Genomic DNA, 121896 nt, shown 5'->3' with positions numbered 1-121896 from the left:
TTTGATTGCTAGTAAGGTGTGCCTTCATATGGATAAGCTGCAAGTGAAGGCCACTTTGGATAAAAAATAATTTTCTATTCTCAAGAACACTAATACTGGCTTAAGGATACAACTAAGTTTGTATCTTCTGCTTTGGCTTCATCAAGTTGTTCTGAGCAGCTAGTTCATTCTCATATTCTTAATCCTCCTGCCAAGACATCCCACCATGACACTGACTCAAGGACTCAGGATGGGAATTTCAAAAGTCTTTCAAAAGCCCCCTCTGGTGCCTGTTAGGGGGAAGACACAAATGATTTGACTGCAGTTATGGGAAGTACTCTTTGAAATTTACTGTTTAACTTTGAAATTGCAGGCATATCCTTATTTCCATCCATCTCCTTGCCAAATGCTGCTACTCAGAAAGAACTGATGCAGTAGACTTACAGTGAGTTGGAACAATTTTGATTTCACTGTTATCATGTAAGGTGGTGTTCATTTCTCCCTTCTGTTTGCTTTCATTCCTATAGTGGATGTTTCATTTTTCCTGTCCTTCTGGTTGTCGTGGTTTAACCCTGGCTGGCAACCAAGCCCCACGCAGCCACTCACTCACTCCCCCAACAGTGGGATGGGGGAGAGGATTAGAAGGGTGAAAGTGAGAAAACTCATAGGTTGAGATAAAGACAGTTTAATAGGTAAAGCAAAAGCTGCGCATGCAAGCAGAGCAAAACAAGGAATTGATTCACTACTTCTCATGGGCAATCAGGTGTTCAGCCACCTCCAGGAAAGCAGGGTTCCATCATGTGTAATGGTTACTTGGGAGGACACACACCGTAATGCCAGATGTCACCTCTTCCTTCTTCTTTCCCCAGCTTTACATACTCGGTATGACATCCCATGGTATGGAACATCCCTTTGGCTAGTTCAGGTCAGCTGTCCTGGCTGTGCCTCCTCCCAGTTTCCCATGCCCCTCCAGCCTTCTGACTTAGTATAAACATTGACTTAGTATAAACATTACCCAGCAACAACCCAAACCATCAGTGTGCTGTCAACGTTGTTCTCACACCAAATCTAAAACAAGCACTGCACCAGCTACTGAGAAGAAAACTAACTCTGTCCCAGCTGAAACCAGGGCACTGGTACTACAAGGAAGAGGTTGGCAGCTCAGTCACCTTTGACTATAACTGAGAAAAGCAAATCTTATGGTACTGGAGTCATAATTGCAACTAGGCTAATCTTAGATGACTTTATTACAATATTGTTCTTATATTTTCTCCATATTCTTCCTGTGAGAAATGCAACAAAACATTAATAGCTCCATCCTGTTGTAGTGTTTCCCATATTAAACTTGGAAAGGATGGCAGGCAGAGAAAGATTCACAAGGAGGGTTTAGTGGACAGTAGAACTACAGTATCTGTGGTGCAGCTGTCTAGACGAATGAGTTGACTAACAGTTGTACATGTAATTTACTTGGACTGGGTAGTGATGTGATTATCTAGTGCTATGTGTTGTAGGAGAGCTAATCTGCAACACGCCTCTGTCCCAGCCAGCTTACCTGGAGGCCATAACCTACTGGCCAGTAATTTTCTGTGTGAATGGAAATGTCCTTTACCTTGCTTTACAAAATAGATGATTCTTCTGGAAACGTTGACTGATCCTGTGGTGTGATAGGAGGTTAATGTTGTTGCTCCAGTGTAGCCACTTGAAACCCTACAATCTGTAATCACTGTACAGTGGGCTGAATGACTCAAATGTTCATTGTCTCTCTGAGCTTTTGCCGCATGGAGCTGGAATGGATCCTAACGAATCTTTCTAACTACTGTTTTCCTTATATAGCTATATGAACAAGATGGCTACTCTGAAACTGCTGCTGAGCTCCCAGCTACCTCACTGGAGGCAAAGAATTCCCTTTTTCATATTTTCCCCCAAACATCGAAGCTCCCACAAGAGAGGTCGCTGCAGTTCAGAGTTTGCCTTTTTCCACGGCCATTAATTATTCTGGCTTTCACAGAGTTCTCATTTCCAAATGAAGTAGCATCAGTGAACACTTACATCTATCACTTGAAAGGGGATCTGAATGGAGAAAAAGATGAAGCCGTTCACACTATCACTCAGTTCAAATGAGGAGTCACCTCCTTCTGCCTGGTCAAAAGAGACCATCAGCTATAGACCTGTGTACTCTATTGGCCTGCCCTTTGCCTGCTCTTAAGGTTCCCATGGCCGCTAGCTTCTCACTGAAGGCATCTTGCCCATTAGAATAGCATCTCCTTGGTTAAAGAACAGACAAACGGACCACTGCCTCTGGGCAGTGATTAATTATTACAGACTTGTGCATCCACATGGGTAAACGTCTAAGAAGTGCACTGAGAATGTAAAAGCTTACTTGGGTATCAGAGCAGAATACTCCTTCAGAGTATGCAACAGTGATAATGTTATATTACTGGCTTAATTAAATCCTGTATAACCTTAGTCAGAACTCGAACTGACTTAAAAAATTGAGGTGAAACTGTCAGATGCTACGTTTAGGAACCAAAAGTATACTAGGGAAATGAAATTCATAATCCATACTGTGCTCTGTAATGGTAAAAGACAGTTGGACATTGCAGAAACTGAAATCTGTTGATTGTGCAGCGTAGATGGACTGTTTAAAAGAAAACCTGGACTGCAAAAGTTATTGGCTAAATTCTCTTGTGTGTTTTAAGAGGAAGTATTATAGGTAATAGTCCTTGTATAAATATACTGATGCTGATCCAGAACTGACTTTAAACTGTAAGGACTTTCAAACATCTCCTGTGACATTATCTGCACAGTGCCTGATCAACAGGTGCTCAAATATTCAGAGCCACCGAGGCAACGTTCTATTGATAAGTAACCAATATTTATCTTCAGGGGCTAGTAAAACAACAAGAAGGCAGAGGATGTCAGATATCATCTGCATGAGTGCTACCTGCATTATCCAGTTAAAATATTGACAGAAATATGGACACTGAATACAAGGAAAGGAGAGGAGAGGAGAGGAAAAATAGATTTTAAATTATTGCAAAGTCAGGAACAGAACTGTGTAGTGCAAAACTTCTGTGTAAGAACGTTCTTCTCTCTTCTGGTGTCAAAAAGCAGAGTTATTTTTCTTTCTGAACATAGAAACTCTCTGTTATGAGTCACCTTAGTCCCAAACTGAGTTGGATTAATTAGAGAAAATGCAGTATTGATCTTTTTCTTAACATTTACCAAGAGTAGTTGTAAAAGATTAGGTAGTAAATGCCGCACAAATGAGTTGATCTTGTGTGGAAGAAATACCTTCCTCAACCTAGCAATGTCTAGTTCAAAAGTAGGCACCCTGAATTAGTTTTTACTGTTCTGTCTGCAGTACTAACAAGACAAATGAGATTCATGCATGTCTTAGTCATACTGAATCTTTTCCTCCAGGACATGTATGAATCCCCTCACTACAAAAAAATACCAACCTGACCTTAATTTAGCCCATCCTTTAAAAATTGATCAGATCATGTCTTGTAACCATAGGATTGACAATGTAGTAAAGATTTCAATTGGCAGCTTTGGTCCCAGGAAAGGGAAAACCCCAGGAGAAATACTGGAGAACTAGATTAACAAATGGCCTTTTATGGTTCTAGAATGTGCATCTGGAACAGGTGGAGGTAAAATGAAATTAAAGTGATATTGCCAATGTCCAACAGAAAGTGGCTACAGGGTGGCAAGATGAGCAGTCACAGACTTAGCAATATTCTTTCAGAAAGGCAAATTCCCAGCAATTAACATACTTGCCACTGGTAAATGATTTAATGAAAAACAGAATAAAATTAATCAGGTAACCCATTTTCATAATGGCCAAGATAAAGAAAACTGTCTGAGCAAAGGAGTTATTAGTTTCTCCCATCATGAATACGGCTGGACTGTGTCTCAAGCTCCCTCAAAGCTAGAAATAAGGAAAATCCCTTTATCTCTTTGATTAAAGACTACAGTTGTAATTTGGTATTATTTTGCCTATGCATGTGACATCAGGTAAGAGAAAATCATATTCAATGCATACCACTGTTTTAAGGAAAAAATTAAAATATAGGACTAGTTTTCTTTATCCAAACTATGTAATAAAACACTTCTTTCATTGCTATTTTGCAGTGGCAAATAATCTGTTTATTTCTTCTGTGATACCTCTGCTGTTGTTTAATCCCATTCTCAATATACTTATGAATTTACTGATCGGTTACTCTATAAGTCACCTGATGATGACACCCACTGTGCTCACATTCATGTTCCTTCTCTTGTAGTTTACTGGAGATTCAGCTCCTCAGTGCTGAAGACTGAGTGTTGGGAGTAACCCAAAAATAAGGGAGTACCAGGCAGTGTATTTGTTGCCACAATGAGATTGAGACTTCCTTCCTGCTAAGTGAACAGCTGAATAACTCAGCCATTTATCAAATGAAGATGGAAAAATGGAGGTGTCTGGAGGAAAGAATTACTTATTATAGATAGCAGTTGGTATGACATGGTTATGAATCACTAAGAAAGCAGTTACTTTAGAAAAAGCTGAAAGAACACTATGCAACATTTCAGAACTACCAGGGGACAGGTGATGGCACTGAGTCTCAGAAATATGGTTACCATGATTTCCAATAACCGGTCAAAAGTGATTCCTGCCTTTGAATTTCTTACCTGAAAAGGAGACCAAAGTTACAACCTCTTCTACATTGAAAAGATTTCTGCCACATATAATTTTTTTTTTTTTTCTAAGTGTGTAAGAGATTTGGTCACCTCCTTTATTCAGAGAATGAAATTTATGCTACTTTTCTTTGGTTGAAATTTAGATTGAAATCTTTGGTAATTGCTAAAGGAACTTTAGTAATTACCATAATGACTAAAGTAGTGTCTGTCAGAGGTAACAAATGAAGTAACCAATGATGTTCTGTCACCAGACAGTGGAACCAAGCATTAGCATTACCTTCTGTTGAGAAGACTGGAGATAATTTTTAATACCTTTATGCTACTATTGTAGAAAAGGGAAAAAAAAGGAAAGGAAGAATCTTTAAATAAATATTCTGTTTTTTTACTTTGAATTCTTAGGTGAAATAAGTAACTGGATTTACCTGAAAACCATGGTAGAAATAAATGTATTAAGAGATAGCCAATACACCTTTAAGACAAAGAGGCCTTAGCTTGTGTTTTGACACTAGTTTGTTGAAGAAATATTTAATAAGAAAAAAAAATGCAAGGAAAACTGTCACATGTGACTAAGAACAGAAGTGAGAGATGAGCTGTGATCTTCTAAGAGCACAGATGGTAAAGGGAGAGATTTCAGATTACAAAAATAGCTATAGCCAAATGCTTTAAAAGGGTATGATAATTTTATATTAATAGTAATAAAAGAAGAGCTTTTCTCTGAAACCCCATTCAGTTAGCCCTGAGCTGATGTTCATGAGGACATTCCCACTGCAGATACTGTGAGATCTTTTTAAAGAATTTTTTTGAAAAGTTGGTAAGTTGGTCAGTGTTTCTTTTCCAGTGAGCTTACCAAAAAATAAAGACACTTTAAGTCAAGAAGAAGCTTTAAACCCTGTTAAATTCCTTTCATTTATATTTCATAACTAATATCATTTTTATGTACTTATTTATGAATACTCTGTGAACTACAAGGATTTTATTATTTTTTACATGTTATGGTATGTAAGTAGGACTGTAAATGTTGCTCTTTTCAGTTTATTGTTGGTGACAACATCATTTCTCTGAGGATATTCATGGAAGATCTTGGTTCCCAACTTGTGTCTTTTGGTCAATGTTTGCATTCCTTCTGTATAACCTTTACAAAACTCTGTATAAATTCTGTAAAATTTTTTTCTTCATACTCTTCACATTCTTTGCACTTTGCTGATGTTGTAGAATTCAGCTGAAAAACAAAATGCAATAGTAAACCAGGATACTGATCTATTTTTTCTGAGAGACAACTAACCCTTGTCTGTCCTGTTTTTTTTTAATAACTCCAATGCAGTCAATGACTACAGAAAGGATTGCTGGAGGCTTACACAGTACTTATGGTCTGTGCAGCTCCTGGCCTGCTCTTTCAGTAGGATCAGCTTTCAAAGATACAGCACTTCAGTGAGAGATGCAAGTGGCTGTCCCTTTTGAAAATTAGGATCCTTTTCTGTATGTGTCTGACCATACCTGACTTTAGATACTGAAGTTCCAAACTGTTATTTATACATACACATTCAAACACCTTCATATGTATACATGCACAATCAAAAGTATCTGCTTTGAAGGGAATCCTGTTGTTTTTTTTTTTTCTAAAAAACCACTAAATTTTGCTTTTTCATTGTTCTATGTGTAGCTTTTTCACTGTTATATGTACAGGTTACTACATCCCACTTGCTTTCATCTCTGCTATTCCACTTTTTATATGATGAAAGAGGTATTTCAGCTACTGAAGTAACACTTTTGACTTGCCTTTTTTCCACAGACTGTTGGTGTTACTTACCTTGTTTTTTTCAAAGCTTATGTTTCCATTTTTCCATATGTTTAATACATCCTGTGTTTTACTACAATTTTTGATAAGACATTCTTGAAGAATCACATTTGTCTCTAGGAAAAAGCATCTCATTACAGGTTCTTGGCATTCTTTCTGAAAAAATGAAGTTGTAATAGTTTTACGATTAAAAAGGAATAAGTGAATGTAGGATATAATTTACCACGATGTGGCTAATTTTTATTTACTGCCACCTTCTCCTAATATTCAAATGCTTTTAAACATCTGCAAAGATTGGCTGTGAGAGCTAACAGCATAAAGGCTGGCCAATTTGCTAAGATGAGGTTAAACGTAGGGTCTTGAAGAACCCAGGAAAATAATTAATTAGGATAAAAATTTGGGATATAATTAAACTTAGCAGAATTAAGTTAGTATCATCCTTAGTAGTCTTCTTCAGAGATCTGAATTCAGAATAGGAAGAGGAGAAGAGAAAGCAGATATTACCTGTATTTCACAAATTAAAGACAAAGAGGCAGAGGTACTAATTTCTCCATCCAGTCAACAGTAAAGCCAAGAATAAGTCCCAGGTTGTCCAACTTCCATGTCAGATTGTCCCACTTTAAGAAAATCTTCCAGGCATTGCAGGGTATTAAATCAGCCATTACAATGGGTTAACCTCTCTGGCTCAGTTCAGTTAAGAGAATGTGTGTGCAGATGTGGATGTGTTTGTTTTGCGACCATTTTTCCGTCATGTACAGGGCTAACTGTACAGACGCATCAGACAGTGCTTTCTCAGGCTTGTCAGATCCACTGAATAAATCAACACCGCTGTATTCTGCATGCACACTAAGACTATTCTGAGACGGTCAGGCCATCATTTCTAGGAAATCTTTCATTAACACTTTATGTACAAGATTCATGTATTTTCAGTGTTTGGGACAGTCCTTGCATGAATGTTTAAGTTGTCAGGAAAGTAATGTCTCAGGAGCAGGATACTACCACAGCAATAAATCCAGCCAGTTCCACCAGGGCTACACCAAAGGCGACTGCTTGGAGTGGGGTACTGGCTGGATTAATTTTCTTGGTGGGACGCATGTATCCTATGGAGTGCAGACTGAGCTCCACAGCAACAGATTATGAAAAAGTCGCTTCAGGAATGCATTTAAGATGATCATATTTTACATAGGTATCTATGATTGCCTTAAGAATTAATTGACAAATTAACATAATTCATCCTTTGCAGGATCTAATTCCTTGAGAGTACATAGGGATACATAGGTACATAGGCTAAGCTAAGGAGTGGCAAAAGCAGAGAAATGCACAAGTAGATGCTGACAGTTACTCTCCATATTCCACCTCTCCGGTATTTTATGCCATTAAATAGCTCATGGTGTTAAACAAATTACTTTGGAAGTATTTTCTTTGTCGTTCTTTTCCTCCCTCAAATTACAAACAAATACCAACAGTATTTTAGCAGTGTTTAATAAATTAATTTTGGATCATCCTTTTAAATTGAATTATTTTAATAGCAGATGATTCAATAAAAAGAATTAATACCTGCTTACAAAATTTATCGTAAGTACTTTAACTAACAAAACTGTTCCTTCCAAGGCAAATTATTTGATTTCTGAAACTTTTCTCAATTTAGACCAAGGCTGACTTAGGAGAAAGTTGCTAGTGAAGAAATGAAGCTATCGTATTAGACCAGTTGTGGCCAAATTTCAAGTTTACTTACATCCTCATCTGTGTTTGCAGTATATAAACTGACATCAATGTCCTAAAAGAAAACAGGAGTTAGAATTATGAACATTAACTAACAGATGTAGAGATAATAAAGCTAACTCTGCAAAACATGGATTAGCTCCAAATTTAAAGGCCCAATCCATCCAGGTACAGGGAGCCAGCAAGTCAAAGGATCTTAAAGTAACCCAGTAACCTGCAGGATGGGCTTCACTGTGAGGAGGACTCAACAGAATCAAATCCTACAATACTTTCTCTGAAGGAGCTAACTCCCAAGCCCACTGCCCATTTTCTTATGAAAAGTGAGAAAGAAAATAGTATGTAATTCTAGAGTCTGCAGTATTTGGTCAACTCCAATTCCCTTTAACCTCCTATTCCTTTGCTTCCACCCATGAAACAGCATTATACAAACACCATTCCTTTTCCTTCTCCCTGTCACTGACACTTCTTAACCGAGTACAGTGTTAAATATTTAATTATGTCAGCTCCTATGATTATAAGAAATGAAGACTTTTTTATTAACTTACTTTGGATGTCTTGATCTGCTCCAAATCTTTCAGAACTTCTGCCCACTTGCACTGACCTGCTGCTGTCTTTGGTACAGAAGCACTAGAACAGAAGAAAACAAGTGACCATTAGGCTAAACACTAGGTATACACAATGTTTGTGCTGGAAGAAGAGTCAGAGATCATTAAGAAATTATAGGTACATTGCTTACATGTATACAAATATATGGTAAATGTGTGGGGCAAACATATTTGACAAATTATAAAATCACACAGATAAATATAATATAGATCATATAGATAAAAGCTATCTCAGAGTCACACACTGTATAAACAGTCAATGTGGCTTTTAAAAGGCCAGTTTTGTAGAAAGTAATGCAAGAGAAAGGTTAAACTACTTAATGTAAAATACCTACAATTCTTTTAAAGTGTACAAAAAATCACAAATTTCAAAGTCTCTTATATGAAAAATCCACCCACCCACCCACCCACCCCCACTACTATGGAATTTCTGCCTTAAGCCCTGTAGAAATGTAAATTTTTGTGTACCAGGAAAGCTTCCTCCTGCTACGTATAAGATTTTGCACAAAGTGAACCACTAAAGGGTGGAAGGGAGATTTCTGTCTCCTTGGAAGATTTTTGGAATGTGAATTGCAGTTTTAATGTATCCCCACTTGGATCCCTAATTTGGATGCCTTTCAATACTGCTGTACTATAAATAATACACAACAGTGTAGGGAAAGACAGACCAATTGTTTTGGGAAGTTGGTTTGAAACAAGCAGTTGTTAAACTTTAAAACCTTAACCAAAGGCTCAAAAATTACAAGATTGGAAAAGGAAAATAAATGGGGTTTATAACAAGACTCAGAGGACACTTACCATGTTTTTGCCAGGGAGAGAGAGAAGAAATGTCAGACCTTAGCAAAGAGATTTGATTGAAGGGGCACAAGGAGAAAACAACTAGGGCATGCAGGCCCTTGAAGCATGGCCAGTTTTCTAAGACAGGAAACTGGAGTGAGAATGGAAGGAGGCATCTCATATACATAACTCAGCATACGTACTTAAAAATGCTCGCATGTGGCAGTTTTTTCATTGCAAAGACGTATGGCAATCGATGGAGGTCTTTAAATGCCACAATTCCAACAACTTGAGGGTTACCACAGCAATTAGGGCCAGGATGCAATCTTGACCGTACTGAGCCTCGCCAAAGACAGAATAAAGTAAGGGGTAGTGGCCTATGAAGCAATGCAGGACTGCATGTCATGGCAGGAGAGGATCCACTCTCTAAAGTGACTTGAGGCAAGTAACAGCTGTAATAGTAAAAATAAATAATGTGCATTTACTGTCTAATTAACATAGACTTTGTATTTACCATAGGAAGAAGATGATTAGTCCCATCTCATTCTTTAAAAGGCCAAAGAAATGGCAGTTCAGAAGAAGACACAGCTGATATTGCAGGCAAACGCTTTTCAGGTGTGTTTTCTGAAAGACATAACCAAGACGATAACTTATCACAATCTGATTTCACAGAATTTTGCTTTAGTACTGACTTAATTAACCAATTTGACAAGGCATCCAATCAAGACAAGACTACCTGTTGTGTGTAGATTGAAAGACCAGCTGATTTGAAGCTTGCAGAAATATATAATCACTTTACAAAACAGTTGGTAGAAAATCAGATGCTGAAGACATGCTACAAAAATGTGAACTTACCCGGGCCTCTCTATTTATTTATTTGTTCATACTGCAGACTGCAATTTAATGCAGGGACAATATTAAAGAACTTTTGTTTTGTTTTCCATCCTGGAGGTCTTTCCCCTGGCTATCTATCCAAATTCTATGAATTACCTACAATGATAATATTACCTACAATATTGTGGTTGCATATATATGAAATTCTGCACTGAATACATCAAATGCTATAGTTATGTGTATAGAACTTAATTATAATACTTAGATATATTTATACTTTTTTTTACATAGACTATGTACATCTAATAGTGGGAAATTATGCATTTAAGAATTCTGTCAGTGGAGTCTGGCAATTAGAAATACAGAGGAAGTGTGGGTTGTGAGCTATGCATTGACCATCAGCAAACATTTCACTGTGCACAGCCTGGGCACCTTTGTTTGAAAGGCACAAGCCCTTTCATTTGAGCCCATACAGTTCCTTCACAGAGCTAGGTTAATTATCTGCAACTGTGCTTTTGATCAAAGATTTTATTTCTTACCATATGTACAACACTTTTATATTAACTGACCTAAGCAATGCTTCATTACTAGTGATTTATTTACATACTAACTTGCAAGTGAATATTTAAAAATGGACCAGAGAACGTAATAAAGCTGTGCAGTGGTAGAAGTATCAAAATGGGAGGTCAATCCATACCTTGTCATGTTTACAGGTTTAACTTCCTGAAAGCCACCTTATTAAAGTATCTACTGGCAAAGCCAGGACATTAATACTTACATGTGTCACACGAAGAGTATTTGTAACAAATATTTGTTACTTTTTTAAATAGGAAATGTTTTAACTGCATTGCAATTTGTTTCCAAAACCCACAGATACAGCTGAAATAGCATAATAACCTGATCACTACATAAATTTCCACACTCAATAATGGAAAGCGGTGCCAGATCTTTTATCACCTGTGGGTGTCCAAAACCTGTTAAATAAGAAGTATGTAAATTAATGATAAATAGATAATCTAAATTATGGTAAGGCCAGAGCAAGTAATACCTCTTCCATCTTCTGAACTATTTCAGAATGGAACATGCTGTGTTATTGTTACCCAAAGTATGTCTAAAACCAAGGTGGTACCTGTTACTGTCTCCACCACAAATGGAAATTGAAAATATGTGAGTATTAAAACCAAAATATTAAGAATATATAAATATATGTATTTTCCAAACATGCAAGAATGTAATGGAAATATTAACTGCTTGGTTATGGTCAAAATTGCTAAATCATTTTCTTATTGTATGACAGAAAGGCTGTAACATTTCCACAGTGATCTGAAATTTGTCATGGTGTTGGTTTTGTTGTTTTTTAAATCTACATACTAATTGTTTTGATTTGGTTTGCCAGTCTTTAGAAAATATCCTAGTTTGGGGTTGGTTTGTTTGTGGTTTTTTTTTAAATTGAAGTTCAAAAGTAGCCTTATGGGAAAATTCAAGGTACATTTAAAGAAATGTAAAATCTGATTTGTTGGATACAGCTGAAAAAAACAGATTTCAGTCCCGTGTCAATTTTTTTAAATTTGTTTTAACAAAATTATGTAAAATGTATTAGAAACATTTTGCAATAGGTGAACATTTTGATCATTTTACAAGCCAGTGTTTATCAAACAAGATGAGATGGCTACAAATGAAAATATGAAAGACTTATGTTGAGTCCTAAGAACTTACTAGCTTTGTGTTTCATAATTAGTATTATTAAAAACCTGATTTGAGAAGGAGTTTCAGTCCAACTGCATTGTCAAATTTATGCTGTAGACCAAAGTGTTCAAGGTAAGGAAAATAATACATTATAGTACCTAATGAATAATGGGGCAGGGTTATCATTAGCTTGTCATTTGTTTTCTTTTTTAAATAATTGTTCACTGTGGTGACAATGGATCACTGTGTTCTTTATGATTAGTGTAGTTGCCTTGATTTTTGTTTTCTTAAGTATGCTAGGTAACTATTTTATTGTAATGAAATAATCATTGTTAATTTAAAATAAATCTTAGCCTGTAGAAGTAATGGAGAACTTGTACTGATTGTGAAATGTATTAAAAATACACTACATGCACACTCTGAAGGATATTCCATTTGTTTATAGAGAAGGAAGTTCTTAACTTCAATTAGATCACCTAACACATTCCTTTCAATAATTCAGGGCCATTTTCTACTTGAATTTCTTTATTATTTCATCCAAACTATTATGCAACAACACAAGGATTGTTAGCTTACTTACATGCTTGCCAAATTGTTCTCCTGCCTTGAACACACATTGCTGTAACGTAAGAATTTTCTTTGCCTAGTGTCAGTTATTCATTTCTTACTCTGTTTAATCATTACCAATTCCTCTCTGTCTTTGTTATGTCTCTGATACTTACTCTGGTTTTATGGAAGCTTGAACATTGGACAAGGGAGCAGCTCATATTTAGATATATAAATATTTTTATCTGTAGCTTGCGTCCTGATAATCTGCAACTCTAGGTTAAGGATTAAAGCCTTTGTAAGTGAATATATGTTATACCAAAATGCCATTAAGAGTTATGATATACACAATAATCTGTTTAGAAAAGGAATGTTGTTTTTTTATAATGAAGTTAAAATGAAGCACTTTAAGAACAGTTACCACTGAGTAAAATCTAAGCCACAGTGGAACTGCTTTCTCTTTAAAGAAGCAAATGTATAAGCAAATGACAAAACTTTTCTTTAACAAGGCAGAAAAAATCGCTGATTTTGCTGTTTTGGCTGTCATAGAAACTATAATCTAACTTAGTCAAAAAGAAGTATTCATAACACTTTACAATATTCAAGTTATATCTGAAGGAAAGTACAGAAAGGTAAAATTACATGTCTGTGCCTCTATATGATATATCTAAATTTCTTTCTTAAAAGTTGCTTATAAATTTCTCAGTGAATCCTTGAGATGAGAGTCATATGAAAGTTTAGTTCCTGTGCAAGGTGGTGTTGTTATCTATAAAGGTCCAGTATTTTTATTGCTTATTTTGAACTGTATTTTTCTTCTCAGGGAATTTAGATCCTGAACGAACAACTCCTTGACCACCTCTTGTTTATATGTGCATACGCTTTCAATACTGTTCTTCAGCCTAAAAAAGCTCGTTCCCTCATTGGGATCCCTGTGGTGAGTAAGTAGACAGCAGCCTTTTCTCAGCCTCCATTTTGCTAGACTGTTGTTGTAGGCCTGGTCCAGACGGAACTGATGTTCTTCATAGTAGCCGGTATGGTGCTACATTTTAGCTCGGTGAACAAAACAGTGTTGCAAACTCACCAGTATTTTAGCTATTGCTGCACAGTGCTTGCAAGTCCTTCTCTTTTCCTCACTCTGCTCTCCCCTACCACCCGCAGCGCGTGGGCTGGGGGTGCAGAAGAGGTTGAGGGGTGACACGGCCAGGACCGCTGACCCAAACTGAGCGAAGAGATACATCATACCATAGAACATCATGCAGTGTTAGAAGGATGGGGTGGGGTGGGGGGAGTTTTTCAAAGCTAACCATTGCTCAGGGACTGGCTGGGCATCGGAGACTGGCTGGGCATTGGTCTGCTGGTGGGAGGTGATGAGTGACTGCTTTTTCATTACTAGGGGGTTTTTTTTCAGTTTTTTTCTTTACTTACTAAACTGCCTTTATCTCAATCCCTGAGTTTTTTCTGACTTCCGCCCCCCCAGTTCTCTCTCCCGTCTGTCTGAGGTGGGGAGTGAGCACACTACTGGGTGGCAGCTTAGCTACCAGCTGGGGTCAACCCACTACAACTATACAGTGCCACCTCTGGAAGCCTCCATTTCTGTGATGTTCCTCACAATGCTCATCTGCTTCACTGCTCTTGAAAGCAAGTGACCAGAAGCATATAACATACTGATATGTCATGAAGGATTTAGAAACTGGTGCTAATATTTTCACTTTCCACAGCAAACAGGGAACTGCCTAGTGCCAGTGCTTTCTCCATGACCGTATCACACTGGTGGCTCATACTTCAGTATGAGTTCCCCTCATTCCCCAGAAGTTCCCCTTCCAAAACTTTATGTCCAGTTCTTTCATAATCCTGGAGTTCCCTTAATTCCCCAAAAGTTCCCCTTCCAGAACTTTATGTCCAGTTCTTTCAGAATCCTGGAATGTCTGAAGAATCTTTCACTATTTGTGCATACACACACACACACACTCATCTGCCCCCCGAAAAACACACCAACACACCAACAAAAAAAAAAAACAAAAAAACCCCAAAAAAACCAACCAAAGTCTAACTTGCTTAATTTTTGGCAACTCTCAATTTTTCCCAAACTTCTTGACCTCTCAAACACATCTTTTTTCTTAATCAGTCCTTTCTCCCTTTGCCTGTGGGCTTTCTGGCTACTCTCAATGGTGCTGACAGGTGTCACTAGTCTTTCCATTCCTTACTCCTGTAAGCAAATCATCCTCCTCAGACTGTTGTCTCTTGTAACAACCTGTATTCCATTTTTGTTCATCTTCAGCTTCTTGGTTTCCCTCTCTTTTCTATGTGTATGAAGTGTTGCTCTTATTTGTTGCCACACAAAATTTTTGTTTCTGCCCATTTCTCGTCTTCATTCTCTAGAGCATTAGACCTCTTCTTGCACATTATTTATCCTGTTTTGCTCAGTCTCTACTTCTACCCTGCTCTACAGATGTGTCCTCAACACTTTCTCTTTGACTTCTTGTGCAACAAAGGGCACAATCTTCTTCTCTCTGTTACTGCTGCAAATTTCCCTCTAAAATTGTACCATCAGCTCCAGCTCTCTCTAGTCCTTGGACATTTTATTGAGCAACGTCTCAGGCATAGGGTGTTTTTTCAGATCCATATTCAAGTACTGTCTACATCATGCAGAGCTGAGCTCTACACCCGTTCATTTGCATTGTTTCTGCAATTCTTCTTCAGTGTCTTGTTGTCACAGTAATTATAGCCTCCTTTAGAGAACTCTGCCTCCTCCCCCGGCAAAATCCCATCCTGTGGCTCTTTTTCTGCTGTTCTCTGTTGGCTACATAAATTGTTCTGTCCTCCTGTGCTAGGGCAATCCCTTTCAAAGGGACAAAGTGCCAAGTAGCTGTACAACTAGAGTGCAGCATCTACTTAAGGTTGTGTATTGTGCATAATATTTGAGCTCATTCTCTATGCTTAGAAGCATAGAGAGCATTTTTAATGTCAGAATCTATAAGACTGGGAAGAAAATCAGATGGTTTTCCTATTTGTACCCTAGTCTTGTAAAAAAAAGAGGCTTGCTTTTTTTTTTTTTAAGATTTTTTTTTCCCGAGCAAAGCCATTGAGAGTAAAGATTTCATAAACTAATGGAAGCAACTAAAAAAGGAATGGAGCCCATAAAGAAAGCAATACTTCTGAACTAGATAGATGTTTCAGTATCGAGCCCTTAAATAGGTAATTCTGAAATCAAATTTTCATGGATCTTGAGTAAGTTTTAGGGGAAAGACGTGTTCTTAATGCCTTGTTATGGAGTAAATGCTGGAAAACACTGCAAGTCAAAGGAGTGGGCTCACTAAAGGATCTCTCTTCTCTTTTATTCCTAAGTTCACCTAGGCAGTTTTAAGGGAAAAAACAAAGGAAAACAAACAAACAAAATCCCCAATTATGAATTATTATTAGAACGTATTTATTCTGATGGGATAGAATTCAGCGATAAAAGCAGAGAACCACATTAATGTGCTCCTGAAACTATAAGAAATTCTGTAGCAGATGCTACCTATATCTACACCTTGAGAGTAACTTCATTTGTGTGTTATCAACATCAACAGAAAGTAATATTTTCCTATGAAGGGATCTAGTACTAGGGTCTTAAATCCCTTCCCAATTTCTACAGACTAGTCCCATCTATTGAAGGAACATATTTTACAGCTCTGGTAAGTTCTGCTCTGAACACTATTTGATGCAGCAATCATTAAAAAGTTGCTTCTTTGCTATCACAGTGCCTGAATCTATTATGATTCCACAGCCATTTTAGTTCTTCTTCTCCCTTCTTATCCATCTTCACATAGAAACCTAGGAAATCAGCCCTCAAGCTCCACCAGGTGTTACCAGCAGCTCTCCTCCCCAAGGTTTGAAGGCAGAGAGCGAGCTTTCCACTTTTCTGTCTAGCTTGTACTTACTGATCCAGGAAGGAAGTCAGTGGAATTACTGAGTGTTAAAATCACATGCTTGAATGCTTGTCTGGATGAGAGTCAAACCATGCCTCATATTGTTATGTCTTCAAGCCTTTATTTCACAAAGCTAAAGTACTTTCATAGAAGCTTTGTATATAGCTAGTTAGGCAGGCTAAAGCATTTTTGCAGCTGCCATTTTAAAACTGGGCACTCTTTAAATATTACTCCTATTCATTTACTTCCCTTTGACCCCCGTCCCCCAAGAACTATAGCTTTCCTTGTTTTTATTTTATAGTGGCTCTCCTATGGAGTACTACCCTAACTGGTTTATTCAGCTCATGAGTAGCACTTACCTTCAAAAGAGTATTTTCATTAATCAGTATGGAAGGAAGCTCTTGCAGTTCTTGGTTTGCTTAAATACTTGTTGATTTGATTTTGACAGTCATCCAGTAGGACCTTCCTCTCCTATATGCTCTTACTAATTGGCATTTATGCCAGAAGTTTGCAATGCCTGTTGGAAAATTTTGCTAAAAGGTCACAGAGTCAGAGTCATTGCTGTTCCACTCAATACCTTAAACATCAGAATTTGAAACGTAAGAAGTTAAATATTTCCTTTGACCTTTTTTTGCAAAACATACTTGAGGCCTGGGGCTCATACCATTGCCTTATAGAGATGTGTCCTATACTTGGCTATAGGCCTGAGAGGAAGTTTGTCCTCGGTGCAAAGAATGATTTTACATGCTTCCGAGGAACCTTACAGTCACAGTAGCAGTGAAACCTAACAGAAGTGCTGCAGTATTTAGGGATAAATATTACTAGGTGAATATAAGTGTGAACATTATAAAATAAGAGCTTTCTTTCTAGTCTGTCTGCTTTCACTAATTTGTCAGAATCTCAGAACAACGCATACTCCATGGCCACAAGCCTCTTCCATTAATAGTTCTGCTTGAAATAGGGGTGCCAGCTCCCTATTTACATGATTGAGAGACAAGGACATCAAACATGTTGCTTAACTCCATACGTTAGACTTACCCTTGCCTGCCAATTCTCTCTCAAGTATTTTTTGTTGCTGGCAAAATCTAGCCAGAAAAGAAAGCTAAGAAAAGAATACATGCTTCTTTCTTTTTACATCCTTCCATGTAATGTCAGTCTTTCAAGGTATCAATCATTTATTGAATTATGAAGGATCAACTTAATGTTGTCCCAATGCAAACATATATGACGCTAATGCTAGGTGTGCTTTACAAACACTGTAATTGATAAATAGAGAAGCCCCAAGTTTTAGTAATGGCAAAATCAGTGGTTTAAATGCATAGTCAGTAAAGTAAAGAGGAGGTACACAGCAAAAAACTTCATTTGTAGGTCACAAATGGTTAGCTTTGACCATTTATCCCCAAACAGCCCGCCTCAGGATGCAATATGCAATAATTAGTGAAAAGGCCTTTCAGAGTCTACTCTCCTGGATTAGTAAGCAGTTGAATCACAGGAGATTCAAAATGTAAAGGACATTGATAAAACACACAAAAAAAGAGCCAGAACTAGTCAGCACTGAAGATTTTTTAGCAAAATGTGTCCTGATCTATATATGCTGTCAGGCACTCTCTGTAAATATTAATTGTAACTTTTTTTTTTCTTTTTTTTTTCTTTATTTTCTTTTTTTTTCTTTTTTTTTTTTTTGCCATGGCAACAAGTACCCAACAGGGAACGAAAATACATTTAGGGATAAAATCTCTGTGCCTTTAGGGGTAGGTCTTTATCATCTAGAATAGTGCCATACACAAAAATTTAAACAGTAAAAAATATAAAGGATGTCATACTGATGCATAAAAGTTGGAAATCCTGAGACCAGAAAATAGTTATCACAGAAGCTACTGCTGGACAAGTAACATCTCAGCCTTAGCAAAACACTTAGCCCTGAGACTGTGAATAGTATCATATGCTAATAAAGCTCCTTAACACACTTTTAGTAGATAGAAGACTAAAAATAGCAAATGCAGTTCTCAAAATGGTAAAGGCAGTATTTTCAGAACTTTTTCAAAAAAGGAAAATTATAATCTATAACCCTCTCTTACAGCGATACTTTCACTGGAATTTCCTGGATCTTGAAGTAAACAGGCAGGATGTAGTTTGAAATACTCTACTTTTTCTTAAATCCTAATGTGTGTCAATTGCCACAGCTTTACTGAAGCCAATGAAGTTATTTCCATTTCCAGAGTTGCTGAGAATTTGACCAAAATGTTATACTGGGAAGAACAGATTTATTGAACAACAGAGGAAAGCAGCACACAAACTTCCAAAAGAAATACTGTAAATAGATCAATAGGCAGAAAAAAACTAGTATCAGGATTCAAAGAAAGAAGAACAAAATATCTCTACTATAGATTTGTTTAATATTTCTGCACAGGAAAGAAACAAATTTGGAAAGGAAATTATTTCTGCTTTATATTACTCTAAATCACTTACAAATAACAATGCAGTAAGACTTACAGCAACTGAATAATCATCCTTAGTTTCTTGCCTTAGGATGCAGGAAAATTGATTATTGGAATTGCTCTACAGAAGCCTCCCCCTTTCGTGTAAATTTTGAATGTGGTTTTGTGGAATGTAATGAATTATGAGATTGCACACAGAACCACTTTTTCAATATGTGTGCAAGTGGTGCATGCAATACAGTAGTTCTCATTTAAGGTTTCTTCAATTTGTATGAGTGATAGTTTTCCTTCATTTCTTGGCAGCCAAACCCAGAATGTATAGAGGAATGGAAGAGTGTGTGCAAACTAATGAGAGCTGAAGCAATACTAAATTATATTAAGCTGGTTTCTGTATCATAGCTCTTAAAAAAGAATAAATGGTAGTCATAGTCCTTAACAGTGTAGCACAGCACTCACCCAGAAAACCAAATTTTCTTTCAGACAGGGTAAGATGAGTCTACTAGTGAGTACATTCATTTAGACAAGTGTTTTCAAAAAGATTGAAAAAACGACTTCACAGGGATGTTAAAGCAGTTGTGTATAAAATAATTGGCAATACTGTGAAGCACAAACAAATCCCTGGGTGCCTTTATATAATAAATGTGTGTGGAACAATATTATTGAAAAGAAGTAAACTTTTGGATCAAATTACAGGTTTGCACTCTGGGATTGCTTACTTCATTGATTTAACATACAAAATGTTTAAGCCAAAAGCAACTCGCTTTGTTGATAGTAATTGAGTGATAACAAATGTTTCCGATATGCTCATACAAGCATATATTATATATATATATATATATGTGTGTGTGTGTGTGTATAAACTGTAAAGAGATTAAATACACATTGTAAGTTTAACCTATGACCACATGGCAAAAGGTCAATCAATTCTATTAAATTAATATATATGTATTTATATTATTTACAGAATTATGATTTGTCTTGCTAAGTAAAAGAAACATTTTGGGAGATAATGTAGCCTGCCAGAAAAATTAATATTTCTTACAAACTGGAAAGCCACATCTTCAGATCAACATCAATCAAATAAAAAAAACCCCAAATTAGACTTATTTTCAAAATGGACTGCTTTCAGCAGCTCTCACTGAAATAAATGCCTGTTTCAGCTGTAGGTAACTAATTTACTAAACGTGCCACATCCACCTTGTGGGAAGACGTAAGAGGCATAATTTTCCCCATAGTCTTCTTTTCAGGCAAGTTTTTTCATCACTGTTGAATGGTAAAGCTAGAAATTAGTTCTATGACATCCTAAGCAAGGACTGATAGTGTTTGATCTGCCTCACAATCACAGTCTCTCTTTTTTAAGGAAAAAAAATTACCAAAAGTATTAATAACTGTGTGTCATACTGTTTGCCTGAAGAGTACTAGGTTTGCTGAAGGCAATATAGCCCTGCAGTCTTATATAGGCTTTTCTTTGCTCTCCCACCAGCTAACTGCTTGCTTGTCACCAGAGGAAGGTATCTATTTGTCCTGAACGGGAGCATAACATTGCAAACTGATTTACTTTGTTGTCCTTCTAAGAACAACTAACCAAGTTTGGTTTTGGCAGATGTTCATCCAAACACCATGTAAGGTCCACATGGTTGGTAAAGTTAGAATCAAATTTAGAAGTCACCAAAAATATGGCCATTCTCATAAAGCCTGGCACCCTCTGGTCTTAAAACCAAAATAGGCGTCGTGCATACTGCACAAAAAGATACGCAGCAGAATGCAACTGAAATGAAATCAGTGGGGAAAATTCATATCAATTATCACAGATGAGTCCCAAGCAGCCACCTGCCTTATGAAACTTTTGTGACTAAATGTTTGAAGCTTAGCTTTATATTGAAGTCTTAGGATTGCACTCTCTGTGACTCATGCTATTAATAATAAATCTCTGGGCATTTCAGTGTGAGCCCCCTAGAGGCCAAGGAACCAGCTGACCGTCCAAATAAGCATTCCTCTTCGGTTGTTTTTGAAAACTTAACTGATAGCACTGGGGGCCTGTTTTCACATGGGAAAAAAAATCAGAACAAAAGGAGGTTGTGTTACACCTGTCTCAGGTCAGAATGAACAAACCGACACATTCTTCCTACTTAGCAACTCGGAAACCAAAACACAAAGTTGTCATCAATGCAAACGCTTATTCTAAGAACAAAAATAAGCATGATAGGCTCTTTCCCCAATGTTCCTAGTGCCCTCTCCGTAAGATGTGCAAACTGGATAATCAGCTTTAGCTGAGAGTATGGTTGAAATGTGCATGCTGTAGAATTTTACACTTTCCCTAAAATCAGGAATTTTGAGATTTGCAATTGAGCTCACTGACTTTTTTCTCCAGCTCTCTTCTTTAGAAGTTGAACTTCTGAACTACTGAACTTGACTCCTCCTCCTGAGAACACACACCTAGAAGTTTTCAACACTTCTGCAAGAACAGGTCCAGCACCATTTCAGTTCCAAAAACCAAATCTTCTTCTTGGGTTTTTTTTTTCCCAAATTTCACATCTCTTTGATTTTTCCAAAATGAATGATTCCTTCCTGCCACTTTACAGTACCCCTGTTGCATGCCATCTCAGAAAGTCTTGCAGATGAATTAGGCCAGATTTAACACTATTCCTTGTTTTACACTTTGACACTACTATCTTTGTCTTAGACCTATATAGGCAGCCAGTAACAGTTTTGCATCAGAGTAGCCATGCAAGAGTTGGCTTGTTGAAAACCTGTTTTATATTAAAGCTAATTTACACAGCTTCGGTACACTCAAAGGCCTGCAGAAAATCCTGTTGTAAGAAGTATGTCACAGATAATGACTCTTCATTAGTCCCTGCTGGTCTTCAGGTAGTATGTACCTTATAGGAAAGTGATAACAGGCAGATGAGAAAGGGTTATACTCCCTACAATTAGGTACATGTCTCTGATAGGAATTAGGGAAGGACGTAGAATTTAGGAATAGCAGAGCTGACTGTAAGCAAAAGTCCTCTAGGCCTGCTGTTTCCAACCACAGCCAGTCGTGAATGCTAAGGGAAAAGTGTACTGATACCTCCCAGATACATTCTCCAGTCTCCAGCGAAGGAGAATGCATATAAAGCTTGGCAGATTCAGGGCTAGTATTTTCAAGTTTATAATTTCACTAGCCTTTTTTCCCAGCTCTTTATCAGAATATTTTCTTTTTAATGGATTTTTTAGAATTTTATGTAGCAGTTTCTTCTATGTAAATCTTTTTTTCAGCTTTCATTTCAAATTTTGACAGGCAATGTTAAGTTCTAAACTTAAAATATGAAGTTAAGTAATTTAAAAATGCAAAATGTTACATTCATAAGGACTCTTCATAATGTAATTTTCTAAAGAGTACTGCTTTTACAAGCATGTATAACCTAAGGGAGCATATCTTCAACGTCTTAAGTCAGCTTGAGTTTTCTAAAAGTCACGATGTCACTACCTTGGGTAAACATACATATTGTTTTCAGGCATTACCATGGAACAAATGCTGGTATTTACCCTTTTCCCAAAAACAAGTATTTCATTTCTTTGTCATTTCAATCTATTTATTTTTGTTTCAGTCCACCAGGCACTATGAGAACATTTTCATCATTTGCAGTAGCTATTCCAAAACTGAGCAACCTAGTTGAAAACAAGAAAACAAACTTTCTTCTCTCTTAGTCGCAAACTTTGAATTAAAAAATTCATGAAAGGGCTAGAATTTACTAATTCTAAATACTTGGGACAATGTACCGTACTTTCAAGATCACTTATGGCACCAAGGCAGGCACCTGTAGAATTCTTCAGAGCACACAGCAAAGTTTCATCCCATAGACCCAATTTTGTGGGCAGCTGAAGGGATGATAAATATCAGTTTATTCTATTAGCTTCAGTAAGAGTGAGGCATTTATACTACTCAAATGCCTAGCATATTTTTTCCAAAGGTGCTTCCCTGTCCTTCAGAAAATCTGAGGGATCCTGAGCAAAAAGAATAACCTATTATTTTGAGAATGCTCCTTTTTTCTTCTATATCAGAAATAGTTTAGCTACTCACATTTAACTCATACAAGACCAGATTCAAATAGTCTTTGAGCATGTTACTTCCATTCCTGTTTCTTTGGAATGAAGACTGACAAAAGCTGTAAGCCAAATACAAAACTAACTAGCAAGCAAAAAAATCAATCATTCACAATCTTATATGATAAAAATACTGTAATGGTTAAAAATCTGCAAAATTGCTGAGAAATATGGCACATTATGGTTTATTCTGGTTAGAAATACTAAGTAGTACATTTAAAGTAAAGGTTTCTCTCATTTGCAAAACATTTTAATGGTTATGTGAACTAGAGAATATGACCCTTTCTTTAGAAAATAATTGAAGTATAACAAAAATCAAAACTAAGATCCATGATTTAAATGAAGGGGGGTTTTGTCTGCTGATACTTAAGTCAGGACAAAACAGATGTCTTAAATTATCCTGAGATAGATGAGTCTGTCCCAGTTTTCAGATGCTGCCATATTTTTGATATGGTATGAGCACTGAACTGTTAGGAAAGGTACCGGCAAAAACCTTCAGATCCTAGAAAGCACAGAGGATCACTACTAGCCCTCCACCTTGCTGGATCACCTTACTGTTGAAAAGTCACTTTTACTAAGTGTAATACAGAGCTTGGGTTGGCCTTCTTGACATTTTTACATCAGTTCACTTTCAATGCTGTATCTTACTCAGAGTGGTAGTCAAATTATCTATTGCCTTCTTGCCAAAAATTGTCATATGTGCACAGCACAGAAATTTGCATTATTGTCAAGTCACTCATCTTCAGCTGGTTGAAAACTACTAGAAAACTACTTTGTCCTCATTATAACCCATGTACCTTGGACTCACACATAGTTTAAAATGAGACATGAAATATTCATGTGTCATTTAAATTATGCAAAATAATCTACAGGCATCCATCAAATCTTATGAATCTGAGACATATTTTCAGTTACATGAGAGCAAGAGATAAGTGGAGGTTTTGTCCTTAAAAAAAAAAAAAAAAAAAAAGGAAGACAGAAAAAAGAAGCAATTGTTTCAGAAGTAGAACATGAGAAGAGTTTTGCAAAGATTCCCTTGGAAAAAACAGTCTCACGTCTCACAGATACTTGAAGACTGAATGTATCAGTAGTGTTCATGCTCTAGATATTTCTATTGTATCATCATACACCTATAATAACGTAGAATCATAGAGTGGTTTGGGTTGGAAGAGACCTTAAAGACCACCTAGTTCCAACCCCCTGCCACGGGCAGGGACACCTCCCACCAGCCCAGGTTGCTCCCAGCCCCATCCAGCCTGGCCTTGAGCACTGCCAGGGATGGGGCACCCACAGCTGCTCTGGGCAGCCTGTGCCAGTGCCTCACTGCCCTCACAGCAAAGAATTTCTTCCTAATATCTAATCTAGATCTACCCTCTTTCAGTTTAAAGCCATTCCCCCTTGTCCTGTCCCTACATGCCTTTGTAAAAAAGCCCTCTCCAGCTTTTTTGTAGGCCCCTTTAACTATTGAAAGGCCACTATAAGGTCTCCCTGGAACCTTCTCTTCTCCAGGCTGAACAACCCCAACTCTCTCAACCTGTCTTCATATGTTCAGGTAGTTAGATAATCCCTAACCAAGATAACAAAAGTTAGCAGTATAGGGGGTTTTGAGCACAATGCACAAATCACATGTGTTTTGAATATGTAATAATGGAAGAGAGAGAGTAAGAAAGCCCATAAAGCTGCCTGGATTATAGGTATCCAACTGCTGAAGATTGTTTTCTCAAAGCTCAAGATAAATATGAATACTAGAAAGGAGAGCTACACCTTGTGTTCTGATCAGCTACAGAGAATGCAAATGGTGACAGCAGGTACCCATAACAATTTTCAACTGGGTTTATGCCCATGGGGAATTCAGAACCAGTGCATCATAGCTCATCACCATATAGGGTTTCTCTATATTCTCTCTAGCTCCCAGTTTCTTGCTTTTACCTGGTAAGGAAATGAAAGCAAATGGATTGATTTTAAACTCCTGGCTCCTACAGGAAGAAATGATAGCATCAGCCAAGGAATGCATATAAAATCAATGTCTGTGATGACCCAGCTGTGTTATATTCCCAAAACATTTTTGACTAATCAAGGCAGGTGTCTGTTCAGTTACAGAACAGATACAGTAGAAATCACATTCACAACAGAACATGGGGTAGGTTCCGCCTATGAAGATCATCTTCTAGCTCTTGGTGCTGTTTTCACATTTCCCAGCAACTGCTGAAGTCACAGTGCTGAACAAAGCCTCTAGAAGGTCCCCTTCATCCTCAAGCTGGTAATCAGAACTATTTTGTACTAAATTATTTCATAATAACTTACAGAGACAACATAGATGTTTCAAGAGTCCTTCATTTGAAAATGAGACAAAAATCATGGAACTACAACAACTTCACTATGTTTTCCTTCAGAAATAACAAATTCCTCTCCTGATCCAAGGCACCTACAGCTGAGCTCTGAGTCATCTTCTTATACAGAGCTTGTTATTGAGAACAGTACTCAACTCTTCTATCTGCCTCCAGTCTTTGTCGGCTGCAGCTTGCACATCACTCTTCCTCCAACACATATGCATACTCTGTCTTTCTGGTTAGGGGAATAATCCCAATCCCCCTCATAAATCAGGATTGTGAGGGCAGACACGGGTCACGTCTCTCTCATCATGCGGTACTAAACCTTGATAGCTTCATTACATCCTGAAAACCTTTACAGTGAAAAATACCAGCCTTTATGAAAGGGTAGAGATATTCCTGAGATAAAGTCATCAATGAAAATGTCTCCCAAAATCAGGCCAAATTTAGTATCTTCACTGTATTTTCTTCAAGTTTTACCATACCAGTTAAATAAGGGTGTGTTCTGTGATAAACTTCTGCTTCAACTTTTACAGAAAATGCATGCTGGACTGACTCACTAAAGTCTTTTTGTTTTAATCTCAAAGTTAATCTACAGAGAATCTTCACAAAGGTACGTGTCTCTTTCTCTGAAATATTTTCCATATGAAATCATTAACTCCTTTATATTTGAATTCTACTTTTAGAAAGGGTGAATACAATAACAATTTAACAATGTAATTTAGCAGAAATAGAACCAAGCACTTTGATTCATGCCCCAATCAAAATAGAAGAGCTTAATGCATCCCTTTAATAGTCTAAAACCTTGCAGTTTTTATAGAGCTGTGAGATCGATTTAGATATTTTCTAGTGATGTTTTGGGTCTCATATGAATTTTCTTCAACATATTCTGACCTTGTATCAGAATCTCAGTAACATATGAATGGTTTTGAAGTTTTTTGGAAAAAAAGAATTTGCCCATTCCTCCTAACCATCTCTGATGTGATGTGGCAGATGTACATTTTTCTACATTTCCTACCTGCTTTTAATTATCCTCCATGGGTCTGCTGGAGCTAAGCAGAAGTAAACAAAGCCAAGCACAGGAGATGAAAATCAATGGAAAAAAACACTGGGAAGCTTCAGCAGTTTTCCCAAAGCTGTGTTTTTTTAATTTAATTGTAATGATCTCCTAATGGTATGAATTTCTTGATTCATAGCATGTTCATATTCCTTTTGTTTTACAATTGCAAAGGATACTGATTAACATTCAGTCAGAGGATAAGCTCAGTTAAAGGATACTTATTGAGTAATTTCCAAATTGTGGTTAACATTTCACTAACAAAATTTCACTAATACGCAGCCAACTCTGTGTGACTTATTTTTGTCTTTTTTTAAAGTAGTGCGAATAATAGGAATTAATTTCAATAATGTTATATGCTATTTAGTCACATGAATATCAGCACGATTACTATCAGGAAAAGATAATAGCATCACTGAAACAAACAGATTGTATTTGCCTGTTTGAACTCATTTTTTAGAAAAAAAAAAAAGCAGAGATATCATCTGCATTTTCAAAAGACTGAAATTTTTTTGAGAACTCATACTTCATATTCATGCTATACTACTTTTTGTCTAATGGTAGCAACTGAAAACATCCACTAAGATGGAAACTAGTGTGCTATACTCTGAACTACATAGACCTGTAATTAATGATGATGTTTTCCAAAAGACCTTACAAAACACCTCAACAAGTCAGACAAAATGCAGAAAGGAAGGAGTTGTTCTGTCATTTTTATTGCCAGAGACACAATAATATTTCTTTAAAGGCCTCTGGTCACACACAGAAATTGTAGAGATTTCAGAAAGCGAACTGAATTCTTCTGAATGCCAGTGTGGATTTTCAGGTGAACAAGCATCCCACTCCTTAGAAGTCACATTAGTTTCTCCTCTGGGTTCAGACAGTGGAATTGTTCTTTGGAGGCTGGCAACTAATCCGAACACTTTGCAGTTAAAATCTCAGTAACACCTAGACTAGGTTTCAATGGCCTTGAGACACGGCATTGGTTTATTAGGCAGTATCATAGTACTAATGTCACAGACTAGAAGAGGCTTCTGGGAGTCCAATTCCTAGTTCTGAGACAAAACCAAATGCCGATGTCTTATTTATTTATTTATTTCAGAGATCTTTGCCTAGTACCTAACACTTCTAGAAAAGATTCTTCAATATTCTTAGGGAGCTCTTTGTCTCATAACACACGACAGCTGCATATCACAGCTTAATCTCTTGCAGTAACAGCGTGTGGACTCTTGCTTCTCAAGATGGAAAAGGATATGAAAAAGAAGATTAAAAACTTCCAAGGACATCTAACTATCTGTTGCCTGTTGCCAGCATCTTCATAAGAACATCTGAAAGGTGAGCTGCTGGGAAGAATGAATAAGTAAAAGATACTGCTTAATTTGGATTATGCCTGACCTTGCTATTGCCTGAATCTATTGTTTTCTGCTTACTAAACAAAAATTTAGTCCTAATTTATTTGGCACTTTGAGGATTTTTTAATTAAAGACTGGTAGATAAAATGGCCAAAGTCAAACTCTTACAACCCAGAGAATGTACTCTTTTCTCCTGCTTCTTTCTGTGTCTGCCATTTCTTCAGACATCTTCTGTAATTTCCAAACCCTATCAGCTACCTCACTTGATGCTCCCAGGTGGCGGTGTGAGTGGGATTTGAAGAGCAGAGAGAAGAAAAAACATCTGTTGGGGCTCACTAAATATAAGAAAGATTAAGAAATATAATGTCGTATTTGCTGGTATAAGATATAGGACTTGAGGCTGACAAACAGGCTATACTGTGTGGTAGGATCATCTGTTGACTATTGTAAGGAGGGGACAATATTGAAAGCTGAGAAAAAGAGTCACGCGATATCCTCAATGAAAAACAACTCATATCCCAGATTTTCTTGTTTGAAAAAGGAACGGTAGCTGGGAAGGGGAAGCACAAATTATTTCTAATGAATTAAATAATGATATTAAGTGAAGTGAAAGGCAAATTCTAACTAACACAAATAAAGACAGGAAAAAATTACTTAATCTAAAGTGCCATAGCATACCTCTCAAATTACATGAAATATTTATCTGCAGATCAACAGCAGGTGAGATGAGAAGTATTGTGGGTGATTAATATGATTCAGGATCTCAAGTTTGACATATTCAACAAATTTCAAGAAAGACAAGGACCTACTAGAGAGGGTCTAGCAGAGGCTACGCAGATGATGAGGGGACTGGAGCACTTCCCTTAAGAGGAAAGGCTAGAGACATGGGCCTCTTTAGCCTGGAGGTGATCACCAGTAGAGCACAGCGACCAGACAAGGGGCAATGGGCACATTTGCCTTAACATATGCGCAGAAAGGCAAGTGGCAGAAAAAGAGGTGGAGTTGTCAGTGATTCATCATCTTGCAGCCTGAGTCAGGGAAAAACGTACAGCTGTTCTCAGCATACCATTAATTTTAGTCTGTAGGGCTTTTCTGGATTGGAATTTTAATCAGAATATTCTCCATCAGGACCGACCATTTCTGCAGTTACTCCAGCAGCTGTTTCTGGATGTTCCCATCTTTCTCAGTACTGTCTTCTGATGATTTGCTATGCCTCTCCCTTTTTTCATCTCCCTCCTTTCTTTACTTTGTTCTCAGTTTTATGTCAATGTAACTGTTTATATTAACAATTAATGTCAGTGAACTCTCTTACTCAGCAACCTCCTTAACCACCACTTAAGAGCATCACACAGCCCACAGGCTAGCACTGGACAGGGGCTAGTTCAGTGCATGCACAAGCACCCTTGAGTACACTAAGGATAAGTAATGATTTGTGAGCCTTTAGTATCTTCTTTTACTGCTTCTCCGTCAAGTTCCCAAGGACCAGCTACTCTATTTGAACTTTTTATGGTATCTTTTCTTCTAGCATAAAGGGATAACTCATACAAAGTGTCCAACAGACAGAGATTCAATTACTCAAAGTAATTTTCGTAATGAAAGGCTGATCTGATTTCTGGAAAACAGACTGGGAACCTTGGTTCCTAAATTTCTGATAATATTATAACTACCTGTCTGCTCTGCAGTGAGTGATACCACTTTGGGCTGATCTCTGGAAACTGTTCTGAAATTTCCAACATTATCAGGCTATTGTCAGTTAACTTTTTTGTGCAGTGGATTCTAAGATAGCATTTTATATAAATGGTCTTTCAAAAATAAGTGAGAAGATAGCTCAATGATGAAGGCATCATCCAGTTTAAATTTTTATTGATCACTAAAGATTTAAAGAAAAAAATATTTGCAAAACTACTGCAGAGTGCACAATAATATACTCTCAGCAGATGGTTTTTTCCTCATAGTAGACTATTCTACCATGATTTACTATTTTCAACTTATTGGCACCTTTTTTTTTCTTTTAATAGGCACAACATAGATGTTAATGGTTATATGTTACGTCTGTTTTTAGACACTAAGCTATATTGCAAAGGATGTTGTCTTTTTGTTTGTACGTTCACAGCTATATCATAAACTGTGTATACATATGAGAAATAGCATAAAATGATTAACTTAAGAGATGATCAAGTAACAGCATAAATGCCAGATGAATAAACTTGCACATACTTTTAAGAGGGGTAGTGGTACCATTGTATTTTAAAAGGTTCACTGGCTTTGGAAGCAAAAAGAATTGTTTCCAGAAGACATGAGACTTCTTTTAAGTTATCATGAAGGCTGAAGGAGATTAAATAAGTAACTTATAAAAGAGGCAACATTACTATGACCAAAGGGCAAACCAAGCTTGCTTAGTGAGATAGTCACACAATCCTGTGTATGCATCTTGCTACATGAGTAATGGGTTTTTTATTCTTTAAGAGTAGTAGGGGGAATACTACAGTCAAAATAACACTGGCTTTATTTATATTTGAAATGCTTAGCATAAATAGAAACTTATTTGCTTGCCATGCATGTGATATTTTTACAGGCTTAGAAGAGTAAATATCCTTAACTTGACTCACATGTGCTACAGGCAAGCATTGTGCAAGAACTAGCATGCAGTAACTTGTACCTGCTCATGACACTGGGTTATGACCTGCTCTGCAAGTATCATATATCATCTTCAGCACCATCTGAGAAGCGCCAGGACACACTTTTTTTATATGACAACACGGACAGGAGACTAAAAACATAGTGACAAAGGCCCAGGGAGTTTATTGTCTGGTGTGGAGAGATGGAAGATTATGCAGGGGATGGTAGAAGTGTAGACTAGAAAGAAGGAGGTGTAGATGTGGGAGCACCATAACAAGGTGTAATTTTGAGAGGCCTGTGGCAAGTAGGTCCATACAGTAGTCGAGATCACAGTACTAGCAGACACCTGAAGCCAGACAATAAGTGGAAGATACTACGATCTCCCAAGAGTGATCTTTTGTCTTTTCACACAGTCTCCCAAGAGAATACAAACAGCAGAATGGTAAGGAATTAGATAAAAACAAAAAACAAACCTTATAATGGGTGACTCAATACATGGGAGAGATTTGGGGGTGTGACTTAGCTATGCCACATCATTCACCTGTTCCATAAACTGCTGCTGTTTGCTCTAATCCTCCCAACTTTCCCTAGGCTACATTGGTGGGGTTTGAGTTCCAATTTTTTCTCCATAATCGGGAGAGCTATATATTTCCTGCTTTTAATAAAAGCTAAGATTTTGATGTAATCAGTCTGGCACTTCACGTGAAGTCCTATGAAGCCACTCAGTAATCAGTGATTAACTCAGTTTTGATGTGATTGTTTCTGTGACTTCTGCCGAAAAGCAGCTGGTAAGACAGCAGAAAAGATGAGTGATGTTTTCAAGTCTGAGCAATTATACATCTAGAATTGAAGAAGCCGAAGAAGCTTTGATCAGAATTTGCCGTAAAAAAATCCACTCTGTCCTAAGGAACAGTTCACTGCCATAACTAGCATGAAGACCATTCAGACAATTCCTGTTTGGCTTTTTCCCCCTACCTGCGTATTTAGGCAGACCGGCTTTGCACGGGGACCTACGCATCCACAGTGCAGCACGCTGGCAGGGAAGGCTGGGTGGGATGGGGCTGTGGAGGTGTGTTGAGGTGCCAGGGTGGAAGGGCTCTATGCATGGTGCCTGCCTAGGAGCCCGGCTGCAGCCCTGGCACCAGTGAGGGCCCACAGCTGGGGCACTTCCTTTTTTCCATCATGGCAAGGTACCATGCAGGCAGCTCTCTGCTCTGTTTGTTGCCATGGGACAACCAAGTGTTTGAAAGCAGGAGAATCCCACCTCAGGCTGCCAGGTCCCTCAGCAACAGGCCCAGGAAAGGAGCCTCCTGGAGTAAGGGGAGGACTGGCCTGCCAGTGTGGAGCTGCATGCAAGTGTGGCAGGTACTGAGTACCTTATGCTTTAGGGTTACAACAGGGTCACCTGGCCAAGCTGCTTACTGGAAATGAACTGATACAGAATCATCTATATTGCATGTTGAGGAGCTGTGAAGAGCGCTACAGAGGCTGAACACTTGCAACCTGTATTAAACAGCCTTGAGGGTCAGGGGTTGTGGCCTCATGTTGCAAAACGTCAGGTACACATAGGCATTAAGTCAGAGCAAGAGGGAAGGTCTGCTAGAACTTGCTGTGCCACAAATAAACTGTGGAAAACACAAATGTGAAAAAACCCCAGACCTATTTACTATGTAATTCTGATAAGTGAACGAGTGGAAAAAAACAAAGCAGGAAAACATAGAATGCTAGTGATCTCATCTAAAATACTGGAAATGTTTCCAAGCCCTGTATTTGCTTTATCATCTCATTTTCTTGTTGGGCTGTAAAATAACATTTAAAGCTTTGCTGAAATTTCCTAAAATGTCATGTTGTTTAAGTGACACTTACCTGACTCTCCAGCCTGCTCAGTGTTCCAGCAGAGTTTCGTGTTGGCTGTGCTGTCCCAAGCATCCTGCCTGCTGGACCATTACTCAGAACAGGAGCATAGAATTGAATCAGGAAATTACACCGTGGGACCTAGATGTGGAAAAAATATGTATCTGTAGTGTTGCAATAGAGTTCTGAGTGGCTCTCAGCCCATCTATTAAGAGTATTCAAAGCAGGAAGTTACTGAAATTTTGCAAGTTAACTCTTGCAAGTCCTCTTTAAGTCTTCTAAATTAATGGAAAGCACAAGACACAGAGTTTTTTAAAGGTTTGGTTTTTTTTAACTAGATAATAGAGGCCCATCTTTGAATACTGCAATAATATGGGGGGGGTCCCCTGGAAAATGTATATTGTCATCAAAGGATAACTTTTTTTGACATCTGATAACAACCAGAAGAGAGGTTGTAGCACATGTACCTAGTGTTGAAGTCAGTAACATCAGTATAATTCTGTTTTTTATAAAGAGCCAATACAAATTGGAGGATTTCCCCTGATTACTACAACACAGCATGACAACTGCTTTTAATAGTTGCCTTTTACATAGACACAGTACAGTCCAGCTATGTGATTTTACTTTTGTTCTCCCCTATTTTGTAGAATAAATTAGAAGAAAATAAATGAGGTAAACCATACAGAACCAAGGTTGGGTCAGCAGCAATTCACTACACCACCTTCATTTAAGCACTGTTTTCATAGTAAGGATCATGGCAACTGTCTAACCAGCTCATTCCCCTTTGTATTACCTTTTTACAGGTGACACAGTAAAACCTAATTGGAATGTTCTCTTCTTTTTTAGAAACTCTTTTTTCCCCTAGAGTCACTTTCAAGTTTTGCAAGTGTTAGGGTTGGACAAACAAGCAAAATTTTTTTTTCAAACAACTGGTTTTGTATTCATAGCAGACCTTGAAGAAATACAGCAGAAAATGATGAAGACATGTTGACAGAACAAGGTATTTAGATATTAATATTAATATTTTTATTTTTTAATCTAAAAATGTACTTTTAATTTTATAAAAGGAATCCTAACACATTCTGCAAGAAAATAAGTTTGTGAAGGAGGCTGCATACAGATGTTGTGGAAGCCCCATCCTCAGGAGGTGTTAAAAAACCAACCGCGCCTGGAGCAACCTGCTCTAACATTGAAGTTAGCCCTGCTTTAGGTGGGAGGCTGGAAGAGGTGACCTGTAGGTGCCTCTTCCAATGTAAATTATTCAATGAAATTAGGCTTTGAATTAAAAACTGTGATGGAAGAAGGGGACAGAAATATGTACACATCCACAGATATGTGATTGCATAAGCATTTTCTTAGAAAATTAAATTAAACACTGATAATTTCAAAGATATGGGCTGGGACCACAGTCCTGTTTCTATATATGTAAAAGGGCTATTGCCTGCTGTTTTGTTAAGACCTTCTGCAGCTGGGTCTCAAACAATAGGACTCAGTTTCAGTTGCTTTTAGTTTGGTCAAGCTGAAATTGTTAGAAATTACTTAGGCTGGTAATTTTCTTTTAAGTCCCATCAAGAGTAGTTCAGTCATTTTCGAAAAACAAATTAGCAGAAATGTGCATTTCTTTCATATAAAGAAAATGTTTATAACCATTTAATTAAAGCTGTGCTTTTTAGTAATGTGTTCAAGTTTGGCAGCCTGGAAAACCTGCATAAACTTGGCCAAGTCATGAGTGGCTTGCTTAGACTACATAATTGCAGAAAAGATTTGTTGGCACTGTATAGCTGGTCTCCAGCAGTCTCTTCACAATTAACGTTTTCTATCTTAGAGCTTCAGAGGCAAGCAGAATTCTTTGTATTAAAAAAAAAAAAAAAAAAAGGCTTCCTACAGGAATAATGTGGTGAAGGCTGAGGATCAGAAATCAGTGATCTTGCTGGTGCACAGCAGTGAATTTGAGTAGTATGACTGAATGGAAAGCACAGCAAAGAACTGAGACAAGGTGGAGGTGAAAGGAAGGAGGAAAGGTTGAATATAGCAGAAGTGGGAGCATTTATAAACACTAAAGCATATTCTTCTTGAGAAATTGAAACTCAATCCCATGCTCACTTCCTTCCCATGTATTCCTAATTTTAAAAGATATTAAACCTTGAATCACAGTATGATGTAATGATTTCCTTATTTTGTCACAGGATTTATAAACAAAACGGATTCAGTTCACCAAATGGACCAAGCTCCTGGAAAAAAAAAAATTTATAAAATGAAGCTGTGTAGGAAAAGAGGCAGAAGGCCACAGAAAGAAAAGTATGGGTTCAATGACAAAGGTAGCTGAATACAGCTCTGAGAAACAGTCCTGTCCCTGCCTTCATCTCACCATCTCCCTGTAATTTGGGCAAGACCCTTAACCGAGATTTTTCACTAGTAACAATCCTTTTCTGAGTTCCCTCCTACAAGAAATCTTGACTTTAAGTTGCTTTGTATATCTTCCTTAGGATGAAATGCTTCGTGGTCCCCAAACATATATTTCTAGTCTCTACAGTCAGCTAGCTCAGATGCAGGTTTCTCCAGTGGAGAAGAAATTAGTGCCCTCTACAGAGCTTAGTTCAAAAAAGTGTTGAGTTCTCACAGCTGCAACAGAACACACTGGGGGCTATATGTGAACACAGACAATCCTACAGCATGCTAAACAATCTTTTAAAAAAAAATAATCCATCTCCAGGTATCACATACTGGACCCAAAATCACTAATTTCTTCCAGTCTTTTTCCATTTGTAAAGTAAAATTCCCATTTTCTTATCCCTCAGGACTTCTGGGCAAAATTAACTACTTCATGTTCAAGGAGCAGTTGGATACTATACTGGTAGGTGTCATAAAGGGGGGGCAAAAAACTTAAAATTAATTTTTCTGGATTTACAACACGATGCAAGGAATGTGCAGCAAATCAGACATGGGGCCATACAAAAGAATGCATCAAATAGAGAGTATCTGTTTTTCCTGGGTTTGCTGGGTTTATATATATAGATATAGATATATATTTTCTAGCCAGTGTAAAGTCACACTTCTGGTGCCTATGATACGACTGTAGACCTTTTTTTTATTAAACAAAAAGATTTAAAATTAAATAAAATGAGTGAAAGAAAGCTGTAAGCAGCAAGACAGCAGGTAAACCCCGATGTGATTACTTTTGTCATCACAGCATCCAGTGCTGGTCATCACAGGTCAGGTTTACACTTGGAATCCCCAGGATGAGAACAGGGACCAGTGCAATCCCAGGTGGGCTCCCAGTGCTGCCCTCCTTCCCATCCCTTCCACTGCCTGGCGGTGACCTACACGGCATGTGGCAGCACTGAGTACAACTAATCATGGTAACTCTAGTATGAGAACTAACCTCAGGAATGTGAAACAATATTTGATGTATTTACTCTGCCAAGAAGCAGCACAAAGAAAAACTCCACCTAGCAACCACAGCATTACCAAAGTATGCTATCAGGGTAACAAACCATACTCTTGGGATTTCTGCCATAGGCTACAACAGAGGAGCCTGCAAGAGTTACTGTCACTCCCCTTCCCATGTTCTTATTGGTTTTAACAGGTATGCAAATGTCTATTATTTTAATGGCATTCAAAGTGTAGCTACGTGACTCAGGAGAGGGCCAGTATGGCTTATACAAACAGATATAACTAGTTGGTTTTGAACAAGTGAGCTTGTTACAAACAGGTTGATGGTAGTCACCACCAACTGGTAAGTCCAGCAGCTTTCAGATGTCAGGCGCACCAGGTTTCCACATTCCTGCAATATCGCTCTTTAATCCTGGAAGGACAGCTAAGGTTCCTAATTCCCTTTGCAGGCAGACAGTAACACTTGGTCACTTGCCAGAGGTACACACAGGTACCATAATCCTTAATCAGTCAATGCAGCACCAAAAGAGGCCACAGAGTTCATGCCTAATTTTCCATCATATTGGTTACAGAATTGGTATTATGTTAATAATAGTTAACAACATATTAACACAATATATTTAAGATGGGCAGAGTGAAACCTTGTGAGTGTTGTTATTCCTTTACATAAAATGGGTCTTCTACTGCACAAGTTGTTCATAAGATAATTAGCTCAGTAACTGCATTGTCATATTTTGTATCTGCACAAATAGGATCTGTGGCAGACGGTGACCTGACTTTGCCAAACAGCTCAAGTCCTTTCTCCAGCGGAGACAATAAACTTCTCCACATGGCCTTGCTTATAGCTTAAACTCTAGGGAAGAAAATTGCTAAGCACTTGACGTTCACAGCCTTCTGGCAGAGTCTGCAGCCAGGGAAAGGTGCAGTGGGAACCATTTTTGGCTAGCAGTTTAGAATATGGCAATACAGCCAGTAAATTTGATTCACTTGTATTTTTATTTACAAGAAGGGACCCTAAAACACTTGATAAATTCTGGTCATGGGTGTGCTGATTTAGCAACTTCGGTATAAGGTTTTTATAACTGTCACAGGGTGCAACCCTTCTAGTCTATAGGTATTTTTATAAAGCAGGCTTTTAAAAAATTCCTCAGTAGGTGAAAAAACCAGCCATTTTTTGGTAAAGAATTTTTAAGCATTGGCACTAGAGTTAATTGATAAACTATTAAACTGTTAAGTTTTAATTTATAGCAGCTATAATGGCAACAGTGTCTGAGTGATCACCCTATACTGCCACTAAAGACATACCTCATCTGTTATAGCAGGAAATACTTTAAGATGATTTGTAATGATGCATACATCTTATTACCTGCTGATAATAACCTATCAGGAAAGAAAACAGTTTAATTATATAGTACATCTCCCGCTGGCTTCCAAATATTTCTGCTGCTCTTCACTAATTTCTAAGCTAAAAAAGAATCAGTTTCCTTATTTTACACTAGCACATTAATTTATGAATGGAAGATGGAAAGCTTTTATTAGCTGCTGAGGTGCCTGAATTCTTTCTGTTGTCATCACACTACAAAAATCTAGCCCCAGCCGCCTATAAATCCTGATGGATGGTGGAGAACAGGCCCCAGATCAGTTAAAGGACATGGAGCAAATACCAGACTAGACCTCTCATGTGGTGCAGAGAGATGTGCAGAATATTATCTCAAAAGTGGCACTCAGCCCCCACCAGGTGGGATCTCTGCTTACACTGACACTGTACAGGCATCTTGAATGAAATGTCTTTCTCTTATAGTCCTTCCTTCAGGTTCATTCTGAGCATGGCATTATAGCACCATCTTGGGAACAGCACTGGCCCAGAAAAAGCAGAGGAGCCTTCAGCATGCAAGAATCTTTGAGATGGGTACCAGTGGCTAAGGTTCAGGGTTTTGCACAGAAGCAGTGAAAAGGTAAATTGATCTGGGATTAACAATAAGAAATTGGAATTCCTTTTGTCTGTGAAAGACTAATCTGTGTGTCTAGGTATCAGGGGCTTCCAACATAGTCCTATCCCTTGGAACTCCTGCTCAAAAAGGAGTCTGAGCATATATTCCCATGAGGACCTACCGATAGTGCTTTCTACCAGAGTTTGGTCTTTGCAGAGACAAATACATCAGCTTGTTTGTTCATCTGTCAGCATTTATTCCTGGACTGAACTCTTGTCCTACCAAAGCCTGTAAAATGAGAATTGGAAATCTGGGGTTGAGTAAGAAGAATGTCTTTAAATTTGGGAACTACTTGTAAGAAAATAAGATTTTGTTTCATACACATTTCTCTGAGTAATAAGTAGCTGATAATAAATAACTGATAGTAGGGATTTACCCCCCACCCCCTCCATTTCTGAGCAATTACTTTTTAAATACTTTTGAAAATTAGAAATATTTTAGCATGCATGCACAGCAAATGGACATGTTTGAGATGTTCATGCTTTGCCTAACAGTATGATTTGGTGTAGAGAATTGGAAATATGTTATAATAATGAGAATTGGCAATGTATTACAGTCCTGTAGTTAAAATAACCTTTAAAGTTACTACCTTCCATTATGAGCTTTTAAGCTCAAAGAAAGACCTCATGAAAAACATGAATGCAAGGGTATTTACTTTCCCAGGTTTTAGCTCCCGTTGATGCTGCAGTGATGAAAGAGGATATAGCAACAAGATCATGTCATGTAAAAACCAAGAGGAATAAAATATGTACTTTGTGCAAACTAACAAGTTCCTTCCAACAACTGAGGTTGGGTTGCTATGCTTTACTGATGCCTGCAAGCAATAACACTGTGCTGGCCTGCAGAACAGTGATCCTCTTTACACCACAAAACATTATTTTGATAAAACTCTGTGTCTTACAGGGGGACTGTTCCAGATTGTCCTTCTCCCTGCTGTGCTGGCTACAGCAAGCTGAACTCTGTGAGGATAGAAGAGGGAAACATTTGGCTGACAGAACTGTGCACCTCACATTGGAAAGTTTGTGTCAAATGCATTACTGGCCGTGGCCTGGAAGAGTCTGCAAGCTGAACTGACAAGGTACTTCGCACTTCTTAGGAAAATCTAGCATTATGTGGTATACTTAATTACTTCACATCAGCCTGTGCCTCTGTCCCCAGTGACCCCCTTCTATTTTTAGTGAAGGACTGGGAAGCCTCAGAATGGATCTGACCATAATATTCTCCTTCCCAGAGAATTCAAACATTCTTAATGACAGTAAGTTATCATAGAATAGTTTAGGTTGCAGAAGACCTTTAAGAACATCAAGTCCAACCATTAACCTACCACTGCCACATCCACCAATAAACCAAGTCCCTAAGCACCACATCTACACATCTTTTAAATACCTCCAGGGATGGTGACTCAACCAATTCCTTGGGCAGCCAATCCTTGATAACCCTCTCAGTCAAGAAATTTTTCCTCATATCCCATCTAATACTCACTGCCCTGGAAAAGATTTAGGCCATTTCCTCTTGTCCTGTGACTTGTCACTCTGGAGAAGAGTCTGATGCTCATTTGATTACAGCCTCCTGTCAGGTAGTTGTAGAGAGCAGTAAGGTCTCCCCTGAGTCTCCTTTTCTCCAGCCTAAGCAACCCCAGCTCCCTCAGCCGCCCCTCACAGCACTTGTGCCCCAGCCCCTTCCCCAGCCCCGCTGCCCGTCTCTGGACACGCTCCAGCCCCTCAGTGTCCCTCCTGCAGCGAGGGGCCCAGACCTGAACACAGGATTCCAGGGGCGGCCTCACCAGTGCCCAGTACAGAGGGACAATCATTGCCCTAGTCCGGCTGGCCACGCTATTTTGGATACAAGCCTAGATACTGTTGGCCCTCTTGGCCACCTGGGCACACTGCTGGCTCATTGTGTTCAGCCATGCATCAACCGGCACCCCCAGGTCCTTTTCCTCCAGGCAGCTTTCCAGCCACTCTTTCCCCCAGCCTGTAGCATTGTGTGGGGTTGTTGTGACCCAAGCGCAGGACCTGGCACTGAGCCTTGTTGAACCTCATGCAGTTGGCCTTGGCTAATGGATCCAGCCTGCCCAGACCCCTCTGCAGAGCCTTCCTGCCCTCAAGCAGATCAACACTCCTCCCCAGCTCGGTGTCACCTGCAAACTTACTGGGGGTGCACTCCATCCCCTTGTCCAGACCACTCGTAAAGATATTAAACAGGACTGAGCCCTGGGGAACACCACTTCTGATCGGCCACCAGCTGGATGTGGCTCCATTCACCACAGCTCTTTAGACCCAACCATCCAGCCAGCTTTAACCCAGCAAAGAATACACCCGTCCAATGCACGAGTAGCCAGTTTCTCCAGGAGAATGCTGCGGGGAACGGTGTCAAAGGCTTTACTAAGATCCAGGCAGACAACATCCACGGCCTTTCCCTTATCCACTAGGCAGGTCACCTTGTCATAGGAGATCAGGTTAGTGAAGTAGGACCTGCCTTTCATAAACCCCTGCTGGCTGGGCCTGATCACCCCAGATGTCCTGCATGGGCCACGTGATGGTGCTCAAGATGATCTGCGCCGTAACCTTCCACGGCACCAAGGTCAGGCTGACCGGCCTGTAGTTCCTCTTTCCGGCCCTTCCTGTAGATGGGCGTCACGTTTGCTAACGGCCCGACTTCTGGGACCTCCCCGGTTAGCCAGGACTGCTGGCAAATGATTGAAGGTGCCTTGGTGAGTTCTAATTGGGCTCTGGCTCTTCTAATTTTCTTCCTAGGACACCCTTATAGTCATCCTGAGTTGCCGGCCCCTTCTTCCAAAGGTCACTAACTCTCCTTTTTTCCCTGAGTTCCAGCCAAAGCTCTCTGTTCGGCCAGGGTGCTGCTCTTCCCGGCTGGCTTGTCCTTTGGCACATGGGGACCGCCTGCTCCTGCGCCTTTAAGATTTCCTTCCGGAAGAGCGCCCAGCCTTCCTGGACTCCTTCGCCCTTCACAGCTGCTTCCCGAGGGACTCTGTCAGCCAGGCTCCTAAACAGGCCACAATCTGCCCCATGGAAGTCCAAGGTAGCAGTTCCGCTACCTCCCCTCCTTACTTCTCTGAGAATCAATAACTCTGTCTATCATTTCGTGATCGCTATGCCCAAGGCGACCCCCAGCCACCACATCACCCACAAGTCCTTCTCTGTTCTTCTTCTGTGGTCCACCCTCCCTAGCTGGCTCCCTGACCAGCTGTGTCAGAAGTTAGCTCCCACACGCTGCAGGAACCTCCCAGGCCGTTTCCTCTCCACTTCTGTGGTGCAGTTGTTTTGCCAGCAGAAATCCGTTAAGTTCCAGTCTCCCATGAGAACAAGGGCTAGCAATTGTGACACTTCTCCCAGCTGCTTCTAGAATATTTCACCTGCCTCTTCATTTTGGTTGGGTGGTCTATAACTGACTCCCACCACGCTATCGGCCTTGTTGGCCTTCCCCCCGATTGGTACCCATAAGCACTCAACCCTGTCATCACCGTCATTCAGCTCTAGACGATCAAACCCTCCCTGACACACAGGGCTCCCCCACCGCCTCTCCTTCCTTGCCTCTGCCCTCCGAGGGGCTTATAGCCATCCATTGCGGCACTCCAGTTGTGCAAGTCATCCCACCGTGTTTCCGTGATGGCAACTACATCACAGTTTCCCCGCTGCACGGTGCCTTCCAGCCCCTCCCGCTTGCTGCCCGTGCCGCGTGCATTGGTGTGGGGGCACTTCAGCTGGGCGAGCGATCCCGCCTCCTTTCTGGGGGAGAAGCCCTGCTGCTTGCGCGACCGTTCTCAGGCACTTCCATGGTCTCTAACACGTCACTAACCCCTGCCTCTTTGCTGCCATATGGGTCTCCATCCCCTACCTCGGCTGAGAGAGCAGACCCAAGGACCTTTGTAGCACACCGTCCCTCGAACATTGGCGTGCAGCCCCCAGGCCTGTTTAGCGACCCTGGTTTTAGCCCTTTCTCCCTTCAAATCCAGTTTAAAGCTCTTATAACGAGCCCTGCTAACTCCTGTGCAAAGATCCTTTTCCCCTTTTGAGACAGGCATGCCCTGTCTGTTGCCAGCAGGCCTGGTGTCATGTAAACTGACCCATTATCAAAAAAAAACAAAATTCTGCCAGTGACACCAGGCTTGGAGCCAGGTATGGATCTGCTGGCTATTCCCATTTCTTCCCTCACCGTTCCCTGCAAGTGGAAGAATAGAGGAGAGCACTGCTTGTGCTCCTGATCCCTTAACCAGTCATCCCAAGGCCCCAACGACTTTCAGTTGCCTTCGGACTTCTTGCAACTTCATTGCTGCCTACCTGAAAAATCAGTAATGGATTTCCCTTTCCAGGGGGGGAAACCCGAGGGCTGTACCACAGCAGGCAGCGTTCCCTTCACACCTTTAGCCCCGGCCCCAGGGAGGCAGCAGCCCGCCCTAGCAGCGCCAGTGTGCATGCAGGGCCTCCTGTTCCCTTCGGAAGGGGGTCTCCTGTGACGCTGACCCGTCTGTTTTTCTTTATGGAAGCGGTTTTGACACAGGCCATAGGCTAACAACCCCAGCAGCACCGCCGTGCTGGCTGAACCGCTGTCCTCGTTACTGCTCGGTGCCGCGGGCAGAGCCCCACGCCTGGCACGCACGGGCAGGTGGGGCGGCCACCGAGGGCGTCCTGTGTCCCTTAAGTCCGTGCGTTCAGCCAGGCGGAGGACAGGGAACCCTCCTTACCCCGCGCCCGGGCCCGTCCCGGGAAAGGCAGGGTGGGATGCCAGCAGTCCCTCTCTCCGCACTCCCCGATACCCCTCACCCCCCACCCACCCCCCCCCGCCCGGCGCCCTGCCACCGAGCGGCGCGGCGCCTCTGCCCGGCGCTCCCGCAGGTGCGCCCGGTACCGGCACAGAGCGGGGCACGGCCGGCAGCCCCGCGCCGGGGTGGCTGCGGGGTCCCACCGGAGCTCTGCCCGGGCAGCCGCGGCCAGACACGCCGGGTGCAGAGCTCGGGGCGCGGCCTCCCGCCGGCCGGACACCGTTGCTCCCTGCCCGAGCTGGCAGCGCTTGCGCGCCCTTCCTGCGGCCCGGCTGCCCGGAGCGCTCGGCCGCGCTAAGGGCTTCCCTGAGCCGGGGACGGGCGGTGGCCGCCGTCACTCCGCGTCCCGTCAGCCGCTGTGGCGCCAGCCGCGGCCCCCCGGCGAGTCTCTGCCCCCACCCCCCCGCGCCCCCCCCGGCGGGTCTCTGCCCCCCCACATCCCCCCGAGGTGCCCGCGGTGCGGGGAACCCCCCGCGCACGGCGCTAAGCGCCCCGCCGCCCGTCCCGCCTGCACCGGCGCCGCTTCGCCGGTTCCGAAAGTTCCGGTCTGTCTGAAGAGCTGGCAAACCTGACCTGGGCTGTTGGAGTTCGCAGAGGTGAAGCGACTGCGACAGGCTCCCAAGTCATACTGCACCTTCTTAGGGTTTAGAACACTCCAGCAGGCTCCCAGAGAATGCATGTGATATCTCTGCAAAGATCACTTGTTTATACTAAGTTAATTTATAATGAAGTATCTCCTTCCAAAATAAAATCCCCACGTAATACCCTTCCGTTTGTCTAGTACGTGTCAAATAAATCAGTAACCGTAAGTAAAAATAAACCCATTCACAAACAGGCGAAGGAAGAAGTACCATGCTACTATTTGGAAAGTATAGCAAAACATTGTGAAATTATAACCAGGATTTTCTTCTGCAATATCAGACTCTTAAAAAAGTAAGCAGCACAAATATACCTGCTGCCTACAGAAAGAACCACAAGGTTGTGGTTGTGCGCGTTGCAGGAGAATTTCCTATTGCTGGCTTTTACAGAGGTAAGTTTGCAGGTTTTGACAACAGAATCCTCCACAAGCTTCTGCCCCACACATTTTTTTACTCCTGCTTTTTAGTTTCATTAGTGCAAAGTGGTATCCTTAACAACAGACTCATAAATGCATTTGCTTACGCAGGTTTATGACTGGCTCATGTCTCCCTATTACACTGTTGTTAGCCACTGTATCTCTGTATCACTGCAGTAGGATTCCACTTGACTACAGATTTTCAGTTCCCTGCCTGCATTTAATGCTTTTTCCAGTGCATACAGATGGTAAATAACTTTTCTCCCAGCTTTGTATCTCTGTCCTTGCTATGTTAATGAGGCTCACAGCAGTATCTTTGTTTTCTTCTCCTTTTTGCTGTATGAATTTCTTAGATAACAATGACAAATTTTCACTGGCTAGCACCAATTCTCCATACTTGCTGATGTCTCCTGCACAGCAGAAACAGAGAAACAGGTGCTGGGTACAAGGCTAAATATAATACTTAAACTATGTCTTTTTATAACAAATCCTACAAGACAATTTTTTAAAAAAAAATGAATAATTGAAATCTAAGTTCCCTCATTGTTTTAATAAAAGAAAGAGACAAAGAAAAACAAAAGAATGTTAAAAGCTGTAAAATACTCACGAGTCTCAGGAAAATTGTGCAGTAGCTTGCCACAGAAGTTAGGATGAAGTTTGCACTAGTGACAGCCGCAGACGCTCCACCCCTTCTCCGTTCTGTTTTACTTTCAGTTATATAATAATACAGGACTATCTTCTTACTAATGCGGTGTGGAAATTATTCTCACCACAAATAGCAAATAGTAGGCATTTCCCACTGCCATTTCTGAACAATTTTCAAATTTGGAAAAAAGCCCGCCCAAAATGTGGGGAAAGACACATGGCTGTGAATTTGAAAGCAGGCAAGTGACAACATGAGAGGCAGCTGCCTGCTGTTCCAAGCAGTGTGATGTTTACACATGGTTACCTCTTAACCACACTGTGCCCTTGCCTCTGCACAGTCCCTTACCCCTTTGGAACTCAAGTGTAGCCTCCCAACCACAGTTCTGAAGAGTTGCTTACCTTGGAAGCAAACAGTGTAGCTTTATGCTATCTCCTCCTCTTTTCTGCAGCCTGAACAGTGTTTTACTGGAGCAGCCACCACAGAAGAGAAAGGGAAGTTACCTCTCAGGGCAACATCAAGAGCGAAGAGCAGAGACGTGGATAGAGGATGGCCAGGACAAAAAGGGGCTTCTCCAAAAGGTACAGCATATGGCTTGCTGTGGGACAACAGGACAGAGAGGTGTCATAGACCTAGGTGACATCAGAAGAGGGTACTTATAAAGGAGCTGAAAAAATCTGCAATTTGTAATGAACTCAAAAGTTGTGGATTTTAGCTGTTAAGAAAAGTGGAACTCCAGTACCTGTGGTCCTGCTTAGAGACCTCACACTGAAAAACCTTTCTACCTTGAGCTAAACTTTAATGTCCTGAAGATGAGGCTCAGCATCTCCCTAGGAGTACTCTTGGGTTTCCAGGAACCATCAATTACCTCTAAGAGTCATGCACTCCAAGGGCAACAGTGAATATGATACTTCCTCTCCATCTCCAGACATCTTCCGTCCTCTTCTGTGTGATTCTGGGTGCTGGTTGTTATTCTGTGCATTTCACTTTCTGTGAGGTGGTAAAAATACTCTGCAGGTTAAATTAGAGAGTTTTAGAAATGGCTCTGTCTCCTTACTGAAGAAGAAATTCATTTCTAGATGTGGGTGTTTCTTTCCTGTTTCTCAGTGAAATAACATTTTTTCAGGACCATTATTTATAAAACCTGGTGAAGGACACCCGTTAGTTCCCTGTGCTGGGATTTTCTATTACAGCCAGATTCAGAAAATCTACCTGAGGACCTAAGTAAGACTTCTGTATCTTGAGCAGCTGCCAGATGAAACAAGGACTGGAACTGAGCGTTTTCAGACAGTAGTTCTAGATGGCTGCATGAGGAATTAATTATGTGAGGCAGCTTGCTGCCCTTTCTCAGCACCCCTGTGCACTGTATCCTGTGGTCCAACGCTTGGGTCCAGCATCACTTCTGCAGAGAAGGCACCAAAGTGGAAGGCAGCCACACTGATTAGCTGCTGTGTGGGATCTGGTTTGCAGTCGCTACCACTGTAAAGAACCTTCCAGCAATTTAACACAAGACAAGACTCAGAATTTCATGCTCTCCAGGGACTCTTGGCTCTCTCACATCACATTCTACATGTGTCTCCAGAAAAGCAGCTACTGACACTCCTTGCACTCTGTCTCAGTATAGAGTGTTAATATCGCTTTTTAGGCAGTTGTGCAGACAGGAGAGGTGAAATCTGCCTCAGCTGGCAGCTGCTAAAAACCTGGGCAGTATTTGAAAGAGGCAAAAAAACGTACAGACTTAGCTGGAATTCTCACCATGACAGAGTACAAAAATGAAAGCCAAAAGGAGGTAGCAGCACCACAGGAAAAAACACCACCCTAGATGAATACTGAAACCAAAAGAACATAGGCATTTATTAACTGCTTGTGACATGGGCACTTCGTTTATGTCAGAAGTGATCATGAACCTCCATTTCTTCAGTTTCCTCCAGCTCAAAAGAATGACAGTGATTTCAAGTACACATGTGAGTGTATGTATTTGGACTTGGGATCCCAAAGTCTCTCATAATTGTCACTTTTTAAAACTGAAAGCAAATAGATTGTTTTCCATTTGTCTTTGCTTTTTAATGTGATACCTTTGCTATACTACAATCTGTCAGATTTTTCTCAGCTAGGAAAAATTTATAAGCAAATAGCCAAAAACAAGCACACAGAGCTTTAGGTATTCATGAATTATATACTGTGGGAAAAGGGGAGGAATCACATATTTAAAAAAAATTTAAAGCCAATTTCCAAAGAGCTTCCTTTGAACACTGCGGAACAGAAACACTGTACATAGGGTGGATTTAATATATTTTTTTAACTCCTCTCTGTTCTTTTTTTTAAGAACGATGTTTCTCTGGCATTTCTGAAGTTAAAATATATCACTTTCTAGCTTAATATAAAAAGCATTCCTAAACATTGCAGTAGCTGTATATAAAAATCATGCAAGTGTCAGCATGTATTACATTACAATAGGGTGGCAATACCACCTGCACTCTCTCAAAATTTAATTCTCATTCATTTTCTTAATTGCACAAAAATGTGCTTCCTAATTACACAAGGGATGTTTTATAGTAATCTAAACACTACTAGCCACATCAAGGTATTCATTTATAGCATAAAATATTCTTATGCTCTCTTTGAGCAAAATACCCCTTTCTAATTTATGCAAGTTTCATTTATAGTGGACACAGGCTATTTGGCAAGATGTTGGCAATTACTCTCACTAACGAGCTACTAAATTGTAATTTAGTATTATAAGTGCAGTGACAAAGAATGTGAATAACTTATCTCTCATGCAAACAGTGAAGTGAAAACAGATGCATGAATGTCATTTTGAAAACAAAACAGGGTAACCAAGAATTCAAACACAACCATCCTGATTTGGAGCAACATTGCCCAAACATTTTGTATGGCTGCAGGACAGCCAACAAGTCTGGGTTTGTGGTACCCTTAAGTGTGTGCCTGTATTCTCATGAAATTAATTGCTTTGGAATTGGTGTTAGTTCTGTAGCTGAACACCAGGAGAGGAAGTATTGCTACAGGAGCAAGAGTGAAGAAGTGAGAGGGAGGAAAGCTTTTCCAGAGCAACGTGATATGGGTGCTTATACAAAAATGTCATATTTTCTGAAGGTAGTCTGGAAAAAAAAGGCAGCTCTTGCAGAGCCAGATCCCTTCACCGTGGCCCCCAACAGACCCAGCTCTGAGCGAACTTTCTTTGCTAAATTTCTGAATGCTTAAAGTAGGGACTACACTACGCTTCTCACCTAATGTATCAGTTCTTTTAAAAAAAAAAGTCTTGAAGTGGAGTCCTTCTCTGATAAAACATTATGCTCTGATAAGCATAATGATTTTTTTAAAATTAATTCCAAAATTTTTAGAGAACCTGAACCCAATCATACAGGCAGATGCAGAGAACAGTACTTGTAATTTGAATAGTGTCTCTTCCCCGAGTATTTTTTATTATAGTGTTCCTGCTGTGTTTGAATGTTTGCTGCAGGGCTGAACTACTACACCCTCAATTACCAATTTCATTAATTTCTGCACAGGAAAATGAAAGAACTGTTGTTTTCTGCCTCTAGGTGACAGAGTGGATATAAAGAGCTGATAAGCAGGCAACAACTTCAGCTCCACCCACTCCCAGTATGGCAGCCAGAGGAGCGAACTTGGGGAAACAGCCTTCTGCCTCTGAGGAGTCACCTCCCAGCCATCCCACCAGCATTCCCGATGACTGCGTGTTGTTTGAGCTAAGGTGAGCCTTGCTTCTAGGGATAGTGGCCAGCAGCAGAGCACCTTACTCCTGAGCCGGAGAGGACAGCAGGGAACTTGTGTGATGAGGGACTTATGTAGATGTCTTTGATACATGCTAGGAAGGTGCGTTTCTGGAAATTATAATCTTCAGCAAATTGAACACATAACTGAATCTGGGAGCCGTCCTGCACCAGCACTGTAACAACACATAAACAAATAATCCTATGGTGGAGTTATTGTTGTAATAGAACACATAATGGACTAAGCATGGGTATACGAGGTGGCAATGTGTGCCTTCTGAAAATCTAGGCAGCTTCAGCTTCATGGCTGATGCAGGACTATAGATAATTTTTTTTTTCATATTAAATTATAATTTGTTCTAAATTATAGACTCTTCAGATTGGTTATTAAAACCTTCTGGCAACTCAAAAATGCTATTTAATTTCTAGAGACATCTGGAGAGACATTAATATTCTGCCTTTCAAAAGCATGCATGATATTTCTGGCATGTTATAATTTATCAACTATTGCCATTAAGCATGAGCTATTCCTGTTTAAAGATACAGTGTTTCCAAGCAAAACCATATCAATTGCTAAGTTAGCGAAGACAAAACAAAGGGAAAGGTATTTAATGCTTAAAACGAATGGAAATATGTTTCTGAATCTGTGAGAAAAAGCTAACAAAGAAATGTGCAGCTCTTAATTGAAGTGAGAAACCTAGAATCTTAAGTGTTTTGTTTAGTGCCTTGTGAACAAGCACTATCCTATTCAGACATAATTGATGCAGTATTGCAGCCTCGATGTTTTCCTAAAATAGTCGCTCCTTAAATTGCATCATAGATACAGAAAATTCTACACAAAATAAAATCAATATGTGAATAAAAAAACTGGCTAACACCCCAAAAAAGGCATGCCTTCACTAGAGCAGTTCTTTCAAGTTATACTTGTGTTATTTCTCTGTTCATCAACCTTCAGTGCAGTGGCCAGACCACAAAACCCTTGCAGTCCACGCTACATGCCAAATCCACAAAACTATTAGTGAATCTAATATGTATTCAAATAGCCGGCTAGTTCCCATAGGAATAGTTCTCTACGCAAATGCTTTTTTTGAAGTTAGGTGCTTGACCAGTTGACTTGAGATGACTGGGTACTTTCTGGCCTGGGTAGCTAGAGCCTCGGTCGTCAGGCACATTTAGCTGTTAGGTTTCACGTGCCAGCTAGGGCACTGTCAAGGTCAGCCAGCTAACAGGGCTGGGAAAAGCCTTTTGAGGGTTTAAGTACCCCTGGCTGCACTGGCCATGCCTCTAACCACGATCCGTAGCTCAGGATACTCCCCTGAAAGTCGTGCCTTTCTTCAGTTTAGAGCACAGTGTCCAAAATGTGTGAGTCAATTTTTTTTTTTTTTTTTTTTTTTTTTACTACACAAGCGTTTTATAAGTGTTTCTCAACAGAAATTCCGAAACAGTGAATTGAAGAACCAAAATGTTACATTATAATAATGAAGCTGAATCACCTGGGGGGGTGGGAGGATTCTTTTCTTCAAAGCTAACTATTGATCAAAACAATTTGTCAAGATCTCTCAGTCCTAGCCCATGTAGACACCATCTCTGGGGTTAACAGACTGCTTTGTGGCTCACTTTGCCATTTGTAGTTGGAGCTTTCAGGAATGCAGGAGAATTAAATTCTAACCCATATGACGATACAAATAAGGCAGTCCTACTAAGAAGTAACATGCAAAAGAGAGGGCTGAAAGAGGAAAGCATGCAACTCAGTAACGATGTGCATTCCATCAGATTATTTCCCTTTCTTTCTGTTTAATACTCAAGAACAATAACCATGACGTATGTGTCATATTTCTTCTTTGATAATAATGTTTCATAGTTTCATTTAACTGTAATACGGCTGCTCTGTTTAATGCTCAGAGGTTTTGTGACAAGGGTAGAAATCAGTCCATTCTAAGTAATTTCTCTATAAACAGAGAAAACAAGATATTTAGCTGCCAGGTGGACAGAATGTGTTCTAAACACTTGAAATTTAAGAGACTGCACAACATACTGTATTTAGCCAAAAGGAAGGAAAGGGCTTTCTCCAAGTAGTTTAACTTTAAATTAGGAGTTATACCAAATTCAAGGTTGTCTTTAGTTTTGTCACATCGCTTTCATGTTACTAGGGTATATAAAGAGCCTTTTCATATATTATGACACACTTGTGCAATATTAAACTCCCACATCACCCCACAACATATTGCTCGCTCTTTGACACTAAAAAGTCAATGTGTTTTCTGTAGGGAATCTTAATATGTAGCATACTATGTACAGAAAGAACGAATGCACCGGGAGTTATCGAAACTTTGACTAGTTGATAAAAAGATAGTGTTTTGAAATTTGCTATCATTAATTGGTCATTAGTCATTTCAGTCCTGGGGTTTTTTGATAGCTTATTGTCCTCAGACCAGCAGTTTCCCCCCATCTGTTATTTCTTACCTTTTCCCAGAGTACTTGTTACTCGGAAACAGCAGCCTCCTCTAAGCGGTATGCCATTGCTTTTGCTGGTGCTGCGTAGGACACAGAAATGCTCAGTATGCGTAAGAATAGAGATTTCCCATTTTTAACCTCCACTGCTCTCTCTGAGTTCTTCTATCCTCTGCCTTGTAACTGTCTAGCCTAAGTCACTGAAATTCATTGTAGGAAATCATACAATGGCATGTAGCAGCAGAAATGTACCGGGCATTTCCAGTCCTCTCTGTTTCCCTGGTTATTTATCTGTGTGTACTACATGATCCCTGAAAAGAGCTGAATATAAGATGTTTATGGACAGAGTTTCCAGTATCAGGCCAGTGAACTCCATCTAGTGAGCAGTTCAGGTGAATTGTCTGTAATCAGGGTCCGAAGCAGGGTTAGCTCGCAGATGCAAACAGTGGCCCACAGAAGCAGAGACTGGTGAGGGTGACTTTGCAGCTGCTCAGACCCAGGGCCGGGCCAGGCCCATTCACAGGGAGATGAGAAGGTCCAAGCTTCCCAGAGATGGAAGGCGTGTGAAGTGACTTTTAGCTGTGTGAAAGCTTCAGAGTTTCCTATCATCAGCATGTCTAGCTACCCTTGATCTATGACTTGCAGTTCTTGTTACTATTCAAGGGGATTCACAACCCGCTCGAGACTGATCAGCACAGAGAAAGACCAATGACTGACTGCGGGGCCATGTCCTAGCGCGGGGCAGAAAGCAGCGGCAGCCCTTTGAATTGCCACTGCAATAATGTCCAAACTGGGGAAAATGCTGACAAGCCAAAAACTTTTGTCAGTATGGTTGGATCAAGGTTTATGTGCATTAAAATGAAAGATGAAAGATGTTCAACAGCTTATGATATTCTCTGCAGAGTTGAAAATGTGACAGAAAAAAATAGTAGGTTTTTGTAACAAAACATTATCAAGGACATGATGTTCAAACTACACATTGTTGCTAATTTTGCCCTTTCTGTGTGACTTCAGAAGCTACTTGTACAGTACTTTGTCAAATATTAGCAAACAGTAGCATCCAGAAATATCTGAAATATAGATTAAAATCATATATACTGAATTTTAATTAATATAGGTAAAGCTTTGTGGTTTTTTTATGGGAACAAAGTTAGGACTTTACCACTATGGAAGGGAGTTAAAGACTGCAGAGGACATCACAATTAAGAATGCAAGTACTGATATGTGACCATTAGGCTTCATGCATGTATTTAATAAACAAATGAAGCTTAAACTCAGGAAAATACATTGCCCCAGAAACAATTTAGTTTGTGAGAGTGCAACTACACATAGTAATGCTAGTGCATAAATCCTATGTAATGAAGATACTAAGTAGTGAACTTGCAAGACATGGACAAGTAAGAACAGTGGGTTTGATGCCACCTGAGAAAGGATGATAAAATCTCTGCAAAATCTTGGATATAGAATACTATGACATTTCTTCTCACTTCCCAGATACCTAAATTACTGGCAACATATTGTCATTTGCTTTTTTTTTTTTTTTTTTCTACTACAGGATTCCTTCTGAAGTGACTTGCACTGAATTTACCTAAGTGCATTGATTTTGGTGCAGTTTCTTGTTTTTTAAACGAATGCAGTGTGGCTTAGGTGGAGGGATGGAGTTGAGTTCCTGCTGATATTACACTTTCTTGCAAACCCTTCCATGTATTTATACCAGTGGAGACTGTGATTTCTTATATTTACATTACATACAGCGTGTACATAAAATGGCATGCTTTACTTGTTTCATTCATGGGTGACTGAAATCAATTGTAATGTACTCTCGTACACATATCCATAGAAGCTTAGATCTAAGAATCTGAAAAACACAGTTGTCTTCTGGCACTCCAGAGGAGCAAGGAGATCCATTTAAACTTTGGCAAGGAGGAAGGGCTAAGTCTTTGCACTGAAAATATGAAAAAGTGATTTGAAATTTTGATGCTAGTGCAATTTTGTAATACCCTAAACCACAAGTTCTCAGAGACCTTTTTCATTGCCAGCCATCCCAATCAGTAGTAACTATATTCAGCAACTTTTAATAAAATCCTGTATGTTCAACTTTGGCTGAAATGGGAAGTTTAGCTTAAAATGGTGGGTTTTTGCTAATTCATACATTTCTGAGAAGCAGAGTGAATGTATGAAACTGGTGACCTTCTCAAGGCTGCCTAGGGCACATAAATGGCCACTGTGTGACTGCTGAGGGAAGGTAGTGTAACTTGAGGTTTCAAAAGTACTAGAAATATTTCATCTGATCATTTAAGAAAACTACGTCTTCACCTGAGAAGGGGAAGAGCTGTTTTCCTGTGGTCATTCACACTGTGATTTCTGGTTGTTTGGGGGTTTCACTTTCCCCCTCCCCACCCTGGTAGTTGCTGAAAACCTGCTCACATCTAATAGGAAGCTGTGCTTTTATAGCACTAGTTTCCACCTATTCTTTTTCCCTTCAAAAGCAAAATATAGATTTCATGGTCATGTTGATCCATACTACTCTCTTTAGATGAGCACTGCTACTGTGAGGAGGCAACTTTACTCTCCATAAACACTGGGCAGGAGCAGAAGACTGCCTGTGCCGTGCAAATAGCAATTCAAGAGGTAGTGCTGGATATCCATATAGTTGCTGTCTAGCAGCATTTGTTAGGATCTGAGCTTTTATCAAGGACTCTATTATACTTCCCATCTCCTCTTCAAGTAAAAGATATTGACCATTCAAATTTTGATGAGTCTTTAATCTGTGATTGCACCTCCTTTAATGCTTTGCTTAAAAATACATCACTGATCTTTCTGATTTATATGGAGCGTTCTTCTATTGTGTATATGATACAGTTTTAAGATTGTCTGTGTTAAAACAGATCAAAAATTGAGTTGTAAAGGTTTTGTGGCGTTGTGTGGTCCATCCTTCTGCCCCAAGGCATAAGCGTGTGTGCCTAAACCACACCTGGTGGGTATCTTATTGAAGTGCTCTTTAAAGCTTCTGTTATGCTGAAAATCTTCAGAGGGATGTGGCATGCAAAAGAAGTGCACCGCAAAGGTAGGATCCTGTGGCAAATGCAGGGAAACCAAGAGAATGAGAAAACACATAGCAGAGAGCCAGGTCTTAGACGTGGGCAAAAAGGAACATGCTGTTCAGAATCTCTTGGTGCCGTTCATGATTTGTTGACTGCCCTCTGGCCTCTGATTGAGCAGCAGGTTTGCTTCCTGTCTTATGTGTAGGCTACTCTTAGTCCCTCCCTGTCTTTTTTTTTTTTTCCTTTGCATACCTCTGCCAGCACATGGCTGATTGTGACAGGTGTCTGCTCTGGAAGGTGTGCTATGGCCGGTTATCCCCATGCCATTTGCTGACTGACTACGTCAGCAGCTGACTATCCAGATTTTGCACTCGGTGTTTTGCAGTTTCAGCCACTTTTCCAGTTTTCCAAGATTATTTTGCAGTTTGCTGTTCCCTTCCAAAATGTTTCATTCCTCCTGTTTAGCACTGTTTGAGATTTTGTCAGCAGAGCTTTCATTTGATAGCTGCATCACAAGTGAAAGTGCTTGAATGCAGGATGACCTACCCATATTCCTGTCTTTCAATTACACAAGTTCCCCTGTGAGCCACATTCATGAGTCCACCTTTCCAACAGGTTGTGCTCCCTCATGCTGGTAGATTCCTTGTTTGCTTATATTAATTTCACATGGCAGCATGTCAAAAGCCTTCCTGAAGTCAAGACAATGTGACAGCTGCTGCTTCTCCTCTATCATCTAGACTTGTTATCCTGTCACAAAAGGAAGAATAATTTGTCATAATTTGTCCATAACAAAATGTGTGGGCTTCTTCCTCCTCCAATTTCCATTCTCTCTGAGCATTTCTTCTAGTGGCTTTTCAAGCATGGGGGACTACCTGTCTGGACTGTAGTGCCCTCACTCTTTCTGCCCCTGTCTTGAGGACAGTTACTGTGCCTGTTTTGTACCAGTTTGGACCCTAGCACCAGTCAGAGTTCCTGAAAGCGAAGGAAACCAGAAGCCCAGACTTAGTAAACCAAAGGTCTGGTAGCCCAGAATGCAACCCACCTGCCGTCTGCTGGCCAGAAGCACATGGGGAGCGTGAGAGCAGAGCCAAGGGCACAGGGACCCTTCCCCACTGATACCCTTGTGTCCTGCAGACATCTCTGACAGCTTGTCTCTTTCAGGCAGCAAAAAGCTCAGCAAGCTGTCACAGTCATTCACATCAGATCTTAAACAGGGGTCCTGCTTTGCTCACAGTTGGTCCTATTTGTTCACTATTTGTTCTCTACACTTCTGCTAATGAGAATTTACTTTTTATTTTTGATGACATGATCTGTTCTCTGTCATAAACAAAGTTAAACTTTTATCACTGAGGCTCCAAGTGATTTTCAGCTGTGGTGTCTTGATAAGTGAAATGCTGTATATTATTTTTAAAATATTAATGTATCTAAAAATTATGGTAATGACTCCTTTTGTGTCTGGTGGTAAATGCAGTATGTCCCTTGTACAATACTTCCAGAAGCATAGAAAGTACAGCTATTTCATTATACGAATAGCTAGTTTAGCCCTAAGTGAGTGTGTATTTGGTTCATGAATGCTGACCTGCCGTATATCTGTGCTGCACTTTCAGAAGAAATGAAACCTTTCTATGTAAATATTTGGACGTTTGGGGCCTGGGATTTTTAATAAGGTGTGGTGTAGAGGACTGAAGGCAGCGGGATGATTAGCATTGATAACATGCAGCTGTGGCCTTGCCTGGAAGGCAGTGGGTTGATGGACATGGATGATGTGCAGCTGTAGCTCGTTCCTGCTAAGTAGTTAAATAGCCCTGAGGAGCGTGGGAGAAGTGGTTGGATGGAGGAGGAGCAGTGTGGTCTGGCCTCTGGAGGAAGGAGAAACAGCACGGACAGTAGAATCTGCCAGTAAGAGCTTTGTTGCAGTCTACTAGTTTGTCTGTGGTGCAACAATAGGTGCCCTGTGTGAGGCCAACTGAGTTGGACTCTGACTACAACTGGTGCCTGATGTAGCTGAGAAGTGGAAGAGCCTGTGACCCATGACAAGCACTGTGAGAGGTGAGCTGTTGCCAACTAATAGATACGGGTGTATTGCAATACTTGTTGTCCATCTGAACTCAAATAGCAACTGTATAGGACACTGCATGATAGGCTGGCTAGTCCAATCCTATAAACCATTGCTAGTAAATGCTTATGTTTCACTTACCCTCACGTCTTCCATCACTTGTTTTACCTTAGATTCTTGGTATGGGCTGCTGCTACTGTGTTGTAGATTATTCAGTTAGAAAAAATTTAAACACAGCAAAAGCAAAAACTGATGTCTGACACTGAAATATATGCTTCACTTATAAACCTATACCAAACACAGGATCAGAAAAAATAGCAGGCAATACTAATTTAGTGATCTCAAAAGTTTTTTCCAGCCTAAATGGTTCTATTCTATTCTAAGTCCAACCATTAACTTACCACTACCAAATCTACCACTAAAGCATGTCCCTAAGCGCCACATCTACACATCTTTTAAATACCTCCAGGGATGGTGACTCAATCAATTCCTTGGGCAGCCAATCCTTGATAACCCTTTCAGTCAAGAATTTTTTCCTAATATCCAGTCTAAACCTCCCCTGCTGCAACATGAGGCCATTTCCTTTCATACTGTCACATCTTACTTGGAAGAAGAGGCTGACTCGCACCTGCCTACATTCTCCTGTTGGGTAGTTGTAGAGAGCAATAAGCCCCAACTGAGCTTCCTTTTCTCCAGCCTAAGCAACCCCAGTTCCCTCAGCCACTTCTCACAACACTGGGGCTCCAGACCTTTCACCAGCTCCGTTGCCCATCTCTGGACATGCTCCAGCCCCTCAGTGTCTGTCTTGTAGCGAGGAGGCCAACACCGAACACAATATTCCAGGTGTGGCCTCACCAGTGCCCAGTACAGAGGGACAATCATTGCCCTAGTCCGGCTGGCCACGCTATTTTGGATACAAGCCTGGATGCTGTTGGCCCTCTTGGCCACCTGGGCACACTGCTGGCTCATTGTGTTCAGCCATGCATCAACCGGCACCCCCAGGTCCTTTTCCTCCAGGCAGCTTTCCAGCCACTCTTTCCCCCAGCCTGTAGCATTGTGTGGGGTTGTTGTGACCCAAGCGCAGGACCTGGCACTGAGCCTTGTTGAACCTCATGCAGTTGGCCTTGGCTAATGGATCCAGCCTGCCCAGACCCCTCTGCAGAGCCTTCCTGCCCTCAAGCAGATCAACACTCCTCCCCAGCTCGGTGTCACCTGCAAACTTACTGGGGGTGCACTCCATCCCCTTGTCCAGACCACTCGTAAAGATATTAAACAGGACTGAGCCCTGGGGAACACCACTTCTGATCGGCCACCAGCTGGATGTGGCTCCATTCACCACAGCTCTTTAGACCCAACCATCCAGCCAGCTTTAACCCAGCAAAGAATACACCCGTCCAATGCACGAGTAGCCAGTTTCTCCAGGAGAATGCTGCGGGGAACGGTGTCAAAGGCTTTACTAAGATCCAGGTAGACAACATCCACGGCCTTTCCCTTATCCACTAGGCAGGTCACCTTGTCATAGGAGATCAGGTTAGTGAAGTAGGACCTGCCTTTCATAAACCCCTGCTGGCTGGGCCTGATCACCCCAGATGTCCTGCATGGGCCACGTGATGGTGCTCAAGATGATCTGCGCCGTAACCTTCCACGGCACCAAGGTCAGGCTGACCGGCCTGTAGTTCCTCTTTCCGGCCCTTCCTGTAGATGGGCGTCACGTTTGCTAATGGCCCGACTTCTGGGACCTCCCCGGTTAGCCAGGACTGCTGGCAAATGATTGAAGGTGCCTTGGTGAGTTCTAATTGGGCTCTGGCTCTTCTAATTTTCTTCCTAGGACACCCTTATAGTCATCCTGAGTTGCCGGCCCCTTCTTCCAAAGGTCACTAACTCTCCTTTTTTCCCTGAGTTCCAGCCAAAGCTCTCTGTTCGGCCAGGGTGCTGCTCTTCACGGCTGGCTTGTCCTTTGGCACATGGGGACCGCCTGCTCCTGCGCCTTTAAGATTTCCTTCCGGAAGAGCGCCCAGCCTTCCTGGACTCCTTCGCCCTTCACAGCTGCTTCCCGAGGGACTCTGTCAGCCAGGCTCCTAAACAGGCCACAATCTGCCCCATGGAAGTCCAAGGTAGCAGTTCCGCTACCTCCCCTCCTTACTTCTCTGAGAATCAATAACTCTGTCTATCATTTCGTGATCGCTATGCCCAAGGCGCCCCCCAGCCACCACATCACCCACAAGTCCTTCTCTGTTCTTCTTCTGTGGTCCACCCTCCCTAGCTGGCTCCCTGACCAGCTGTGTCAGAAGTTAGCTCCCACACGCTGCAGGAACCTCCCAGGCCGTTTCCTCTCCACTTCTGTGGTGCAGTTGTTTTGCCAGCAGAAATCCGTTAAGTTCCAGTCTCCCATGAGAACAAGGGCTAGCAATTGTGACACTTCTCCCAGCTGCTTCTAGAATATTTCACCTGCCTCTTCATTTTGGTTGGGTGGTCTATAACTGACTCCCACCACGCTATCGGCCCTGTTGGCCTTCCCCCCGATTGGTACCCATAAGCACTCAACCCCGTCATCACCGTCATTCAGCTCTAGACGATCAAACCCTCCCTGACACACAGGGCTCCCCCACCGCCTCTCCTTCCTTGCCTCTGCCCTCCGAGGGGCTTATAGCCATCCATTGCGGCACTCCAGTTGTGCAAGTCATCCCACCGTGTTTCCGTGATGGCAACTACATCACAGTTTCCCCGCTGCACGGTGCCTTCCAGCCCCTCCCGCTTGCTGCCCGTGCCGCGTGCATTGGTGTGGGGGCACTTCAGCTGGGCGAGCGATCCCGCCTCCTTTCTGGGGGAGAAGCCCTGCTGCTTGCGCGACCGTTCTCAGGCACTTCCATGGTCTCTAACACGTCACTAACCCCTGCCTCTTTGCTGCCATATGGGTCTCCATCCCCTACCTCGGCTGAGAGAGCAGACCCAAGGACCTTTGTAGCACACCATCCCTCAAACATTGGCGTGCAGCCCCCAGGCTTATTTTATGTTTTTATATACTTATCTGTGTGTGTACTTGATGATGTTAAGTGGTAACTACTGCAACTTCAGTAGATTATTTTTTAATTAAGCTTTCAATCAATTTCTGTAACTTTTTATTCTTCCAGCAGTTAAGCTCTCTTATATGTTTTATAGCATTGTAATAACTCTTAACTTACTTTTCAAACCATGATTTAGATGTTCAGAGTGGAAAGTATGCCACAAAATATTTGAAAAGTACTGAAAAACCCCAATTTAGTTACTTTGCTGCATTCTTTCGCGATTTAATATGTTTTCCTAGCAAACTGCTGATCTTTAGAGATTAAGACTGATTTGAACCACATGTCAGGTAAGGAAACATCAGCTGGTATGAAATGGTATAGCCTGCTCTTTTCCTGCTATATTAATAATGTTTACCAGTATAGAGGTTTTTGAAATTTTCACTTCTAGGGAAGCTACATTTCTACTCCGTATAAAATATTTTATGACCTCCTTCTCTGTTCTTATAATGACTTACGGTATCACACCAAATAAACAATAGGATGCTAGTTAGCATATATGGAATAGATATTTATAGGAAAGGGTCAGTTTTCTAAGATAATTTTTTACTTGGCAAAAGTTCACTTTTGTGTTAATGTCATGTAGAAAGATGAAAGTACTTTTCAAGTGTGAATGTTAAGATTAGAGATGATGATCAAACCATTAACATGGACTTCTTGAGGAGGATTTATGGAAGATCTTCACATCTAGGAATCACAAGGACAGGAGAAAGTGCTGACTTTAAAGAACAGACAATGACATATAGTAGATTAGCAAGGGGAGTTAGCAGATATGCAGATGATATCTTTGAAGTTTTAAAAAGATTTGTGTTTCAGAAGCCACAACCAACTTAATTGGTTTTCTAGAACCTTTGACTCTTTCAGTGTGGGGCACTGTGAAATAATAGACCATTCTACAAAAATATATGAGCATTATTGTAAAAGTGAGAGAGGTCAAAAGGACATGTTGGAAGAAAATGGAAACAGTTTATTTCCAAGTTGAAAAAGGGGTAAACATTGAAAGAACCTCAGTGATTTAATGTTTCAGGATAGTTCACTAAAGTTTGTAGGGTTTTAGACACAGTCCAGTAAATGTATCTTAACTTCTCTTAGTCCAGTGAACAGATAAACTAGATTTTCAGGGGGGATGTTGGTTAGGATATTTAGCCATTTAGTAGCTGCTTTTTTCCCATCTTTTTTTTTTTTTTTTTTTCTTTCCCCCCTCACCCACCTTAGAAGATAAGAAGATGGAGAAACTCCAATTTCTAAACATTTTGCGCAAAAAATTAGTTTCCAATTGCTATGGAAGACCTGCATCAGAAATGATGTTCTTTTGCAATTTGTGAGCAAATCTTGACTTTAAGATTACTTCCTTTTATGTATTTGAAATTAGTACTGCAAGTTCAAGTGTTAGCTTTGTTTCATGTGGAACTGAAAAGTACTCTATAAAAGCTAGGAATTACTATTCATTTACCTTATGCTATTTATAGTAAGTAATATGCGAAACTATGTGGTAACATGTCTCCTCTTTCTTTATGTGAGCTGAGCTCTATAAGCTTCCTAACCCTGACTAAATAAGTCTTACAACTTGGTTTTCCCTTGCATGTCTGTAAATTAAACCATTGTTGAATGAGGGATATTAATGAATACTAAACCAAAAAGGTGCATAGTTGAAGAATTCACTTGTTTTTTCAGCTTACGTCCATACACCATGGATTTTTTTCCTGCAGTCAAGAGACATTTATTCTGCAGAATTTAAGCTTTTCCCGCCCCCCCCCCCCCCCCAAGGCTTCATAGCCTAAAGGGTCATGAGAAAAACTTTCCATAAATTAACTAGATGAAACTGATGGGATATTGTTCAGGAAGTAGTGTTTTGAACAATAAAGAGCTGTGTGAAGTATACTTTTTTATCACTGATTTTTCAAGGCAATCAACAGTATAAAGAAAATGTAAATATTAACCATTGTACTAGTGACTCTAGCAGACAGAACTGGCTAATGTGTCTATCTGTTGAAACACACTAGGGAAAACTTTCTGACCGGGGAACACATAGTCCCTTCTTCATTTCCTCTTGGCTCTTCCCACCATGCTTAAAAACCTGGGACTCTACATACACGAGGGGTGGAAACAGAAGCTGTAAAAGGCAGTTGCCACCTAGTGACCCTTTGGAAGTGCTCGATTTCTTGGCATACTGTTGTCTTCATTACCAAGGCAATCATTGCCAATAATACTGGGTCCTGTTGTGATTTGAAAAGCAGGACCACTCGGTGCCTGTGAATATGTGATATAATGCTTATCATCCAGTGTAGCCATAAATTTGCCAAAAGGTGTCCTGTCTGCCAGAAAGCTAGCTGGACAGAATTGCAGCAATTGCTGTAGCTAAAAACTGTGTGTGCATCTGTTTTCTGGACTGTACAGAAGTCAACCCCTTACAGATGACTAAAGCAGTCCACAGCAGAAGAGAAACAGGTTTGATTTCTTCCGGTAAAACCATATCTTGTTTCTGTCAATTGTATGATTATGCTGGTAGTTTGAGGCAAAGATGAGAAGTACTTGTTTTATAGTCTGTTGAAACAAGTAGTGAGTTTTTTCCCTGCTGGTTTTGAGAAGCATCAAGATCACAAAACGTAGTTGTCTGAATTACAAGTTCTGCTTTTCCTGCCGATTTTTTTTTTTTTGAAGATTACTTTAGGCCATACTTTACACTAGCATGAATGTGGAGGTTTTTTTATTATTTTCATCAACAACTTGTGTGTTACGTAAGTCTGAAGATGTGGTAACAACTTTGATGTTAACCCATGTAAAGAGCTTCTGTACACAGAGATTCAGAAATCTGAGGGAAAGCAATTAGAGCGATGTGCATAAATGAAGAGTTTTAACACCTGCTTTCTGTTGCCTTCATTTGGAAATAAAGTAACTAGCTCGGATTGCTTCAATAGCCACCTAAAAGTAAAGGTATACCTTTCACTTCCAAGGGATTATGGGTAAGAAATGTATATGCCAGCCAAAGATTTTCATCTTTTGATAGAATTTCATTTGGGAACTGCTGAAATAATCTAATTCTTATCTTGCAAGATGCAGTCTTTTTCCGCATTCAATATGATCAGTTTTGTTGATGTTTTAAGAGTTTCATTTTGTCCACATAACTGGATATGGTTTTGAGCTTACCGGCTCCGCCAACTACTATGAATCAAGGATTACATAAAGAGATTTTTATTTGAAAGAACTCAATGTCTTCAATCTTGGCCAAAGAGTAGATGCTGAAAAATTTTCTTTGGGTCATAGTGGTTACTGTGAAGAAGATAATCTTAGCTATGAAACAACTACAATTTTTGAGCCAAGGGATATGAAATAAACCTTGGGTTTATTTAAAAGCATCTTTTCCTACAGATCGTCATTGTCTTTGTTTCTTTTGCTGTCTCCTCCAGATGTTTTTTGTTTTCTCGTTTTCCACTAAATATATTTGGGTTGAAGATACGTTTTGATAATTTGTTTGATACGCTTCAGTTTGTTTGGATGGACCAATTATAGATGAAATATATGTTTATCTAGAAATGCTTATTTGTAGAGGCAGAGGAAATTGTGTAATGTTTCATCTGTATATGTAATAGTTTGCCTGTTGTTTATAATACTGCTTTATATTCCAGCTTAGAAGTCTGAATCTTCAGATCTGACCACTCGAAATTCTTTTTCTTGATTAATGTTTAACCTTTCTGACATGTAAAAATACTTGTAAACTGGAGTTCTTTGCACGGTCTTCTAAGAAAATCAGTCTGGTACAATTGCAGGCAAGTGCTTATTATTATTTTCTTCCTTCCTGCTTGTAATAACTCTTTTACTCTTGCATCATATTTTCTCATCTAGTATTTGATATTTAAGCAGAATCTTTCTATAAAATTCTGGTCTTAAGTTTTTAATCAGCACTTCACATTTTTGCTCTCAGATGTCTTGTGAAACCCAGAAGTTATGGCATATGTTGCCTCCATAATCCGAATTCAGCAATGTTGTTTGTTCTGTGGCATACCTCATATTCCTTTCAGGCCTGTGTGTTTGTCCATTTGCAGCCTCTAGGAAAACAACATTAACTTATTTTTATATGCTAAGCACTTTGAGATTATATCTGTCTGTCTTTTCTGAAAGGCAGGTCTTTTTACTTGGTTCTTCATGTTAACAAGATAAAATTGTTGTGCTAAGAGTGTGTTATAAAGTGCGTATAAAAATAACAATGTTGCAGAAACCAGCCAGAGGCAAGATCTGTCACAAGTCTGCTTAATTACAGTCTTATTAACCAATTATCTCTGCATTATGGAAAAGCCTATAAAATCAAAATGCTACTTTCTAGAGCCTCTGTTCCTAACTAAAGTAATAGTATCAGTTATTAAGAATTAGACTCAGGACAAGCAGGACTTCTTGTTACATGCCTAAACCCAAACTTACAAATGTGGTTTTCATGCTCAAAAAATGGTGACACATTCTTCAGCAACAGAATGAAACATAAACCCCGCCCAGTGAGAAAAAAAGGGCATGTTATATCTAATACTAATTCAACTGTAAATATCTTCTAGTGAGGCTATCTCAGGCCAGCAAGAATACTAGGTTCCTTGCAGTCACATCCAAGCTCTTCTTGAGCACAAAATCTTAAACCACCATCAGGCTCTTCTGTAATTCACTCATTTTATCACCTTTTATGTTGTTCGCTATGGTCTCCTCCTCATTGAGAACTCTCATCCTTCCTGTCCTGTCCTTGAAAGCTCACTTCAGGCGCTGAAGTGGTGACAGATTGCCACACAAAGGACAGTCTCCTAGATCTGAGCCAGCACTGTTCCGTCTGCTATTTAGCAGGGGTTTGTGGGAAAGCAGCCAGCCCAAATACTCCTATTAAAAGTGGAAATAATTTCATTTATCCATAAAACTACATTAGCCTGATGTAGCAGAACCCTTCTTGTTCACCTGTGTGGAGTTTAGTGGTGACTCTCTAAGGTGGCTTGTTTTTAGCCACAGGGCATAGCTGTGTGCAGTCGCTGGCCTTCCCCCAGCTTTGATCATTGCCTGATCAAACAATGTTACCTTGTTGAGCTCTATGCAGAGTTTTCAAGTGGCAGAATTTCTCAAAATGCACATTTTATAGCTAATCTGTGATAATTATCACCTAATTTAATATAAAACTGAAGGGTTAGAGGGCAAAAGGTTTAATTACTGCTAGGTGGCTGGAGAATTGTATCATCGTCAGATAAAGTGCTGCATAATTTGTTTGTAGAGTTTTACCTTGTAATACCTCTAACGGTGTGATGTCCCTAACTAGTTTTCCATGTGTATTTGCAAATTTCACTGTTAATAACAATCCTAATATGGTATTCATTAGTCTGTTAATTACATAGTCATTTACAAACTCTTGCTTCCAATTAGCTTTAATGACAACATCAGAGTCATTTTTCTGTGCTGCCATTTTTGTGCAACACTTTCCTGTTTAAACTGCCTGCTGTTCTATCTTAATTAAATTTAGTAACAGTGGTGGTAGTTTATAGGGGACTTTTTTAACCTTATTTAATGTCAGACCATTTATACTCGTTTGAAGTAGGTACTGAAAACGTTTGCATTAATCCAATTATTTTGAAAAGGAGCAAACTTCAGTTCTTTCAGATTATTTTAATTAAGGTAAAATCTTCATGAAAGGTCAAACTCCCTACCTGTGCAAATACCTAGAACCATCGGTGGTTTTTCTAAGTACGCTAAAGACACAGTGAAAAATCTACAATTTGATTTTTTCAAGAGGAAACCATAATTTTTTGTCATTTTCTTTTTTTTTAATAGCAGGAGGAAAGGGTGAAAAGGCTGTCAGCACCATTAGTGACTCAATAATGCCGTTCAGACAGAACTTCAGGTAGGGAACAGTTGCGGTATTTTTTAACTTGGGAAAGCTCTACAGGACCTGAATAATACACTTAGCATTATGCAGCACCCTTGAAGTTGCACAGTGAGACTAGACTCATGGCTCTTATTAAAAATAATTATCTTTTTAACCCACACAAATGTAAAGCCCTTCAGAGAATCTCTCCATGAGTTTATAGAAAATCATAGAAAAGTAAGATTGGAAGAGATGCTAGAGGTCACCTAGTCCATCCTCTTGGTCAAGGAGGCTGTCTAAACCAATACCATTTCTGAAGAAAAGTTTGTTAGACCTTACACTAAGGATTTCGCTGCTGCTTTGGTGGGCTCTGAATGATAAGGTCAGATTGCCGTGATGAAGATCACTCCAATACTGACTGTCTCTGTGAATTTAGAGGTGATTGCAGACACCTTTATCCTAGACATTTACTTGACTCTGGAGAGGCAGTACGCTTGACTGTGCTCTGGAAAATCCTGTGGCTCACTTTGAGTGTTGCCTAGAGCTCAGATATGGGTTTGTATGCAAAGGCTGATGAAGGACAAATTGGAGGTGTTCCAGTGATCTGACAAGGTAGCTGCCAGGATGGCATGCTGAACTTCAGATTACATGCTGAAGCAAAGTAAAGGAGGGGGAAGGAGGGATGCAGTTGCACTGTTGGAGGTGGGAGGGAAAAGCCATCTGTAAGTACAAGGCAAGCCACAGGCAGTGATGGCGGGCTGTGCTGGGAACAATTTGTGGCTGTGAAGCAGAAGTTGGAGCTGAAGGAGCAAAATCCTTGACAGCCTCGTAGGGGCATTGTCCCATGACTGACAAGTAAAGTAAGTTGACTCCAAAGTTGAGGCAGGAAACTGTCTCTAGGGCCTTCCTTCTCTGTAGCAGATGCAAATCTCAAACATTTCAGGGAAGGGAAGCGGAAGACAGGTCTTTTCTTCCAGATCTGCTTGGTCTTGCTTGCCTCTATTACAAGCACAAAGGTGTAATAGGCAGCTTTCTGCTCAGCTTGCTGACTTCTATAAATCTTGCTGTTAGGCTTCTAAGTCACCCTTAGATCTGGTCAACAGTTTCATAGAAACATAGAATTGTTTAGGTTGGAAAAGACCTTTAAGATCATAGAGTCCAGCCATCAACCTGCCACTGCCAAGTCCACCACTAAACCATGTTCCTAAGCACCACATCTACACATCTTTTAAACACCTCCAGGGATGGTGACTCAACCACTTCCCTGGGCAGCCTGTTCCAATGTTTGACAACCTTTTTGGTGAAGACATTCTTCCTAACATCCAATCTAAACCTCCCCTGGTACAGCTTGAGGCTGTTTCCTTTCACGCTATCACTTGCTACTTGGGAAAAGAGACTGACACCCACCTTGCTACAACCTCCTTTCAGGCAGTTGTAGAGAGCAATAAGGTCCCCCCTCAGCCTCCTTTTCTCCAGACTAAACAGTCTAGCAAATGAACAGCCTAGCAGAGAAGCTCCACATCATCTCGGAGGCATGTGTGGAAAAAGTATCCTAAATGACTATCTGTGCCTTGTACCTATTTACCACATCAACTGGGTTGCATATGTTGCCACAGAAGGGGAATTTTAAGACATGGAAAAGAGTTAACTCCTGCATGTCCTCACAAAGGCTCATGAGGAATATCTTGGTGTCCACAGCCATTTCTCGGTGTCCTTGTAGGTGCTGTTGAGTGCCTTCAGGAGGCAGATGGGGCTGCAGAAGCCTTTCCTGGGATCATGAGGCAAGAAGGTGTTTTTAGGCACATTGAAATGAAGATCAGTTGTGAAAGTTAAAGGCAGATATGAGCTGGGATGAGATTTAAATAATAAAACCAATAAAAATAATTCTCAGTGCAGCTCAAAAGAAATAAAAAGGACATTTCAGAATTACAAATGACAGGAAGGAAGAAAGGTGGATTGGGGATCGGTAAAAAAATCAGGCAGAGAAGAAACTCCTGCAATATGATGTCAGTTTGATATATACATATCTGTTAAGTTTGCCTGAATTCAATAGGAAGAAATAGAATAGTTTGAACCACAGTAGTTTTACAAACAAGTTTTATTGCTGAGAACTTTAAAACCAAAATGTGAAGATGGATCACTTGTGTGTCTGGTGACACTAACTCTGTCTTGTGCATATTGTAAGATTTTTTTTCTCCAGCTTTAGAAATTCTCAGGCATTTGTTACCCAGCTTTCAGAATAACTTTTCGGATAGATTTTTTTATTATTATTATTTTATTACCAAAAGAAATGAGAATGTGCATGAAGCATAACTTGACAGTGAACAGAGTTAAAGAATTTGTCACAGTTTGCAGCAAAAATCTGAACATTATCTAGTTGGGGTTCAGTCCACAGAACACTGGAGTGTAAAACTGCTGCAGTCATGGCAGGTAAGCAGACATAGAATGGGATGGGTAAATGTTTCATGTGGGAAATCCTTCCTGGAAAATGTTTTTGTGAAATTTATTGTAGCGCCCCTTGCTTTCTTGTTCCTTAATGTGGAGCATGCCCAGAAGAACATTATTTAATAGAACATTTAACTGGGTATTTAGACTGTAATTTGGAGTTGACATAGATTATATGATCTTTTTCAGACAGACTCATTAAGGGAATTGACACTTTGAAAAAACAGGTATTTCAAGGTGTTAAGTACACTAAATTCCAGTTAATGATACGATAGCCAAGGATAGCGAGGACCATGCAATCCAGCATCTATTTTCCTCCCTTAATGATGGTAGTGCACTGTAGAGACATTCTAACCAACCAGGCATCTAAAAGTAGGATTCTTTGCATCTCTGCCTCTCTCATCCTTGGTTACCAGGAAGAATTATGAGGACATGGAAATGGCTTAAATCTAGGGTTTGGAAATGAGCACAACCAAAATACTGGCCTACATCAGCCCTTTCCATACGCACAGCTCATATGTGGCCCTCACCTATTCTCTCTTCTGAATTAATATTGGCATGGAGAAATGCCACTGACTGTGAGCATGTTTTCTGTATGAGTTCTCACTTTTGCTACGACAGAGGCAGCTCTTCTAACACAAGCTAGAGGAGAAATTTCTTCTGCTTCTTTCAACTTCTTCTAAGTATAAATAACAGAATAAATGGTCAGGAAAGTCTCTATCCAAAACCTTTCTTAACAGATTTTACTAGATGCTGCAAGACCTTTCTAACTTGCAGCTGAATGAATCAAATAAATGAAATTGTGTGAAAGCATTTAGACACCTTGTGACTAACACATCATGTCTTCTGAACTCTTCTTATGTTGGAAACCTAGCAAGATTGTCCTCAAAGTTCTTTTGCTGGTTAGGGGGAATGAGTGTACCTAAATTCCTGTAGGCATTCTGTGCAGATATCCCATATTATTCAACTTTAAACTAATAAATTCTTTTTGATTCTTTAAATATAAATAAGTCTATAAAAAAACCCACAACCCTATCGTTTTCAGGGATTGTACAAACTGTAATGTATGTAATTTACTTCTTCCTGTCTCTTGGGCATGAATATATGATGAGTTGCTACACTGGGAATTTTAAGCTTCTGGCCTTTTTGGCCATTTGAATTCCTCTTCTCAGCACCTCTCTCTGTTCAAATCCACAGCTTTGCTTCCTCCAGAGTTTGGTTAATTACATCCGTCCTTTCAATAAAAGACACGATGTCACTCTTTCCTTTAAAAAGTTTGTTAATACTGTAGCTCCAGACGCAGCGTACCGTGTGAGCCCTCAGCTGAATTTCTAGGCCTCTGATTTACTGTGATTAATGCCTTGGCTTGGGACTGCTTTGAGATCCAGGTGACATTTGTTCTTTTGAGGCTGTTCCTGCAGGATTGTATCCTTTCTAGAAGGTGGTACGTGTAACCAAGAACAGGCATTACAACTTCAATGAAATGTTTTAACTGGTAAACTGGATTCAATGTTGTTTATGACACTTGCCTGAAGAAGGAAAATGAAGTCTGAGTCAAACACAGAAGGTTGCTCTCAATTCCATGCCTTTGCTGCCTACAGCTCTTGGCACAGACGGGAGAAAGAGAGCATGCTTAAATAACCTCCCTGCTACTGCCCAGAGGGAGAATAGTAAATAAAACCTGAGCTTCTCGGAGGCTTGGGTCTGAGCTCTTATGTCCAATTTCCAAAGAATGAGGTTAATATAGTGTCTTGCAGAGATCTGGGGTCTGTCGTGGATGAACATGCTGTCAGAACATCTACTAGATGGAGACTTCCCATCTTGTTTGGGAAATCTAGCTAGGCTCAGAGAGTGAATTAGGAATCGCAATCAGGTGTAAGTCCAGAAATCTAACTGCAAATGCCAAGTCTAGTCAAGAAAAGAGGGACATATGAAGTTTAGTTTTTAAAATACTGGTTTAGCAGCAACATGTCTGCAGGGGCTAAGAATGGGGGGATGTGCTAATTACAGCTTTGGGCATAAACACTACATTGCAGTATCATTTTTTGTTCATCTTAGCCTTTTCTTGGATCTAGCTTCATAAATACAAAAGCAGTAGGGAGAAAATTAAGTAGATTGTTTAGGACAGTATCACACTGACAGCAAAGCTGAAGGAAAGATGCTGACAATTTATAGTTCAGAGGAAAAACTTAGCGACAAGAGATACAACAAAAATGCTAAGGTCTGTAGGTTCTTTTAAAATTTCAGTCATACTTTCCTGTGTATTAAGGGGAGTTTCTCTCTCAATTTGCATGGAAGTGATATTTGTTCCTTGGTGTATGCAAACCACTAAATTAATCCATGTGTTCACTTCTACAGTGTCGCAAGAAGACTGAACCTGGGAGCTGTAACCTTCTTTAAAAAACAGTTAACTTGATAGTGAATAAAATTGTGGCCATTGCCTGTCCATCTCTAGCAGCCTGCTTCCATTGACTTGCTGAGTTGTTGCGGTTTGTTTTTTCTATATTTTGCTGTGTTTTATCTCTCTTATCTTTAAATTTCTTTCAGTTACGAAGCTATTTGCTAGAGATTCAGATCACCTCATTTGGGCTTCTCAAAAAAAATAATGACAGTTCAAATTCAATAACTAGAACTTTCCACTGCAGAAATAGTAAAGTTAGTTTTTTGCTTCAGCAGGGAAAACTGTCCAGTGACACTGACCGCAGGACTTCTGTCACTGCACTTACTGGTATCGTTTTTTGATGTGTTCTGAGAATTTTTAAGATAACTTTCTTTCCTGTTTCTTTAATTATCTGAGGTTGTTCACAACACCAGTTTCTGCTACCTTTGAAACTGTTGTAAAGCCGTATGCTACAAAGCCAGAGCAATAAGACATATGGAGACAACTTTGGGCAATGTGGAGCCAGCTGGCTGAAAAGATTTTAGGAGATATATCTTCTTGCTTGACAAAGAGAAAAAATTATGGGGGAGGGAAAAGAAAAAAGAAAAAGCTTAATGGTAAGTATTTGAAAGCACTTAGAACATCTCTGTATATTAGAGACAAAATTATTGCTTAGATCACTCTCTGTGATTCCCAGCTCAGAACTTGATTCCAAATACACTGTTTTAATACTGATCGAGTATAGGTATCTTGTGAATGATCTTGGGGTCACTGAAGGTAATAGGTGGGTTTGGCTTTTTTTCTTTCCCACTGTCTTCAGTGACCCTGATATGAAGTCTTATTTTCCATTTAATATTTCTTATGTCCTTGGACATCCTAAGTGAATTCTCTTTTTGTACAACATTTACTGTATGCAGCCATAAGAGGTATTTATTTTTTTTTCTGTAAAAGAAATTATTTTTTAGTGCTTTTAGATCCTTTTTTAGGTTCATAGAAATATCTTCATGTGCTTTTTGATAATATGTAGAATTAGAACTCTTCTGTCTAATTGCAGGCACAGGAACTGTCACTGATAAGCTGCTTGTTTTCTTCTAGCTACAACAAACACTGTCTGGATATTTTTTTTTCCATAATCTTTCCAGCTGACTGGTTCTAAATTCCTATGCAATGACATTCCATGATCACCTGCCAGACTGCTGGTTTGAGGCAGGGTAATGGTAGCGCAGATTTCTCAACAAGTTCTGACTTCCTTTCTTGCTGTCACCCATATCTAGCTTAGTAACTTCTGTGTTTTCTAATATTTATATTCTTTAGCAACCATAGAACTGCTACTGTTGCAGACTAGTGCCCCAAGAAGTTCATTGCAGTATGGCCTTTATCTAGGAGTCCCCAGATGGGGTTTTAACAATACAAATGAAATACATTGCTGCTTCTGAATAAGCTTCCTATAGGAAACATTCCTTCTGCTTTCTCAAAGTGGATGCTAATTTAATGGGTTTGAGTTATAGCTGTCAAGCACTCACCAAAATCTTGACAACCAATGTTTTTTTCTTTCATGATTTCTATGCATTTCCGATCTTTTGCTGTCCCTTTATATAGGGTAGTTGTTCTACAGGTTTTTCAGAAAAACTAATTTTTCAGGAAAGTGTGACTACTCACTCACTTAGCCCTTCCCTAAAAACCTCTCTGGAAGACTATTTGCAATCTGTGCCGTTTCACAGGAAGTATTTAGCCATTTGAAGCCTCTTCTCCTATATTTTGTTTTTAAAAAAGAAGAAAAAAAGAGCTATGGATGTAAAGTGAAAATATGCTTAACAATTTCACTACTCTTGCAAATACTTGCTGAAATTGCTAAAAAAACCTGGATGTACAAACATGAATGTTAGTTATTCACTTTTAAAGATGGTCTATTCTTAACATATTTGTCCACACTTCAATACCACTTTCCTGGTATTTAGAAAGGTGTTTTTTTTTTTTTTATTTACTTTGATTAGATCAAAACTAGGTGCCCCTCTGGTTTTGTTATCACAAACAAAATAGACTTTATTAAAGATTATTAAATAGACTTTAATTAGAAACTGCATAATGGGCTTGCTAGCTTAATTGACTAATAGCAGTCTTTGATTTTATTGCATAACTAATACCAAAATACTTCATTTAAAAGTCTCCATTTAAGTTTACCCATATAAATCCAATAAAGCTCAGCAGTCAATCTATAAGAATTTTCTGGGGATACTGCAGAACACACCTTGTCTTAGATTTTTTTTTTTTCCCCCTTTCTAATTGAAACTCTCACCACATAATAAAAAGGCAGGGTTTGCATGGAGAAGTAGCATCTCCTCTTAGATCAGCTGGTATAGGCAGAAGGGGCAAGCTTCCAGGCTGTCTCTTTTGAAGCAGAGGCAGCAAGCTGCAGTCTAGCAGAGGTTAGGACCAACTGTTGGGAGTTGAACAGCTATCCTGGAGGAAGCCATTGATGAGAAATGTGTACTCTGCACTTGCAGAGAACAGTGGGATAATAAAAAGCAGAAAAGGAACATAGTGTCAGGCCACCTTGGCTGAAACAACTCTACTGTTTCCACCTTTCTTGAGTAGAGTCTTGATCCTAAAGCACTTCCATTACTTTCTTAGAAACAATGAGAGCCAGCACAGGAACAGAGGGATTACTGCACTAGAAATAACATCATAACACTGCTCTTACCATCAGATTTCCTTTGTGCACTAAGGCGGCACTCATTGTCTCATCTTTGTTGTATCGGACATGTTTCTAAAAATCCTGTGCTGGCAAGAAGCAGCTTTTCAGGAGGACTGTCACCAAAGCACCTGACAGTAAGGAAGCACAGTGTATGGTGTGGCAGCTCCCTGAAAATACGTTAGAGTGTTTGTACTGCATTTATTTTGTCCTGCTGATGGATTTTCATGATTGTGTTAACCAAGAGCTGACGAAGCTGAACAGTGTTTTGAAATCAGGTGATGGTGTTTCTGGGAATAGGCTTTGAAATCACTAACATAACATGATATGGTTCTGGCTATTTCCAGTCAGTCTCAACAAATGAACTGGAAACCTTTTTGGAAGTTGTTTCACTCTTTCAGTGTTTTACTGTTCATACATATCTTAAAGATAGTATTTACCTATAAATGCTAAAGAGGTAGAGATAAATGCTAAAGAGGTATTTAGCCTTAGATGGCATCCCCTGGGCAAGATTTGAGAAGATGTCTGTTAGAAACGCTGAGTTGGTGCAGCCTGTGTAGCGTCACCAATCACTAAGTCTGAGTCTCAGGATTTAAGTTTCAGCAATAATCCAGGTGTCAGGGAGAGTACAGATGGAAATGTTTTCTTAACTGGTTTTCAGCCAATGTTGAGCTGTTTTGTGCTGTTTGTTTACTATTGCTTTCTTCAGCCTAGCTTAAGTGTCTTGAAAAGAGAGTGATTCTGCAGTATCCTTGGCAGGCGTTTCGTGGTATAGGTAGCCTTGCTATTCTGTAACTGCTTACCCTGGAGAACTGAAAAAATTATATACTTGACAGTATTAACTGGAGGTCTAAGTGGGTCATGCCATGCAAATATGGCTGATTAACAGTACGAGAGATACTGCTATATTTGCAAAAAGCACTTTAGCATGAGTACTACAAGTACTAGAAAAGTAAGCATTAGAATATATAAGCAATTCTGTACCCAAGTGCAAGCGCTGAGCAAATGCCCACAAGGAAAGGGTTAGCAGAGTAAATAAACAGAGATTAAATATCTATGCTTTCAAAACAGAACTGAAATATAGTACGTTAGATTATTTTTTTTAATTGAAAAAGCTGATCCTCATTGTCAGCTACCAGAGATGTTCTGAGAGTGGATATTACATCTCTAGCTGCTCTGGACTTATGTATGTTACAAGTTCTCAACAAAGATAAGAAGAACCCTTTGCTCTTTTTGCTTTTCCACTGTTATGCCCTGAGTCATGATTCTCTGTTTCTACTCTTTCTCACAAACAGTACTAGCAAGCACTGCTCCTGTTCTGGTAGCATTACTGAGAACCACCCAGTAGTCTGTAGCTACCTCTGTAAAGCTTGACAGAGTTACAAAAACGGCACCAATAGCTTGGAAGCTTTGACAGCAAATGATCTGAAGGAAATTTATAAGAAAAGCTCAGGAATGTGGCTGACCTGATCACCAGCAGCACGTTTCCTCTAGGTCATTTGCTGCAGGTGATCAGGTCAGCCAATTTTCTGAGCCTTATTTGAAGTCTAGGAGAGAGGTTTATGGGCAAAATTCTTTCACAATATGATGAGGTTTTAGCATAGATTGTAGTTCTGTAAGAGTCGTTTGTTAAAGATTCAGTGTAAGGAAGAATATGATAATCAGAGATACATATTTAGTGCCAGTTTATCCTTCTGCCTCATGGTAAGGTTCTCTGTAGTATGCAAATGACTCATTCAAAGGCTCATCCATCCCTCAGAGCAGAGTTCTCACTGAGGTCTCTTTTAATGGATGAGGTGAACTTTATGAGTGGTTTTCTCAATGCATATGAGAAAAATGGTGACATGATGTACCTGGTGGTACTTACCAGATATTTTTGTGTGCTTTTGATGTAAAGTGGTGTTATGGAGCTAGGTGGATCGTTCTGCAGATTTTTTTTCTTCAGGGGCAGCATCTTTACTTTTCCGCTAGGTTTCCAGTTGTTCCTTATGCTCTCTGTTGACATAGCCATTGCAGTCTGACAATAGCACAGTTACTGACTTATTTGCAACAATTGCCAGTGTATTTTCCTGCTTGCATTAGAATTCAGTTGGTATGTGTTTTCACTTCACTAAAGTCACTATTATTAGCATCTGTTTTCCTAACAGTGTGTGTTACATCTCATGCCGGTCAGGCAGAATGTAAGGATGTCCCAAGATAGCAGGTAATGGAGAAATCTAATGGATTAAATTAATGCCTGCTGTAGTCTGAACAGCTTCAGCTAGAGTTATCTCAGAAATTAACTTGACCCAATATGTGAACAGAACTGTTATTACCCAGAGTACCAGTGATATCCTCTCTTCTACTTCTGTTATTAAAACTATAATACAAACTTGAGTCCTTGTGAGAGCGATCAAGGAGAGATCTGCCCTCACTGCAGTCAATCAGATGTACCCTTCATACATACAACCAGATCCTTGGCTAGTGTTATCAGCCCAGCTGTTTTCGATACATCTGCAGAATCAAACACCATTCTCTAATGTCCTCCAAGAAACCAATGTTACAGTAGGTTTACACAATGCTTTTGGCACATAATTACACGATTTAATGTGTAATCTGTTGGTTTATGTTGTATATGACAGAATGGAAGCTAAGTGCCCAGACTGCCTTGCAGATGGTATGAGGCTGAGACTAGTTATGATAATATGCTTCTGAAATCAGTAAAAGCAGCAAAATTGTTTGACAACTGGTTAATAGTTAGATGCATGTCACTCCACCCGATTGATCAAATGCCTGATTACTTTTTTCCCCACTCTTTCTTTCTGTTTTTCTTTCCTTTGATTTTAATGGGTTTTGGGGCAAATTCATTTTAGTAATGAAGAGCTTACTAGCACAATATGACAACTTTGTCTTTTACAAATGAAATATATCAGGGAGTCTACTGAAACAACAACAACAACAAAACCCAAAGACTTTCTGGTGGTCTGAAGCAAATGGCCTTATCTTTCTAATTTTTCCTGAACTATGATTTGTTATCTTGCAATGTTTACTGTTGTATTTCATTTTTTTTGACAAACTCTGACACAATATTATGTTTAAGGAGTTATTTAATAAAGTAACAACATTTGCTTTTGGGTTACAGAGAAGAAATTTCTGATATTATAGCAGAAAATTTTCATTTCTATGGGAAATCTACTGTATTGTAAAGGTCTTAGTACCAGTATTTTAATGGTTTTCAAATACTAATAGTGACCACTAACACAATCTCAAAGAGAGTGGAAACAGTCTCAGAAGATTTTCTTGCAAATTTTTTCCGGCTTAGCAAAATAGATCTTTTACTTTCATGGTCATTCTACCACGTCCTTCACCGTCTTTACGATTTGGCAACAACGTAGGTGTCAAAACTGATTTGATGTCTCAGCGAGAAGTTATGCCTAAAAGAGAAAGCCATCAAATGAAAAACAATAGACAAAACCCCAATGATTCATTGACACATAATAACAGATGTCCTAACTTTTGAGCCCTATAAATCTCACTCTTCTTAATCTCTTTCCAGGTAAAAATTGGTGTGGTACTTGGCTTGCAAAACTGGGGTGTTAAAAATATTCTACATTAGGACAGCATTTATTTTGCTATTCAGTGGAAAAAAGGTTAATTAAGTACATGCCATACCATTTTCCTAAACTGGGTCATTCTACAGTCTATTGTGTTGTATATTCAGTATTTTAATAAGCTCCTTTCTATGGCATGTCTACTTTCAGTTAGTGCTGACCATTCCAAGGGAGGTCCTGCAATGTATTTGCTTAAAGCTCTGAAGTATTTTAATATTTTCCGCCAAAAGGGGTCTTCATTTTAAGCTAAACTTCAAACACCACAGCAGTTTAAGCTCAAGAAGAGGAACAAAGATACTGAAGATAACAGATTCTAGCAGTCTCTGAGTCTCTTTTGTGCCCTTTGAAAAATAAGACTACCAGAGAGGCAGCTTTTCCCCCCAAGGCATTTCCCTAATTTTTTCCAAATGTTGCTTCATTGGAGCCAAACGGTCAGAGCCATCTAAGAATCCTGCTACAGATGCACAGATTTTTTTGTTGTTGTTGTTCATTTCCAACATGTTTAGTTGCATTCCTGAAGCTGTAACTGAGATAAAGCATGTAAAAGCTTTGTTTATAGACTTCTCCACAGCTCGACCTCAACAGATTTTCCTTCAATATGCATTAGAAAGAAAATGTTCCCAAGTGTTACTGTTGCTGGTTGCTTTGTGTTATAAACAGTTAATCTGGTTCATTGAAACATTCCTTAGTAGGCAAGGAAACACACTTTCAGCATACCCTTGCACAAGATTTGGCAGGAATTCAACGCATTAGAATTCAACTGCTGAAGCACAGCCAGCTTGGACTGCTTTGGATATCTATATTTCACTTATCCCGCTATCCACTTTATTACTCCCTACACTCAACTAAAGCTGAAAAGAAAATAGGGAAAATGGAAGGAAGGGAGGAGTCAACAGTTCTGTAAGACTAAAAGTGATAGTCAGGAACAGCTATGATAAAAATTAAAATTGTATATACTTAAACCAAATTGAAGCCCATGTGTGTGCTGTACAAATACCAAGCTTTCCATCTGAGGTTCTCAATCATATATACAGATGAGTTGACTTAACATATGAGTTCATGATGTACTACATACCTATTTACAAAGGTGCTTCAGATATAATTTTTAGGCATGAGTAAGTAGTGTGTGCTTTCTTTATGTCTCTTCTGAACCCTTCTCTTTTCTTTCTCCAGGTTCTGTTGCTCCTGTCTTTGTAGCCTCTGTTGAGAAGTTTGCCCGGATTTTTGCTTAAGCCATTTATGCCTGTCTTTGCTGGGATAGCCATTGTATGGATGGTTCTCTACAGGATCCTGACTTTTGTTGCCAGACCTACATAACACCGTTGTTATGCTGGGAAACACACTTCTGTTCTTGCTTCCAAAGGTATGGTTAAGAAAAACTGTTCTTCCATGATTAGGCCAGCAGTAACAGGGACCAGTAGCAAATTCACATGGGTCATTACTGAAACACAGTTTGAGAAACACAGAAAAACAATCTAAGCTTTCTGGTCATAATGAGCTGATTTTCTTCTTTTGTAACAACACATCAATTGGCTGCTGTAGCAGGTGATACCATATTAAAGGAACAAGAAAGAAAAATGAGCTGAAACCTTTCTGCCCATGAGCTATGTAATATTAAACCCAGTTTCCTAGTATGCCATGGGTCAATGTTTCCAACATGTAAGCATGAGTCAGTTGGTTTCAACATCATCTTGGTACAGAAAAAAAAACCAAAAACAACCACCAACAAAGCAGACAACCAGGATAACACATAATGCTTGATTAGTGAAATGTAGTGATTTCATGATTATTTTTCCATTTGAGGAAACCCCTGAAGGCAACTATAGTATCCACACGCTCCTCTCCAAGTCTATTTTACATGTAGATGCAGATCCACATAATGGCTAATCCAGGTGTATGCCTTTGTATATGACCGATCGATGTGTGCACAGTCAATGCATAGTGTACATGTAGTCAGTGTGTATTTAATCATAAGAGTATGCCTAGTGCGATGTCTTTCCACTTGAAATATATGTTCCAGTTCAGAAATTTTAGCCTTATTAAAGACATAATAATATTAAAGCATATTGTCCAGGGGACTCGAAAGCTAAGTCTCCATCCCAGGCTTTATTCTTGTCAGTGACTGATGAATCAGTGAGCAAGACCCTGTCAGAATACTGCTGAACCTAGAGAGGTGGACACCATCATCATGGGTGGGATTGGGATGCCCTTAGCAGAGATCTACTTGGTACTGGATTGTATTAGGATTCCCAGAATCAGGAGAGACATAAGATTTAATAATGTGCTAGCAACTTTTCTGGACTGTGTCTTTCTTACTGGGATCTGGAAGGAGCTGGCACCTCCCCTGTGTAAAACACCAGCCAGCCCCACAGCAACACCTGCCAGGTTTGGCATTGCAAGGCTGAGCTGGGCAGCCAGGTTCACTGGCCCCTGACAGTGACCAGCATAAGCATCAGTAGCTGGTCCCCACTTTTTAGGTGCTTCCATCTCTGTCTCTTGTTCTGTACCCCCACTCCTTTCTTTTGCTCTGCAACACTGCTGAAGCAGCTCTTTTCTCAGGTCCTAGTGAGAAAGACTCGTCTTCGTGCACATTTGGGAGAGTCCTAAATGGATTCTTGGCTCTCAGGAGGTATCAAAAGATATTCACACTTGACAGTTACAAGAGACATTTTAACAGAATCCCTTACTTTTATTTTTCCTTTTCTAGACTACCTTTGCACCCCAAGCCTGGAAACTTGTTCTAAAAGTAAACGCTCTCACCTGTATGCCCAGTTGGGGCATAGATGGTTTGCTCTGGTTTAAACTGCAGGACTGCCCAAACTGTGCAAGTGAAAAAAGTGTCTTTCCTTAACTTTTAATTAGTTTCTCTCATTCATCTCTCCTCACTATCATTACAAAGCATTCTGGAGAGGGTGAGGGAGATTCTACTCCAGGGGTAAAGAGCTTTCCTTTCCTTTTTGGCCTCAGGCATCCATTTTAAACAAGGCTCCTATTGCAAGACAGTGGCAGAGACTGATACCAAACATAAAATTTCCCAGAGAGACTATTAAATCCAGGCTGACCTGATTTTAATAGCATATAATACTTCCATGGATTGCAAGTAGGTAAACAAGCTTTGAAAAATACCTTGCATAAATGGACTTTGAAACAGAAAAGACTGATAAAGAGTCAGAAAGGATGCAGAGGCTATTTTCTGGAGGGGAAAATAAAAGAAGAAGAAGAAAAAAAAAGGAACATCTTGTAGAGTACCGTTTTACTGAGTTAGAAGCTTTTTGAATCACTAACATGCCATTTCTTGTCCTGGACAGCTTTGCTGTAAGATGCTATTGGAAAAGCTTTTTAAAAACCTTGGCATCATTTCTTGTTGGGATCAACTAGGAAAAAATGGACTTGAAAAATCACATAAGTGTTTTTTCAAACAGTGGAAAGTTTGCTTTAGGTTTAGTCCTCTTTCAGATGAGACATGTGCCAACAGCTGCTAAAATTGAGATACTCCATATTACTCTTTTGTAGATTCTACATGATAAATACAGGAGGGAAATGGGAGTGCTTTTTCTAATAAATTATATTTGGGATAACAATGTAAACTTCAGAACAACAAAGTTCAAGAAATGGCAGTAGAGCAGTGTTTTATAAGTAACTTTTTCCTTTGAGAATTACTCATTAGTCTTGAGTCCAGTATTGTTGGTGACATGCCTAAAAGTGGCTGATGTTCCAAGCGGGAAGTAACCGACCCATAATTTTATGTATTATACTTTATCCCTTTTACGTAAATCTTACCTTGCTTAGACAGCTACTTACTCCTTAAAGAGTAGTCTGTGTGGCACTTGCTCCTGACACTGTGGCCAACCCTGGAGTGTCAGTGTTTTGGTTCAGTGAAAGTTCAATGGAGAGATATTGAGAGAGACCTACAGAGTCTTTAGCAGTCCTGGGTGTAGTGCTTGCCCCCGGGAACAATGCTGCTGTGCATGTCTGCTACAGTTAGTGAGCTGCCCAGTGGTCATTGTGCTGTATCCAGTGCTGCAACCTGCACAGTCTCTGCTCAGTACTCCTGTGATGTTTTGTTGTGAGCAGACCATATATCCACTTTATGTTGCAAAAGAATTGCTCCATGCCCAAAAGCATAGATTATATCTACTTTCCCACTTTTCTACCTATGCATATTTACATGCTTGTCTACTCATGTATGCTATAGGCCATCAGTTTTGCATCAGTGCTGCTGTTCCACAGACTCCTACTGGGACACTGTACTGCTGTAGTTTTTGTAAAGGATGTAATGCTTCAGAAATGGTGGGTTACTCATAGTGTGGGATTTTTTACAAATTCCAGTTCTTGAGTCTTTTCTTACCTTTACAGCACTCATTGTAAGCCAATTGTTTTAAAAGTTTTACAAGTTGTGAGCATCTTATGCAGTAGCTGAAGTCTTGTGAGTATATATTTAATGGCTTTTAGTTCCTCAAAGAATATCTAATGTTTAGGGGATTTCATTTCTGCTCAGCTGCAGCATGTGAATATTCAGTCTATTATTTCATTCCCAGCGCATTTAGTAATTGTCACACCTTGGCACCTTCTTTTTTGACCTCTCCTTTTTTTCAGGTAGAAGTCTTGTGATGTTTAAGACAATGATTTTCTCTCTGGATCTGGTTCAATTGACATGGGGTCCCTTGGCAGGCAGCTGAGGTCTTGCCTTCCATTAATAATTGTACCTGGTGATATGGCAAAGGTTGGAATGTCTGATTTGTATCTTCTGTCACAGCAGAAGCTCTGCCTGATATTGCAGATTCTGCAGGTATATGAAGTAGGTAGGCTTATTTGATCAGGTCGAGTGACCTGTTATTTACGGCATGCTGCTCAGTGGTTTTGGGATGACGCCAGCTTTGGAGAAGAGGTTGTGATGCTTTTGCTGCTGGTTTCAATGTCTCTTCTTTGCAGCTCTGCCTGGGCTTGACCACCTTCCATGTTATGAATCCTGTGCTTGAACAGGCTGGGATGGACCAACTGATAGACACAGAGGGGTCTGCTTCTAAACTCAATCTACTGTCCTGGAGATTCTCTCCTTAAAATTATAGATGCTTTTCAGAGACATCTTCTTTGGGAGAGAATGGAGACTTTCTGATTACTATTCTCATCCACTTTCTATTTCAAATGAAATCTGGTCCTTAATTCCATCTTCAAGCCTGTGTTTTGCCCTGCCCTGCTGGCCAGCTACAATTGATATTCTGTATATTAGCCATAATATGTTTTAAACAATGTCATGACTTGATTTTCTGAGTTTTCTTATTGGCAACTGCATTTTCTGTTTAGCCTCAAAATGAAGCTAATTCTTCTATGCAATTTTTGAGTCTAATACTGCTGCTTTATCGGTGCTCCTGAGATTACACGTCAGCTGCAATCAACCGCCCGTTGTTTATACACCCTGGCTGCAGGAATGGCAGCTGGCTTCTGCAGCCTGTGCACAAGTGAGCTGAGTATCTTTGCAAGCATTAGTCACACCATGAACAGCCTCCCCTTTATTACCATTGCTTCCTAACATGAATTACTATTTTCTTTTCTTGAGGTAGCCGTGGTAACACATCCCAGAACTGCTGTTTCTCATAACTCTTACATCATTGCCTCTCAGCTGCATATTTATCTTCCTGTGAGGCATGATGTGTCCATAGAATATTTCCTGAACGTTGATACATGTGTCCTCAGTTTGTGTCCCTCTTTTCCACTGGATCTCTTTTAGCTTTAGCCTGTGCACATGTTCCATCTCAGCAGTCCTTGCTGGGAAAAGGAGAAGGTGCACCACAAATTGCGTTTAAACAAGCCCAGGGACAGAAGCTAAATGCTATAAAATGTCAGTAATGGGTTTAGCCATATGCGCATTCTTTTTCACCCTACTGGGATTATGTTTACTGCTGAAGGAAGAGGGAGAGGGCTAGGGAAATTCCATCTGTCATTGAAACATACTTCTCTACTGACGTAGTTAGTAGCACTGTATCAGGTGGCGTGCAGTGCATTGAGCAGATTTAAAGAGTTCAGCTGAGGCCATCTATTGATTATATAGTAAATCCAACTTTAGAACTTCTAAATTTGTATCAGCGAGGTTCTGGCTGCATGGTGCAGCACAGCAATCCAGCGTAAACTCTCCCTGCCAAATCAGCTTTTTTTAAAAGCTGTAGGTTCAAGCTTAAGATTGTGCTAGCATGCTTTATGTCAGATCAAGTATTGCTTATTCTGACAAAACCAACATAAAAAGCACTCTGTGGTGTGTGCTCTGGCTAATCTGCCCAAAATACCACGGCCTGATTCAGATCAAATTACCACTGGGTGATCATGCGGGGCCCTGGCATTATTGGCTGCGGACCTGCAGTGACAAACAGTAGGTAGTAAAGAGTAGCAGTAAGCACTCTTGAGCTTTTGGCAGAGCTCACATGGTGTGGCTATTCAGTCTGCCCGAGCCATGGCCAATGCCATGTAGGGAAGCTGGAGAATCACAAGAACCTTTGAGGCCACTGAAATTAGCATCTTTCTTCTTCAGCCTTAGACAGCAAACTGTTTTGGCTCTGGCCTCTGTGGGAAGTGGTTCCCACTTGTTCCTTGCTGTTTCTGTAAGTTTGTTTCCAGCATTTGAAGACCAGTCCACCCCAAGTCATGAGAATTCCCACTGTTGCTGAGCTTTTCCCCAGCAGCACTTACAAACATGTGAGGAGCAGACCACAGTTAATGTGAGATTATTACACAGTCCATAGGTGCAGTGTAGTGTGAAGAGTATTTCAATACAGGATAGAGGAGATAATACAGTTTAGGCATCCCTATTTCTCATCCCCACGTTACAGAGTTCCATTTTGACTCTGTGTGCTGCTGGATCTGCTACCAAAAAAAACCAAATACATTTTCCCATGGTAACTGTCCCCTGACCATGTCCTTTAAGGAAAAGGGTTGGTTAAAACTAACCCCCAGAGCAGCTCAGTTTAAAAAAAATAATAAAAAAAAAAACAAGCAGAAAAAACCAAAACCCTACAACATATTCTGTGTTGAAAATTCCAGTTTGCACAGGCTAGCAGTCATTATCAGATGTTAGTGACAGGAGTTAAAATCTCAGTGCCATTGTGGAATGAGAATTTAGGCACTGTCCATTCTCTGCCTGCTCCTCTGTTTATCAGCCTCCTTTCCCACCTTCCAGTTGGGAACAGATATTTAAATCCACAGGACGTAGCCACCCTGTTCTGTTAATCTTACAAAACCCTAAACTATAGTTTAGGCTATACATTAGTAACTATTTGCACACTGCTTGTAATTTGTTGAGGACATTCAAACTGATTTGGATTATTTCTTAAGCTGAGATAGCTGTTTGGTTACTCTCATGCAGTTCAGATGCAGTGGGGCAGTGTCAGAGTGGGTCTACTGGGTGACTCCCACTGTCTGTAGGCAAAGGTCAGTATTGGAAAGCTGCTTTACATCCCAGCTACATATTCAGCTGAGATCTGTCTTCACAGAGCCATGTCCTTCTTTTTCTGTTGGCACTCCAAGGAACAGAGCTCTGTCCGGTGGCTGTCTTGATGCATGACTCAGAGGTTCAGAAAGGATGGTCTTTGAGTTTGAGAGCTGCTCTTGCATTAAGAGAACAATTGCACAAGCAATGGATACGATTAATTTCGTTTTATTTATTTAATTTGTTTCAAGCTCTTCTGAGCTTTTTCTTTGCCTTTGCTTTGAATCCATAATTTTTCTGCCCGCTGTGAAGCACGGGGACTTTCTGTGTTGGATCTACCAATACAAACCACAAAGAAACTGACTGGGACACAAGTGCCTTATTTGCCAGTAAAGCCTTGAATCCCTGTGAGGCAGGTAAAACCTAGATCCCAAGCGAAGTAAAGAGGTTGTTTAATTCTCCCGAGCTGTTTGCTGGTGCCTCATCCTTGCTGCGTTCAGTGCTGCAGGGCACAGTGCAGGCCTGGAACACCCAGGTTTCTTCCGGCAAAGTCTAAGCCAAAGCATGTTTCTGGGCTTTGCTTCAGCCACTGAATTCCCACTTTTCAGAATAAAGGAACTACTTGGTTTGTTTATCAGGCCTGGCCTACAGTCGAAAGGTGGTGAGTAGAAAGTGGGGTAGAAGCGATTCAACTAAAGAGACCAAAATAAGGGGCTTATCTGAGATACTCTTGAGTTTAATTTCTCCGCTTACCTGCTATTGTGATTTTTGGGTCAGGGAGGACTCTCAGACAGCCCCCAGGTCTTGATATCCCACAGTGCTCTGTCTTGTATTGTGGTGAGTGATTACACGGACTCCATTCCGTGCTCAGTCAGAATCCCCTTATTGCCCAAGTGAATGCCTTCTGTGCTAACCCAATGGCTACCAGAGCCAATCAGCTTTGGATTCGTGGCTTTGCGGATGCCGGTAATACTGCTTGCCAAACACGTTCATGGTTCCTGTTTTCCAGGATCTTTTGCAGCTGCACGTGTGTTAACGAGCTCACAGTTCTGGGTTCACAAAACCACCACGACCCTTGGCTGGCCCGTGCCATGTCCAGCTAATCTCTAATGTAAATTTCCCATGTGAACAGCAAAGGGAGGAACAGGGTGTAGCACCGTTCTGTCTCGAGCTATACCGTCTCCCACATCTCCCACTTTTTGGTTTAGCCCGGCACTGTTGACAATAATAGCTGCCATGATTCAGGTTCAGCCTTCTGTAGTGTTCTCATCAAGGCCCACACAAACTGCAACACTAAAAACAGACATACAAACACAAAACCACCCAACACTACAAAAATCCACATTTGTTAATTCAAACTCCAAAACCATGTCTTTGGGTTTAATCATTTCAAATTGTGACTTAGATCATCCGTTACATTTTTTGCATCACTTTTTACAGATTCAAAAGCTGATCTTGGAACTGTGAATGGAATAACTGAATATCCCCTTCTAAGGCTAAATCAAAAGCACCTTGTTAAGTGCTGCTTGACTCAACTCCAGTCATTTACTGTTTTATTCCATTTTAGTGCTGTAATACAGAGCCTGGTATGAGTATGTTCCCAGTCACAAAGCAATTTCATTTGAGTTTGCATGACATTTTGTCCATCTCCTGTCCATATTACAGCTGCTTCTACAGCCTCAAGTCTCACTAGTGTTTGCTCATCTTTTTTTTTCCTGGACCTCTAATTCCTGTGTGACGTTTGCTAGAGCCTCCCCTACTTCATGTGCTGTTTGTACAGATTCTGCTAAGGCAGCAGTAGCCACCGAGGCAGCAATGAGGATTATGACTACTGAAATTATACAAAAAATCAATCATGTTAAAAATCTTTTCTGTCATTTACTAATTTTATCCACCTCCTTCCGAAGTATCCTTGAAAAGCGGCCTATGCTACCTTCCCATTCCCTCCTGAGATTGACAGGAACCCAAATCTCTGCCTGTCATCTTAAAGGCACCACATAAGAGATATTATTCATTGTGATATTTTGATATGTAAAACAGCTAGCATAAATAGGATTAGTACTCATTACACAAAACTAAGCATTACAATTTGTGATATTCAGATTAGATGCTAATAAAAAGATGCTAATGGATGTGAAGTGCATACCATAACCTGATGGGTGTGAAGAAGGGTCAAATTATCCTGGGAATGCTTGCTATTGGTCAACAACTGAGAAACACTTCTTTCAAAAAAGGGTAAAGCCATATGCCATAAAGGTTCATGCGTGGGTGATGTGGTCACATTCTATCTTAAGCTAAGAAGTGGCCCTGATGTTCCCCTATTATGCCAAACAAGACAGTGATTAGTGTTAATGAAAAAGGGGACTGAATGATTTCCATCCCATAACGTGCATTTAGGTCCCCAGTCAGTAAATTCTGCCTGCTGACCTGCAATTGTACAATTTCCAATTCTTGGGGACTGCAATCGACGTGATTTCCAAGCCACCATATGTATATCCTGTAATTTGTGTAATGTGCATCTGGATAATTTGAGGCTTCATATCCCAATGTGTTATATACAGAATTATTAGATTCTCGTAATCCTGGGATGGTGACAATGGTAAAATTAATTCCTTTTTCTTGTTTCACTGCTGTCATATGATATTGAGGTCGCATGCTTACACAAGGTCCATTGTCATTGTTGGTAGTGGTACATATTGGTGGCAAAACTGTTATGTGACATGTGGGTGTAGATTGATTTACTTGCATCCAGTTTTCTTTCTGTGTGGATGGTGGGACCCAAGCACTGCCAGACCACAACATATCATTATTGTCAACTGAAGGGATGCATCCCATCATGTCAGGGGTCGAAATAGTCGCAGATCAATGATATGAGCCCAGTAAATTTGTGCTTGGGTTATAGGTATACTCATGATTAATTGGGTATCGGTATTAATTATAGGTTATATAGGTTAAGATCAATGTACACAAAAACACAAATCTGCAAACATCACCACATCTATTCCCTGCTGCATTGAGTGTTTAGAAATGATTCATGATTCACTCCGATGGCCTGTTGATTTTCAGCTCCTGTACTGGGCTAGAATTCTCCCATGTCTGTGATTTCTTTGTCATTAAGTAAAGCTTTGCAATTTTTGCTGATAACCAGCAGAGACCTGTGGGAAGAAGAACACACACATACCCTCTTCCTCATGTTATTAATTCTACAGGACCTGTCTATTGTGATTCTCCAAATTCTTTATATCATGCTTTTTGTTGAGCCGCAAATGGAGGGACCATTCCAAATTGGCAGTCAGCTGCTGTTGTAAATAACTGATGGTCAGAACAATTAAAAAAAGTAAGTAGATATAATGCTTTGTCTAACTGTTCCTGTGGGGTAACACTGCCCATAGGATTCCCCCTTTTTTGTTTGTTTAACATAGCTTTGAGAGTCCCATGGACACGTTCAATAATGGCTTGTCCGGTAGGAGAATGCAGTATACCTGTAACATGTTGTATAACACAGTCTTGTAGGAAGATAGAAATTTTCTGTGAAACATAATCAGGATCATTATCAGTTTTAATTGTTTTTGGAATGCCTATAGCGGCAAAACATCTTAACCAGCAGCGTTTCACATCACATGCCTTTTCTCCCATGTGTGCAGTGGCTACCAGAAACCCTGAGAAAGTAGCCACGCTAACATGTACATAACGCAGTCGACCAAATGTCGATATATGAGTAACATCGCTCTGCCACAATTCATTATCTTGTAAACCACAAGGGTTCACTCCTGTGTATGATGATACCTGTGTGATACGTTGACAGTCAGGGCATGCACAGGCAATTTCTATGGCTTGCTCTCGGAACAGAGCAAATCGTTTACGCAAGGAAGAGACATTTTGATGAAAGAAGTCGTGAGGTAATTGGGCTTGCTCAAAACTGCGTGGCAGTACTGCTGTCATTGGTAATTTGTCTGCCGTAGCATTTCCTTCAGTTACTGGTCCTGGTAGAGTAGTACATGACCATATATGCATTATAAAATATAAATGTACACGATTTTTAAGTAGTGTAGCTGATTTCAATAGCAAGGAAAAAAGTTGTTTGTTAGTTACCTCTTTTATCATTGCATCTTCAATGCGTTGAACAATACCTACAACATATGCAGAACCTGCAACGACATTGAGTGGTTCGGTCAAAAACATTCAAAGGTGTGCAAGGCCGCTGATAGTTCAACAATTTGTGTGGATCCTTCAATGATTAAAATAGATGATTGCCAATCTGACAAATCTGTTTGTTTCCACACAATGACAGCTTTGTGTGTTTTCCCTGACCCGTCCTGAAACACTGTGCATGCTCCTTTAATGGGAACACAAACACATCGGTTCCTTGGCTGCAACACAATTTCAGAGAGGGAATGTAACAGCTTATGTTATAGAAGAGTGTAACATATCTCATTTAAATAATCGGTTAGAGCGGTTTGTAACAATAAGGATTTCTTATTTAATACCACAAAGTCATCTTTAGCCAGCGGCAGATAAATAGCATTAGGATCATGTCCTGTCAATTGCTGATGATTCCAACCTTGTGTTATTAAGGACACTATCACGTCTGGTTTTGTAGTTAATGTTTTCATGGTTGTATGAGACAAAAAGATCCATTCCAGAGTCTTCGACTCCTGCACATTAGCACACCATTGATCTAAAAGGACATAGGGTCAGAAAGAAGCATAAATTATATGCAATTCTATTGGTAACTTGACATTAATTCTGGAGGTAAAGGTAGCTGTGATTTTATCCAAAACTTTCTGCAAGGCAATTTTCGTTTCTGGTGTCAATCTTCAGGAAGATAAATTTGAGTCTCCTTTCAACAAGGTAAAAAGAGGGGACAAATCTTCAGTTGTGATGTCCAAAAGAGGTTGTACCCAATTAATTGTTCCTAGTGATTTTTATAGATCATGAAGAGTGGTAACCTGCTCAACAACACGCAATGGCTGTGGGAACACATATGAAGTAAAGAGTCTCTATGTAGATACTTCCAAAACTGCTCTGTCTGCGCCTTTTCCAGGCCTATTTGTAACCTGAAGCTTTTTAATGATGATTCTGATTTAACAAAAGCAATGAGCAGCACATTTTGTGTTTCAGAAACAAGGAGGATGTCATCCATATAGTGATATAAGTAAATCTGTTGGAAAGATTGCTGCACTTCTTTTAACACTGCATCCACGACTATCTGGCAAATCGTGGGGCTAGTCATCATACCTTGCGGTAGAATGACCCAACAGTATCATTGCATAGGTTTGCTGTTATTAATTGAAGGCCACAGAAAATGCAAAATGGGCACAATCATCAGGGTATAAAAAGACCAGTCCTTTAAATCAATAACAAAAAAAAGGCTAATCTTCTGGAATCACAGTTGGGTTAGGAACACAAGGCTGTAATGGCCCCACTGGGCTCATTACTGCATTTACAGCTCACAAATCTTGTAATAGTCTCCACTTACCAGATTTTTTTGGAATGACGAATACAGGGGTGTTCCATGGACTAGTAGATGGTACTATGTGACCTAATGCCAGCTGCTCCTGAACTAACTTTTGCACCCATTCCAGCCGCTCTCTCTTCAACAGCCACTGATCTACCCAAACAAGCCTGTCCATTAGCCAGGTGAGCTTGAGTCACGGCTGGACATCAGTGACTCTTTGTGAAAATTTGTTGTTAATATGACATTCCACTGTGATAATAAATCTTGTCCCCAAAGATTACAAGGTACTGCAAGGACATACGGTTTTAATACAGCTTGTTTTTTATCAGGGCCTTCCACTAACAGGGTTTGCACGCTTTGCAGCGAATCTGTAATCCTCCAACCCCTGACCACCACAGATGCTTGCATTAAAGGCCAGGTTGCTGGCCATTCATGTTGATTAAGAATAGAAACGTTGGCACCAGTATCCGCCAGTCCTGTAAAAGGTTCACCATTGATGATGATCATCATCAACATGGGTTGCTCTGGTAATACCTTCTGCATCCAGAAAATCCTAGGTGCCCATGTACTACTGAACACTCCTTCTTGCCTTTGTTTATTGTCTGCCGCGATGGCTGGTACAGTGATAAAATCAACTGTGTAATATGCTCCCCTTTTGGGATAGTACAGGGAGGATTTGCAGTCCAGACCTTATTTTAATCTCTCCATTAAAATCGGAATCAGTAACTCCAGGTAATACAAAAAGTCCCGACTTGGTGGTTGAAGAACATCCAATTAATAGACCACATACACTGTGAGTCAGGGGGCCACATAGCCCAGTGTTTATAAGCTTTACTGATCCATCTGATATTGTAACTTGTTGTTACTGATCCATCTGATATTGTTGTCTCTGTGGCCAAACCCAGGCCGGCACTGTGGGTTGTGCTGTGTCGGAGGGAATGAACAGTTTTATGCTGGAGTTCACCATGCTTTGGTCCTAGGTCAGGTACACTTACTGTTGTTGAAGGACGCTGTTGTGCATTTTTGAGGCACCAGGTCTCACTCCTCGCTTCCCATTTCCCTGGATTGGATTTCCTTGCTTATCAAATTTTGAGCGACATTGGTTTCCCCAGTGATACCCTTTTCTGCACTTCAGGCACAGCTGCATAGGTGGTTGTTTCATATTTTGCCTCTGTTTTCTATTCTGGGGACAATCCTGCTTCTTATGCCCCACTTGATCACATTGAAAGCATTTAAGCACAGCCCATGCCACTACCATCTGCTGAGCTAAAGCAGTGATGAGCATTTTTGCTTTATATTGTTCCAGTCTGACATTCTGACAAGCCTTTATAAGATCAGCTATTGTTTTTTGCTGAATTACATACAGGATCAATTGCTCTCTTACAGTCCTCATTTGCATTTTCAATTGCAAGCGGAAATAGCAACATCTCAGCAGCTTCTTCGTGTTCAACTTGCGTCATAATAGCAGTTTGTAACTGACCTAGGAACTGAACGTAAGGTTCCTGAGATCCCTGTAGAATTGATGTAAAAGATGCATCTTGTCGGCCACAATCTGGCACCTTTTGAAGGCCTTGACAAGTAAATCTGCGACTTGTGTAAGTACTGCTCTTGGCAGTGCAGCTTGTGCTCCCCCCATGGCGTAGTTGCCTTGGCCTAGCAACTCATTTTCTCCAATACCTACTCCAGCAGCAGTATCATCCGTAACCTGTGCAGTCACAAGTTCCTTATACTCTGATGTCCAGGCAGTATATTGTGTAGCTTATAGAACCATTCTAAGCATCGATTGCCAATCAGAAGGGGTCATGACATAAGATTCTCCTATAGCTTGTATAAGGTTTATAGTAAATGAAGTCTGGAGACCATATTTTCGTATCGATTTCCAAACTTCCTTAATAACCTCGTATGGTCAGTGAGCATACTCTGGGGCTCGGTTAGGTTTCTATATTACAGGTATAGTTTGGAGGATAGAAACATCTCCTTTGCAGAGTGCTTTGATCCTACATTTATCTACCAATCCGTTCCACTGTCCAACAACATTCAATGGTCCTGTACTTTCAGAGGTGGTGTAGAAGCAAAATGTGGGGATCTAATAAGTGACATGCATGATACTGATTTCTTTCGCTGTGCCTGCAAAATTTCATCTGCTGTAGGGGTGGTGGCTGCCATAACCTTTACTGGAGTTAGTGGTGGGTATAAATCAGGTTCATCCTCAGGGTCTATGTCCCTGGGATCAAAAGGATCGTTAGGTTCTGGCGAATCTACCTCCCGCGCTCCCTGTGTCAGGTTAGGAATGTCACTGTACACAGGATGTAATATTTCAAAAGACTGCAGCTCTGCCTGTTCCTGCTTCTGAGAGAATGGAGGAGGAGGAGGAGCAGATGCTTGCAAGGTATCTTCTGCGGGTCTTGGAGCATTTAAAGCTGTATACACTCTTCCTAGCAATAATGATTTCCTCAGGGACTTTGAGCTGCAAGTCCTTTCTCGTTTGCAATTCCTCCCCCACCTTTGCCCACAAAGAGCTATCACACGAGCCTGAAGAGCAATAGTCTCTTACCCACACCTGCAATCTAACCAACTTTAAGGCCGATACCGCAAAGCCTTGTTCTTTCAAAATTCTCTGCAAAATCTCTTGGTGGAGCCTTTGCTCCTTTGTAGCTGACTGACCCATCTTATAATTGCTGCAGCTGCTCACCTCAGTCGTCCAGTAAAGGGTGATGCGTCTCGAGAGCACACGCATGCATATGTCTCCTCCATCTCAGCTGCAGGTCCACCACTAGCAACGAGTTTCAGTTCCGAATGTCTTCAGGTCCCTGTTTGGGTGCCATTTGTGGTGAGTGATTACACGGACTCCATTCCGTGCTCAGTCAGAATCCCCTTATTGCCCAAGTGAATGCCTTCTGTGCTAACCCAATGGCTACCAGAGCCAATCAGCTTTGGATTCGTGGCTTTGCGGATGCCGGTAATACTGCTTGCCAAACACGTTCATGGTTCCTGTTTTCCAGGATCTTTTGCAGCTGCACGTGTGTTAACGAGCTCACAGTTCTGGGTTCACAAAACCACCACGACCCTTGGCTGGCCCGTGCCATGTCCAGCTAATCTCTAATGTAAATTTCCCATGTGAACAGCAAAGGGAGGAACAGGGTGTAGCACCGTTCTGTCTCGAGCTATACCGTCTCCCACATTGTATGAGGCTGTCACTCTCTTTTAATGATCATATCACTTAACAACCTCCTGGATAGCTCCAGGGGACAATTTGGAGTACACGGATTATACCATATTAAAGCGCATCTGTACTATTAAGATGCCTGTCATGGGTGACAGGCAAAATCAGAAAGCAGAAGAAAAATATTGGTCAGAAGGGCTTCGCTTAAGCAACTTGTGTCACTACTGAGTTTGTGCAGCTGATCTTTTCTACTGCTGTCTGCCTTTTGGCCATTTGGAGAGTTAAACAATAGACAGTGGTACAGTGCAGAGGTATGTTATATCTTCTTGAACTGCTCTAACAGTAGCCACATTGTAAAATGGAGCCCTCCTTCCAGTTCAGCTGGTTTTAAAAAAATAGATATAGATATATATTAAAGAGCTTTAATTGTGAGAAAGACATGCCAAGAAAAGTCAGGGTTGATGCAGCCTTTAAAGGTACCAGATAAAAGTGGGATTAACCATCACTGATGCTGGAGTCCTCAGTCCGGGTCACACAGGAGGTGGAATCCTGGAGGTCTTCTCTAGCTGGCTGAAAGGATGACAAAAGGTGGTCTTGACCCCAGTGACTCCTGAATTTTGCCCCATGTATGGTGCCTTGTTTTATGTGGAATGCTTCAGCAGCGTAGCTACAGACTCTTCTCTGCTAAGCAGAGCCCAACACAAAACCTGCCTGCGAACAGAGTTGTGCACCCAAGTGCTGCCCCTCAGCCTGCCCTGGGTAGGGGTCTCAGGCTACGCCTCGGGCAGGCTGCCATTAATAGCCCCTCGGACTGCAGCACAAAGCACACATGGATGTTTTCCATGTTGATTGCTAACCTTAAAGCATCATAATCATAACCTGTTCTGAAAACATAAGTGATTGCACTGACTGGGCCCTGGGTGTTGAGCTATTCCTGCCAGGCACCCAGGTTTTAAGGGCATAAATAGAAGACCACACTTTTCCCTAAAAAATGACCTGAAATATCCTTTGATAAAACCTTTGGAAAATTTATGTGCGATATTTCATTGTTTATGTTGACAGCAAGAAAAAGAGGTATCCTCAAGTTCTGACTAAACATGAAAGATGAAATTGCATGCAAAAAAAAGGATGTGGGAAAGGAGCTTTTCATAACAAAATCCTCTTTCAATACTACCTATTTATGGTATTTTGGGCCAATTTCATGAAGTACCATGGTTAGTGTTTAGGTTATTGAAAGCAACAGATTTGTGGGAAATAGTAACTATTGGGGAGATCTTTTGGAAAGAGGGAAACTCCTCAGAATGGGTTAATATAGATGTTACCCAATTCACTACTATAGAGGTATGTTTAGAATCCATATTTTCTGAGCACGTCACATCATAAGGTTCTTGTTCTTCTTTTGTATTTATGCATATAGCCTCACATTTTTTTCCCTTATCGGCTTTCTCATAGTTACTTTCCATGATCTCTGTGACTATTTTCTATTAAATCTGTGTTTGTGTTATTTACAGAGACTTCAGTGTTGTTTCCAAGAAGTCTTTCATGTTGACTTCTTTATTTGTTGTAGTTTATATTTTTCTTTCATGGGTGACTATAGGTTTTCCCGAAATGACATTCCAATTTTAACATTGCAATATAATGTCATTGTTAAAATGTTCATAAGCAAGAAATGCACGATGGTAATTCAAGCCTCGGGAAATGAAAAGGAGGCTGTTATAAAAGAAGCGGCTCCTCTGAGGACAGGCAGGATTCAGTGCTGCAAGAACTTGCTTCTGCCACCTTCACTCACCTTGAGCAGCCCATGATTCCTGAGAGGCCACGCTCTTTCAGATGACTCGGGCTGCTTGCCCAGTGAAAGACTGTTCAGAGGGGACAAGGGGTGATGAATCTAAGAGTCTGCTGCCTAGAAGCTTTCTGAAAAGATTAATTACTCTGTGAAAGAGCCCAGTAATGAGAAATGATGTTGCTTTTGTCGTAGGCTGTTGGGTCCTGGATGGTCATTCCCATTTTCTAGGGCTAACCCCTAAAGTAAATAGTTTTCTTTTTGTTGACTGTCAGCAGCTTGTCACTGTGCAGTGACCTGGATGTGCAAGTGCTGTGGACGAGAGATCTTGTGGCCTCTGCCAAATCTGTACAGGGCATGTCTCCCACTCCTCAGTGCCCCCTGCCATCGGTTCCTTTCAGTCTGAAAGGAAGGAGATTGAGCAATTTGTCACTACTTGTTTAGAAGCAGCTTTGCTGCTTGACGGCCAAGTCATTTCTTGTTGGCCTTTCTTTTCTTACCTCTGAAATTTGCTTTGCTCCACTCCTTCTCCTGCCTTTTTTTGCCTTTTTCTTTTCTCTCTTTAACTCCTCCTTTCTTTACAGGATATGGATTTACATGTGCCTGCATGGACACACACACACACACACAGAATTTGAGTAATGTGTAAAATCTACTTCTGATAGACACCTACAGACCTTCCCATTTACCTAGTTTTTCCCTCTATGATTTTGTAGTGTTGCATGGTCTACTGTCAGTCCCTGACTAATTGGTGTTGTCATGACACCAAAGCAGCACTCATGCACTCTTCCTAGTATTTTTGTCTTTAGTTGCATGTATTTGTTATTCCCTTTCTAAGAAATATGACAGCACCTCCCAACTCACTGTTTCTTTGAAAATTACTGATGTCAGTGTATGAGTAGTGATTTGCTGTGCAGCTGCATTCAGTCTTCCACAAATAATGATGAGAATGCTTAAATTAAAAATCCTCAATTGTATTAGAAAAATTGCCTTGGTCACATGAGAACTTTCACCTGGTGACAAATTTTCCTGTGTATCTACAGACAGCCCTTAATATATGCCCCAAAAGATTAAAAAGTCTGCAAAGGGAGCAGCTGAGGCTACCCAGAAGTCTGGTCCTCCATATCCCACAAAAGTCATTCTTTGTCCCTGCTGTCACACTCCACAGCACAGCCATCTTCCTCGACGACAAGACTGGTGAGTGCAGTTTACCTCTGGGAAGAAAACCGGGTGTACAGACTCTATTCTGTGTACATCTACACAACTATTTATTTTGCAAGTGGTTGCCCCATGACGATTTTTCATGAATAAAAAGGTGCAATGAGGAGATTCTCACTGTGACGAACCCTGCAGCATTTCAGCAGTGCTTCCACAGCTGATAACTGAAGGCAGTCGGAGGGAACCAAACCTTAGGCTTATCAGCCTAATGAAGTGGATTGTAATGCAGCACTGTCACTTTTTGTCACTGGTTCTTTTAGGGACTTTCTTTCTTGTGGAATGATCCAAAAAGGTATCAGCAGGTGACTGCTCACAGAGCTCTTTCTAACCTAGGGTTATCATGGTGACCCGTTGCCACCTCTCCAAGGCAGCTGGCCAGGAAGCATGCCACTTTATCCCAGCTGAATGGAGAAGCCAGGGATGTTTTCAAAATGAAATACAGGCTCAGTACTCTCTGGGGCACATGACAAGCGACAGGACAAGAGGAAACGGCCTCAAGTTGTGCCAGGGGAGGTTTAGATTGAATATTAGGAAAAATTTTTAGACTGAAAGGGTGGTCAAGCATTGGAACAGGCTGCCCAGGGAGGTGGTGGAATTGCCATCCCTGGAGGTATTTGAAAGACATGTAGATGCGATGCTTAGGGGCATGGTTTAGTGGTGGACTTGGCAGTGCTGGGTTAACGGTTAGACCTGATGATCTCAAAAGTCTTTTCCAACCTAAATGATTCTATGATTGTGTGTATGTTCCAGGATTTACACAAGCTGAGTTCTTGGGCACACATTTCCGAAAGGCTTAACCTCTCACCTTGTAATGGGGTGTTTCTAAAGCAGTCATATACTATAGTAAACAAAGCCCAGCTCTCCCGTCACAGATCGTGTGATCTGAGTACATGATAAGAAAATGAACAGGTGCAAAGCCAAAGGTAGCATCCAGCTGAGCTTGAGAGTTTGGAATAAGTACAGGAGTAACCGCAGTATAGGGACAATGAGTCAGGCATTATGTGCATGGGAAGGCATCAGTAAGTCTTAAGCAGAGATCTGAAGTGACTTTGTGAATTTTCTTTACAGGAAGCTTTTCATTTACAAAAGGAATGTGCTAAAAGAGGAAGGAGCACTGTTGGAGAGCACCAGCAGCTGGAGAGCCATCTCTTATCTTCTTGGGCAGCTGCAAGCAAGTACTGACCGCCATGTGCTTTGAGGCAAGTGGGTAATAGCAAGGTACAGAGCTTATCTGATGCGTTAGGAGAAGAGGTAGGTGAGGGATGCAGAGTACATGAAAATACAATAGAGATGGTAAGTCAGCAAGATGATTTTTACTGCGATGTGTTAAATGGTTTTGCAGGGACATAAAGTAGACTTGATGAAACCAGGAAGAGGAAGCTTCAGTTGTGGATATGTGAGACAACAAAAACCTGAACCAGGGCTTTACCAAAGAAAAAGGGGCTGGATTTTTAAGGCATTGTGAAGGAAGAATGAATGTAATTTGTGTCGAACAGGTTGTCTCTCCTCTTGCCAGCTGTGCATGTTAAAGAGAATGCTGCTTTTTGCCATTCACAGGTTACTCCTCTTACAAAATTACTGAACATTTCCATGCCTGTCATTATTCAGAAATGGTTACAATTAAGTTAATCTAATTATTTGAGTTCCCTTTGTTTTGGTTCCTCTTATTGTTGAAATTAGTTCCTCTGCTAGAATCTGCAAGCTTTTGCAACTTTTGTTTCACTCATTATTCCCGATATAGCTGTTATGTCAGCATAAAAGTCCTCCCAGCTTGCATAGTATATCTCTATAGCTCTGTCTTAGGCCATATAAGCTGAAATCCCGTGAGAAGATTTTTGATCAGGAACCTAAAACTTTAAGACTACTCAATCTGCGTTCCTCAATTTTTATCCTCTTGTTTATTTCACTACTAAACACAAAAGCTTACACAACTGTTGAGCTTTCTTAATCAACCCTGATCTAGCTCACACTGCTGTTTGTAGAAATACTTCCTTTCACGTCAGTGAGCTTGATCTGAGTAAAGCTAAAGCCTTGATAATACCAAGCTTATTTAAAGAATCTTAAGGTTTGGCATAATATGAGCGAAGACCAATGCTTCTTGTGAGCTGCAATGGTAATTTTGGTAAGGGACACTTTTAAAAAATTAAATAAAAATCAGAATCTCTTATGTTCCTACAGTGAATACCCAGGTTTGCTGGGGATAAAAGTTCTCTCTGGAACCACAAGAAATTGCTTAAACTCTCAACTATAGAATCCCTATTTTTCCATACTGTACAGAAGATGTGTTTTCCAGTACAGCAGATGTTACTCAAGATTTTCCAAGTGTAGTTTTTACAATCTCTCTTCAGCATAAATTTTAGTTGCGTTGGCTTCATCTTTATTATATGTAACATACAATGTAAGAAATAACCCCTCTGGTTTGAAAGCACAAGGGAGGTGACAGGATGGGCCACACCAGAGGGACACAATTAGCCAGATGAACCAGAAGCACCTGGAGCCAGTTGCTTCTCCTGGAGGACATCAGTGCTAAGAGCAGTCAACACCCGAGTTGTCCTAGGGAAGAAAGGTATGATGCCTTTGGCTTTTGTTTGGCTTCCTTAACAAGATAAGAAGTCAGCTTTGGCCAGGAATGAACAAAAAGGTATATTTTGTGTTGCTTTTCATTTTCAGACAGAAAGGAAATTCTCCAGGTTGTGCTGATGTTTTTGTTGATGAAAAGCATAGATGTGGAAACCTGGTGACTGTAAGGGAAAAGGGAGTAATGTGGGGAAGGTACAAGACAACCTTGCTCCTCTTCTTGTTACAGGGCCTGAGGCTGAGGATACAAATTACAGTATTCTGACACTATTCACAAAAATATTCAATAGGACTGATATATGGGGCTGTGGAAGTGGAAGTAACGCATAAGGGCATGGCCTTCATGGTCTGAAGTTTCTCTTTTGTCTTCATGAGACAATACAAGTCTGGGGAAGATGAATAAAGCTGAGACTGTGATTCTGCAGTCACTCTGCACTGACACTAGCACAGGCTGCTGCCAAAGAGACAGAGCTACACGTTTTGACAGTAGTCTGCCCTTATATTTCTTCAGGGTAATCAGGGAGTTATGCCCTCTGTTAATTCAGGCTTACTTGTTGATGGAAAAGAGAGTGTTACTCTGGTTTGCAAAGGTAATGTTTTATAACTCCCTAAGTACACAGGTAAAATTTCACTTCTAGGTTTATTTTTTTGCAAAAGCACTAAGGTGTTTGAGGCAATCTTTATCTTACCTGCTACACTCAATTTTTATGTAAATTTGATGGTGAACATCAGTCATCATAAGAGCAAAAAAGTGGGAGGAGAAATTATACCAGCAGGTGCAATTAGCCATGGGAGCCTCTTGCTAATGAGTACTATGACTTGCTGTGCCCACAAGGAGAGCAGTTTGTCCCCTGAGAGGGTGTTCTGGAGCACACCTGGTGCTGGATGTGGTGGTGCCACCACCTGCCTCCGTCCCTGCTGTGCTCTGGCAGTAGGGTCCAGCTGTGTGGCAAGCTCCAGCCTTTCTCCCTTTCTTGGTACTGATGCTCTGTTTGCAGGAGGTGGGGATGAGGAACCTCAGCTCCCTCCACTGCTGCTGGTTCCCAAGATGCTGTCCTGTCACTGTGCTGACTCTAAAGGTCAAATCTTCATGAGCACGGTGCTGCCCACTCATACAGATTTCAGGAGAAGTACAGAGATGAATTATTAAATAATTAGCAGAAGAGAGGTTCAAATCCAGGGAAACCAACCAATATCACTCCAGATTACTTGTATGTACTCCCCTGCATGAGTTTTTCATCCACTTGTAGGGAATTCAGTAAATTTAAATCAAACTGAGGAAAGTATTTGTTTTCCTGATCCCTGCTGCAGTCAGAATTTTTTCTTTCTTGAAATGCAGTCTCTTTCTCCAGTACAGCCAGTTTCCCTCTAATCATCTATGCACCCCACACCTGCCCTTTCTTTTTTCTTGGTAGTGTCCATCCTCTTTGATAGTATTCCCTTGACAGGTTTTTTCAGGCAAATGCCTGAAGTGCTGCCTCCAGCTGTTTTGGGAACAGCCTCTCAACGTACAAAACATTCAAACAGCGTAAAGGACAGATGAAGGCGCACACACTATTGCTAAGTACCCAAAACATACACAGTCTGGATTGGCTGGGGCTGTGTTTTGTTACCCCTCCTCTTGCCATTCCATTTCATTCATGTCTTTATTTAGGGAGATGCTTTGCTTTCTCGTCTGCCCAACACACTCTTGTATGAGTGCGTGCAGACAGAATGCAGCCCTGTCACTGATGAAAGCCCGTGCCCTGTGTGGACATGAGAAAGGAGTATGGGCAAAACAGAACTAAAACAGTCATGAAACTCGTTCTGAGTGAAAGGCTGAAAGAGCCTGAGGAGTGTTTAATTCTGTGGGGCACTACCTATCCTAATGCAAAACCTTCCTAGCACTTCTCTTTTTCCTGAGAGAGGGACGGAGCTTGAAATAGTGGAACAGTACCATTAGGCGCAACACCATAAATGTGAGGTAAATGGGTCACCACGAGGGAGTTCAGGTCACCGGCTTTGAAGTTTGGAAATACAGTACGTAGGAGAACCGTAGGTGCTCAGGTGTTCCCTGTTTGAGGTGGCTGACTTGGTGAGGTTTCAAACAAAAGGGAACGCATCAATGTTCTGTCTCTTCAGCTCTCCTTCACTACACAAAATAATTGTGCTTTTTCCACCTACAAAGGAGAATAAAACATTTTTGTCCCCCTTCAAAATTTTCTTTTGTGATGATGCCTGAAGAAGCACTGATAGCAAGCCACATACGACGATGCTGCCTACCTTACTGATCTCTGCTGTCTCTTGTTCTCACTGCCTGTTGACTTGTGTTTTATGAAAGGTGTAAAGCAGAGATTATCTGTGTAAAAAACCCAGCAGAGTACAGCTTTGATCTGTGACCAGCTCTTATTATCAACGTCATTAGTAATAACATGGAGTTCCTTGAGCACATTTTTTTAATGGAATACTGTAGAAGTTGACCCTGTAGAGAAACAAGGCTGACTTGGGGGAGCTGTTAGTGTACAGATAAGGGGCCAAATCTTCTGTGAAACTGCAAGCGAGTGAACAGCTCGTGATGAGCAACTGCTTTGCTGCGCGTAGGCAAGTTCCAAGGCAGAATTTGGGCAGATAAGCAATTGTATATAATCAGCACTTGTACAGGCAATAAACAATCTCACTTCTTCACTGACTTGGGGTCTGTGTCTTCATATACCACAGCATACTGTCCCCAGGGGGAATTAGCGTATAATTTTTCCAGTGTCTAAAGAAAGCTGTCACTTGGCTAGTGCACAAATACCATTCCCCTTTTCTTCCCGACTACCTACTCTCATGAAACATGCTGAAAGATAACATACAAGAGACTTTTCCATCTCTGTCAAGTTGAATTGTAGCTGGCCAGAGGTTCAGACTGATGAAGGTGGGAACTGAGAAGTACCAGAACAATGACTTATGTTTTACCTCCAGATCCACTGTTATAAAAATGGGCTGCTTTATTTCCAAGTAAAGAAAAACAAAACTGGGATGATTCCATAGCAAGCAGTGTGCTCACAGAGCAAAAGTAAGGCTGCCTTACTAGGCTGTAACTTTCATGCTGTCCTCGGGTGTGGGACTTCGGGTTTTTTGTTTTGTTTGTGGGGGTTTAGGGTTGGGGGTTTTGAGTGCTGTGAACATGACTGGAATTTTTTTAGCCCTAGGATATAGGCATCTCTTCAGCTTTCCTGCACAGTGTAATGCATTGCCAGTAATGCATTTTTCTGCTGTCAGAAGGCAATATAGAAAAGCAAACACACACATACAAAGCCTACTCTTCTGTAAGCATGAATTCAAGCCATTTTTGCTTTGCTGCTTCTTGTTGTCAGATCTGTTTCTCTTGAATTCTTGTGCTTCATAAAAAATAATAAAGTATCTATAGTCAAATCTGTGATGAAGATAATCCAAATCGCCATCCTTATGTGAAAACCTGCTTCAGTCCATAACAAGTTGCTGTCTTCATATGAGCTTTCTTGGAAGAAAAATCTAGAGGAAATAAAACAGGATCTTGCTGTCTCTACATTTTTCCCAGCTTCTGAGAAATAGTTCCATTAGAAAACAGTCATTTCAGCAATTTAAAGCCTGGCTTTAGAGGATGCTGAAGGATTTGCTTTGCTTCATGAGAATGTGCTTCAGGGTCCTCATGCAGATATGGGAGAAAAAAAGTCACGCTGCCTCATAGTCTGCAATGCTGATTGAGCAAATGTTGGGGAGACAGACCAGCATTTTGTGGTTTCTGGCTGGTTAACTGGCAATGGGGTAACTGATCAAGTAAGTAAATAATGATAGAATTTTTTTATCTTTGTTAGATAGATTTGGGGTTGGTTGGGACTGAATAAGAAACATCTGAGCATAACATTTCCTTAAGTGCATAGCAGCCATTGATATTCCCATTCCGTGCCCTGGGTGAGAGATGTCCCGTTTGTTGTCACTACTGCAGTGCTTCTGTTGACAGAGCAGCTGCATCTCCTGTCCCACTACTGCAGCTGCAGTGCATGCAATGGCAGCAGCCAACAGCAATGGTACATAAATGTGTCCAAAATCATACTGCAGTTTCATTACCTATAAAACTTACCCTATAAAAGGGGGCTAGGGGGGGGAATCACTATTGCTTTCCTTAAATAGATCAAATTTCAGTAATAATCCTGGAATTTCCTTTACCTTTGATTTAATAAATGCAGGAAAGGCCTGGACAGCCACTAAATCAGCTATCCACTGGTAGAAGGAACTTAGTGATGCAGCAGAGATTCAATGCTCTAATTAAAAAGTCTCAAGCTATTAGAATTTTCCATTATGGAAACAGGATGTTTGTTTGCCTCACAATCACAATGTTATCTTGACTCACCTCATATATCGCAGACGTGGAAATTAATTTGAGGGAAGAAATTTAGAATGTGTTCTTCTATGCCATTCTATTTTCAGAAGGTGGGAAAAAAAGAGCACTGACCCCTTAAAACTGGTTTCCAGTGCTTTTATATTGCATCCCAGTACCTGATATTTTTTTTCCCCATCAGAAAAAAAAAATGTATCTGGATTTCTTATCTACTTTAAGGGGCCTAATCCTGTAGGAGGTCTAAAGGGTTTTAAATCTCTATTTACACTACAAATTCTTCCAATTGTCTGAGTGTAGGGCTTTTTACCACTGCCTGTATTTTCTGTGAGCCAACCTATTCCAGGTTGGTTTCCATTTCAAAAGAACCTCTTCCACTTGAAAGCACTGTTTCTTTTGTTCCTTTCTAAATACTTCTTGGAGGTCATATTTTTAAATTATGTAGGCAAATCTCCTCAAAAAGGTAGGTGCTATCAGGAATCAAAGTCATGGAAACAGTATTCTCTGTTAAGTGGTACCTGGGCATGTTACTATTTAATAAGGCGGCAAGAAGGTATTACAGTCCTGAGCATTTAGGAAGTCCTATTGAGAAGAATGGCAGAACTGAAGAATAGAGAAGCCATTTGAAGATTGTGTTTTCAGCTGCAACCTGCAGTACAGAATTCTCTTGCTGCATCTCTTTATTTCAAGGTCTGTCATAGATATATAAGTAGTGTGTGTGTGTACATATATACATAAATTTGTAAGGTATCGGTCTAGGCAGTAATTGGTACGCGGTGACTTGGCAATAATGAATACTGAGATTCAGTAAAGGAGCGTGTAAGAAGGTATTTTCACTCCTTTGTGGGTAAAGCACGCTTTATTAATTAACAGAGAGAGGGCCTTTTGTAAAGAGGAAGGCTAAGCCACCCAGGTTAGACGCCTCTCCTGAATTGCCTTTCAGAGGAGCCCTTTTTCCCTGCTGAGAGCCCAGGCTCCCAATTTTGACATTGTGATTCCAAAACTGCAACTCACCGGGATAAACATCTGTATAAACAGACACTTATATGTGTGTAAGCCTGTGCTTCCTGAAGCAGACATTGCTTTTTGTAAAGCTTATTTCACACTTCACTTCACCTGAAACCACCTTTTTCACATCTTCTGTGTGGTGGTTATTCACACACGACAGTTACGGAGCTAGGCTATAGCTGAATGGCACAGCTTGGGCATGGTCCCGTGCTCACTGCATCAAGCGCACATCCAGTCACATCCCAACTTACATCAACCTAGAGAATGTGGGTTTGCAGTTGAGTTTCTGATGCGGGATTTTTGGCAAGTTTATGATTTGAGAATAAATTTGCTAATATATTTAGTCTGAAATAACTCGATCTGCATTTGTAACTTCTCAAAGGAAATAGTAGATATTTTTGTCATTAAATATGGAGATATTGGACTGTTGCTTTTTCCCTGCATCAATTTCTTTTTTATCCTGTATGAATTTTCTGTTTGGTAGAAAGAATCTCCACTTGCCTGCCACTGAAGTGTCATGGAGCTCATTACCTCCGATGAGATGAGCAGTGGCATGGAATAATTAAACTTACTTCCTGCTGGCAAGTGGGAAATTTTTCTGCCCCATTCCTTTTGATTTGACCTTTGACTAAACACATTTCTTTTTGCTACATGGATGGTGTTTCATCCCCTGGACATAGTGTGTTGCTTTATCCTGGATGAGGCAGTGACTTCTACAGCATTGTTTTCAAAACTGTGTTTGCAAGAAAGAAAATGTGATCTTTCATATCGTTGAATGAAGACAAAATTTTGCCTGTGCAAATCCTTGTTAGATGGCAATAAAATAGGATTTTTCTGCCTATGTGAATTCATTTCCATAATGGAATTTCATTACTAATACTTTTTAGTGAAGTTGTGTTGCTTTCTTTATACCACGTAGTGTTTAATCATGTAAGAATCTAAACCAGAGCTTTCTGGTGGAACCCACCATGTAAAGAGTTCTTGGGAGGCTTCAGAGAGAGTCAGGAGATAACATACTGAAATGAAGAGGAATAATGCTTCTATTATAAGTTTTTTCTTAGTTACCAGTAAAAAAATCTGCAATATTAAAAAAAAAAAGGGGGGGGGGGGGGGGGGGGGGGGGGAGCAAGAACCCAAAGTGAAAATTAAAAAGGCTGCCTGTCAAAGTGAAACGTAGCCTAGTTACACTATGACATGAGTTCGATTTAGTGGTATCCAGTCACTGCCTGTGGATAATTGGCACTTTCCTACAGCAATTTTTCTGTCTTTCATTTTTAGGGTTTTTTTTTTATATGCATTTGAATGCATATGAATATGGGTGCCCTATGGACCGAAATGTGAGAAACACACCGTGGGAACCAACAGCACACACTTAGTCACACCACCCTCATAAAATTGGCCAGCTGGCTTTGATCAGAAAGAAAAACAAGGGGAATATCATTCCTCAGCCTCATAGAGGCTGATCTCTGGGGGCCTTTGGTTCTTTTTCGCTGCTCTGTTTTTGCAGTTAGTTTTATATTAGTAAAAACAGTCTAAGTTTAGTATCTCCCCATCCCTAGGCAAAAAGGTGATTTTCCCTTTCTTGATTTCTCACTCTGACCCTGTTTTCTTTTTCTTGTTTTTCAGTGCAGAAACTTGCCTGCCAGGGATAACAGAGTGGGCTCGGGTCCCTCTGTAGCAGAGAAGGGAGGATTAAACAAGGGTGTCCCTGATCCTGAGGGTGTTACCTCAGCCAGCACTGATGGGAACACTGCCCTGCTTGCGATTCTCCACCCTCAGTTAAAAAAGAATTGTTTGCTGCTCAGATACTGACATCTTTCCCTTCTGGAGAACATATGGAGGTATGTCCCTGAAAATCCCTGAGGAAATTCTTACTTCTAAATGCCAGCTTTGCCTTCTGATGCCTATAAGCATTGTCTTGGGGAGCACGGGGGTACCACACAGATCCTACCACACAGAGCTGGTAGCTCCCCACATAGCCCAGAGGCAGTCTGCACAAAGCAAAGCTGCCTGCATCCTGTCTGGGCTCTACTTCCAGTATCACTGACAGGAACGCACCCACCAGCAAAGGGTCACCTCCCCGGCACTGGGAGCCTAAATGCTGCGGAGCCAGTGCTCCAGGCTGAGTCTCTGGTCTGTTCAGCCCTGCTTACCCAGCACGGCCCCGTAGACCTTTGGGGGCAGCTGTGGCATCAGGCAGTGGAATCAGGTCTGGTATCAGCGCGCTATGCGGAGCAGGTGAGCTGCTCTGCGCTTGACCCCTGCTCATTCAAGAAGATCTCATTCCAGTTAGGAACAGTAAAATCCATCATCACCAGTTACACCACTTTTTCTTTGCCTTTCTGTCCTGTTGGCTTCGCTGAGCACCAAGCAGCTGAAAATTTACATGCTGACAGGGTCTAGCTTTCACCTACGGCGATACCGCTGTTAGACCACAGTGATAAATGAGGTGTTTTCTCTTGGGGAAGTTAACTTTTGCAGCTAGGCTTTGTTACCAATTTCTTTCTCCGTTACTGCACACCAGGACAAATGCCCTCCTGCTCGTGTTCTCAGACTTCTTGGAAGTATCTTGAGAAAGACTATGTACACCTCTACGTCAATGTAGATCTGAGAATAGGCAAGAAAACAAGCAAAGACAGAGCTGTGAAAGTTCTGCCTCAATGAAATATGGTACCATCTGCTCAGACTTCCTTAATCAGAGGCTGGGGGTCTTTTTAGAAAAGTTTTCATTTTGCTTAAAATAAACCTTAAATAAGCTTAAGATTTCAACCTCTAATAATCCTTAAGACTTCTGCGCATGTTTTACTGCAGAACTGCACGGCTTTTGTCATTTTTCTAAGTAACAAGCCAAAGCATAAGGTCAGTCAGAATATTTTGTGGTCATTGCTGTAATACTGTTCAGAAAACCAAAAAAGCAGCTTGAAACACAAGATGGGTTAGGGCATTTCAGTGGTTGATCCCGTAGAAATTTTCTTGCAATTGCATTATTCCAGCTAGCATACAACTTTATTGCTTAAACAATAAATCCCAATTGACTTCCAAAGTGCTACTGGCGTGGGACACAGTTGTTATTCCAATGTTCTTGGCGCAAACATCATTTTTGCACCACCAGGGAATTTAGAAAATTCTTTTATTACTCTTGACCTTCCAAAAACAACATGGGAAGATGACAAACAACAAATACAACATCTCCCAGATACAAATGATTCCTTAAAATTTGAGCCAATGCCTACTTTTCAGTGAACAGTGGGACACCAAAAAGCAGAAGAGTGGAATTTTGAAGAATTTTAATGAGGCTAGTGCTGTCCCAAATGCTGCTTTCCCCCCAGTCATTGTGCCACTGAGTATTGTGGAATTGGGGTTTCTAAATCATTAAAATGTAAAAGAAAACAGAAAATGCTGCTAACTATAGAGGCATTTGTGAAATACTGAGTCAGGATGGACTGCAAGAACCTTTTAAATAAGAAAGCATAGACATTTAAATATCTATGGGTGATGCAAAGAGAACATACCATGCCATTGATCTGTCTGAGCTGCTGCTAAACTTCAGGACTCACTGGTTGAAATATCCAAGCTGGATCTTCAAAACATACTGCTCTCAGTGAAGACCCAGCATGTTTTCTCTCCATTTCTGATTTTCATAGCTATAGAAATTAGAAAAATGCATTACTGAATCTAGAGGAGACTCAAGAAAAGCACCATATGAACCCAAATTTTCACCATTTCTCAAAACTAAATTTAATTTTGAAGCTTGAAGATTAACAGTGGCATTTCTGAGCAATATCTAAGTACCCTAAAAATCCAAAGTGCATTAATAACATTAAGAAACTGTAAAAGGGGGGAAAAGTTTGAGTGAAGCAGTATCGCTAAGACAGTTCTTCTCTCATGGAACTTGTACAATTTTGGGAAACTGCTGACACAGCTGACAAAGTATTAAGCCAGTTTATATCTGATGCGTTCATTCTGTCAGGACAAATTTTATCAATTGTTACTTTTAAGTACTGAACTGTATATAAGAGGAGTGGGCATAACTCATCACTATGCTTAGAAATGAAGTGCAAAATCCAACAGCCAGTAATGCAACATTGACTTGAAGGCACATTTTTGTATACAAATAGTTCCGCGCTTTCTAAACATGTGTCCCAAAGCATATTAAAAGGTGTTACATTGAAACTGAAGATGCCTCTTAGGCAATAGAGCTGAGGTAAAGTTAGCTAGTGGTATCTCAGCACAAGAAACTAAAAGAACCTGGTAAACAGGACAGTGCTAACAGAATCCTGAGGAGACGTAAGGATGAAATGTACAACTCGCTAACCTCGCTCCCTTAAAAAAAGAAACAAAACCCCAACAACAACAAAAAGACATTTACTTTCAATCCTGCTACAGCTAGCTATTATTTACAAAAGGATTGTAGAGGTTCTTTTTGTTGTTCTTTGGGTGGTTTTTTTTTTTTTAAATTAAAATCACCGTAAATTGAAGATCAATGAGCCTTGCTTCAATATAAAAGGAGTTAGATAAAATGATAATTAAATTTAGCTTTAAATAACATAGTCCTTAGCTAGAGTGGCTTTTTAATGGGAAATAAAAGGCAGCTTAAAAGATCAGGAGTTAAAAATGTAAGAGAAAATAATTTTATGAGGAACACAAAGCACATAATTGACCTCTGACAGATATTCAGTATTCAAAAAAAACTTATTACCTTAATTTACCAAACACTTAAAAGGGATATAAATACTTACGCTTCAGAGTTAAGCCAAATTTCTAATGAATGGAACAAAGAAAAGAAACTTTCACTGTATATACCTGTAATTTCTTCATTGCCCATAAGGTAATTTATTTGGATTTTTCTCCGATACTAACTTCTATCAGGAGCAGATTGCCGGGGCAGGTCAAGTTATTCTTCTGCTGTGCAAGTAACTGTGAGGTGAAGTAGATGTAGTGCAAAAACAGAAAAGATGGGAAAGGGAAACAGAAATATTTCCCCTTGGAGAAACTGGTTACAGCACCAGCATATCTTTTAGGAAATCTTTGTATCCCTGCTGTCCTTCTCAGATGCCCTAGTTCAGCTACTGGAAAGAAGGCACATCCCAAGTGACCCGTTAGCAAAAAGAGGAATTGGGAAGAGGAAACACAGAAGAAAATAGTATCCCACAGGCCCTTTTACATTTTTTGTGCTTTGTGCGGGATTCACATCAAAGGGAGTTTTGCTAATTTAAAGATATGATTTTTGTTTCTATAAAACCTTTTTTGTGACAATGCTAATAATCTTTCCACAGCAAGGAAACGTTTGGGGTGGGTTTTAAGCTATGGCAAATGATCCAGTTTTTTCCAGCTCCATTCCAGTAAAGTCGGTCTTCTGAAGTCCCCAAGTGCATGAACAAGATAGATTGTAGTAAACTCTCTAACAGCAGGTTCTCATTTCACTGGAATCACAAGCAATATATTTTTATCCATATATCCAGCAGCAAAAGGCTCTGATATGGTAATTTATACCTCCTTTACTTCCTTTTCTTCTTTTTCCTTTGTATTCATCTCAATGTATTTAAAGCAAGAGGTACACGGCTGTGTACATGCATTCACACTGGAGAGCTGAAAAGCACACATGCTACACCCACCAGCAAAACCCAGAGGCTAGGGCTGGCTTAAGGTATACTCAGGCTGGTCTATTTTATCAGGAGCAGCAGCTGAGGAGAGAACTGGTCTAGAGAGGACCTGTCAGGCTGCTCTTGACAGGATGGTTTGCCAGATCAGGTTTGCTGTTACCACTGGTTTTTTAATTGCCTACCTGCCTTATAAAAGGCACCCCCACAGCTATCATGGACCCCTTGTAGTCAGCTGAATAAGCACAGCTTCTAGTTTTTAATGTGATTCCTTTCATAGCTTTCGATTTTCCTGTCAACTCAGAATTAATATTTTTGTAGTACTTTCACATACTGTCTTGCAGGGGTTTGTACCCACTCACTTTTTCAAAAGTTGCTGACTCAAATTAAAATTCTAACAGATCTTTGGTTCCCTGGTACCTAAGTTGCTTTTGAAAACTTTAAACTGTAACTTGTTTCATTAAAAAAAAAAAAAAAGCAAGTTTATATGTGCAATTTTAACAAAAAAAAAAAGTATCGAAGTTGCCCATTTTGACATTCATCCTGCTCGAAGAAGCAGGATTAAAACACAAATAGGCCTAAGGTCTATGTAAGCATTGCAATCAGAATAGGCAACTCTTTGTAATTCAATACTAGCTATGGTGCAGAAAATTTCACCTCAAGTAAGAATGGGAATATTGAAGGAAGTTTTTTAAATTTCTGATACTTCATGTAATACAGAGGCAGCCCTGGAATGCACATCTGAGACTGCATAATCCAGGAATTACCTAAAGAGACAATGGCAGTAAAGAATCTTTAATTCAAAAAGCCAAGTGCTCAAACCACATAAAACCTACTGAGAAAGTGCTACAAAAGATGAAGTGAATCAACTGCTGGCCATGTAATTATCCTCCCAGCAGGCTCATCAAACAATTCCCAGCATGCCCTCCTGCCTCTTCTGGGGATGTTGTGACTAAATCTAACAAAATGATGGCTGCAGTCACCTCCTTTTACAGTCACTTGCATTACAAATTGGATGCAGTGTCAAATCCTTGAAGGAATTGATGGTTCTCATCAGCAGTATTTGAGTGTCAGATGCTAACCTTTTGAAGGCAATTGGAAAAAAAACATCCATTTTTTTCCAGATTGAGAAATCCTTAGGGAGGAAGCATGCTGAAATATGCACTTCTGTTATGTTTCTTCTTAGGAGGAAAGGGATTTTTTAATATCATTTTAGGTTATTTTAGGAAAAGGTACCAAGGCTTTTGGAAACTTCTCAAGCAAATCACTCCGTTCATTCTTCCTTAGCATAGGCATCATCTTTGTCCTCATTAGGGATAAGCAAGTTGAGCAAAACTAACTTCAGAAGCTGTGTCAAGGCACTTGTCCATCCCTTACATCTTTTAATCCTAGTCATAAATATTTATTGTTTTAAGAATTTGCTTCCAAAATCTGAAAGAGAACTCAAAGCTTAATTACTGCGGTTCTTTAATATGAAAATTATTCTCAGCTTTAACACACCTTGGTGAGACCTGAACTGTTAATATAAACGTTTCTTTCATCTTCTCTGTGACAAACCCAAAAAATTACCTAGAGCCAGAGCTTCACATTTAGTTAGGTCTTTCACAGCCGGTGGCCTCACAGCACAGTTTTGATAACTATATGTGTGTTTTCTGCCTGAGCAGCATAAAACAGTGGCAGCAATTTTAGCAACTTGTAGGTTTTAACTGTGGAAAAAGCTGTAACATCTCCTGGATGAATAACAGTTGCAAGGTGAGGTGTGATTTCTCTGTTTCTTTTTGTACACTATCAGACACAAACATAAAGCAGTCTTCTGACTCCTTTAGGTTGTATGTAGTTGAAAGAAAATATTCAATTGCCCTTGATGAACAGAAGTCTCTTAGCCTCCACTTATAATCAGCAGTACGAGTTCACACAGCTCTAAGTTGGATTTTCTGGATTTGAAAGAGGAACAGCCTTGAAATCCACTGTTACTGTCAGACACGAGCTTTGGAGCACCTCACCTGCATTATCTCAGATACAAGGCTACGTGCCTATCTGTTACTGGGAGAGGAGAGGGCACCACCTAGAATATCTGAGTAAGATCATGATGGTAAAGATGGAAAGCTGATCTGTTGTCACAAGGAAGCTGCAAAGCTACACTAGGCATCCGTGAGACTTCAGGGTAGAACTGGTAGGAGATCCCATTTAGGTTTGGAGGGTTACCAGCAAGAAGCTTTAGCCTTATTGTATTATGAGCCTGTCCACCACACCGGAGATTTCTGCTAGTGTTGGATAGGCATCAGAACGCATTTTTCCCTCCACAGATATGGAGCTGAAGCAGCACTTGTGGCATAAGTCAAAATGGTCTTCTTGAAACCAGTTACCTCAGAAAAAAAACCAACACCTGATTCCTGCTGTGTGCGCTATGTCTTGTCACACTTTTGTGGGGGAGAAAAGTTATGAATCTCCTGATGTTTCTGATTGCTCCACAAATTCATGTCCTTTAATGTGAGAAAGGACCATTAGCCTCTCTCTGTCCTGACTGTACCTCACATGGACCGCATTATCTCATTACCAGTGCAGCAAGGCATGTAACTTGCAGGTTAGGAATAAGGACAAAATAAGCTGGCCAGGATGAAAGCCCTGGGGTGTTCCTCCTGCTGCATCCCCAGAGGACAGTGGGAGCATGTTTGGTGACTGCCCATCCAGCGCTGGCAATGCGCCAGCTCCTCTTCCAGCCCAGGGAAGGGGCACTGGCTGCCCTGTTCTGGGTAGTCCTAGGGAGGGAGGGAGCTATGCTCCTAGAAATATTTGCTTGTGAAAAGGTTGTGAAGTGGAAAATGTTACCTTAAAAACCTCTTTAGATCATTGAATCCTCATAAACCAGAACATTTTAGGTTTGTTCTTTTCATTGAATCCTCATAAACCAGAACATTTTAGGTTTGTTCTTTTTTTTTTTTTTTTTTTTTTCCTTGACTCTACATGGCTTACAAGCTCAGGACACCTGAAAAATCCAGCTTGCCTTTGGAAAAAGCTGCTTTCACTGGCTACAGTTCAAAACGTTAGGCTTATTCAAAACATGACATTTGCATGTCTAAGTGGATAGATCAGTTTCAGTGCATGAGTTAGAAAGTCTGCTGTCATCTGTCATTGAGTTTATGGAAGTGTATGTTCTTGGAACAGGCTTCTCTCTCTCTCTTTTTTTTTTTTTTTTTTAAGGTCCTTACCCATGAACTTCACTAAGTCAAGTTACAGAATCAATATGTGATGACACAGTTTAACATGGGTTTTACAGCCCTTAGGCTGGTATGTTGGATAATGAATTATTTGCTCCAGATTTTATTGTAAGATCAAGTTAACAATAGGGTCATCCAAAATATTTCTCCTTCACGCTACTCTAAGAATTTCAAATATTCTTTCTATACTAATGTGCAAATAGAGTCCAGTCCCTAGCCTTTGCAAAGCTAAACTTCATGTGAGATAACTGGCAATTTCCTGCATTTTCTGGAAGGATTCCTTATCTTCTTCAGTCCTCAAGAGATCTGTTTCCCCTTCATCTGGCCTGCCCCGCCACCATTTCCTGGTCACGTTTGCTCCGTAAGGGTTACTTCTGTCTCCATTGTCACCTCTCGTTCTGGATCTAACAGAGCCAGCCCTGAGACCAAACTAACTAACTTGAGCATATGACTGCAATGCTTCCCAGATCTCCTGCCTGCAGGAGCACAGGTCCTGTAGGACTTGCCTGCGGGTCATGGTCAGAGCTGGCACAGCTCTGCCACAGTCCCAGGCTTTTTGCTGTCCCCATAAAAGGACATTTTACTATTCCCACTGAATTCGGTAGAGTTGCGATCTGGCAACTGTTACTTCTGCTTAGTCCCTGGAAACTTGTGTCTGTCAGTATAGACATGATGGGTTCGGACTGGACGATTTCTTCCATCAGGATGGCCAGGAGCACAGGTTACGAGAGCAATGAAGGGTGTGAGAAGACAAGTTCTCGCTGCCTTCCTTGTGCTCGCAGGGACCCAGCCCCGCTCCATCTCTGCCTGCTGCAGCTGAAGGCAGAGCCAATCCCTCCATCTTCCCAGCCTTACAGTCATCCCCCTCAAGTCCCGAAGGCATTGACCCACTGTTTCATCTGAAAATTCTTGCTTTAAGATGTGGTCTGAGAAAAAAGAACATTCCTTTTCTTTGGGGTATATATTTCCCCCTGCATATCTCATTACAGCCTGGTCTCTTCAAACATCAAAAGTGCTTGTGTAAATATATACAACGAGGCTAAGTGATTAGAATAATCTAACGCAAATTTCAAAGACTCTGAGCAGATCTGAGAAATCAACGCTGCCATAAGTTTTATTTCCACAGCATGAATGGAAAGAATATAACTAAAATACCAGTTGTACTTCAAAGAAAAGAAGTGTTGAAATTCTAATAAGAGGACTCCTCTTAGGTGGGGAGGGGAACGTGGCAGGCAGGGGTTTACTCTTTTCCCAGCTGTAGATGCGTTTTATTTGCTCATGAAGGCCTTAAAAATGTGATAACGTCTCTGTGAGCAGCGAGGCACTCTTTTCCCTTAACTATTGCCATATACTATTTTCACACATCCTCGTTCATCTCCTGGGCTGGACTCAGACTTCACCAGCAGCTGCTCCCTGGCCCCAGGAAGGGAAGGAGCCTCAGCCACCAGTGGGTGATCCAGAGGCGAGGGTCCCTCGCTGGCAAAAGGAAACAGAAAAGCAAACTTCGGTGCATGGATCAGCTGGAGGTAAGGAAGGGCAGTGGTGGTGAAGATCCTACGGGCCCCCACAAATCTGCTCTCTGCAATTCTTGAAGCGTTTGCGGTCCAAGTGTGCTTCGTGCCCCCTGGGGTCCCTGGGGCGGTGGCGAAGGGAACGCAGGTGTAGAGCCACTGCATTTCCCTGTCTGGTGGGGATGTGAGGGAGCCTTGTTAAAACATCCACTTCAGATTCAAAGTTTTACGAGGCTGCACAGTTTTGCCTGCCAGCAGTGAGCAGCAAGTTAAAAAAAAAAAAAAAAAAAAAAAACCACAACCAAAAAAACCCAAAAAAAACCAACCCCTGGGCTCCAGAGCTGCCGGAGAGGAAGTGGCTGCCTTCCCGCGAGGGAAGTGTGGTGCAGAGCAGATGGCACATCACTTCCCTGAGCTGGGGCTGAACATCTGACCTCTTTCCCTCCGCATTATCGACTGAGACCCAGGGCAGCTCTGCAGCCCAAAGTGCTCATTTCTGCCATCGCCATCACTTCCACCCAAAGTGCAGTGGGCACCTCATCAGGGAGCTGACAGGAGAGTTGGTGCATCAAGGCTAGGAGTATGTCTTTTTCTTTTTAATTCTGAGGAAAGGCATTTTCATGAGAAAAAAGGTACTTTTTCAGATCAATAATAGGTGAACAGTTCAGAAATAAAAGCCTTTCCCTCAGAAATGCAAATTATCTGGACTGTTCTAACACCTTCAGGGCTCTAATGATCTTAAAGCACTGTCTTTTTGCTCTCTGCAAAGCAACCGTAGCTTGACCTGTGAAGGACAATTCCATTTCAAGTGACCTGGAGAAGCAATAAAAATGCAAAGATAAACCAGAAAGAAATACTTATTTGAACACTCACAGTACTATTTTTATTTGCATCGTAGGGATCATGGGCCAGTTCTGTATGATCTTTCTACTCCTTAGAAATTGCAATGTTCTACTGTAGCAAATGCCCAGAGTTTAAGGTCGATGTCGAGTCATAAAACAGCTACAAGTACAATTTAAGCATTTGCCATTATGAACAAAACAAGAAAAAAGGTACTTTGTACTCCATGTGGAATTCTGCTCACTCTGTACACGGTGTTAGTAAAATACAGACGCAACTCAGGCCAGTGGTAATCGAAAGCTGTTCAGCGGCCTGTGTGAGTTGCATTTTGTTGGTCTTAACCCAGTGCCCTTTAGACAGACATCTACATTACAGCCAGAGCCTCTGTGTCGTTGGCAAGGAGCACGGGCCGTAATGCATTTTCTCACTGAATTCCCCTTTTGGAAGCAGAGCTAATCACTTTTGGACACTGTGTCCTCCCTCCTCCCCAGCACCACCCATGTTCGTAACATTTGTGGTCTCTGAGGGCAGAACTTCCATCTGCAGGGCTGCTGGGTGACTAATAAAATACAAATATGCATGGGCCAACTGAGAAAGCCATGACTGGTGTAAGTGCAGCAAGTAAAAACTGTCAGACTGTCTGTTTTACGCAGAGAGGGGTGGTACCTCTTTGCTACCTGCCCATCCAGCACCAGTCCCGTGTGCAGACGGCAGTCAAAGGCATTGCTGCAGACAAAGGACACGGTGTGCCTGCAAAGCAGCTCTCTGGGTGCATGACATCCGGCACGGTCAGGGCTTTGCTATCTAACAGAACTCCAATCAATTAGAAGAAAAAGATTTGTAAGCAGACATCTCTGCCCTGCCATGCAACTTCTCCCTAACCTGCCAGTGATTTTTCTCCGTGGGAGACTGCTAAATTCAGAGCTTAATACTGAGGCAGCGTCTCCCATATACCACTCTGGTTTGTCCTGCTCCCCGTAAACCAGCCTTTACTTGCATTTGGCATGAGGGAGACGACACTTTCCAGTCCACATTTTGCGGGATCACCCGTTCTGAGAAACACAGTCATTTGCTGCCAGTGGAGCATGCCTTAGCCCTCTGCTCAGCCCAGCTTTCAAGCCTCGTTGGATCCATACGCTTCAAATGATCAGGGTGATTTTTCTCCTGGTTTCTGCATGGGTATGACTTGTGACTGTCTCATCCATGCAACGACGGCCATGTGCTTTTGGGTACCAGCAGGGGCAAGAGAGAAAAGATGATCTTCAGAGAACTGTGTCGGTCATTAGCACAGCTGCCACCATAACAGTGCAGAGCTGGTGAGCTTCGAGCTCTCCTGTTAAGAGACTCTATTCTTCTGTGACTTGACCTTTTACACTGGGATTTGTCATACGCCTCACAGGCTGGAAATCATATCCTGAGCCATTAAATCCCCCAGTCCTATTTTGAATAATAGGCTTTGTAGAAAAAATTCCTGTGAAAATACAAGTAAATTTGCTTTTTTAAGGCTGTAAGGATCTGGAAATATGCATTTGTTCACTGAGATGCTTTAAAAAGAGTACAAGGCTTAGCAGGTGAGAATAAAATAGGTCTGATTTATACAGTAATATAGTAAAAAGGCTGTGCAGGAAAAATGCAAACAATCATTTTATATATGTTTATGCACATTAACTCTAAGTGATTAGACAGTCTCTAACATCTAGATTTTCACAGAGTTTTGTAATGCTTCAAAGGAATATGGCTGCAAATAGACAAGTATAAGTTTCATTTCTCTCATTTTAGCAACAGCAAATGCATATTTTTGCTTTCAGAAGCTGTTTCTTCTGTCAGTTGTACTTACATTTTTGTCTGCCTTTATGCTGATAAAATTCCACTGACATCAGCTATAGCAAACCGTCATGCCTGATAAATGTGTAAGCAAGATGAGAATCAGGGTCACGCTAAACAAACAAATGCCAATCATCAAGGAGTAAGTGGGGGGTTTAGCCTGCTCAGAGGAAAGGTAAGTGGAAGGGCCTTTGTATAACTCTTCCTCCATACTCAAAGGTAATACGTGAATGGCTTTATCTAAATAAAAGCTTATTTTTTGCCTTCTTTTTTCCTTGCATGCTCTTGGAGGAAATGGTATTGAAAAGGCTAAAGCCACTGACATTTTGGTGATGTCATAGAGAGAGAATGTAAGCTGGAAATTAATGGAAATGCTCCGCGAAGTACGTGATCCATTAAGTTGTTTTGCAATGCTGAGAAATGAAGCATAGAGTATTTTTGTTAAAGTCAATATCCCATGGGGATGAACGCATGACTATGATCTCTCACCACAACAGGCCAAGCCCTGTCCGTGAGCACGCAGGTATAAATCCTTAATAGCTCCAGTTTAGTTAAAGGAACTGCCCTGAATCCCACTGGTGCAGCTGAATCCCAGGGCCCCAGTTTGGATGTCTCGGGGCCGGTGTGCCCATGGCTCTGAACCGGGCGGTAGCGGCTTGCTGGCCTGTGTGCACAGAGCCGCAGCCAGATGTGTTGATCCAGGAGCAATGTAGGGCATCACGGACTCCTCCTGCCCGCTCGCAAGTGCGGGATACCTTGTTCAGCGCTAAGCTTTACTGTAGTTTTCCGAGTGGCTTTTGTTTTATTCTGACTGCGTGGAGTTGCTTACCTTTTTAAGAAAATAAGACATCTGTTCAGTGGAGAAAAGAGGTTGCAGTATTATTCCGCAAACAGCTTTTATAAAATTTGTCATTGGTGCTTTGCCCACAGCTCTAGCACCGAAGGGTGGCATTTCACTCTCTCCCAGCAGAACCGATGGATTACTAGTTTTCACTTGGTTGTGTCCTGATGTGCTGCTGCCTTTTTCTTACAACTAGTGACTGCCTTGACACTGTAGTTGCATCGCTCAGCAGTTCCTGCTTGCTGTGCCAGGCAATTAGCTATTCAGTTGGTGTTCCAGCATATTTTCTTCTGCTTTGCCTACAGATCTGAAGGACAGAAGGACCTCCCAGGCTTGGCCTGAGATGGATCTGAACTGAGGTTTTCAAGGGTGCTCAGCTGCAGCAGGTTTTCTTTTCAAATGCACAGGATGAAATAAAGAAAACTAACTCTCTGGGGCTTCTCTTTACATTGCTTTTCTGAAACCTGAATAAAAAGAGAAACCAGGCATTAAAAAAATGCCAGCTTCAAAAAGCTGTTGACACTGAAAGAACATGGCTGATCAATGGTGTTTTGTTGCCACAAGGGGAGCTTTAGCTGAAGCTGTTTCCCCTCGGTCTGCTGCCAGGGACAGCCACAGAGGTCTCGGAGGAGCTCAGGAGGGAAGGCAAAGGATCCTGGAGGAATTCCTCTGTGGCAGCGACTACAGACCAACAGAACCCTCTCAGCCGTGTACACTTTTTACAGCCAAAAGCTTAGTAAACATTAAAAGCAGGCAGAGCGCTGTTGAAAAGAAAGGCAACTCAACCCTCAAATAACCTTTTCATAGTACTCTGTCTTCAGGTTTCATGAAACGGCAGGGGAGAGCAAAGACATCTGAAGGCCTTAGGTCCCTTCCCATCCTTCCCTCTGCATTTGGCATACTGGGATCTGAAAAGCAGCAGAATTACGAGGCCACAATTGCCCAGAGGAAGGGCTCTCTCCCCATTGCCCGTTCCAGAAGAGGCAAGAGCCCAGCAGGAGTACTGCCCTAGTGAGGAGCCTTACCCAAGCACAGCAAGAAGTTTGCGAAGGTTGGCATGCCTCGACCTGGGATTTCCTGAGTGACCCCTGTGCGAGAGGTGCAGCAAGTCTGATGCTTCCAAACAGCTGGCATGTGCAAGGCACTCCTGGAGCGCAAACCTGCGGGTCCTGTGCAGAGACCCGCGTTCCCAGGGCACAGTGAGCTTGCTCCCCTCTCCCTCAGGACCAAGTAGCATGGGGCAGGCCTTGCTTGGACGTTTTTAGGGGAGGCTTCAGCCCCTGCTGTGAGCAGGTCGGGAAGCCTTGCAATGTCAGGCCAGATGTTGAGACGCCGTGAGCCCTACTGCACACAACAGTGCTTCAGGGCATCCCGGGCCCATGACCCAGGACGGCCACCTCATACAGACATACCCAAGGGAGGGTCAACCCACCCAGCTCAGGCGCTGAGTGCTGCTGAGGCACCCTGGGCTCAGCAAACGGCAGCTCACCCGCTGGCTTTGGACTGGTTTTTACCGCTTCACAGCTAGATCGTGTTCATCTGCACAAGCTAAACCCACACGTGAGCGGCACAGCTGACGTGCTCCAGTTAGTACTGCTCGGGCACCAAAGGACTTCTGCTGAAGTCAGCAGGGCCACTGGCGTGACCGACAATCCCATTTAGCAAGGGGTAGAGGCAGGACCCCTGTCATTTCACAGACTTAAAGTAACTCTGTCTTTCCAGTTCTGTCACACGGTTTTTGAAGCAATGATTTTTAAATTATTTTTCTGGAAATAAAACAGATGCTTCTAATAAACAAGCAAAGCCCTTGGTTGCTGCATCTTTTTAACCAGATGATAGTGTGGCTAGAAACCACCTCAGTATGATAACTTTTGCCTTATCTCTAAAGTAACACATTTGCCTGATCAATCAAATATAAAAATACAACTTTAAACGGTTACACTTTGGTTTTCTGAAATTCACCACCTCTTTAGACTGTTACTCTTCTCCCCTAAGCTGCAATATAATTTCAGTTAATAACCTTCTCCTTCACCTTACTGTATAGTCCCATCAAGACTCCTTGCCTTTAAAAGAAACTGATTTGATTTTTTGGCTGCTGGGGGCTGAGGAGAAGGAAAAACTGAGTTTAGAGAGGAAGCAGGATTGGGTTTTGTGTTTTGCTTTTCTTTCCGTGCACATAAAATTTAGACAGTGAGTAAACCTTTCCCATATGTGACTATGCAGAAGTAGGTTGCGCTGCCTGAAGCAAGTGCAGTAACTCACTTGCCACTTTTGTAGAACTCTCTGCTTTATTAGTTTTGTGCTGGTAACTTTACAGTGAAGTTTCCAGGCATATAAAAAGCAGGTAATTGAAATCACAAAGGTAGCTTAGTACCTGTGCTATTGTGTAATCACCTGGATGCACCTGAAACTAGATTAATACTAGGTTAGCTCTTTCAACTGGCCAGTGATATAGTTTATGTATCAAGTAACTGTTTTGCATGTAAATCAGACAAGTGACAGGAGGATCTCTTTTCCTGATTAGTGCACGTTCCATAATATTTGGGAACACAAATTTAAGACCATCTGGTTAGAAGCTACTCTTCTACTGATAAGGGAGCAACGGGATAAACCTGGAATCCTAATGTCTGGCGTAGTGGCATTAGTAAAAGCAGAAAGTTCTACGAACCTGCTGGATCTTCAAAACGTTAAACAACTTGGGTTTATTTCTATCAAAAGCTAGTGTTTTCAGGGCTTACAGGCACAGATGAAGAAACAGCTTTCACCATTTCAGCCATGATGAAACATTTCATGGTGGCTAGCAGAATGCAAGAGTGAAATTAGAGCTTTCTTTTTCTGTGGCAGAAATAAGGATGAAGACCACGGATTTCTGGTGCAGCCGGATCTCAGGATTAATCTGAACTGACTAAGGATGGCATGCAATTCCAATACCTCAAAATATATTGCAGTATACAATAGACCTCGGAATTCCTTCTCCTGGCATCTCTACTTAATCTTCCACATCTCCAAAAGGTATTCCTTCAGTCAGGCATCATATCAGTTTCCTTTTCCCTGCAGAGTGTGGCTGTAGCAGCATAAAATTCATCCAGGGTGCCATAAATTTCCAGTTAAGATGGCAGTAGTGGTCTCACGATATATGAAAGCTGAGTTTGGAAAAACTGTTTTCAGACTGTGCCCTTAGAAGTAATGTAAGGTATTTCGTTGTTCATGTAGTGACAATTGGAAGTGGATACTTGTTATCTTAGCGCATTTCTAACTTTCCCAGGATCAATTGCACAACTCCCTCAATTTAAATTACAGGAAATTATCACTTGCATTTTGCCTACACTAAACACACAGGCAATCTCACCTGAGTCCGAAGTGAGAGGTTTTTAAGCCACAGCTACTAAGTCTACATTTACATATATTCATTAATTGTGAGTCTCAGAAAGTGGAAAGCCCTGTCATTAGTGGAAAACCAAAGCACCCAAACAGGTTTTTTGCTGGTCTTTTTGTTCAACTTCAGGGAGAAACGTTGTGCGCTGTTAGCTTTGGTTTGCAAGGCTCTGTGCAGAGGCATCGCTCCAGGGAGTGTGGGCTCTGCAAGCAGCTGGAGCTTGTGCTCTTTGCCTTGGTCCTTGACTAGGCTCCATTCTTTAGGCAGAAACAGCGCTCTCGAAACCAGTGACTGGTGCTAGGCTGAAGATTCCAGAGACAACAACTGCCTTCTGTTGTTCCCGGCTGCCAGCTCTGGGTAAATAGAAGTGAGTTGTACTGGTGCTCTCCATCACTCACCGTATTGCAAAAGCAAGTACAAGGCTTCAAATGTTTGATCTCACATACTGAATGATCAGTAATAGTGCCAGAAGGAACACTTATCATCTGCTGTGGTTTAGCAAGGGGTATTTGAGCCCAGCTGGGAGTGAGCAGGCAACCCCCCCACCCCAAGGTCCTGCAGGCTCAGACAAGGGAGGAGGTTGTCCAAAGACCACGTTCGCCCAGTCCACAGGCAGTGTTTCATTGGCACCCAGCCCATCCTAGCAGTGCCATGGGGTGCTAGACACCAGCTCCTGCAGTTCAACTGAACCTAAGGGTGAGTGGGCAGCAGCGGGGCCTTCGACGGGAGTGAAGAGTGCAGAGACTGAGATGAGCAAAGGACCACGGCACACAGAGCGCTCTGTGGCACGCAGGGAGCTGAAGGGCTGGAATAGGCAGGTACAGGAAAACCATCCCTCAGGTTTATTAGTAACTTGGTTTGACTACATTCCATATATTAGAGCCAAATGCAGACACCAGACGTAGTCCAGTAAAGACCATGACACATCATTTGGCTTTTGTTCTCACCTTAGGACGTTTCACCAAAGGACCTGAGCTTAGTTGGAAACAAAATACCATGTCCTGCAGGTCACTGCTTGGGCTGAACACTACTTCTCTGCCAGCTCTAGCAACCTCTGTCACCCCAGGGCACACTCTCCCACTGGGCTGCAGCTTACGGGACCAGCAATGGAGCATGTGGGAAGACCTCTGAACTCTCTCTGTGAAGCTGGAAGCAAGCTGATTATCTGAGAACCAAACACCTCCGAGAGGACAAAGACTTTCAGACATATTTAAATGGCACTGTAGGGGCTGTGGCTCATTTTTGCTGTTAATAATCTGATACAGCTATAATATTTTTTTAATACCCAGAGACAAATTACAGCATATAAAAGACCATGAGGTTATATTTTAGTTTTCTAGAAGCTGAGATAGTCCCATTAATATATTATGAAGGCATTGTAACAAGAGTACTAGTATTTTAATGATGAAACATCCAGGGTCAGTAGAAAATATATATCATCATCTGCAAATTCATTTTAGATATAATAAAATAGCAGACCACAGGAGATCTGTCACATTTTAAATAGGATAAATGTTATTTATACTTTATGCTGCAACATTTTATCTTTTGAAGGTGCAGCAGGACTCAGTACTTCATCACGCAGTATCTGCAATTGTGCAGAGGGGCCATAGCAACTCATCTGACAGCAACAGGTAAAGGCTGCGGTAACTCTCGGGCTTGCTGTTGCTGAAGGCCAGCTGCAGAGAAACCACCCACACCTGTCTCATCAAGGAGGGGATAACTGGGCCCTGATGAACGGGTGCAGGTGGGGAGGAAGGTTATAAAGAGGGGAACAGGCAGTGAGGGCATTAGTTGCCGTGCTGGTTTGGAGCCATTTTGCCTGTGGGCGAGTGATAGCTTTAGCTTTCTCTGCAAGGAAAGTGTGATGGTTGGACGTGGCTGGTAGCAAAGAGATGGCTCACAGACCCAGAGAGGAGCGACAAAGGTGGTGAGTGATTTCCCTTGTGAGAGAGCTTTGGTGCTTTCCTGCACAAGACCATGGCAAGGTACTGTGTTTACGTTCTTGCATACTGTAGCTGAACTCAGGGCAGGGTTTGAGCATCCCGTGGTGCAGCAGCCCTGATAGGACCTGGGGAACGGCGGGTGTCCGCCTGTACTCCAGTACTAGCAGTATGTTGGGTGCAGGTCCATCCTCAGTTGAACAAAACTTACTGACTTAAACCAAGGTCAGAAATGTTGCTTGCTGGAAAGGCTTCTTAAACTGTTTATTTGCTGATGGCTTTGTGAAGTGTTGGACAAAAGATGACTAGTGTTTTTCTGAAGGTGTGGTGAACCTAGACAGCACCTGGCATGTTT

At 40.9% G+C, this 121896-nt stretch overlaps 1 protein-coding gene and 2 long non-coding RNA genes across 9 annotated transcripts in view; 2 read left to right on the top strand and 1 right to left on the bottom strand.

Moving 5' to 3' along the window:
* Positions 1 to 5532: 5532 nt before the first annotated feature.
* Positions 5533 to 44619, bottom strand: IL15 (interleukin 15). Of its 5 annotated transcripts, XM_027795204.2 has the most exons (9): positions 44094 to 44112; positions 43006 to 43120; positions 32278 to 32406; positions 12798 to 12896; positions 10070 to 10179; positions 8719 to 8800; positions 8187 to 8228; positions 6464 to 6607; positions 5533 to 5875 (listed from the first exon to the last, which is right to left on the bottom strand). In XM_027795204.2, the coding sequence occupies exons 2-9, from the start codon at positions 43057 to 43059 to the stop codon at positions 5762 to 5764; spliced, it is 774 nt and encodes a 257-aa protein (XP_027651005.1). In that variant the 5' UTR covers positions 43060 to 43120; positions 44094 to 44112; the 3' UTR covers positions 5533 to 5761. The 5 variants fall into 5 exon arrangements, with proteins under 5 accessions (XP_027651005.1, XP_055653398.1, XP_005243389.2 ...); XM_055797423.1 differs by lacking the exons at positions 43006 to 43120; positions 44094 to 44112 and adding an exon at positions 44531 to 44619; XM_005243332.4 differs by lacking the exon at positions 12798 to 12896.
* LOC114013843 (uncharacterized) lies at positions 32413 to 108667 on the top strand. Its single transcript, XR_008746045.1, has 11 exons — positions 32413 to 33265; positions 34452 to 37613; positions 38553 to 38727; positions 44581 to 44710; positions 47693 to 47862; positions 55324 to 55425; positions 58737 to 58784; positions 76599 to 76788; positions 95533 to 97030; positions 104015 to 104229; positions 107441 to 108667. It is a non-coding gene; the product is annotated as an uncharacterized LOC114013843 (long non-coding RNA).
* Positions 108668 to 112572: 3905 nt separating this feature from the next.
* LOC114011626 (uncharacterized) overlaps positions 112573 to 121896 on the top strand; it is an 11946-nt gene continuing 2622 nt past the window's right edge. Inside the window, exons 1-4 of one of the 3 annotated variants that reach the window (XR_008746047.1) lie at positions 112573 to 112732; positions 117044 to 119234; positions 119862 to 119965; positions 121153 to 121896. The exon at positions 121153 to 121896 is cut by the window's right edge and continues 2622 nt beyond it. This is a non-coding gene — a long non-coding RNA (uncharacterized LOC114011626). Of the gene's footprint in view, positions 112733 to 117043; positions 119235 to 119861; positions 119966 to 120550 lie in introns of all 3 variants that reach the window. The other 2 variants (XR_008746046.1, XR_008746048.1) reach the window with 2 other exon arrangements.

The sequence above is a fragment of the Falco peregrinus genome, chromosome 2 (genome assembly GCF_023634155.1).
Source record: "Falco peregrinus isolate bFalPer1 chromosome 2, bFalPer1.pri, whole genome shotgun sequence".
NCBI classification, from domain to species: domain Eukaryota; kingdom Metazoa; phylum Chordata; class Aves; order Falconiformes; family Falconidae; genus Falco; species Falco peregrinus.
Note: the sequence above shows the minus strand (reverse complement) of the source record. Positions and strands in the feature narration are given on the sequence as shown.

What these genes read in the sequence shown, in the direction of transcription:
- IL15 (XM_027795204.2), bottom strand. Translation starts at nt 43,059, where the DNA reads ATGACTTGGGAGCCTGTCGCAGTCGCTTCACCTCTGCGAACTCCAACA. An exon ending in CTAATCATCTTCTTCCTATG is followed by an intron (nt 8,801 to 10,069) that starts GTAAATACAAAG and finishes CTTCTGTTCTAG; the next exon opens with TGCTTCTGTACCAAAGACAG. An exon ending in CTGCAAACACAGATGAGGAT is followed by an intron (nt 6,608 to 8,186) that starts GTAAGTAAACTT and finishes TCATTTTTTCAG; the next exon opens with AAAGAATGCCAAGAACCTGT.